Source organism: Rhipicephalus sanguineus, chromosome 10, assembly GCF_013339695.2.
Source record: "Rhipicephalus sanguineus isolate Rsan-2018 chromosome 10, BIME_Rsan_1.4, whole genome shotgun sequence".
Classification (NCBI taxonomy): Eukaryota; Metazoa; Arthropoda; class Arachnida; order Ixodida; family Ixodidae; genus Rhipicephalus; species Rhipicephalus sanguineus.
The window spans coordinates 76,443,512-76,587,690 of record NC_051185.1 but is presented as its reverse complement, the minus strand read 5'-3'; the positions used below and the strand labels follow the sequence as shown (position 1 = coordinate 76,587,690).

Below are 144,179 nucleotides of genomic sequence, written 5' to 3'. Positions count from 1 at the left end.
CACGCGCTGGGATCTACCCAAGTGCCTTCTGTTGTAGCTTTTGATTTCTGTCACTACACTTTACAGATGCGTGCTTCAAACTTTGCGTTTGGTGACGTTAGGTTAAAGGGCATTAAGAACACATAAAGGATTTTACGGGTAGCGATTCATGCTGCGGCGGGTATCATCCTTACCTACATATGCTGACAAAACCTGAAAAGAAACTAGCGCAAGCGCGAAGACCCTAGTGCAAACGTATGCTGCAGTATTGCTTTCTTCATTACAGTTTCTGCGCACTCACGGACTCACGGACCGCCACAGTTTCCCACCTCCTAGACATATAAAGCTTCACTGCAGGACGCTCGTCCATCAACGAGCAGACAAATTCAAGCGCAGTGGCGGGAACCGGAAGTCGCGTATTCACTACTCTGCAATACGCACATCTAAACATACACGTCTCAAAAAAAAAAGAAGAAGAAAGAAAAACTGAAAGGATACGGTGGCATGCGTAGCCGTCTTCAGTCACGACGCAACGCGCTGCGGCGCCATCAGGGCCACCGAAATTACTATGATACCAAGTGCTGGCGGTCCGATTGCGTGTGCCGTTCACACGTACACCGCCGCGGGGAAATCCCACTACACTTGGTATATAATACGAGCGCCACAATTCGGCGGCGGCAGAAAGCGGCGTTTATGTAGGGAGCCACGCATTTATAATATACAGGTTTCTCGTACAAATCAACGCGGCTGCCGACGCATCGGCCGAATCTGTTCGGTACTCGAAGCAGACGACAAAAAATTCTTGTGAACAGACCACGATGATGGCGGAAGCGGCCCGAAAAGTACGCGCTGATCGCTGAAAAGCGGCGGCTTGGGGAATCGGCTAAACACAGGTCTTTGGCCAGCGGATGGCCAATTTAGTACCGCCATTTTCTTTCTTTGGGTGGCGATCTTGAATTCGTTCCTGCCTTCTGGTGGTCTTTTTCTTTTCTTTGTTCTTTTACGTCTTACGAGAAGCTCTTTTCCCAGACGTGGAATCGTGCCCGGCGCTGCTTGCCGTGAGGGAATGCGCGACTGCCGAGATGTAAGGCCATACGTGCTGCCACATGGCGAGCTAGTTTTAGACTGTGTGCGCTTAACTCGAGAAACATTCGGCAGTATGCGTGCGTGCGACTGCTGCGTGCATGTTATCCGTGGGAATTCTATTGTTCCGAGTAGAGAAAGAGTGCGTCTGCCGCTGTCGAAGAAATGGGACCGCCCGCCGAAATAACGTTGCAAGCCGTACTCGAAACTTAATTTCGGGCTCATTATTGCTCAGTGTGTCCATTGTCGTGTCTTCCCCGCCGATGTTTGCCTACATTTCTACTAGTTTGGGGCTGGGCGGTCCGCGAACTGCTCCACGCAGCGGCCAGATTGGGCAACACAAAAGGAAACGCCATCGTTGGTCTGGAATTGGAGCAAACTTTTGAAACAGGCCACTGGACGCGGGGAACCGGCGTCTCTTTCGGAGTTTGCCCGCAAATAGGAAAAAAAAATCTTGTTCTGGAATAGTATTGCGTAGCAAATTGGCGGCCTCCTTTGTGGGTGAGCGCTATCAGGAAGAGAATATCATCATCATCGTCATCACCAAATTGGCGGCGTTTTCGGTAGCATGGGAAACTGGGGTCATTAGGAATTGGGGTACCGGCCCATTCGAGTTTTATAATTTGTCGCATCGCTGAAGCTAACTGAACTAATGTTGTCTTGTGGGACACAATGTATGCTTGCCACGTATAGACTTGTTTCGATCGGCTTTGTCAAGACAGACTGGTCACTGTTTGATGCTAGAACACAGTTTTTCAGACACAAAATTATCAAGAGACAGAGAAAGAACGACGTTGTCATGACAGTGTGGAACTTCCACTACAGCCATGACTGCGTAACGATGACTCCGGCATACACAAAAGCTTAGAAGCAATCGCTGTGCGCGGAACATACACGTTGCTCATAGTGTCTCATTTTTGCCACGGGCATTCACAGAGAATGAACCAAACAACTCAGAGACAGAGCAAACGGGGCGGTTGTAAACTCAACGCAGGTTACCTGTTCGTTTCCATTTAAGAGCATCAGCACACTCTGACTGATACGTATATATGTATACTTCTCAACAGTAACCTCCTTTTCTTGCAGTCTTCACTTACTAAATAAGCTATTGCATTTGAAGAACGCCAGGGCGGGTATAGATGGTGATAGAAAGCACCAGACGCGAAGTAACAAATTTGAGCTTCAGGAACTTGTATCCAGAAGTGTAGCTAGCAGGGCCACTTGGTATGGTTCCATGGAAGTAAGCAGCGCGAAAAGCAAGACGGCGTACACAGGTAGGAATAACAACAAGCGCTGTATTGTCTCCAGAGTTCACGTTGATCACTTGCCCGTTGCAAAAGGGAGCGACCAAGTTCTACTCCTGTCGATTGGTAAATCATTCAAAATTGTGCTGCATGCCACATCTAATGTGGTGACTCCTGTTCCACACGTCCGTCGTTCGTGATCACTTCTGCCATGCGTAGATGATTCTGGCGCGCCAGAGCCACACCAACGCCCCCTGAAAAGATTTGTTCATGGCGTGCAAGTTCGCCTTTCAAACGGAGTTCTGGTGTGTGATTACCAGGCTCGTCGAACTTATCTTTCGGTTTTTATTGCCGCACTGTTCGCACCAACAAGTCAACTCGCTTCTCCTCTGGCGCCATCTCAGTTAGCCACCATGTGCATTGGTGCTTGCGCTGTTCCATCTCTCTGTCCCTCCTTTTATTTTTATTTTTCCCTGGTAACACCGTCGGGAATAATGCTACGAGTAGGACGTACATTTACACATATTTACAAGCAGAGGCAATGACAGATGTCAGTCTGGAGCCTCTCCATTGATTATTTCGTCGTTGCCGACCCTTGTCACTCTCACAGTGCGGGCCCTTAACCCACTACATGACATGGCACGACATTACCCCGCGGCGTAAAGGCGCCGACCAGGTGCATCTCACGGAAGTACCGGGGGACGGCGCATACGGCTTCAGTCTCACAATTACACAATCAAGGCAGTAGAGTGTCCCGTTCTGTGATGAAGACAACGGTTTACAATGACGAAGTCATAAATGGCACGCCCCGGAGTGGGTGTGAGCCATGTGGCAGAGGTACAACAACAACAACAGGCTCAAGCCTGACAATGTTTTTTTAGAATGCCGGGCGTTCGTTAGGTGGACCATCCTGCCCTAATTTCTCCGTCTGCCTCCGAAGATTTTCCGAAATTTTTTTCTTTCGGAATACACCAACTTTCGACCCATGGTAATGGACTGACTTGGACGGAAACATTCAAATGCGTAGGAAGAAGAGACGAAAAAAACGGGACCGGAAAGATAGGTGGAAGGCTGCTCTCGTAGCCTAGACTTTGAAGGACCACCGCCAGCTTGTGAACCAGGCCGGAGGCTGCAGAAAATGCAATGGCTGTCTGGATTGAAGTGGACCACCTGCCATGGATGAAGACGACGCAGCGGCTTTTGAAACAATGAACGTTAATTTCTCTCTCTCCCTCTAAAGAAAACAGCTCCTTCTCGCTAACTTGAAAACAATGAATGTTTATTCTCTCTCTTTCCCTCTGCTTAGGTCCTTGGCCGACACCACAAACAAAAAGACCGGTGGTCCGCCTCTTTTCCGTCCTCGACCCCCATCTAGCGTTCTCTAGAGCGTGCGAAATCCCGGCGCGCGGAATCTTTGTCCCGTCCTAATGCCTGACAAAAGCGCACACCGCTTGCATTCCGACGTGGCCACAAAAAAATGCGGTCGGCCCCACGGACCTGGAAGTCCGGACGGACCGACCGGCCTCCAGCTATGCCTGGCACAACAGCTTTATATACCAGCAAAGCTATCGCCAAGGAAGTCTACAATCGAACCTTCTTTTGTGTTTTTTCTTCTAAAATTTTTTCCCCGCTTCGCAGGTCCGGTCAAATTCTCGACCTATAACAGCGCGTGACCGCGGAAAACAAAGGGACGTGGTTCCCGTACACTGCGGGCGAGATAAAAACAAGAAACCGTCCGAAGAAAGTTTTCCGTGAACTTCAACGCTCTTTCGTACGGCGAGCGCATGCGCGGAGGCGGGGCAGTACGGTGCCTCTAATCGTCCATTCTTCTGAGAGCTCGATAAGCGCTGTGCCACAACAGCTGCTGCTGGCGCTCCGCTACCAAGCTTCCAATTACCCTTCACCTCTTTCGTTCTTGGGGGTTTGCCTCTGAAGGCGCACTTGCACGATACGCAGCACTCGTGCCCGCTCCCAATCGCTAATCGGGTACACTGTAGAGGAAGCACTCGCACGAAGAGGGGCCGGGCCCGAACGAGGGACACAGCCCACGCTACGAATCCACGAAGGCGCGCTTACTCTTACGGCGAACCGCTCCGTGCGTAGCGCCACCCTAGTAACGCACCAATATCCTCGTTCGACCTTCTATGCATGATGCAGGAAGGTCGAACCAGGATATTGGTGCGTTACTATAGGCGGCGTGATGCGGAAGATGGCGTCGGTGGCATCTGACGCTCGGCCTGGTGAATGATCACTCCCATAGGCGTGCTCGCGGGTGGCTGGGGCGTTTGGAGGGGGAGGGGGGCCGCCCCCACCTGATTGCCTAAGGGGTCGCAATGTCTGCCCCGTACTTTTACTGAGTCGGACTTGTACAGCCATTGTTTAAATAGAAGGGTTATGGCCACGCCAGTTTTCGATGAAAATGTCGGCCGAAGGATCCTGATTTTGGATTCCAAGAACTGTTTACTTCGCATCTTTTCTCCAGGGACCAATAGCAAGCCATTGTGAGAAGCACGTCAAAGCTTCATTGTAATTTTTTTTTTCATCCATTACGACGCATGTTGTCTTTTGAGCTCTTCCGTAATGGGGAACCATGGCCACGCCTATGGTCACTCCAAATCTCAGTCCCCGTATTCCCGAAGAAAGCCCTGAAGCTCTGTTCGTAAAAGCCGCTGTCAACCACTTGTGGAGTTGTAAAATGTGGTTAGGTAAGGCCGTCGGTCTATTGCAGAGCAGCACCGCCGAACGAGGAGTTCAACTTTAAACCCACCTGTGTTTTGTCGCTCTGGGTTACAGAGACGTCCCGGGGTTTCTACCACGCTTATGACTGTGAGCAGCGGCCCAGAGGAGGATACACTCCACAGGGTTACACATGGTGCGTATCGTCTGGGCACCTCGACACACACATCTCCATGATATACAATAAACGCGAGGCGGTAGCCAGAGATCTCGCCTAGAGGGCGCTACTCTAAGAGACGTCCAGCTCAGACGAAGCACCAACACTCGTGTCGAGAACACTAAAAAGAGTGTCATGGCGCCTCGGAACGAATTGAATATATTTTTAATGTTGCTACATTAAACAACCGCTTGCGGTTTCGATAGCGAGGGGGGCGGTTTCACAATGACGTGTCAGTACAGTGTGACGTAGATCTAGTCACGTGTGGACAGCAGCTCTGTCGTCTACCGTCAGTCGCACGTGGTTCACGTGAACAACGATGAGTGAACAGTCGTCCAGCGACTCCGACAGCGACGATTTTGGCCGCATGCAGGACGCAGAGTTCGCGAAACCAGCGAACTGTGTTGGCTCATCACGATAATGTCCATTGCGGCGGGGCTGGCTTGCGTATGCTGCGCGACAAAACTTTAAATCATACTAAAACATATTATATGTGTTTCCTGGCTCCGGTATGTGGAGAACGCTAACACTGCAAGCCAAAGAAACTAAACATGTCCATTTTGTGATGCTTCCAAATCGTGTCAGTACTCCTTTAAAGGACCCGTGACAGCGAAACTTTTGTCTACGACATTTTTACTGTAATTTGTAGCTTTGTGTCTAGTAATCCCGGAATTGAATCGCAAATGCTCCAACACATCGTATAATTAATGCTAGCGTCATTAATTGAGAACAATTTTGCGTCAGTTCAAAACGCCCGCCTATATACCATAAGAAACGTCATAAGAAATAGTCGTCGCCGGGTGCCCGTCCGGATGTTGTGCGCGCCCCGCAGATATTATCTGACGTCGACAGTACTCGCGTTACTCGCGAAACGTCACACGGGGCCTCTGTCTCCGTCACACTAGTGGCGATGTCGCTAGGTGCTGAAAACTCGTATGAGCACTCACGCGCTTACTTTAAAACCAAATTAAAATATCTTAAAGGCAACGTTCGTCACTCATAATCGGCCAGAAGTGCCCACACATGCAGGACTATCAAACAACACAAGCATCTCAAGTTTCCAAATTTGGTGTCGGGGGCCCTTTAACTTTCTGACTCCCCCATCATTTTCCCCAGTGTAGGGTAGCAGACCGGTTGTTATGAACTGGCTAAGCTCCCTGCCTCTCCCCTCTCTCCTGTTTTTCTTCATTTTTTTCTCGTTCAAGTGTGCATCATCCAGTCATCGAAGGACATCGCGATCTCCATTCAATTAATGCAAACAGATAACGAAGAAGAAGAGCAAACAGGCTGCAAAAGCGTGTCGACAAGTTTCCACGGCCAGCGGGAGAGCCTGTCTAGCGTTACGGCCACACGTGGCGCTAACAGGAAAGTCCCGTCAGCTTAGATGATAGCGATAAAGGGGGTAAAAGAAAAGAAACGAAAAACAGAGTGGCACGCCGTAACTAGGCGTGGATGAGACTACGCTAGTATATGGCGCAGGAGCAAAAAAAAAAAGAAAAGAAAGATAACGTAAAATAAAAATTAAATAAAGAGTAGACGTATAGCGTATCGCACGCCACCCCCTTAATTGGTTCGGACTGAGCCCACGCGACGTGCGCATCAGTTTACTCGATAACAAAAGAAGGAAAAGAAAAGACTCCCTAGCGGTTCTCGAGTGCATATGTGGGTCGTCGATACGATTATACAGACAAGCGAGGAAGATGGACCTCCGTATACCACTCCTCGCACCTTCTACCCCTCCTTCCAACGTACTTACGATTCGACGCAGCTGTTTCACCCTTCCAACTACGCGGAGAGAATCTTGATAGACCTACGAGTGAGGAGATGGCACCGAAGAAGCTCAGTTAACGACTATGCCGCATTGCACGCGGGTCTCGTCGTTTTTTTTTTGTTTTTGTTTTTTTTCCTACGCCTTTACAAGAAATAAGAAAAAGTGGCGAGTGGTGTAAGGGGGCGGGAGTGGACGTCCTACAGCCTTGCCTGAGGCTTCTGCAAGGACTTTGCGATGAACGCGAGTTATACATTTGCGTCGGAGATATAAAGCTCGGCATTCCGAACGCGCCTCATCATCGGCGGCCCATCGATTAGGAGAAGGAGAGTGGTTGGCCGGACAACGACCGGCGCTTGGGACGCGCGCGCCATAATCGCGGAAATGCGGCCCCGCGAGCACCACCGGTCGTTAGCCGCGCCAACGAGCGGCCCTCTCTAGATACGTGCCTCTGTATAGACATTGCCGAGATTGAGCGTGGATAGTAAAAAAGGAGATCGTAAGATGTTTCGTGATGCGAGAATATCCGCCGCTTTGCCGCGATAGCGGATCGTCTTCTTTCTTTCTTTCTTTCTTTCTTTCTTTCTTTCTTTCTTTCTTTCTTTCTTCCTTTCTTTCTTTCTTTCTTTCTTTTTCTTTCTTTGTTTCTTTCTCTCTTTCTTTCTTTCTTTCTTTCTTTCAGCATGACCGAAAATGTCTTCGAATCGTGCGCCCGCGTATGCGCCAGGGGGTCTGTTTCTTTCCTTCTTTTTTTTTAATCTTGTACGACGAGCTTTAAGCCCATTCGATCAGGTTCTTGGCCCCGTGTACATGTGTGCTGCGTTCGCGTATCAATTTATTTTGTAGCGATCAAAACCTGCTGTATGCACCGATGTCCACGGCTATGTATGAGGAAGAAGCGTAGTTGTTCTCTCTCTCTCGCTCGCTCTCGTCATCTATCTATCTCTCTATCTATCTGTTTTTCTCTCTTTCTTTCTTACATTGCCCCCGAGGTATGCTGACGTTTGTTAACGTATCTCGGGGGCAATGTTGATGTTGACGCACGTTTAATTTGATGTTGCCCAGCCGCCAAACACAAAACAAAAGTTTGTGCAGGCTGGAATGTTATCACTGTTCATTGTACATACTTCAGTTAAATATACCTTGAACATTCTGTATATATGAATGTGTGTGCTTACATAAAATAACGAAAGGTAAAGAGACGCTCGCTCACTGACTCATACACTCACTCACTCACTCACTCACTCACTCACTCACTCACTCACTCACTCACTCACTCACTCACTCACTCACTCACAAGAACTAACGCTCGTCCTTACCTACATCATTGTTTAACCTTCGTGCATGACCTCCGCGATAATGGATCACCAACTACCCAAAACAGCTACGTTTCTGTTTTCATCCCATCGATCGCCGCTTAACATGGATGCATATGCGTACAGCTGCACTGCGTGCAAACATCTTTTAGAAGTAACAGCGTGTCCACACTGCCACACCATATATACATTCATCAAAAACTGTCATCCTCTGAGCTATTACACGACACGTATAGTTGACCAATGGGCTAACCTTTCCCGCGCATACCGGTATAATCACTCATCGGTGCTCGTAATCACTCTACACTCATTTCAGCGACGTGAGATAGCACATTTGCGGGTGACGCAAAGCTTGCGTGCATGTGAAGCTGGATACGGGACTGCCTGTCTGAGAGTTTGAATTGGTAATGTGTGTCGGAAAAAGAGTGAGTGAGGGCCAGTTTATCGGCAGCTTACACGATAGTCGGTGAGATTATGTCCGAAAAGTAAGTGTGAATCAAAGAGATACGAACACGCGGAGGTGTGCGCAGGTTTCTCCATTAAGGGAAGGGGGGAGGTGAGTTTTAATACCCCTCCCCTCCCCCTTCGCCGAATGGTCGAGTGCGAAAGAAATCGAGAGTCGTAATGGCTGCATAAATGAAAAAAGTCACAGTTTCGCCGCAAGGGCGAAGCAATGAATGCGATAGCAAGAAAAGCGGCGCGTGATGGACGCGCTGCAACTACCGCGCGTCCATCACTACCCGGCAGCTAGTAGACAGTTTTAATTTCACGTACGTGGGGACTTCACGTACGCAAACGTAACGTACGTTACGTGCACGACATCCGAAACGCTTTTAGCTACACGTACGCGACGCGCGGTGAGAGCTAGAGTTACTGTATATCACTAACTCTAGTGAGAGCTACCACGTAGCTTCATCTACTGGGAATCATGAACACTGCGGTAGCAGACAGCGGAAGGGCAAGGTTCTCCCTGCGCAAATATTAGAAGCGAGAGAGCTGGCCGACGCCTTTAAGTGTGCCCGTCGCGCTCCTAGCGCCATCTCGCTGGTAATGAAGAAACGCTTATAATCGCCTGCCGTCTCGGAGGACTGCAAACGGTAAATGGTGTGTATATAACGCTCGCTGTTAGCTACCTGAGGGATCTGCGCTTTGTGGAGTAGTGCTTAGCGCACTGCGCTGCGAAGTGAGAGGTCGCTGGTTCGATTCCGCGCTTCAGAAGCATTTTTCTTATTTGTTTTTCTTTGGGATATTGACGTATATATACATATTTACACATATACGCAGCATGACGGCGGCGACGGCAAAAACCAGCCGAGACTGTCCATATAATTGCTATCGCAATAAAATGAAAATGAAGCAATGAACCGCTTCTCACAGCGGACTGCCTTTGGTCCATGGCTTTCCGGGGTCGGAAGGTGCGAAGTAAACCGTTCTTAGAATGCAACACAAGGAGTCATCGGCCGCCATTTTCGTCAAAACACCTGCATGGTCGTAATCCTGGTTATGAGCCTGGCAAAGGTCGGACTGGGTCAAGGAATGCGGCAGTCTTCGCGCCCCCTTAAGATCATTAGGAAAGCAGTCGCGCCCTCTGCCCCCCCCCCCGTGCGCACCCGTATACTCTAAAAAATTTCCGTAGCTTCACAAGCAATATGCGCGTGAAGGTACGTGCACACTGGCGGGAAGCATGCCGCGGCGGCGTCCCGCCCGTCGGCGCCTCCGCGCGGCAAGCAGCAACACGCTGTCCACATTGCCGGCGCGAGAATCACGAGACAAGAACGGACATGTCGAGGAGCGCGCACCCGCCGGCTTGCTGCCGGCTCGCGATTTCTCCCAGAAAGACGGAGAGGAGTTGCGCGGGTGAGGAGAACAATGTCTGGTTGCTATGACGACAGCCCGCGTGAGAAGGAAGAGGAGGTAAAGCAGGCGCTGATTGGTGGTTTGCTTGCGCGGCAGCCGGCGGTAGCGGCGAAAATAGGTCCCGGAGCGATCGAGTCGGCGGGAGAAAGATTTTGACGCTCCGCGGGAGAAAGAGAGAAAAGCGGCATCGAGCGAGCGGTGAGCGGCGGGCGGGAGAGTGCCGCGCCGCCAGTGTGTTCGTACCCTGACACCAAGGAAAAACTTTCTGTCTGAAGAAAACCGCGAAACTTTTTGCAACGTTACGGAAGCTGCTCTTGTTTGAATCATTACAAAAGTTCTACGCGTAATAATGCAGAGACTTCTTGTTTTATCCCAAAACGGGCAAAAAGCAGAAAAGAAAATTCGGCAGATCCCACGCACTGTGGGAATCGATGTAATGCGAAGCAGCCAGCAAAGAGCTGCATACATCGCCTTGTTTGTCTTTGAGCCAAATGAAATCATTCATGCCATGGCATCTAGTCCACCATATATCGCATGTTTGCCATGCACGCATGCATGCACAATCTAGTATACACCGTGTCAATGAAACGCACATTCTGGTATATACAATGCATGACCTGTCGCCTATGTTCATCACGCACTCGTGTCGTGCCATACCAATTTTGGTATATATCCAGTTAACAAAACGGCCGGAAGCACACCATGACAGTGGCATGTAAATCATGCCGTACATGACATGCATAACATGATTTGCATGTTAAAGGGGTCATGAACCACTTTTCCAAGTAATGATCTAATGGCCTCAGTATCGGAGTGTACTGCCTCCCGAATCGATTGCCGCAAAAATTTCTCGAATCCGTCAAGAATCAGCGGAGTTACGGGGGTTTGGCGCACGCTCCCAGCGCTTTCTCTCTTTTCTCGTGCCGACGAGCGCACTGGAAGCTAGACAGGGAGGGATGGCATGGGGGAAAGAAGTTACGCCAGCGCGCGTCATGAAACGCGATCGCTCTCCCGCTGTGATTCGCTTGCGCGAGTGCGGCTACCGTGTACTGAGGAGTGCGGCGCCGGCAAGTGGCGGCACCCCGCGGCAAGAAGCGCATCTGATCCGAACGCCGCTCTCGATTTACGTCGGCTATCGGCCAATAAGCATGCTATGTCTCTTGCGACGTACAGCGGACAGACGCCCCGCCCACCGACGAGAGTGAGAACCGGCCTCTGTTTGAAAAGAGGGTGCCTGGGGAAATGGCAACTTCGCGCTCCGCTTGTGGCCATTACGCGGCGCGCACGACTGTAATATTTGGCAGAGCAGTTCATAGCCATGTCAGCTTTCCGCAGGATGTGTTTTTTCAATCAGCCCAAGGGGTGCTTCATGACCCCTTTAAGACCTCTCATTTATGTTCGTCATACAGTCACATCGCGCAATATCAATTTTGGTGTATATCAAACGAGCAAAATGGCCGCGAGTGCACCACGAGTATAGCATGTAAATCAAGCCATACAGGACATGCATGTCATGATTTTCATGTTAACACCTTTCATTTACGTTCGTCATACAGTCGCTTCGCGTAATACCAATTTTGGTGTATATTAAGCTAGAGAAACTGCAAGCAAGCGAAACGGCCACGAGTGCGCCATGAGCATGACATGTAAATCATGTTGTACATGTCATGCATGTCATGATTTTCATGTTACCATGTCTCATTTACGTTTGTCATACAGTCGCTGCGCGCAATACCAATATTGGTGTACATCAAGCTAGCGAAGCGGCCGCGAATGCATCATGAGCGTGGCATGTATATCATGACATACATGTCATGGTTGTCATGCTACGACCTGTTATTCATGTTCTTCATACAGTCACATAGCACAATACCAATTTTGGTGTATATCAATCTAGCGAAACGACCGCGAGTGCGCCATGAGCGTGGCATGTAAATCATGTCATACATGACATGCATGTCATGATTTTCATGTTACCACGTCTCATTGACGTTCGTCATACAGTCGCTGCGCGCAATACCAATTTTGGTGTACGTCAAGCTAGCGAAGCGGCCGCGAATGCATCATGAGCGTGGCATGTAAATCATGACATACATGACATGCATGTCATGGTTTCCATCTTACCAACTGTTATTCATGTTCTTCATACAGTCACTTCGCGCAATACCAATTTTGGTGTATATCAATCAACTGAAACGGCCGCTAGCGCACCATGAGCGTGGCATGTAAATCAGGTTGTACATGACTTGCACGTCATGATTTTCATGTTACCACCTCTCACTTACGTTCGTCATACGGTCGTGGCGCGCAATACCAATTTTGGTGTATATCATGCAAGCGAAACGGCCGCAAATGCACCATGAGCGTGGCATGTAAATCATGACATACATGTCATGGATATCATTGTTTTCATGCCACGACCTGTTATTCATGTTCTTCATAGAGTCACATAGCACAATACCAATTTTGGTGTATATCAGTCTAGCGAAACGACCGCGAGTGCGCCATGAGCGTGGCATGTAAATCATGTCATACATGACATGCATGTCATGATTTTCATGTCACCACGTGTCAATTATGTTCGTCATACAGAAATGTTTCGTCATACCAGTTTTCGTATATATTGTCGCGGGTTATAAAACGCAGGGGCTTTATTCAGAAAGGCGTACGGCGTGTCGTACTCCAAGATAGCGCTGAAGGCGTGCAGCAGCCAAGAACGTCTTCTTCTTCAGTCTTTTTTCGCTGCGCCTCTCGAGCGCACCGGTTGTCTTCCTTGTCGTCGCCAGCGTATAGTCAGACACAAATATGGACGCGGCATTACCCTCCCCCCAGAGCGAGCATCGTCTCGATGCTCACGAAGTAGCAGTCGATGCGCAGTTAGCGAGTGGGCGGTCACATCACTCAGAAAAGTACGGCTTCATGCGTACCACGTGCACTGTCTCAGGCAGATGCTGGCGGCGCTTTGAACAAGAAGAGCCGTCAGCGACGACTTCGTACGTGACGTCGCTAAAGCCCCAACCACTGGCACGCGTATGCACGCGTATGCACGCGCCTAGGCGTCAAATGCGCCTCTCGGCGTCGGTCGCGGAGGGCTGTACGCGTCCATACGCCTCGAGGCGCGCGGGGTCAAGACGACTTTGATATTTTCGCTTACGTCACCACGCGTACGGCGCGCCAACCAATCAGAGGCCGGCATGGGCCAGCGGCGCCAACCAATCAGAGGCCGCGATACCTCTGAGTGCTATGCCTAATGGCCGCCGCTTCGAAGGCACCCCCGAGTGCAGGGCAAGCACGGAAACTACGGTCGCAAACGCTCCTGAGTGACCGCGTCGTCATCCAGTACGTCGACGACACGGCGAACGACCGCGAGTGCTACCAGTGGGACGCGGTTTCGTGCCGAGTTCGAGCGACGCCGACAAATCCAGCGAATGCTTCCCGGCTGCCCTTGCCCCGGTTTTGAGTGCGATCGTCGACTGAGTGAAAACATCGTACCTACTACTGCGGCATATCGCTGCTCCTGTGCTCTGATCTGTGTGTATCTGCGCTCGGAACGGGTGTAAACATGCTTCGGAGGTTTGAAGTCCTCAGCGTGAGCCCTCGCCTACCGCGAAGTCAATTCAGAGCGGTCTTGAGTGCAATCGACGACCGAGTGAAAACATCGCACCTACTACTGCGGCATGTCGCTGCTCCTGTGCTCTGATTTGTGTGTATCTGCGCTCGGAACGGGTGTAAACATGCTTCGGAGGTTTGAAGTCCTCAGCGTGAGCCCTCGCCTACCGCGAAGTCAATTCAGAGCGGTGTCGTCTGCATTCAGCGTAGGCCTCTACCGTCGAGTTCGTGTGAACCAGCTCATGTGAGGAAGTTTGGTTGAAGGAAATTGATGGTATAGTTGTTTCCGTCGAAACATAGACACTATATATGACGCCAGAGACTTCGCGTGGCGCTTACGCAGGAGTTTTTAACCGCAGTGTGTTTGTTTTCAACATCGCCATTCGCCTCATCATTGCCGAAAGCGAACATCGCACTTGCCAACGCATTTCGGTGATGTGACAACGTACATGAGGAGGATTTGCGGATTTTACGACGCTGAAACATTGGTTGTCTTCGGCGCAAATCGTTTGCGTGTGTTGCCAAGCTAACAACAAGCGTGCGCTTGTTGGTAGCAGTGTGACGTGTTTTCGTGCCGGGTACCAGCGACGCCGACACATTCAGCTGTCAGCGGTCTCATTTACATTCATGTATAAAATAGAAGCTCGAACGTGCGCGAGTGTGGTGATCGAAAAAGAAAGTTGCATGATTAAGTGCTGCTTGTGTTGCCTGCTATTTCACTTCTTGACTCTTGGTCTGCTTCTCTGCCGTGCAACTACACCTTAGCACATGCCCAGTTGCACATGCCTTGTTTTGCAGGTTGTCTATTCTGACACACATTCTCCCTAGTCTTTTCTGATACTCATATACGGGAGAATGTGAACAGTGGCGCTTCTCCATTGTTTTACAGTTTACTTAAATATAACACATGTTTTGTTTACAGCTAATTTGCTAAAAAGCTTGTAAGTGACAAGCACCTCCATTGAAATCTGAGGTGCACAATGACACGATAGTAAGAAGAGAAGAGCATGACATCACACGTATGTGCAGAAGGAATGAAAGTGCAATATTACTGTGCTGCTCTTTGTTTAGAAGGAATTCAAACGGTGCCTCACTGGAACCTCAGACACTTGTGAGACCATTCTAAACTGCGCACATATTTATCTCTTCCTCCAGACTGAATCCAGCTGAAATAATTATTTGATGGTTTCAAATGACAAATCCTTGGATGTATTGCAAGGACTATTTCATTTCTGTTCAGTTCTTTATGTATGCACTAACTTGGACTATGCATGCACTTAAGCATAATTGAAATATGAAGACATTCAGTTTAGCTATGTTAGACAACTTGCCAAAGACTTTTATACGGTGCTCTGGTACAATCCTATGATCGATATCTGTTGTATCATGAAGTTTCCGACACGATTTATTATGTTAGAGGGTATTTTGACTACTGACGACGTGCAAAGGCCTTCTACGCAGTGCTTGGTTTCAATCTTATGACCGATATCTGTCGCATCGTGAAGTTTCAGGCACGATTTATTATATTAGAGGGCATTTTTACTACTGACGACGTCCAAAGGCTTTCTACACAGTGCTTGGTTCCAATCTTATGACCGATATCTGTCGCATCATGAAGTTTCAGGCACGATTTATTATATTAGAGGGTATTTTTACTACTGACGACGTCCAAAGGCTTTCTACACATTGCTTGGTTCCAATCTTATGACCGATATCTGTCGCATCGTGAAGTTTCAGGCACGATTTATTATATTAGAGGGTATTTTTACTACTGACGACGTCCAAAGGCCTTCTACACAGTGCTTGGTTCCAATCTTATGACCGATATCTGTCGCATCGTGAAGTTTCAGGCACGATTTCTTATATTAGAGGGTATTTTGACTACTGACGACGTCCAAAGGCCTTCTACACAGTGCTTGGTTCCAATCTTATGACCGATATCTGTCGCATCATGAAGTGTCAGGTGTGGTTTGTTGCGTTAGAGGATATTTAGACTACAGACAACGTCCAAAAGCCTTCTACACAGTGCACAGCTGCAATCACAATCTTAACATAACCCATTTTTTTTTGTGCACACTAACATGTTCAAATACAGTTTTTTCTGATATTTACGAACACTGGAATGATGTACCTGGTTCGGTTCGTGAAATGAATGTATCTGATTTTTGGAGGCGCTTGTATGATATTAGTGTTCTATTTCTCTCATTTTCTACCCAGTTGCACTCAACAGGTGGCGATATCTGCTTTTGTTGAAGCACTTATTGCGATATTACTGTATACATTCTTTCCTTTTGTATTCATGTACACCACTCCTGCAGTAGCCCTGCATTGGGCTGCAGTATTTGAAAATAAATAAATATTATGACCGATATCTGCTGCACCATGAAGTGTTAGGTGTGGTTTGTTGTGTTAGCGGATATGTAGACCACCGAGAACGTGCGAAAGCCTTCTAGACAGTGCTCAGCTGCAATCTTATGACCGATATCTGTCGCATCATGAAGTGTCAGGTGTGGTTTGTTGCGTTAGAGGGTATTTCAACTACAGACAACGTGCAAAAGCCTTCAACACAGTGCTTGATTGCAATATTATGACCGATATCTATCACATCGTGAAGTTTCAGGTGTGGTTTATTACTTCGATAAATGCTGTAAAATATGAAGTGTAAACATGTACTGGATGCACCAGCGTATTCATGATAATTTTAATGGATTTTGTTGTGTAGGTATATGAACCTGGTGGTTTATAAACCTTGATGCTACTTCATTTTTTGCTTTTTAGAGCCTTTAGAAAGTTTTTTAGGTGTTAAAAGCTTCTGGAACAGGACGGGCCCTACGATATCTTCACCAAAAGCGCTGCTTGCAAATTTGCTTTCTGAGCCATTCCTAGCAACGATTATGCAATCAATGTACAGACACCATCATATACCACTCATTTCATTTCACTGAAATTCAAAGAAAAGACCTCTTGCACATCCCGCTACATGAACCAAATGCTGTATAAGTCAATTATAGGTCAATTATTTTTTGTTTTATAGACCTGAATGATTTCTTAATCAAAACATCACGCTGTGCAAGTAAACAATAAGCAGGTATCTGAGTATGTTTTGTGCACTGCCTGGAAGTGTATAAGGCGCGAGTATAGACTGTTTAATTATGAACTCGATGCGTATTTTGTGGTGAACAGTGCATATTTATTTATTAGAAAACAAGAAAGTCAGGCCATACTTGCAGTGCTACAGTTTACCTGCATTTTGTTGCTAGACGGGACATAAGTAACTGTGAGTTTCCAGTAATGTTGGTTTCTTGTTTCCATGCTACTGAAAAAAATTTGAGTTAGTATGTATGCTTGCTCCAGGATTCGAACTTCTCAATGTTGGCCCATGTAATAAACTGTAACTCATATTAGGCAGCTAGAATATTAGTCACGGTGACACCCGTGGTACGCGGGAAAGCCGTCTTTTTGTTAATGTGAAAAGTATTAGTCGTTATGCGGCGAATTTTTAGGGCACCTCGTTTGGACTTTGCAGCAAACGTCTATTTCCTTTTTTTTCGTAACTAAGTACGTGCCAAGAAACGACGTCAAGCCCACCGACGGTGCGGGCGACGCCGCTCCCGTCCGCTTCTTTTTAGCAGCAACAGGAGCAGAACCATTTTCATGAACAGGATTATATTCGTGTTGGGCACTAATAGCATGGCCCAGAGCCGTGGCATGGCCGTGAACAGGCGTCAACAAGGCGATCGCACAAGCGTTGGCGATCTCGCAAACATCGTTGGCTGTGTCCCGTGATGCAGACGTGAACTGACTTAGCAGCGCACGCGCCGATGTCGATTACTTGTGCATACCGTGGTTGTTACTTTGGTCATTGCGATGTTAATTACTTCTTAAATAGTCAAAACAGTGGTGGGTGAAGCACAATCAATATTTTAACGACAGTCTAATTCGCTTCGATTGATAACGCACCGTTCTAGGCTGTACATGGACAGTTTTAAACGAAAAGATCAAGCAACACTGTGCCTCTGCCGAAAGCGAGCGTCGGCGCAGTTAGAGTGTACTAGAACTTTTGAGTGGCGCGACCGAAACGCTCTCCCCTTGCTTTCCCATCCCCGACTTGCGGCGAAAGTAGCGGCGGCGCTGCCATCGCCCAATCTTCCCACTTGGCTTGCTCGGCGGCATGGCCGGCATCTCTCTTTTGGTCGCGAAATGTAAAAAAAAACAGCGTTTAAACATTGTTACGCGCCAGGTTGCACAAATGGACATCCGCGTGTGCAACAAAGTCTCAAGTTATCCCTTTTTAAGGCCCCGAATGACGAAGAACAACGACTCCTTTGGGAGCGGAACCTCCATCGGCTTGACAAACCGCTTGACGCCGATTGTGCTGTGTGCGAATTACATTTCGAACCGCATTTCATTGTGAGAGACTGCGTGCATATTATCAATTTTGTTGAAGCTACTTACATGCAGAGATTGCCTATGCATACCTTATTACAAGCCGCTTAAGCGAAGATAAAATTGAAAACCTCTTCGGTATTGTCAGGCTGTCATCTGAATGCAATGCTCATCCCACTCCGCAACAATTTCTCACGACCATTAATTGTCTAAGCTGTTATAATCTTGCCAAGAGTGTTGCTGGATCACACGTTTCAGAGAGGGCTCGCTTTTCACTGTCGCAGACAAGCCTGCTAACTTGTATAAGCAGCAGCAACTGATTGTCTTGTTGCTTGATGAAGGATACTTGGAAGGTGCTGAAGGTTCGCTTCATAGCAGCTCTTTGACTGCACCAGACCACCCATACGTCAATCAGCATAGGGACTCCAGGCTTACGTACTATGTATGTGGCAGGCTGTGTTGCTAGAACATGTGTGCTCCAAAGTGCAGTGCATGCATGAATGAGCTTCTGCTGCCTTCATGAGATGGCCAGTCCCTAAATGGTGCTGTTTTCACAAAATCTTGTGATTTCGGTGTTCTTCTGTACCCTTCACAGAAAGCTTTTGTTTTTATTAGTGAACTTGAAGAAATTTTCACTGGTTGTTTCAGTAAGAGTGACTTACACAAAGACAGCATCTTGGATGTCTTGGCAGTAATCAACAGGAGAAGCATTTTGGGGGTGTTGGCTGCAACGAACATTGCAAGCCATTGACTGCTCAGCTGATCCGTTTTTATGTGGTCACACGTATGCATGTTTATGTGAAGGGTTTAACACGTCGCGGGATGAGAAACAAAGCGCACAGCAGTACCTGAAATTGAGTAGGTTATAAATTGCTACAGTGGCGTAAAAAGGATGTCATTTTTCGTGCATATTTTATTGCACTCCTAATTTTTTTAAGGTACACCAAGAAGAAAAACAATTTTTCCGAGAAGACGCTTGTAAGTGAGAGAACGTGCAAATTCTGACGCGATATCTCAAAATAAAACTTTGATTTTGAATCTTTTTGTATTAATAAGCCTGTGATGGTAAACATAGGCGTGCGCACAGGGGGGGCAGGGGTGGCGGCCGCCCCCCCTAATCATCTAAGAGGGGGGCGCAAAATCTGCCCCGTACATTGACCCTTCTAGTCACCGAAGAACGGGGGGGGGCGCAAAATCTGCCCCATACATGGACTTAGTAGAGTGGGGGGGCGCTGCGATGAACCTTCGCCCCCCCTAATGGGGAACCCTGCGCACGCCTATGATGGTAAATTTAGCAGCATTATGGGTGTCGGAGCACAATTAATCGATCTAAGCCGATTCATGGTTCCACTTTAGTGTCCCTTCAAACGACTATGCAACCATACCATATTTTTATTTAAATGTATTTTGGAAAAACAACCTAAACACTGTCTTTGTGTTTTCTTTGTTTATGTTATTTTTGTATCCTGGCTCTATAATTTTGTTTTTTACAATTTGCTAATTCGCAAATGTATTGTTGCATAAATATGCAAACCTTGTATTTTTGTGTTATCAATGATTATTATCATTACATTTACGACTCTGCTTTGCAGTGGTGCTGCGTTTTTTAAACTCTCAAAATCTTCCATGACTATGTTTCACTGAAAGCCTTCTTCTGCAGTATTACGTATTTGAATTTTTGTGGGTCCTACAACAATGAATCTAATCCCATATTTCAAAATCAAAGGGAGGTTTGGAAAAACTCTGCTGTTCTTCAAACAATGTCAATAAAGCCTGCTTTTTTGTCGTGCGTGCACGCAGCCACAAGCAACGCGCCCTTTGATTCCAGCTTTAGTGTTTTACATGGAACGGGCCAAGAGTTCTTCGTTTTGTGGGCAGCATACTCTTTTTTTTTTTCGGGGAGATGGGGGGGGGGGGAGGGCTTCCGTTGTGTACCAGCCAGCTGGTTTCTCATTTAATTGTACACTGTAAAACGTGGCAAAAAAAAAACAAACGCGCTCCTTATACTGTATAATGTGCTATGCTGCTTCAGTGCGGTCAGCAGCAACTTCAGTAACAATAACGTCAAATAATCTTTATTTGCATTAATATTTATGAAAGAGAGGAAGTATAAGAATAAGAAAAAAGCGGGAGATCATCTTGGCCGGCACACTATAGGCGCGACGGAGAGGCACCAACACGTACGCGGAACGCCTGCCAGCCATCCGCCCGGGAAGATTGGTCGACGCCAGCGCCACCGCATCATTCCACGCTGAAACGCCCGCTCCCAAGCAGCCACTCGCGCCACTCAAAAGCTTCTAGTACACTCTAGCGCAGTCGACGCTTGCCAGTGGTTGCGCGCCCTTTTCCTCCACGGGGCGCGCCGCGACGCATTTGACGCGTAGGCGCGTGGAACGCGTGCCGGCGCTTGCCAGTGGTTGGTGCTTAAGGCGGCGCAGAACCTTGTAGGGTCCGAAGTATCGGCGCAGAAGTTTCTCCGAGAGGCCTCGCCGTCGTACAGGGAACCAAACCCAGACTCTTTCCCCGGGCTTAAAGGTGACGAATCGATGGCGGAGATTGTACCGTTGAGCGTCAAGTTCTTGCTGGCTAGTTATTCTGAGGCGGGCAAGCTGTCTTGCTTCCTCGGCGCGTTCAGTGAAATCTGCGGCGTCCGTCGCTGAATCACAGTCATGAGGCAGCATAGCATCAAGCATCGTAGTTACGTCTCTGCCGTGAATTAGTGCAAACGGTGTCATTTTCGTCGTTTCCTGGCGTGCCGTATTATACGCGAATGTGACGTACGGCAAAATCCTGTCCCAATTCTTGTGTTCCACGTCGACGTACATGCAAAGCATGTCGGCGATAGTCTTGTTCAGTCGTTCCGTAAGTCCATTTGTTTGTGGGTGATAAGCTGTCGTCTGCCTATGCGCTGTACCACTGAGCGTAAGCACAGTGCGCAACAGCTCGGCTGTAAACGCGGTACCTTTGTCTGTTATCACGACCGCGGGAGCGCCATGTCTCAGCACGATGTTCTCAATAGAGAGTTTTAGCAAGTTACGGAAATACGGTACGCAAATACGGTAAGGCAGTACGGTAGCGTTCCTCCTTTCCCGCTGGTTGTGCTTTTGCCGCTCTCCGTTCCAGTGACAACACGTACCCCAAACGACAGGTGTCTCGTTAACAATGCGTGGGTTGACGGGCAACAATGAGGCGTGACAACCCCACAGTAATTTTCGGAAAAGCTTTTGTGGTGTCGTGGTGCCTTCATCGGCAAAAGGTCAACGACCTGGAAAGGAGGAGCAGTACCGTCATACGGTAGCGTATTTGCGTACCATATTTCCGTAACTAGCTAAAACTCTCTAATGAAGAACCGGGCCGCTTCAGCTGCAGTGCCGCTCGGAATCGCCTTGGTCTCGGCGTATCGGGTGAGGTAGTCCGTCGCCACTATAACCCATTTGTTGCCGCTGTCCGATGTTGGAAATGGGCCCAAAAGGTCCATGCCAATTTGAGTGAACGGAGTTTCCGGTACTGGAACGGGATGTAAGAGCCCAGCGGGTTTGACCGGTGGTACCTTGCGCCGCTGACAGTCAATGCATGTTCGCACGTAATGTTTCACCTCCACTGCTATTCTTGGCCAGTAGTATTTTTCTTTGATACGTGCCAATGTTCTTGTGAAACCGAGGTGGCCCGACGTGGCTTCGTCATGACAGGCTTGCAAAATTTCTTTGCGGAGGATTTCCGGAACTACCAGAAGATAGCTTTTGCCTGTTGATGAGAAATTCTTCTTATAGAGAATTCCATTACGCAAGCAGAATGCTGATAAATTTCTGGAAAACACTCTCGGCGCTTTCGTGGCTCGTCCATTCAAGAAGTCTATTAGTGAGTTGAGCTCCGGATCGTCTTGCTGTTGCCGGGAGATGACAGCCGCATCGACAACTCCTAAAAAGCCTGCGCATTCATCATCCTCTGGGCTCGGTGCTTTAATCGGTGATCTTGACAGGCAATCGGCATCTAAGTGCTGCCTTCCCGACTTGTAGACTACGGTCATGTCGTACTCTTGAAGCCGTAAGCTCCAGCGTGCCAAACGTCCAGACGGGTCTTTCATGTTGGTCAACCAACACAGGGAGTGGTGGTCGCTTACCACTTGGAAAGCGCGGCCATATAAATACGGGCGAAACTTTGCAACTGCCCAAACGACAGCCAGACACTCCTTCTCAGTTGTTGAGTAGTTAGACTCAGCACGGGACAAGGTTCTGCTAGCGTAGGCAACTACTCTCTCCGCACCATCTTGGCACTGAACAAGAACAGCGCCGAGGCCCACATTGCTGGCGTCTGTATGGATGGCTGTTGGTGCATCCTCATCGAAGTGAGCGAGTACGGGCGGAGTTTGTAGACGATGCCGCAACTCGTTGAACGACGCTTCTTGCTCTTCGCCCCATACAAACGCAACATCTTCCCTTGTGAGGCGGGTGAGTGGAGAGGCGATGTGCGCAAAGTCCGCTATAAATCGCCGGTAATAGGCACAAAGACCCAGGAAACGTCGGACCGCCTTCTTATCTACAGGCCTTGCGAACTTTGCGACGGCTGCAGTTTTGTCTGGGTCAGGCTTAACACCTTCCTGACTGACCACATGCCCCAGGAACTGAAGTTCTTCGAAGCCGAAGTGGCATTTTTCTGGTTTCAATGTGAGTCCTGCAGACCGTATGGCTTGAAGGACAGACAGCAGCCGTTTGAGGTGTTCTTCAAACGTGGCCGAAAAAACAATCACGTCGTCAAGGTACACAAGACACGTTTTCCATTTCAGACCGGACAGAACGGTATCCATGAGCCTTTGAAACGTGGCTGGGGCTGAGCATAAACCGAAAGGGAGGACTTTGAATTCATAAAGCCCGTCAGGCGTCACGAATGCGGTCTTTTCTCGGTCACGCTCATCTACTTCTATTTGCCAGTATCCACTTTTAAGGTCCATTGACGAGAAGTAGCGCGCGTGCCGTATAGCCTGTCCAAAGAGTCGTCGATCCGTGGCAGCGGATAAACATCTTTCTTTGTAACGTTGTTGAGCTTACGATAATCAATGCAGAAACGCAAGCTGCCATCTTTCTTTTTCACGAGTACCACCGGTGATGCCCAGGGGCTTTGTGATGGTTGGATCACATCATCCTCTAGCATCTTCTTGACCTGCTGCTGTATGACCTCACGTTCTTTCTGAGCGACGCGATATGGGTTCTGTCGGATGGGTCTTGCTGTCTCTTCCGTGATTATACGGTGTTTAGTCAGCGGCGTTTGACCCACTCGTGACGTCGAGGAAAAGCAGTCCTTGAACCGGCCAAGAAGTTCCATAAGACGACATCTTTCAGTGGGCGTTAACCTTGGGCCGATGTCGACATCTGGTGCCTGCGGTGCTGTACGAGCCGTTGCTTCCTCTTGCATAACAAAGCAGTCGTAAGAGTAGTCGAGTTCCTCGAGGTATGCCACAGCAGTGCCTTTACCAATGTGCCGGCGCTCGTTCGAAAAATTGGTAAGTAGCACCTCCGTACGGCCATCAACTAAGCTGACGATGCCGCGAGCGATGGCAACGCCTTGACGGAAGAGAAGGGCAGTTGCACGTTCGGCTATGGCGTCTTCATTACACTGCACGCTGCAACTGACGGAAACAAGACTACATGACAGCGGCGGCACGCAGACGTCTTCGTCTACCACACGTAACGCCCTGGGGTCTTGGTCTGCGTCCGAGGTCACGGGATTGTCAGAGGCAAATGTTATCACGCCTTCACGTATGTTGACAACGGCGCCGTACTCCCTTAAGAAGTCCATTCCTAGTATCAGAGGTTTGCAGCACTCCGGTAGGATCACGAATGAGGCTACAAAAGCTCTATTCCCGATCGTGAGTCTTGCTGTACATTTGCCTGAAGGCGTCATTACCTGGCCTCCAGCATTTCGAATATAAGGGCCCGTCCATTCCGTTCTGACTTTCTTGAGTTCGCCTGCCAGTCGCTCACTTATAATAGAAAAGTCTGCGCCAGTATCGACTAAGGCCGTCACTTCAAGCCCATCAATTGTCACGGTGAGGTCGGCAGTCACAGTTTTCTCGGCGTAATCTTCTTGTTCGTCATGTTTCGGCAACAATGGGGGATTTTCGGCAATTCGAGGACCTGCAACCTTCCCCCCAGAGGTCGCTGCTTTCAGTTTCCCCGCCGTGGGCTGGGAGACCGACCTCTAACGGCGTCAGCAAAACTACGGCGGCTCGGTGAAGCAAAACGAGCCGGGGATGGTGAGCGCGTCCGGAAGGTAGCGGAGCTCTCCTGCCGGCCATCCAGGTCGTCGTCGATGGGGGCGCGGCTTTCACAAAACTGTCGGCGCGTAGCGGCTGGTGCACTTCCGCGGTACCCAGCTGGACGATGGGGGCAAAAACGGTAAATGTGCCCTGGCTCTCCACAATTGTAACACAGTGGCCGACGATCCGCAGTGCGCCATATATCCGTCTTACGCAGTTGAGGTCGCCTTATGGGATCCTGCTGGGCCCAGGCTGCAACAGGTGGCGGTTGGCGGTACTGAGGCGCGGGCATGGGCAATGGTCGACGAACAGCGTCTGCATAGCTGTATGCTTCCGGCTGGTACGATAGTTCTGGAGCCAATGGACGACGTACAGCGTCACCGTAGGTATATGCGTTGGGCTGGTACGACGCATCAGGGTATTGCTCGGGAGAGGCAAACGCTTGCCGAAGTTCCTGGCGGACGACTTCAGCGACGGAGGCAACCGTGAACTCCTGCTGCTGCGGCGCTTGCGACGGCGATGTGCACCTTGCGTTCTCCTTTGCAATCTCCTCGCGCACGATCTGCCGAATGAGTAAGCGTAGAGAACACTCATCGGTCGCAGTGAGTGCTGCGGCACCTGCAGGTGCACCGGAGGCTCGGCGATCGCATTGATGGTACCGTTGCTGCAGCGCCCGCTCTATTGCGGTGGCTTCCCTGATAAACTCGTCGACTGTTGTCGGCGGATTGCGCACGAGACCAACAAACAGCTGTTCCCTGACGCCCCTCATGAGATGGCTTAGCTTCTTAGCCTCGGACATGTTGGGGTCAGCGCGGTGGAACAAACGCACCATATCCTCGGCAAACATGGCGACGCCTTCATGTAGCTGTTGGATGCGTGACTCAAGAAGGCGTTGTGCGTTTTCACGTCGGTCTGTGTTGCCGAAGGTATCGCGTAACCGACGGCAAAACTCGTCCCATGTTGTCAGAGTTGCCTCGCGGTTTATGAACCACGTCTTCGCACCGTCTTCAAGGGCAAAGTATACGTGGAAGAGCTTCTCGTCGGGGCTCCAGTGGTTCGACTTCGCTACCCGTTCAAACTCCTCAAGCCAGTCTTCCGCATCTTCGTTCGGGCGGCCGTGAAATGGTTCGGGAATCCGAATATTCTGGACCGTTACCTGCGTAGGGCTCCTTGAAAACGCCATTTCTTGAGCAGGGGTGGCTGTCGGCAGCGGGGGTCCTTGTAAAAGGCCAAATTCTGGTCTCAGACCTTGCAGGCGACGGCTTGAGCGGTGTACAGGCGTCTCCACGCGTGGCGGTCTCGTGGGGCTGGATGCAGGGCTGCTCACAGGAGTACCGATCATGAGGCGATGGTACCCAGCTCCTCCACCAGTGTCGCGGGTTATAAAACGCAGGGGCTTTATTCAGAAAGGCGTACGGCGTGTCGTACTCCAAGATAGCGCTGAAGGCGTGCAGCAGCCAAGAACGTCTTCTTCTTCAGTCTTTTTTCGCTGCGCCTCTCGAGCGCACCGGTTGTCTTCCTTGTCGTCGCCAGCGTATAGTCAGACACAAATATGGACGCGGCAATATCCCTTCATTTAAACGGCCGCGAGCGCCCAAAGACCATGTCATGTAAATCATGCTGCACATGACATGCGCGTCATGATTTGCATGTTAAGACCAGTCATTATGTTCGTCATGAATTCTTGTCACGCCGTACCAATTTTGGTGTATATGAAATTAACGGAACGGCCGCAAGAGCCCCAAGGCCGTGGAATGTAAATCATGCTGTTCATGACATGCGTGTCATGATTTTCATGATATGACCTGTCATTTATGTTCGTAATAAGGCCATGTTATGACACACCAATTTTGGTATACATCCGATTAACGAAACGGCCAGGAGAGCACAAAGTCGTAGGCGGATAGATAGATAGATAGATAGATAGATAGATAGATAGATAGATAGATAGATAGATAGATAGATAGATAGATAGATAGATAGATAGATAGATAGATAGATAGATAGATAGATAGATAGATAGATAGATAGATAGATAGATAGATATAGTCGGGTACAACTTTAGAAAAAAGCGGCATTTGCACCTCAAAGGCGGATGCACACGCGCTTCCACCAATGGGCGCGCGCTCTAGACTGACGTCACGAGCCGGACGGCCGGTGACTCCGCTCAAGGAGAAGAAGCGGGACTATTTCTTTGCCGCGGAGGCAATCGGCTGCCGCGCTTCGGTCATATGGGCGGGGCCTCTCCTTTTTTCTAAAGTTGTACCCGACTATAGATAGATAGATAGATAGATAGATAGATAGATAGATAGATAGATAGATAGATAGATAGAGATAGATAGATAGATAGATAGATAGATAGATAGATAGATAGATAGATAGATAGATAGATAGATAGATAGATAGATAGTAGATAGATAGATAGATAGATATAAGATAGATAGATAGAATAGACTAGAATACGGCGCAAAGTCGCAGAAGTTCGCTAAGAAATGCTTCGCATTAAAATACAGTGAAACATTCTGGAAACTACGGAAAGGTGCTCCCGTTCATGCACTGTTACGGTCCTTTATTAAACACCAACATTTATTCATGCTGTTCATTCAGATTCATCCATGAGGTCTTTCACTTTAATTTCTTTCTTACGCTTTCAATCTCTCTTGAAAGAAAGAAAGAAAGAAAGAAAGAAAGAAAGAAAGAAAGAAAGAAAGAAAGAAAGAAAGAAAGAAAGAAAGAAAGAAAGAAAGAAAGAAAGAAAGAAAGAAAGAAAGAAAGAAAGGAAGGAAGGAAGGAAGGAAGAAAGGAAGAAAGAAAGGAAGGAAGAAGGAAGAAAGAATAAAATAAAGAGAAACAAGGAAGGCCTCACAGCTCCCACTTCCTTCAGGCTTGGCACTACTAGTCCCAAGCTGTCATAACTTTTTTTTTTTTTTTCGCATGTTGTAACAATGTGCAGGGTCGTCCACATCTCAGGTGAACACCTCATTAGCATTACAGACAACATAGAGCATGTACATAATTCAAAATATTATTATTGTGTTTATCGACACCATGATTAAACGTCATATAACGAACATTTCCCTCGTGAAGTATAGAATAAACGTTATATAGTCGGATAGAACTTTAGAAGTCTGCGACATTTCCTCCTCATAGGTGTGTGTGTACCGATTAAATGCGAAGCGCTGCGAAATACCTATTATATGCGAAGCGCTGGCACCACGTTGTTAAACTGCGTTGACGGCTGTGGTCATCAGCCTGGTTTACGTTGCCTACCACTTCGAAAGTGTGTCAGCCTATCCATTCAGTGCTATTGATGGCTTCGTGCACCGACACTCGTGCACCGGCGCTCGTCGACACACAAAGCTAGGGTGCCTTGATGCCCGCGCGCTCCGCTGAGGGTGAGGACAGGCGCGTCGTCTGCTACGACGGCCGCCATTGCGAATCCCGCCGCAGCTCGGCAGCATGCGAAACGCGCTACACAAAGCGCTTGCGGTGAGCGGATACGTCCGGAAATAAGTGCACGCTAGTGAGCTTGCTCTTTTTCTTTTCTTTTTTGAAGCTTGGGCAGCTTTTATTGCTGTTCTTGCCTAAATGTTTATTAAGGAAGCATGTAATTCATGTAAGCTGACGGCCTGTGCATGCCTTATGCGCTAGATGTAGACGTAGACTGTTATGTTGAAAACGAATCCTCTTCCTTACGCCGGAAACGAAAAACTCTAAAGCCTTACTTAATTTTCTCGTAAGCTCTGCATTCCAAATACACAAATAATCGTTTAAAGTATTTGTATACGTGTGAGCAGCAGCAGTATATGTATCTGAACACACACAATTAAGTGTTGCGAAGCTACCTAAGCGCGATTAAGGTGGCTCATTTTGCTAAGTTTGCAAACAATTTACTCGTTTATTATAAATGGCATCATACATATATTGAACACAGAATAAAGGGCCGAGGGGCAGTATGGTGCGAATATCCTGCTAAAATGAAACGAAAGCTTCTTTATCATTATTATTGCTGACATTTCTTGCTCACAATCTGTAGCCGCTACTGTATCGGCACTCGAGTTGCACCTTGAGTCCTTATAGAAACGATGAATACGTTGTTCAGTAGTATGCCGTAAAACTTTGCATGCGCGCAGTATCAGTGCGTTTTTCCTTCTTCTTTTTGTATCTGCAGTTTCTTTCTCTGTATCTGCAGGTTTTCTCGCATGCCCAAATTATTGAGTGTTTCCAATACTGTTTTACACTTTGTGCGGCATATGCACGGCGTCGTTTATTTGTCTATTTTATTAATAATAAAATGTGGGGTTTTACTTGCCAGAACCATGATATGAATATGAGGCACGCCGTAGTGGAGGGCTGCATGAATTTTGACCAACTGGTGTTCATTAACCTGCACTGACATCGCACAGTACACGGGCCTCTAGCATTTCGCCTCCACCTAAATGCGACCGCCGCGGCCGGGATCGAACCCGTGACTTTCGGGTCAGTAGTCGAGGACGTATTTTTTAAGGCGAAAGCCTTAAATGCCTCATCAAACGCGAAATTTGACCGTCGGCGTCCCGCGTCTACGGCGTCAGCATACCACGACGTCGGGGACGAGGGATGCAAAAAATTATCGTCACGTGATGACGTCACCATATGACGTCATCACGGCTTCACAAATTTTGACGTGACATCATATGATGACGTTATCACATGACATCGTAGCTTGGTCAAAAGTGGGCAGATCACGGAGGCACTGCACAACTAGGTGAGGTGCCTCCGATCTTGGAGGCAATGCAAAACCGCGCTTTGGGCGCAAAAAACTGAGAAGAAGATGGCTTTCGCTTTCGAGCCGTCTTAAGCGAACGCATAAGGGAGCCTGTGAGTTTTTATTTCATTAACTGGTTTTCCATGACGTACTCATTGCACAACTTGACTTTGTTTCTTGTATTTTTTACTGACATAGCGTGTCTACTGTACACAATGTTTCCCCGTCTTCTTCTTGTTTTCATGCGTCTTCTTTGTATAGACGCTTCGCGAGAACTGTTTGTATGCGCATCCCTGTATGAGCCTTCAGGGCTTACATTATTAATAAATAAATTATGCTTGCTCAAAGAAATAAAATACTGAATGTGTGTGTGTGTGTGTGTGTGTGTGTGTGTGTGTGTGTGTGTGTGTGTGTGTGTGTGTGTGTGTGTGTGTGTGTGTGTGTGTGTGTGTGTGTGTGTGTGTGTGTGTGTGTGCGTGCGTGCGTGCGTGCGCGCGCGTTAATATCCAGTGTACCGGCCATTTATTTGTGTGCATTAAAGCTGCGCTGAGAGAAGCAATTACACAAATAAGACGCAAATTACACAATAAAACACAACTGTCACTGGTCGATTCAAAATGATCGTAAATGATTAAAAAAAACAGGCACTGCGTAATTATTTAGGACAGGGCGAAAATGTAACCTTGAAACACAGAAACAGGGAAGGATAAAAAACATTTAACTGCACACATACATACATGGGCAGCACAGAAGGCGTACTTGAAACACGGAAAGGAATATAAAAAACAAGAACCCGGCGTGGTTTTAGTTATGGCGCTTGACTGGTGACCCGTAGGTTGCGGGATGGAATCCCGGCCGCAGCGGCCACATTTCGATGGAGGTGAAATGACAGAGGCCCACGTACTTAGATTTAGGTGTACGTTGAAGTACAACAGATGGTCAAAATTTCGGGAGCTTACCACTATATACGGCGCCTCTCATAATCATATCGGGGTTCTTGGGACGTAAATTCTCACAAATAATAATTATTAGGAAAAAAGAAGGATCTGATCTGCAGACAAACACGCATAATATATTCCATGATACATTTTAAATCACAAAAATAGCGAAAGCAAAAATCAAAGGCAGATAAGAACCAACCAAGTGCAGTAAAGAATGTTTGCGAAGAAAAATGCAGGATTCATGCACACGTGAACCAAAGCATTTTAAGCATGTAGCCGATATCAGTCTGTGCATTTATTACGCAAGGTTAACACCGGCAGAATTTATCCTTGCATGTGCATTCGAAATACCGGCGGGAAACTTACGCTGCAAGTGCATAATGTGTTCTTCGGATGCCGCTTGTAAGGTTTGATTTTTACTGTCCAAAGAAACCGCGTATCTTCTAAAACAATACAGGTCCCAGCGTTTCAGGAATGATTGGTGCACTGCGGCACGCAACACCCGGTCATGGTGACGGTAGCGATTGCATAAAACTGGAGGGAAACGAGCACCGACCTAAAAACAGGGCGCGCGCCACGCACAAGTGACATGGCGCGGGGTTCAAAATGGCGGCCACGCTGCCGCCAAGGCCGAGGAGGCGGCATCTGCCCTTTCAAAAGCTGACACCACTCTAAGCGGGGGCGCGCGCATCGAGGCACTCTACACAAAGCTTCGATAAACTTGCTTCCCTCCAGGGCGATTGCTCCGTTCCGTCTCGTGTGTCTACTCGGCGAGGCGCGCATGAACACGGACCATAATGGCGCCAATTACCATCTCGTTCATTCGCGCCGCAGGTCGCGCATTGAGGACGACCGCTTCCCTTGCCCACAAGGCGAGTGCGCGCGCGCACCAAAACTGGCGCCACCTTCACCCGCAACAACGTGACGTCACGTTTTGTTGCTAAACAGCATCTAAGGACGTATACATGCGCGAGCGTATGCGCTGAAAAAAACGTGTGTACAAAATGGATAACGAAATGGGATACGCTGCATCTGAGTGAAGGCAGTTTGTTCTCACGAAGCTATCGCTCTATTCGCAATGCCCCACGAACTATAGGTGGCGCGCCGTGCTTTTCAATATGGCGCCAGGAGGAGGGTCAACCCGTTTGTTAGCATAGGAACAGATAGGCCGTGCGGACGTACGGACCGTGCCACTTTCACCCTTATGAAGTCATGAGCTGCGCTGGAATGGATATGAGACTAAAATACTTTCCCAAACCATGGAAAATGCTAAGTACTCGCCACCTAATTATTTGCTGCGAAGCGAAAGGTTATATTTCCGCTCCGTTACCGTGCATAACGATGCTTTGCGAAATCCTGTGCGTGCTACATAAACCTGTATGAACTAGAATTGACGTATGAGCTGAACGGCACTCCGAGGTAGTACGTACCGAGCCTGCCTGACGGATTTGCCGCAGTAGTAGGCCGCCAGCGAGTAGCGCCATCGCTGCTGCGCGTGATGATGGCTTGCAAACATAAGTTTTCAGTGATATTACCCCGTCGTCATTACTTGCGCAGTCGAAAACGCGGAGTTACGTCTTCAACCGAACACAAGCATTTAACATGCCATTCAGTAGTGCTGGTGTCACAGCCATGCTGAGACTCCAGCCGTGTGTACTTCACTCGCATGTTGCAGGTTCGATCAGCACGATCGAAACCATTCCCGGGATTTGGGGACATTTGGCGCGGCGCCATCTCTTGGCGGTAGCAAGGGCGTCCTGCCGTAACTGAATGGGAAACGAGCGAAAAAAATCATATCTTTTGAAAAAAGCAAGCTATCAAAAACGACTCGGGGTTCCATACAGTAGAGACCTACTGGAACGTTTCGGTAAAATTACACTATCGCACTACAAAGCGTGTGGCTTCCCAGGACAATTGAACACCGCCCATTAGAAACACATGGGGACCCATTGTAAAATTTTAAACACTTCGGGAAGTCACGCGGTTTGTGGTGCGACACTGTAATTTTAACAGAATCCTCAAATAAGTCTCTACTGTACAGAACCGGGAGTCGTTTTTCACAACTTACTTTTTTCCGCAGATATAATTTTTTTCGCCTATTTCCCATTCAATTACGGCAGGCCACCGCAGTAACCGACGAGAGATGGCGGTACGTGCATATGTCCCCAAATCCTGGTCATGATGAATATCGAAAAGAATAAACACGTATGCTTTTCGCAACGTCGAAGAAGTTCGCCGAGAGGCGTGGATTGTGGCCGTGACTGCACGTTCCATCGCTCTAACCATTTCGCTTCTCTGGTCGAGCTCGAGCGTGTTGGCGGCATGCGGCGCTCCATAATATCCACAATAATTGTGATACATGCAATGCACAAGAGGAGCTATGCTTTTATTTTTGATCTCGCTCAAGGATATTATACATTAAAATACAATCAAAGTGACTTACGAGCGTGAAAGAACATTAACGCACGAGGGGACGTGAAGTGCAACTCGCTCCTCGTGAGTTAGCAGCTGGTGGTTCATCGTCGCTGTCACTCTCGGTGCTTTCACAGTCTTCTACGTCCAGTGAAAAATCCTCGTCGTCAAGATGGTTTCTTTCAACATCACTGCTGAAAGCAATCTGAAGAATTTCCTCCGCCGAACGACTTCGACCACTCCGCGTCACCACGTTTACAATTAGACAGACGTCGGAGAACCCGGGAGAACGTTTTGCTCTCAGACCGGTCAACAAGCAAATCGCTTGCAGTGTGCTGCCACCTATCAACAAACGTACAAAAACAAGCGGCGCAGCGGTGGCAATGAAACCCAACACACTGGCGAAGGACGGCGTGGATGGAAAGCGTTCGCTCCACGAAAGGCGTCGAGCAGACGCGTCCTCGAATGATTGAAACGTTGCTCGCACGATTCGTAACAGCGCTTTGCTGACAAAGGATTGAGGCCCTATTTTATGTATCGCCAACTTGAGATCGCTCAGTTATACATGAGCACATCGCGAGCCCGCGCGACCTCCCTCCCGCGTGCAGTGTTATGGGACTCATGCACTACAAGAAACACTGACCAATTATATATGCAATTAAAACAGGGTGAGCTTCAACTGAATATGTCAGACGATAACATTTAACTTACCTACGTGGCTACAGAAAGCCTCGCGAAGCTGCTAGTATGTGTACACTGTGGGCTAGCGTTGAAAGCGCGAGTTGTCACGTATTTTCACGAAAACTTCGCGTCTCGCAAGAACGAATCAGATTTCTCGTGTCACGGAGGGCCCGGTTTGTTCACTGATGCAGGGAACATGCAAAGTCGTAGTGTTCCTTTCTTTTTAACGCGTTAACACTGAGGCTAGCACAGCCGAACAAGGGAGCGACTGCATAGTGCCACCATTTTGTCGTCTACCAACCCTCCTCGAGAGGACGCTCCTGAATTCCGCTCGGTGGCGCGACAGTCTATGGGCATTGCGAATATATGCTGCGGGAAGCTGTATTGCAGCACGCAACCAGGCCTGCCAGGCCGCAAGGCGCAGTGGCCCTTACACCATGAATTACAGACTTTGGGCATCGACAGAAGATGACCTAAGAGTGCTCGGCTTCAGTGGAAACGTCAATCACTATAGACACCCGGGGCCAAATTCTCAGAGCTTCGTAATTGTTCGCAAGGCAAACGTTTAACCAACACGTGCGGAATAACACAAAGCACTGTGAATCCAGCCCCTGCTTTCGATCTGCTCTGGAACATGGCCGATCAGTGTAAACTTTACATTTACAGCGAAAGCTGTTATGAGATCCTAACAGCCAATTTTGGTGGCCAAGTTGTCCGCCGCCGCCGCCAGTGTCAGTAACAGCTATCGCGCACAATTAGAAAAAAAAACACCAGGGTTTTAGCAGGCACTCTGAATGGCAGTCTATAGTATTCTGCCACTGTGCTACGCCGGTGCTTCATTAATAATAATAATATCTGGGGTTTAACATCCCAAAACCACGATATGACTGTGAGAGACGCCGTAGTGAAGGGCTCCGGAAATTTCTACCACCTGGGGTTCTTTAACATGCACCTAAATCTAAGCCGCTGCTTAACTCCTTCGCATAAAGACTCTATAAAGACGTCATTTCGGGCAGGGAACCACGCTAGCAGATGTAATAGAGTGTGGTAGAAGAGTAAAATAACAACCAGGCGTCACAAAATGCGAATAGCGTAGCGAGTGGGTGGTTTAAGGCTTCCCACCCATTACAAATGGATCAGCCATATCTCTTCATAGTCACCAGCCGCAGCTTTGTTGATACAAAGTGCACACAATGCCTCAGAGACGAGTAGTGGCTACTTCGCTTCTCCGCGGGATTATGAAGAATGGCATAGCGGGTACATCCCTACTTCGCAAAACTATGGTGAGGTATGGCGTAATGGGTACTTTGCAACTGTATACCTACAGTAGTGGCCCAAAAAGAGGTTATAACGGGTTCTAGAAAGGCCACTCCTCCAGATTTCGCTGTGGCTGTGTTGCGTTTTCCGCGCATGCCTGCCGGTTTTTTTTTTTCCTTTTGTGTTTTAAGAAATGCTTGGACTGAAGCCAGAGCTATGACCAGGCCCGTAGCTAGGAATTTTTTTCGGGGGGGGGGGGGGGCCACTTGGTGAAAGCCTTGAAAAAGACCTATCTTTAATGTCCTTTTCGGTAAAATACCCCCCTCCATCAGAATTTCGGAGGAGGGAAGCGGGCCACTTGCCCCCCCCCCCCCCCCCCCGGCTCGGGCCTGGCCATAACCCAGGGATCTCAAACGCCCGCTGACCTTTCGATTGCGGTTCGCGGCTTCATACAGAATGAAGTTGTGTGCCTTTGCTAAATAGTACACGCCTTATATACAAGCTACAGAAACAAGAAGCTATACAAATAATACAAGCTACAGAAACGGGGCTGGTCTCAAGCAATTTTTTTTTTTTGTTCTTGTGAAGCACCACATGCGGTCACTATGAGTTGAAACGTCACCGTGGAACGAAAACTCTTGAATCGGCGTCCAGATTCTAGTCATTGTGGAAATCAGTATTGGTGCGTTTTGCGAAACTTGACGTTAAATCCCCTTCAGAAATGATCATATGTGGGATATGGGAAAAGCGGTCTTTCAAATGGCTATACGTTAGGTGAAATTTGTTCCAACCCTTGTTTTTGTTCCCCGGCCCTTGTGGTACTATATTTCGTCAATGCGGTCCGCTAGCTGAGGTGAGCTTGAGACCCCTGCTATAACCGGAAGAACCGCAACCTTCGACTACCGGACAAGAAGCTTGCAGAGTTCTGAAATTCACTGCGTGACAGTGGCCTGTGCAACGCTGTCAAAATGTTTCACAGTGGCAGTTTCACAGTGACGTGTCAACACAGTCTGACGTATAGGTCTAATTGACAACAACCCGTGACGTACCGGAAGCAGCTCTGTCGTTGGCTGCCAGTTGCATGTGTTGCACGTAAGCAACGATTGGTAAAAATTGTTGGGGTTTAATGTCCCAGAAACACGATATGATTACGAGGGACGCCGTGGTGGAGGGTTCCGGAAATTTCGACCACCCGGGGTCCCTTTAACGTGCACCTAAATCTAAGTACACGGGCCTCTAGCATTTTCGCCTCCATCGAAAATGCGGCCACCGCGGCCCGGGATTCGATCCCGAGACCTTCGGGTCAGCAGTCGAGCACCGTAAGTACTAGACCAACAAGGCGGGTAAACAACAATTAGTGAATTGTCGTCAGCGACTCCGACAGTGGTTTCGGCTGCTGTGCTGACTCATCATGGTAATCTCCATTGCGTTGAGGCTGGCTTACAGATCCTGGGCAACGAAAACTTTATAATCAAACTCAGATATTTCATACGTGTTTCCTGTCTCCGGCGTGTGGAAACCGTTTACAATGCATGCCAAGGAAACAAAAAAAATGTCCCTTTTGCGATGCCTTGAAATCGTGCCAGCATTCCTTTAAGGGCTTATGCTGGCGAGCTATTGAGAAGAAATTCAGGTACGGAGGAATTCAAAAACGCACGTTGGGGGAATACGGGCCACCACCGTCGATTACGTATAGCGCTAAAAGAATCCCTTGCAAAGTAGTGACGCCTGTTACCGCGCGATAACAACGAGGCGCACTGTGATACCCTGCGACGTCCTTCCATATCCGTTCCGCCCATCCATCCTCTCCATACGAGACGCGGATAGCCGCCCGTAGTCGCTCGGGTATAATGCGTTTCTCAAGCGATGCCCTCTCTAGCACCTCGAAACCCCATTAGCCGAACTGCCAGTCGGCAAAGAAAGAAGCAACAAAAAAAAAAAGACTGCGAAAACAACTACACTATACTCCAGAGAAAAGCAAGAATCCAGCCATCTTGAGCGACGGTACGGCGATGCGAAAAGCGCATACGGACTCTCAGCCAGGCTCTTAGCACCCGCCCTTGCTTCAAATGAGGCCCGGCACTTCTTCTTCTTCTTCTTCCAACAAAGGTGCGCGGCCCCCACTCGAAAACCCAAGCGCAGCAAAAGGAAAAATACAGGCGAAAGAAAATAAGGTGCGGGCGCAAGCGAGACGCCTTGCTGACCCAGATACGAGACGGCGGCGAGATGAGGCTGGGATCGTTCTCCTCGAGCACGCGACGTATCCGAGCGCCTCCTCCGTGGATGTAGCGGAGGCGACGAGCGCCGCTGCTGCTACAGTGTGTAGACTGGACGACGCTCCCACGACCTTCGGGTTCTGCCAAGCGAGAGCCCACCGATGACCTCCCTCTTTTTATACGTTGTTCGTTTCGTAGGCATAATCCGCGTTCGCTCTTTCCCAAGCTTTCTCCATCGGAAACCAAAAGCCCTCATCCCCTGGCGAGTCATGGGGAAACGAAAAATAAAACTGAAAGCCATGCGGCTTCGGCGGATGGAACATATGCTAGCTACACGAGAAAAAGACCGCCTCGCCGGACGAAGAACACGCAACAAGCGAAAGGTGCCGCGGCAGACGATCTGCACGTCCAGAGTGGAGAGGTCTCCTCGCGCGGCGGTAATCGTCCGCGCTTGGTTGAACACGGCTGAATTGGCGGGCACGTACGGCTACGGTAGGCTCTAGCACGACGTGAGCGAGAATAGCTTGATGCCTGAAACATGGCAACGATGACGTGTGTTCGGAATTCAAATTTCAATTCGGAGAGTAGGACGTCATACCGGCCGAACAGTCACCCCTGAGGAAGGGGCCGAAGCGGTCCCGAAACGTCGAGTAAGTTTATAGTTTTTAAAGTTTAACTTTAGCAACTTTGGACTATAAGTGGCTGGAGAGTTTACCATTCTTCGTATGAATTTTCACCCAGCCAGACAGATCTCTGTCGAATATGTTCACATTTAAATCGTCATATATACATTTCAATGAAAGGGAAGGGTCCTTAGCTAGAATTATTCGCTAGTGGCAGCCACTGCTGTCGCTGCACATATCATTAGCGAAGTCACTGATAAAGCCAATGATAAGGTCAATGATAACGCTAATGATAAAGTCAAGGATAAAGTCGGTGGCTAAAGGCACCGACAACGGGCCAGAACGTGTGATTAGATCCTGGTAGAAATGAAAAGACTGTGAATTATAGTGACAGATTCCAGCATCCTTTTCGCGTTGTGAGTAGGATTTATATTTTTAAATCGTGTTTAAAAGTAACAAAAAAAAACGGTATATCGCGCAGCCTAGCGGAAGATCCTTGAAGCTGGATTATGGAGTCGATCACTGTGCTGTACATAGTCACGTAGCCTGATGCTGTCACGCGTGCCATAATTAGTCCTGAAAATTAGAGAATGTATATTATTATCAACGCTCTATTTTGTGCTGCTTACGAGGTAAAAGGATTTGCACGGCGAGAAGCAGCGCTGCCTTCGCAGTAGCCAGTGGAACATGTCAAGCCGCAGCGCATGCGTTCGGAGTGTACGCGTGCGCAGCAAACCGCCGCGCTCGAACACGAACCGCTCTCGCGCTCACTGTTTGCAGCATGTGCTCTCACTTGTGTATTCGACTTCATATTCGCCGCAGATAGAAAAATTGTGATTACAAACCTTTCACAGCGTTTTCCAAGCTACAATTCCGGTAAGCCTTTACCGGTAAGCTTTCCGTTGCACTAGAGAAAATAGGCAACATAAAAATTGTGACAATGGCAAAGAGACCTCATCGAAGGAAAAGCTTTGTAATTTCGGCCCCAGATTCTTTCAACTCTCTCACCCCGTGTTTAGAGCAAGCATGCATAATGTTGAGCCCAGTTATCCCCTGCTGGCGCAGCCGGCACAGGGTCTGCGGGTTTTGTTACGTCACAGCTGGCGACGAGTGAACACCGGCGGGAAGAATACGATGAGAACAGGCCGGACGCTATCGCGGTTGTTCGTGAGACATTGATTTCCCTTACATTTAAAAAGTATACGAATCTGCGAATCACCAGATCTTTTACTCGGTGGTTCGGGCAAACGGAAAGTGGATGCAGATAGCGTCCTCCGCACAATGCAGACATAGAAAGCGGACGAAAACGGACGAATTCTAATGGCTGTCAAACTTAGGAAAAAGAGCCAGAAGTCATCCCACATATGTGTTAATCAGCAACACTGACGGAGGTATAAATTGGTAGCAGTACCAGTATGACCTTCAATGAAATGACGAAACCAGGAACGGCGACGTCGTGATACACTCCCCGCTAAAAGTAAGTTCATTCGCAACAATCAAAACCAAAGGCAATGTGATCTCAATTCATCTCTCCTATTATAGAGGCTTAATTGATGCGCTCTCGCTGTCTGGCTCATCACTGACTTGCTAAAAAGTCCATTCTTGTCATGCTGACAGTGGTTCATATGGATGGTTGACTGCAATGTCCTGCTGCGTCATGCCCCATGAAGTGTCTGGCCAAACACTATATTGTACTGTTCGACCGGCAACTTCTCACATTCACGCGACTTATCGCCACATAACTTCTCTTGCTTCGCCTTGGGAAGCTGCGGCTCAAAGTTAGTCGCCAAGAGTATATCCCAGAAATCCTAAGTGCTAATACATCCTGGAAGTGCCTTTCTTTGTTTGGTAGCACGACCTCCGATAAAACATCGAGCCGCTGCATGGGCTGAACTCACAGAGCATTGTCATAGGCATAGGCATATTGGCGTAAGCGTGCCACAGGGAGCGAAAGGAGGGAGGGGGGGCGGCATTGGTGTGCATACAGGGGGAGTAGGCATAGGAATATTGGCATAGGCATGCACAAGGGGAGGTAGGAGGAGGCCGTCCACCCGCCCCTCCTACCTAATCCTTTAAGTGGGGCGCCAAATCTGCCCAATGTCGGACCTGTCCCGTCATTCTTTAAAGTGCAAGGCTATGGTAATGCAGGTTTGGGGGAGGGGGGGGGGGGGGAGGCTGCAATGAAACATGCCCCACCCACCCCCCTAATGGAGAACCCTGCGGACGCCTATGTCTATTGGTATCCTATGGCATTGTTCTTCGGCAAGGCGTGAAGTCATACGGCTTGTAAGCTGAATAAGGTATCAGTTTCTGGGAGCTCAGTTCAGGAACTTCATCGACAAAGGTCGCACACATGTTTGCATGGCATGTCATTCGCTCCTGAGTCGGTGCCCAGAGCAACTTAGAGACCATTAAAAAGCAGACTTATTTAATTTCCTCCGCAGCTCCTTTCAGGACAGCCGTATCACGTCGCATTAATGTCCAGCTGTCAGCGCACTTTCGTCAGACAAAACTACTGTGGCACTTACATCCTCGATACGTGTCCCGTCGCAGACGTCAGCAAGATTCTAGTTTGCTGCTCTCCTCAAAGCTGTAAGGTATACATGTCTTGGTGCTTCAAAAGTTTTGTGAGAAGTGCCACGCTATCTGCGCGCTGAGAGTATACTGTGTGTTTGTATGTTTGTCTGTCTCTTTATGCGGAGTTTCGCACGTAAGTATCGTTGTAAGTATTAAGATTAGGATTAAGGTTAGGATTAGGATTAGGATTAAGTATTAGGATCGCGTTTCTTCTACTGATGCTAACATCGAGGTCAACTGCCCAGAAGTGTCGCGTACGTCTGACAACGCTCTAGTCCGAATAGGTTCGTCGGTACCTCCTGGAGCAGCTAGCACCGAGACCTCTGAGACCAGCGTGTTGCGAACGGATCGTTCTCTCCTCGTGGTCGTGGCTTGCCTCGCCGTGTTAGAGTGGTCTCACCGATGGTTGTACACCAGCGTGTTGTAAACTGAGCCTATCCTCCCCGTGTTCGTAGTTTGCTTCATCGTGCCAGACCATTATTATTGAAGTAAAGGGCTGGTTCTATCTTAGTTGTCCGGGAACATTTATACCGTCAAGGACGTGCAGACATTCTGTCTTGTACGTCTTGTGCTTCCTGCGAGGCACTTGAACACCCCGTAGTGTAGCGTGGAACGTTTTTTTTTTTTTTTTTTTTTTACGCAGCGTACATCGCTAAAAGAATATGAACTGATTGGTCTAAGGCGCGCTGCCGTCGACGGTTGTCTGTTTCCAGAGAATGTGTTTCACGACCAGGCTCATCGTGCACGGCTAACTCTATTTCACGAAGCCTCCCGCTTGGATATCTTTCCTTTTTTTTTCCAGTTCTTGCTTCTATCCGTGTTTCCTGTTATTTGTTTATTTCTTTCCTCCATATTTCCTTTCTTCCTAAAGCTTCGTCTTCTAAATTTTTACTCACTCATCTCGAGGAGTATGCAGGCCTTGTCCCGCACTCGTTGGCAGCCTACTCCTTCCATATAGTTATTTCATCATTTTTGCATGCGTTTATATGTAAATTAGGGGTGTGCGAATATCACATTTTTCGAATACGAATCGAATACGAATATCCACCTTCGAATATCGAATCGAATATCGAAGATCAAAGGAAAAAACTCCTCCACAGTAACAAATTTTATTTACATGTAGCTATTGAAAAAAAAAAAAAACATTAACAGCCTGATTGGCAAGACAACATACACTGCTATCTCCAGAACACAATGTCCAGGCTAGCCCAATGCACATCACAACACAAGCAAATATCACGGCACAATGAAAGTAATTACTAGATGTAATCATGAAGAAATATGAGTTGCTCCACATGATCAGCGCAGGCGCTCCCTTTAACAGAGACACCCTCCCCCCCTGCCACTGAAAAGGCACGCTCGCTTGGAACAGAAGGGCTGGTATAGGGAGGTACATGGGGCAAAGCTTTGCCAGACTGGGGGTATCTGAAGGTGCCTACAGGCCGCCACCAGTCACATGGGTCACTGTCTTTCTTTCCAGAAGTGGTCCCGCATAGGTGAACGAGTGGGTTAGTGCTGCCCGGGTTTACGGCCGACTATATTGACCTGCTACGGTTATATGATCGCCCAACAGCGGCACGTCGGAGATGACGAACCAGCAATAAAACATCATATCTTGGGGTGCTCGTCGCAGGCAGATGTCGTGCCTCCGTGTACTTAGCGACGTGCATCGCTCCTCTCGGCACGTTTTTAGCCTATACGAACGCAGCCAGAATGTGGCAAGACGAGTAGTTTTATGCATGATATCGAATCCGCATATTCGATTTTCGAATATTCGAGTTATCGAATATTCAAAACTTTCGAATAGACAATTTTCGAATCGATACGAATATCGCGAATGTAATATTCGGCGAATATTCGAAACTTTCGAATATTCGCACACCCCTAATGTAAATGTTTTCATATCACATAGTGATCGACTTTGACAGTTGTCGGATGGGCTGCCCCAGTGGCATTTAATGCGACGTATACGAATAGTTGAACTATTCGTAAGTCGCATATTACGCATGGACGATAGTTCGCCGAACCCTCGACTGAATATAGTTGAACTAGCAACTGTCGGCGTGCGCAACGTTCTCCATTAGGGGTGGGGGGAGCGAAGTCTCACCGCCCCCCCCCCCTGTTGTCGAGTCCGCTAGAAAACGAGCTTTGCAATGAATGTAAAAATGAAAACAAAACGATGACACGTGCTTCTCCCAACGGCCTGCCTATGGTCCCCAGCATTCCAAGGTGACAACCACACATTTCTTGGAATGCAACATCAGGGGTCTTCGGCCGACATTTTCGTCCAAAACCTGCGTGGACGTAATCCGATGACGGGAAATGTCAGACTGAGTTAATGTAGGTGACAGGATTCCCTCAGATGACTAGGGAAGCCTGATGAGTTAATGTAGGGGACATCCCTCAGATGACTAGTGGGGGGGGGGGGGTGCCCCCCTTCTGCCCCCTCCTTGTGCGCAGCGCCGCACTCCTATGCTCGCAACCAGAGTACACATGGCTCCACAGCAAAGTCAAGTGTTGGACCTCTTTCACACCAGCTTATAGATCAAGGGCCTCAAACACGCTAGTTTTGTGACGGCTTGTTAAATAGTACTCGCATTACTTGCCTCGCATATTGCAATTCACAGCGTTTTAAGATACCGAGAAGGGACTGGTCTCGAGCATTTTTTTCGTCAGGCACCCCACGCGGTCGCTACGAGTTGCAAGATCACCGTGGAACAAAAGCACTATATTTTAGAATCTGCATCCAGATTTTAGTCATTGTGGAAGTCAGTATCGATATGTTCATCGAGACCTGTCTTCAAATCGCCTTCCGAAATGACACATATATTATATGGGATATGGGAAAGGCGTTGTTTCAAATGACAACGTTAGGTGGCACTTTGTTCGAAACCTCCCCCCCCCCCCCTCCCCCCACGCTTTCACCATCTTTACTGTCCCGGCCCTTGTGGGACTGAACTTCGTGAATGCGGCCCGCTATAGCTGACGTGAGATTGAGACCCCTGTAATAGATGTATTCAGGTGGCCACGACTCAAGTGATACGATGTTACGTTGCTGGAATTCCACTAAGGCAAGTGCACCTGGGAAAAGGCTCGAGTGAACATCCGAGGGTTCTCACGCACCGAGATGTATACGCATCCGCGGTCCGCTCATTGCGAGGCATGCATGCTGGCGCCAGCGAGAAGAGACCCGTGACACCATCTATTTTATGTATCACGCATGCGCCGTGTGTTTCGGGTGACCCCGCCGCCGCATGTGTCCGATTTTCCGCTTTCCCTTCTTTCTCATTTTCTTCTTATTATTTTTTTTTTCGCACCGCAAGCGCAAGCTGCAATCGGCATGCGTGCAGAACAAAGAAGCCTGCACAGACCGGCCACGATACGCACGAACTTCTTGTTTTCGGGCAAAAATGGCGCTAGGCCGCTTACATGTCTACGACCGCGGCACGACATTTTCTCGCCGCACAGCGTCAAAACACGGCACCGAGAGAAAGAGAGAGTGAGAGAAAGGATGCATTAAAAGTGAAAGTTCATCAGACTCAAAAGCGAAAAGAGGTAGCGTGCAGGCGTTGTTCCGTTTTCTTCTGCAGCCATGTTTTCTTGCCTGTATTTATTTTTTTCGTCTGCTTGGCGGTTAGTAGCAGACGACGGTATAGGCTTAGGAAAAAAAACCAGACGAATTCGTGCGTAATAAACCGACGCAGGCATGTGTCCGTACGGCATGTCGTCCTTCCTTGTCTAAAAAATCTTCAACGGCATATGCGGTTTTTCCGGCAGGAAGCTTCCAGAAAGCGTCTTTTCTTCCGGCGCGCTGCTTTCCATACATGCAGCTTTCTTCTTTATGGCGCCACGTTTCCGTTACGGCAGCTGCAACCGTACTGCTCGTTGTCGAAACGTGCTGCATACATGGCGGAAGGAAAACTTGGGAAATAGGATGGCTAGGCATCCTACAAACGCAGCACGATTGAAGCGTAAAAGTAATAGTGTAGTCTACACAGTAATGATGACCCGCCGCGGTGGTCTAGCGGTTATGGCGCTTGAGTACTGACCCGATGATCGTGGGTAAGAATCCCGGCCGCGGCGGCCGCATTTGGATGGAGGCGAAATGCCACAGGCCCGTGTGCTTATATTTATAGGTGCACGTTAAAGAACCACATCCACCACGGCGTCTCTCATAATCATACCGCGGTTTTGGGACGTTAAAAACCCCCACAATTATAGAACATATATATATTTCGCGCAAAATGAACATCACGCACTGAAGACGAACAGGACGCCGCGCTTCACTGTGCATGTAAGTCTTCCCTGTGTGGTGCTGACATCGAAGGAACTACAGTGGAACCTCGGTGATACGATCACAGCTCATACGAATTTCGGGGTGGTACGAAATTTTCGTTGGTCCCGGCCAAGGCCCATTGGCCTCAATGTAATGGAGTACGGTTGTTGCGAACCGATTTTCACCTAGCGACGTTTGATACGAACGTTCGATACCACCCAGGTTCGAAGAGGTGCTGTCCGCGCTGTCGCGGAGGACGCGCCACCCCATGCGAGCGCGGGAACGCAAGCGTGGGCATGCACGCCACACCGCCAATCGTCAGAATCACGGTGTAAAGAAAACACTTTTCTTGCGGTCAGCATAAACCTTCAGAGACGCGTCACGGCCTCCGAGTGTGGCGGGTCACAACGCACCTGGTTCATTAATTAAATGCGCGCGTACGGGCCGTATATTTACGAGTACTGGTATGATTGCCGACATCTAGAAACTTAACTGGCAATCAATCAGGATACTTCCTGACGTTGCCGCAGCCCTGACAAACAATAAATGAAAATGTACGCCAGCTTTCTTTTGTCACATGCTAATTTTCCATGCTTTCTGGTGATACGAATTTCGGATGATACGAATATTTTTGGTGGTCCCGTGAGATTCGTATCACCGAGGTTTCACTGTATAAGATTTATTTTATTTGTGTATGTATGTATTTGGCTCCTCAAGAGCACGGCTCTTTAGGAGCCACGCGAAACTGGCTTGGCTAGGCCCAGTGTAGCTAACGCTACAAAAAAGCACAAAGAAAAATTAAGATTCCGAAGCACTCGACCGGGGGATTTCGAACCAGCGACCCCTCGCGCCCCAGCGCGCTGCGTTAGACAACTCAACCACACGGTAAGCATGCGCCGGCGAAATAACGGCGAGATATTTATATACACTATTTACCGCTAGTGGCACGCGGATCTCGGAGGAGCTTGGACTTGTTTTCTATCACGCAATGCTCCTACATTTCCTTTTGATTCAAAAACTGCCCTTGATACGCGCGCGACAAGGTGGCTCCTTTCTTTACCCACTCGTGATGTGGAACGAAACAAACAAAAAAAAAACAAAGAACACAGGGCACAGTCTAAAGCCAAGGGGCGTTAGGCACACCTTGCGTCAGACACACCCGTGTGGCAGGAGACGCAGAGGGGGGTCGCTCCACGTACCGTAGTTTAAAGGAAAAAGAAATATCTAAGAGCGTCTGATTCTCCATTGTCGACACTTGCAGCGCGTTGCTCAAGCACAAAAGACGTAACTGTCACAATTGTTCACGCTTGTCTTGTCTGTACATGTGCGTTCATTTCGGGCACTGGCGTAAATCACGGGGGGTCAGGGGGTCCTGACCCCCGTTGTCTTCACGCGGGGGCGGGGGGGGGACACCTCCTGCTTTCAAACGCCATATATTTGAATTGCTTGTGAGTTAAGCATAGCGCAATAACTTCTTTTGTTAATGCCTGTTTATTTTGTAGTGTGTGTAGGACTGTGATCAGTACCCTTCAGCTGCGTGAGATTACTGAAATCGCAACTGCCGCTTGACCGCTTTCGGAGAAGACTCAATAGAACAATGCAATTACATGAGCTGGGAACCCATGCTCGTTTCTTTTTTAATATTATTTCAAAGCATGATTTTATTTTTATATAAATAAAAATAAAACAAAATGACCGCCATGGCAAGATGTGTGCCCCCCCCCCCTGTGATTTAACTGTATTTACGCCGCTGATTTCAGGCGTCCTTCTTTGTGCTTCAGCGGCGCGCTGCAAGTATCCAGCTGCAAGCCTTACTTTGCATAACATTCCAATTTCTTGTTATCGCACTCATTGCTTCGCCCTTGAGGTGAAACTTTTTATTCTTTGCATTCATATGCGAGTTTTCGTTCATGGATAACGCTAATTTTTAGCTCGCAACCAGCGCCGCCTACATCCACATTCGGGCATCTTGAAACCAGTAGCGTCTTGGGTGGCAGAAGCGGCTTTGGGAAAAGCGGTTCCAATCAAAATAGGCGCGCACTCAAAAATCAGATGGACAGAAAATCAAGGCAGCCTCGCACGGCCAAGCCTGAAGGAAGTGCGGAGCGGGGCTCTTTGTTTCACTTCAGTTTTCTCTTTCTTTCCTCCTTTACTTCTTTTTCTCCTTTCCGGTTTTTCCTGTGTGTTTTTTCTGTACTTATTGCTATTTTTCATCCCATTTTTTCTCTTTTATTTCTCTCTCTTTCTATTTCTAGCTTTTTTTGCCTTTTTTTCTATTTTTATACGTGGTTTTGCCTGCGTTACGCCAAGCGACGACAGCGTACGACAGCCCGGGCCCCTGGAGTGCTCCGCACTTAATATCATCATCAAGGCGCTCGAAGAACAAGAGGAAGAATGCTTCTCCATGGCGCGAGCGCGCTCTCAATATGCTACAGATGGCTATGCTATACGTGGTTTTGCCAGCGTTATGCCATGCTACCTGAGACGACGAGAGCATACGACAGCATATGACAGCCCGGGCACCTAAAGTGCTCCTCACTTAAAACAATTCTGTAGTCCTTCAGTACGGCGTGCCTCATAATGATAACTTGGTTTTGGCGCGTAAAACCCCATAAATTATTATTAAAATACAGGTACATTGTGCTTATGGTCAATTCTAGAAGAAATGTACCCGAAAAAAGGGGCTTAGCCCGAAATATTTTAAGGGGGGGGGGGCGAATGAGTTTGAACCCACTTTAGAATATACTACACACAACATGTAAATGAGAGCTAACAGACAATGATGCAAAGGAAAGCATAGCGGATGTTATTTGGAGTAGTTAGGATATAAGTGTGAACAAAGTAAAGTGGACGAAAAGATAACTTGCCGCTTGCAGGGACCGAACCTGGGACCTTCGAATAACGCGACCGGAGGTCGCAGGTTCGGTCCCTGCCGGCGGCAAGTCATCTTTTCGTCCACTTTTCTTTCTTCACGTTTATATCATAATTACTACAAATAACATCCGCTATGCTTTCCTTTGCATCAGTTCTCGTTAATGTTGTGTCTAACAAAGAAAAACGAGCCCTTAAATTTCCACTTCTCTCCTTCATACAAAAGCGACTTGCACCCCCCAAACCAAACCCCTGGCTACGCCACCGACCGAGGAAGAGTGGGGACAGACAGTATCGTTTAAAATCAATGTTCATATCAGTTTGTTCCTCCGTGGTGATGAATGCAACAGGGGTATTTTCGAGGCATTGTGCCAAGTAAACGCGTGAACGTACCATTGTTCAAACCTAACCGTACTTCAGAACCTTGGTGCGTATAGTATCCGTCCCTGAAACAACTTTAATGTATTCAACTAATCGACAAGGCCGCCGCATGTACGGAGTCTCTCTTTTTTTTTCTTTTTTTTTTACCCGCTGCAGACAATGAATCATATACATAACTGGCCGGCTGAGAACAGCGTGACCTCCTCGGCAGGCGACGCCATGCACGAGAGTTCCGTTGTTGCTGCTGTTTGTTGTGTTTTCTCGGCAACGCATATCATTACGCGAATTGCCGCGCCACGCGTCAAGAGAACACTCGTGGAATTCCGTTTTGTTTGTTTGTTTCGCGGGTGCTGAAAAGATAACGGATATCACTGCTTTAATTACCGATCGCTTTCTCTGTATAAGAGACTCATTTGCGAAAGGTAATTGATGGCTAGTGTTCGTGCCCAACAGCAAACCTCGTTACAACGAAGTCGACGGGACAACGAAAAATGTTCATTGACCACGCTTGAGGTGCAGGAAAGCGGCGGTAACGCAAATATCACTCGCGACATCATCTCGACGAAGTGAAATTGACACTGCTAGACCTGTGGCGTTAACTGCTAAGAATCGCACGTGAAAAGGTTTGATAAATAAAATACAACGCTCTTGTCATGTGACGTCGCATCGCCCAGACGGTTCCGCATGCCCTTAACGTATGTGTCTTGTGGCCGAACCTGAATACGCTCTTGCTGTCCGGTGTACAGAAGAGCATAAAAATATCCCTGAAGTAAACATTACAAACGAAGGTCACGTGGATAACGCTTACTCCTCGTTCTCTATATCTCCTTGAACCAGTTGTCTATGGGCACCTACGCTCAAGACCATACCCGAATTTTGTAAATTTCCAAAGTGACAAGGCAACGCAAGTAGTCAAAATTGTGAACCCGTACGTGCGGACCACTCGCTTCTAAGCAGGCGATTATTCTTCCATCAGAGACTATCACCTTGTCAGCCAAAAGCACAAGGGAGGAACTTTAATTTTTTTTTTCACAAACGTTGTCTCGCTTGAGATATACAGCAGCTTGTATATATATATATATATATATATATATATATATATATATATATATATATATATATATATATATATATATATATATATATATATATATAGAGAGAGAGAGAGAGAGAGAGAGAATGTCTATTTCTTCTTCGCTGTTCTACCACTCATTTGCATTACCTAATATTCAGAGCTGCGGTAGTACAAAGGCCAGCGCGACGAAACAAACCAAAGAGTACGCTCGCGGACTTCCGAAAACATGGCCGATGAACCTGTGCCCCTTCGTAAACACCAGCAACAGCCGCAACCGTATCTCTCACCGATCGGCGAAAGCGTCGTAAGAGAGCTGTGTATACAGTCATCTTACGTGCCCGCTTCCTACACACAAAGCCGTGCCTGCTTGATCGCGCGGCTCACGTAGTGTACGTTCCTCTGGGGGTTCAAAAAGGCGCGAGATAATTCTGCGGCGCTCACTTTCCGAAACTCGCGTGCCGTCGCACTCCCGTTCGGCTCGGTCAATCACGTCCGAACCTGGCGGTGAGTTACAAAAAAAAACGTCAACAAACACTGCCTGGACAAGAACACGCAATGAGGGAGGGAGTGTTTGGGAAAGGAGGATGGTGGGAGAGGGGGAAGTCCGCTGGTCAGGACGACATTTCGTTTCACGCTTCTTTGATTCAGCTCGCCGGTCGGGTCCAACGGGCAGTCGTTCTATGTATGCGCCAAGTTACGTTGGGGAAGAAACAAAAAAGAAAAGCGGCAACGGAGTTTAGAAAACAGTACAAAGGGTAAAGAACTTGAGAGAGTTTGGGCGGTACTTCCAGCGCGTCCGACAGCTTTTCGGAGCGCGCGACGGTCGCTGACTCCTCCGAATGGGACAAAAGCTTCGCCACACGACTTCGTCTTTAGTTTTGGTTGTTGTTATTTATCTACGCTCTGGCCATTCTAGCTGGCCTTTTTTTCTGTTTCTTTTTTTAGTATGTGGACGCCTAGACGCTTACACCGTCTAACAAAAAAAAACAAATAAAAACTTGAAAACGCCAGTCTGTACCGCGTCTATTTACGAGCCTTCTTTTTTTTTTTTTTAGGCCATTTAAAAGAAAAGTTTCGTTGTTGTTGTAAACTATTACTGTCAAGCAAAAAGGTATGCAAGAAATAAAACGTACACGTACTGACAAAAAATACGCCAGCACTATCCGAATACTTGTGAAACTAACAGCGATATTTCATGCACAAGTTTTTATATGTGTCTTCTAGCAGTGATTCCGACATTCTTCTAAAGAACCAAACAAAAAGTAAGCCTTGCAGTAAACGTATTCAGCAGCAGCCGCATAGAATAGAATATTTGAGAAGAGCTGTGCGCGCACGAAAATATATAACGACGCCTGGTGTAATCTTCACCCGAATAACTATAATCATCGCGAGGTTATTCTTCATTAAGCTCCTCTGAATGCGACAAGTTTTCTCCCTCTATCTCGTAAGGTGCGGCTAATACCAGCCCTCCAATTGAACAACGCGCCAGACCACTTGACAATAGCGTACTTAGCACACGCCGTCCTTGACACTACACCACGGAGTGTCTTGCTCTTTTTTTGTTTCTAGACGCGAAGCGCCAGCTCGCTGTGCGGTCGGTAGCAAGTTTTCGGGTGCGATCACACCGGATGCCCCAGCGCTGGACGTTCTTACCTGAGACGCGAGTCGTTGCTTCCAGAGATGCTTTCTTTTACGGACGTGTTGATGTATATTCCGACTGGCGACGATCGAGTGATGGGGTGGGCGAAAGAATCCGTTGCCTGACGGTTCGGGCCACAAAGTTCCACTGGCGGATCGCCTGGCACCCTCGGCTACCCACACACACAGATGCACAAGTACGCACGGCGGCAAGCCGCCCGCTTATGGACAACGCGTTGCCGGCGCGCGCTTGTCAAACCACTCCGCGCGCTCGCCCACTCCGCGAGAAGTTGCGCGGCTAGTGCGAAGAGGAAACGAAGGAGGGCGCTTCCGAACACCCCGGCTTCAGGTTAACAGAGTTTGTTCTCGGAGGCCGTTATCTTGCGCACTCCGCGTTCTCCGCGTGCCAGAAAAGCTTGCTCACTTTGCTGTTGCTTTGGGACACGCTTTTTTGTTCATAAATAATAGCTTTATGGTTACATTGGCCTTGCTGCAGCAACTACGAGAACGTTTTGAGGCTCCTGCGAAAGCACTGCACGAAGCTTTAAACAAAAATTACATGCGCCGAAGTCACTGGTACTTGTGACGACTAGCTGTTGTTTTCAAAACTCAAACTTTGAGTAAGCAGCGTAGAAAGTTGGACAAGTTGGTAAGGGTTCCGTCCTTCCTTATTCATGTCCCGTCCCACCGCTCAGTTTGACCAAGGGCAAGCTTTGACAGTTGCTTTCAGCACTCCGAAGAAGACGCAGCCGCTGAAGTTACCGCGCAGGTTCCCCGTTAATGGGGGGAGGTTCATCGCAGGCCTTAGTAAGTCACTGTATGGGCTGTTTTTGCCCCCCCCCCCCGTCTTAGGTGATAAGGGGGGCGCCCCCGCCCCCACCCCCCACGGGGAGGTCAGGGGGAGGGCCGTCCTTCTAATCTCCTGGGAGGGGGAGGGGGGGCGGAGCGGTATTCCCCATACTTTTACCAGAGTCCTCTTTTACTGAGTAGGAACTGCCGCGTCATTGTTAGGGTGGCTAAAATTGGCCATCCTATCATTGATCATTGTTTAAAGAGCAGGGTTATAGCCACGCAGGTTTTTGACGATAATGGCAGCGCCTGATGTTGCACTACAGCAACTTTATTTCCCTTCTTTAGTCCCGTAAGATCAGGGACCAAATGCAGGCCATTGTAAGAGGCACGTCATCGCTGCATATTCTTTTTTTTTTTTTTTTTCCGAGGTGGTGCTTTTTGGACTCTACCCTGCGCCGCCTATGAGTGGAACTACTAGATTTTATGAGATAATTACGATACATAAAATATTCGGCATCTGAGTCGTGATTGAGCACGGACTAGATACAAAGCACTGATTAGTAATAATAATAATAATAATTTTTATTTGCACAACAATGTGAGCCCTCCGGTGGCGTGCGAGGCTAGACAGAAAGGAAAGACCCTTACGCGCGTGCGTCTGCTAGCCCGTCACCGGAAGGCAAGAAAGAGAGAGAAAAAAAAGAAAAATAAAGGAAAGAAAGAAGGAAGAAAAAAAAAGGGGGGGGGGAGGTTGAGGTCATCACGAATCGCTGGACAAATGGCGATTGTACTATTTTTCACACCATTACAAAACAAGGACTGCGTAATTAAAACAACTCCGAAAATTATCGATACGTCTGAGCAGCCATACGATCGAACTATCAGCGTCACTGGCGTAGCCGGAAGGGGAGGGGGGTCACCCCCCCAGAACTTTTCAATTTTGCATGTGTATATATACAAGCACTCTACGAACACACGCACGGACATACATGAAGTAAAATATGTTTGACCCCACCTCCCCCCTAAAAAAAAAGCCGCACCTCCCCGAAGGGGATCGTGAGGAAATGCGAATGCATTTGGGTGCACCCGATGAGTGTGCGATTAATTAATGAAGAGAGACGAGAGTGCACGTAGAGGCGGTAATGCTCGAGTTGCATTGTGTTACACTTCGTCCTAGTGGTATCGTTGCCGCGAGAGATTCGACTTCACCGACTTCCATCGCTATCAAGACACCAAAGCGCGCGCTCCCTGCATGATATATATAGGTCCGAGCGCGGAGAGGAGCACCCGAGCTCTCTCTCCGGCGAGCGAGCTCCGCGATGCGAGCGCCCTCACCGCGTACACTCCTCCTCTCCCTTACCCTCCGCCGCTCACCCCTGCTCCGGTTGCTAGGCACGGCGCAGCTCTTGCTAGGGGCGAGGAGGAGCGCGCGCGGAGAGATAACACCTGTGCGCACGCCGGCCAGGGACGCAGGACAACCCCCGACTAAGAAATGCATTCGCATTTAAAAAACCTACTGGCTACGCCCCTGATCAGCGTGAATGATCTGCATCAGCGGGTACCAACTGCACGGCATGATCACATGTGTGTTGTGCTGGAATGTCACATCAACTCTGCAAAAATCTGTAATTTGGAGCAATGATGCCATGAAAAGGAAAACTTGTGTTTAAGCTAAGAAAATCACGAGAAGACTGGGGTACTACGTCGAATTCGACTAATTCCGCCATGTTTTGCCATTTGGAGTTACAGTGTAACATTCAGCCATTCAGGTAGGTCGTAGCAGCCCTCTGAACCAGTGAGAGCTGAGTAATAGTCTAATTCGACGATCAATATGAGTCTGTGACTGAATGTCCAGGAATATGTACCCGTACTAAATTCAATGAAGGATATATACACGAACCCATGCACTCACTTTATTTGGGGTTTTCATTTTGTTGTAGAACTAGCACAGTGAAAAGCTGCGCTTGGATCTGTTTATCTTCAGGAGCAATGTGAATCTGCTGCAAATCGTACGGCAGTATGGATTACAGCGTAAATAATATCACGTTCATGCCCCTGTACAGGAGCGTAGCCAGACATTTTTTCGGGGGGGGGGGGGGTCAACCATACTTTATGTATGTTCGTGCGTGCGTTTGTATGTGCGCGTGTATATATACGCAAGCAAAACTGAAAGATTGCGGGGGGGGGTTGAACCCCCCAACCCCCACCCCTGGCTACGCCCCTGCCCTGTACTGCCTATGATTGTGACTACCTACACCTTGTACCTCTATTGTTCTAAGTACTCTTTCTACCTGTGCGAAGAATCGCGAATTTTCACGCATCTGAGTGGAACGTGCATATTTCAGTCTAAACTAAAAAGCTGCAACGACGCTTTGCAACAAAGAGTGCGGGGAATGCTACGCACGCCATTTACCTCGTGGTTTTCTATCTCAGTGTCTGAAATACACCAAAATTCGGTTTTATGGACCTGCTGCGTTTACTTGTTCACTTAGGTGTTGCTGAGGAGCTATGTGGTTTCCAAACACGAAACCTTTCGATTTTCCTATTTAAATTTAGCGCGTGTCGCACACCAGTAGATTGCAGCCCCTAGTTGTGGCGTCATCTTACATGAGATTAGTCACGTAAAAAAATCTACAAAGTAAAATCAGAAAATAGTACTTAAAGGGGTACTGACACAAAATTTCGCGGCCGAGAAAGCCTGCTGGATCGATTCTCGTGTACGTGTGTGTACCATTTGCAAAATATCGACAGCGAATAAAGCTTGGAAGGTATTTATATGAATTTTGAAGTTCGCGAGCGCGATCCAGCATTATAGGCCGCACCTAGTGCATTGACACCCTCAGAGGTGACCCGAGGTGACCCCCCTACTTCCCCTACGTAAACGTTTCAACCGGTACAAGTTATGATGACGTCGTAGCCGCCATTTCTGTTTTGACGCGCTTCCCGACGAATCGCTCCTCGCAAGCGGGTCAAACCTGAAGTGATTCGCCACGTCGAAAATTCCTTCCATCCCCGCCGCAAGAAAATCGTCGCCATCAGACGACAATGAGCCCGACGACGACAGACCGCGCCGAAATGCGTCACCGTTCTTTGTGCTCACGTGACCAAGCGTTTCACTCGCTAGGTGGTGATAGTTGCACCCGGCGGCTTGTCGTTTTTGGAGCTCTGTCAAACCGAAACTGAGGCTGTGTCGGTAATGAGGAGCTTGTAATTAATTATCTGTCACGCGCTGCAGAAAACCATGTGCCGTGTTTTGACTAACAGGCCCCCAGCAACACATTGCAGCAAAAAAACGCGGGGCGAAAAGTTTTGTGTCAGGACTCCTTTAAAGCTTCAATATTTTTTATTTGTGTTATTTTATAAAATAAAACAATAACTAAAACACGAGGCTTAAATAACTTTAAAAAATTGAGGCTTCGGTTTATGTTGGCTTGAAGCGTGTGGTTACGTTGTTGCAAATTACAAAAACGCCTGCGCTTATTCTGGCAATATATATTTTGCCGCAAAGTATAGCAATGAAAATGATTAATTAGTTATTTTTTGCTACAGCTGCTTGTTACTTCTCGTTAGAAGTTGATTACGGTTATTGTCAGCGCGACTACGGCGCGGCTGAAACGGCGTCAGCTCACTTTTTGATTGCGCGGTGCCTGAATAGAGACGGGGGGTGACTGTGTGATTTTCTCGCGAAACGTGTGTGCTTTGTGGCCGTGTTTCGGGGCTTGCTCTTTACGCGACTCCGATACACTGCCGTTCCTGCGCGTACTTTTACATCGTCTGTCGTATTCGCCTACCTAGTACTACGAGCCCTGCGGCGAAATCACCGGCGGGCGCTGTGCAAAACCACCGGCGTGCTGACGAGATACTGTTGCAACCTACATGACTTGTTAGTTCTTTTCTTCTCGCATCTGCAGAGGGACTGACTACACCTTCGATCCCTTCGCACAGCAGCGTTCTTTACCTGAAGGGCATCGCCGGAACGGATCGTCATCTGTAGCGACCATGTACAAAGGTTTGGAGTCGCCGCTTTTTTTTTCTCGCCTAGCTGTCATGCCGGCATGAGTTTCTCAAAAGCCGGCACCGTTTAGCTCCGTTATCTTGCTATCCGCGAAAAAAAAAAAACCGTTTGGCTTTTATTACTAACTTGACCTCGTGTTAGATGTTTAAGGTTAGCGGACGCTAAACCTATCTTATCTAGAAGTTCGTACCCGCGGTATGTCTGACGCTGTTTGAACGATCTCGCGAACTAAAGTTGTGCGTCAGTTGTTTTCGAAACTTTGGGCACAACGACTGCGACCACTGCGTCGGAATGGTAACAGTAGCAGTGCTGACGAAAGCATGATGCGGCAGCTCGTATCGATTACAACATTTACCGCGGCGCGTTGTTTCGTGCGTCACTGCTGTTGAGATCGTTAGGGCGCCAAATGTGCGAAGTTGGCGAAATGTTCAACACGCATTTCATCGTTGGACGTCGCGAAAACGCTCAGTGTTTGCTTCGATTTGAAGACATTCCTCCATATTCGGAACTGTGGCCAATCGCCCATGAGTTGTCATTATCGGCGTATAATGGTTTCAGTTACACCGCGAAGAGCAATGGGAGCCGCCGTAGTGAACTGCTTCAAATAATTTCAAGATGAAGAATTTAGCTTTTCTTGTCGGTAGCGCAAGCTTGAAGAAACGCTTGTTCAGTGGCTTCTTTTTGTGTGTGTTCGTGTAAACGAGCGTTTTCCTGCCTGTATTCTTCATTGTACACAGTGTTCGAGTGTCAGAAATTGCCGAACATCTACATATTGCATGACGTGTGCGGCTCTATTGAACAAAGGAAGGGGAGTCGATTGAGTGGCCAGTTTTTGTTAAACAGAGCCGTATGAATCCAAGAAGCCTTCATTACCTGCTGGCTTCATATGGTGTGTAATCGGGGTGTGCTAAGGCCCACCCCATTAAGCCGTACATGAATATAGCAAGCACCACAAATGAAGTGTCTGGGGCACTTCGCACTAGTGGTTCACAAAATAGGTGCATTCACCCCAAACTGCATTTTGATTGCTTTTTCACAAGCCCTCACAGACAAAGAAATGCTGTGTCACTCTGGACTTAGTCGAAGAGATCCTCTTTTAGCTCAATGCTGGAAGTTTATTTGCACTTCCCAGTGACTGCTCATTGGTTCCATCTTACAGATGTCATGCTCCTTGGGTTAACACTAGATACGTATGCACAATGTCACAAATTTCTTGATATCTTGTACACGTCTTCAGTATGTCACAGCACGATATTGGTGAAGACCTCATTCATAGTTGTGCTTGTCATCGTTCAATTCCGGCCAAACAGAAAAGCAACCGGATTTAACTGTAAAGATCAAAAGAAAAAGACAGTGCTACTTTCTAGATAAGTGAGACTTGTCTAAACAGAAATTCTTGAAAAGTGGAACAGCGGCATCAACACTCGTTGGCCACCGATATGCACAGTGTTAACAAACAGGTCCGCCTTAAAGAAGAAGAAGGTTTGTGAGAGCTCAACTGTTTCTGAACTCTTCTTACACTAATCACTAACTGCCTGCGTCGTAGACGTGTGGAACAGGGTGAACTCAGCAATTGTGTCTTGTAGTAATGCTAGTAATACTCATTAAAAACAACCTTATTCACCGAAGAGCTGTAAGAAAATTAATTCAATGCATAGGTCGGCAAACTCACTCATGAGTCGAATCACTCAGACTAAGAGCGAGCCGTGTGTCCGAGTGTAAGTGAGCTCAATGTGGGTAAAACTTTGGCGAGTTTGAGTCCGCGAGAGTGGTTGAGAAAAATTTCAGTTAGTCTGAGTCCGAGTGAGCTCCACTTCTTTTTTCTGACCTATGATTCAGTAATGACATCGAAAGTTGCTACTGGGAGCTAGGTTCACCAGGTCTTTGCTCCACGAGTAATGACACTGACATGTAAGACAATGAGTAATGACAATTAGGAGGAAGCGGGCAACGTTGGAGTAGGTATAAATTTACACGAATGCAATGACCGGTCTGTCAATCGCAGTCAAGGTGAAGTGGGGCAAGGAGACGTACCAAAACGTGGAAGTGGACACCCGAGAGGAGCCCATGCTGTTCAAGGCGCAGCTGTTTGCTCTGACGGGTGTGGAGCCTGACCGGCAGAAGGTGCTCATCAAGGGCTCCGTGCTCAAGGTGCAGTAGAAAGCTAGCCCATCAGTCATCTGAAGTGTAGTGACTTTTGCTGTGGCATTGGTTGTTTATTGCATATAAGTTCTGTGGAATCCAGCTAGCTGGCAGAAGGGTTATGAAAGGGATAGTGACAACCACCTGTTTGTAGCAGGAAATCGCAAGAAAATCCATACGGATTTCTTAGAAAGGAAAGCTTCAAGTTGAAGAAGAATTTGTCCTGGTCGGTGGATCAAACCCAAGACCAGCACCTTTCCGGAGCGGTCACTCTACCAGTTGAGCTAACCAGAATGCTTCAAGAAGAAGCATGCTGGTAAGCCTTTCTTCAACCAGTAGCTTTCCTTCCTGAGAAATTCATCTGGATTTCCTTCTGGCTGTGTGCTACAGACAGGTGGTGGTCAATTATCCCTTTCATTGGCTGTTTATTTGCGCTGAGGAGAAAAGAAGGAAAGGGCTGCTGTTCATATTGCCACGCCTTCTTCTTCTTTTATTTTGATGTGTTCGAGTTTGACCAGCAAGGACGGTTATCAACGCTCGACGCTGGCCCCGAAGCAGTGTTCGAGAAGCTTCACGATTTTGGTAGATCGTTTTGTTAAGACTGCGCGCCGCACGCGAATGTTCCAGCTTTGTCGAGAGATAACGCCGCCACCAGCGATATTGCTGGAAAGTTCCATAGCGCCTGTATAAAAGCCGACGCGCTTGACCGCTTGTCAGTTGATCGACGGACGACGCCCTGTTCGCCGCTATTATTGTACAGCGTGTATTGCTGTAGTGCTAGTTCTCATTTTCCGGCCACAAGTTCGGCCAAATAAACAGTTTCATCCTGCAAACGCCGACTGCTGTCTTCGTCGACGTCACGACCACGTGACATCTGGTGGAGGTGCTGCTTCATGATCCGGACGCCACCGCGGAGCGCTGACCCAAGCCCAAGCCGCGACGAGGACGACGGCAAGGAAATCCCGGATCGTCGAACAAGCTGCAGGCAGAAGGGACTGCAGCCAGAGCACGGGCTCCTTCCCGAAAAACCCAGGCAGCCGCAGATCTCAACATCAACCACAGCGACGATGACCGACCACGTGCAGCCCGCGCCAATCCTTTTTCGCCAGCCCAAGGAGCCGCCAACCTTCCGCGGATCATCGTTCGAAGACCCGGAAAGCTGGCTCGAAACCTACGACCGAGTCACCCTTTTCAATTCCTGGAGCAGTGAAGACAAGCTACAGCATGTCTACTTCGCCTTGGAGGACGCAGCTAGAACGTGGTTCGAGAACCAAGAGCGAACCCTGACAACATGGGACGTTTTTCGCAGCAGGTTCCTGGCAACATTCACCAGCGTTGTCCGCAAGGAGAGGGCCGAGGCTCTGCTCGAAACCCGCGTGCAGCTGCCAAACGAAAACGTGGCACTCTTCACAGAAGAAATGACGAGACTGTTCCGCCACGCAGACCCTGAGATGCCCGAGGAGAAGAAAGTTCGCTTCCTCATGCGAGGAATCAAGCAGGAGCTGTTTGCGGGACTAATCAGAAACCCACCCAAGACCATCCAAGAATTCCTCGCGGAGGCAACAACAATCGAGAAGACGCTCGAGATGCGCACTCGGCAGTACAATCGCCGCGCATTCCAAGACAGCGCAGCAGTTCATGCCCTCGGCTCCGACGACTTGCGCGAAACGATCCGAGCCATCGTGCGAGAGGAGCTGCGAAAGCTCGCACCTTTCGCACAGCCCGAAGTGACATCGATTGCGGACGTTGTACGCGAGGAAATCCAACAATCACTGGGTGTTCCTCAACCGGCACCGCCGCAGCTGCAAGCAATGAGCTATGCTGCTGCAGCCCGACGCGAGGTCGTCCCGGACGGCATTACGAACTCCCAGCGACGCCGCGCATGACCTGAAGTCGTCCATGTCGTGCACCTTAAGCCGTTTTTTGCGCGTTAGCGAACCTGGGGACTCTACTTCTTCCTTTGTTATTGTAATTTATTTGTGTATGCACTTGTTTTTTCCTTCCCATGTTCTGTTGCAAGCATCGGGACGATGCTTTTTTCAGAGGGGGGCAATGCCACGCCTTCTTCTTCTTTATTTTGATGTGTTCGAGTTTGACCAGCAAGGACGGTTATCAACGCTCGACGCTGGCCCCGAAGCAGTGTTCGAGAAGCTTCACGATTTTGGTAGATCGTTTTGTTAAGACTGCGCGCCGCACGCGAATGTTCCAGCTTTGTCGAGAGATAACGCTGCCACCAGCGATATTGCTGGAAAATTCCATAGCGCCTGTATAAAAGCCAACGCGCTTGACCGCTTGTCAGTTGATCGACGGACGACGCCCTGTTTGCCGCTATTATTGTACAGCGTGTATTGCTGTAGTGCTAGTTCTCATCTTCCAGCCACAAGTTCGGCCAAATAAACAGTTTCATCCTGCAAACGCCGACTGCTGTCTTCGTCGACGTCACGACCACGTGACAATATTGTCACTGGTCTAGCCTCAACACCTCTGTTGCAGCCAGCATAGACGAGAGGGAAAGAGAAAGTTAAAAATTCCCATTGCTATCAGACTCAAGTTCAACCAGACTGATTAAGGAGGCCCTCTGGTTGCAAATAAACAGTGCCTTGCACCAACCGTACTGCGGGCTGCTTTTCAGAGTGACATTTGTAGGTCACAAAGTGCGCCGCTGGAAATGATAGTGGAATTCTTGTAAACCTTCTTTATCGAGCAGTCAACGACTTTGAGAAGACACGTTTCCTCATTCTCACAAAAGCTTATTCCCCTACCCGCTCTCATGATCGTGTCTACTTATTTGCGCATTCTAATACTTCCAATTTGTGCATAAATGCTGCTTCTGTGCTATCTCTGCAGTTCTGTAACCGTGTCTTATCTTTACAGGACCATGACTGGGGAAACATACAGCTCAAAGATGTGAGTCGCTGTTACCCTGTTCGTCTTCTCTTCGTTTCGGGGTCTGTTGTACAGTTTGTATGCGGCCGCCTGTTTTGCAGCACTTCTCCCACCAACTTCACCAGCTCAGTCGTGTTTAGCTTAGCGCTGTGGCTCTTGCCAGCAATCATGAAATTCCAAATACTAGCGTAATCTGCCACTCTTTTAAAGGGGTGCTGACAGGAAAGCTTTCAGTAGTCGTTCCTTTGCATCAAATGAAAGACCAAGTCTTCAAGAACCTAGAAAATGTACTGGTAAGCATGAGTGTGCCCTGAAAAATTAATTACATGTTCTTAAAAACTAGTGTCGGCTCCTACTGTACCCTGACGTTGCAATGCGGTATGAGCTTCTCGTCTGCTCCACTCCATGGCTCTGTTGGCGACACATGGGCGGCCATTTTGAACGTGTTTGGTATGCGGTGTCATCACACCTAGCTGTACTGGTGCGTGAAGTCGCTAGAATTGATACTGTAGCCTTCCGGCATGATAGTGTTGATATCAGTAGTCTGTAGATGCACCATGTGGAAATCAAATTCAGTATCGAAATAAAATATCAGCATTAACTGAGCTTCACACTTGCTCAGAGCTGTCTCTGTGTTCAGGAGATTCGTATGGTAGAGTAAACTTGGCTTCGAAAATTGGTGTCAGTACCCTTTTAAAGGGGTTCTCCAACACTCTTCAATGCCCCATTTTTTACTCATGGGTTGCATAGACTGAAGTGCAAACAGGTTAGTGCAGCAAGAACGGCAGCAACAGCGTCACGCAGTCTGAAGTTATTCGATGTAGAAAATTCAAATTAGAAGAAAAAAAATGCCTACCCTCAACTCGGATTTTCGCGGGGTAATATGACCACATTTCACTTGCCCTGTGAAGTTTTGGAGAGCTCCAATGAAATGAGCTGAAAGTTCCTACATAGGGGAAGCTTGCACACTATTGTTGCTTGTGCTTTCCAACATATCGTTGACGTCATTGCCATGGTAACTGATGTGGTGCTTGATGCCTGGCTTGTCAGAACTTGAGCGAGTGCTACTGCTTTGAAGCGAGGCTGGTGAGGCTTTGTCGGCTGTTCCTTACACCGATATTCCATGTCATTCCCTCCTCTCATTCTGAGAAGGGAATGGGTGGAGGGCCAAGGGCGGGGAAACAGAGTCACCCCTAATGGGTTTTTCGGTGAGCCACCCGACAAACTGCAAGGTCATTCAACGAGGAGGATTACTTGCACCGCTTCAACAACAATCAAGAGCCTACCACACATGTGGAAAGAGGCAGCTCGCAAACGTACAGAAGCAAAAAGAGGGAAGACAGAGAAGCGTTTTGTATGGACATCCGACCCACGCAGGCAAAAAAAAAAAAAAAACAGGTGAAATGGCAGCCAGCGCCTCTGTCATGCTTTGTAGTTGTAGCGATCTTTTTTGCTGCAACGGCGTCTATTTGAAGTTAATTGAAAAAGCACAGAAAAGAAAAATGGGGGGGAAACCCAATAGTAATCTCAGCTTTGATGCCACACCATGATTGCTTCTAGCGTTACATTTATCCAATCATAAGCTGGTGCGCTGCGTCGTCATTTCCACCTGCAATAGTTCTGGTGAGCGCCACTACGCGCTGATGCGGTCGGCAGCGATGTAGTGACTTTATTGTGCGATTAAAATAGTAAATCATTTGATATCGGTGCTTAGACCTGTGCTAAAATTATCGCCAGCCATCAGTCTACCTAAAACACAAATAAAAAATAGGTGCTTCAAAAGTGTTGGAGGGCCCCTTTAATGGATTCTTTTGATTGTTCACAGGGTGCAGTGGTGCTTCTCATGGGTACCAAGGAAGCACTGCCGTCTGAGCCTGCCGAGAAACCAGTCTTCATGGAGGACATGTCTGAGAACGAGCTTGCCACTGCGGTAAGCCGTGCACAGCCACATGCCAATGTTGAGGATATCGCGAGGGTTAGCTCGAGATGGTTGGTTGACATAGCATCTTATTGTACTTGCCAACTCTCCTGATTTGTCCGGGCGACTCCCGATTTCTGACCAGCACTCCCGATTGTATGGGCGCATCCATAAATCTTCCAATAAGCAGCCCTAAACCCACTTGAAATAAAAATAACAAAGAACAGTTCTTATAAAGATTTCTGGCCTTGAGGAACCCCTACAGCTTGCCGAGCAACCCTCTTCTCTACCCCCTGACTCAAAGGGAGGGAAGGCCACAGCGTTTGCGTGTGGCCTTGGTTACTTACGGTTGGCCATGTTATCTTTATCTCAACGATAAACTTGCCATAGCACTGCACTGCGGCGTATGCAGTTAGCTTCGCTGTCATGGAATGTTGTGCAGTGAAGCGTGCTAAGTGTGGCAACGGGCTACTCAAGTTTGGGGATTCCAAGGGTCGTTGCACATCATTGCACATGTGCGCTATTATTACGAATGCCTGCATGATCACTGGCATCCAAAAGTGTTACTGCGTGTGTTTATGTGTATTGTTGTCACCTGCCCCCCCCCCCCCCCCCCTCCACAAGGCTCCCGATTTTCTAGATCCTTAGGTTGGCAAGTATGTACTATGTTGTAGCGTTCCTTTAAGGTAATTTACTCATACATTGAGCTGGATAGAGACGGATGTCTTCCGCCATTTATTATCCCTGTTCTAAAAACAAGCATCTTCTTCTTCTCCTCGATGCCTCCGCGATGATGCTTCAGGCACAGACCGCTTCACTCTCCCGGACTTCATTGTTCACACCTCCTGGTGTAATATTTAAGAATATTGCTGATGGAGGCGCATTCTGTGTGCCCAGAGACTCCCAGGTACCAGATGGTCTTCAAGATACCCCGTTGCGAAGCCGTCTTGATGACTTGAAAGGGCCCACAGAACTTCTCATTGGAACTCCTTATTCCTTTCCGCACCAGGACGAAGTCTCCAGGTTGTATGTCTGGTATGTCACTACTCCGTCTGCTGTCGAAGTTTTTCTTCATTTTCTTTTTGTACGCCTCTTGCTGTTTCTCCGTTTTCTTTTTCTCAAAAAGCACCAGGTTTTCAAGAAGGCCCAGTTCGCGGTCAGCTGGAAGCACCGGTACAGTCCCTGAAGCAGCAAAAAGAGGACTGCATCCAAGACCACTAGTGCAAGAACGGTTTGTGATGTCTCACAGCGGCTTCGAGGCAGCATTTCCAACCACCAGGAAAATTCGGATACATCTTCATATACTGCTTGACGTCTCGTATTGCACGCTCAGCGAGGCCATTAGCAGCTGGGTGGTACGGTGCGCAAAACTTGATTGTCACTCCGTGGTCGTTCGCCCATTTTGAAAGCTTTGTGCTACGGAAAGCCGGACCATTGTCGCAAACTAATGTCTTCGTATTCCGAAAACATTCTGCCTTCAGTAGAGCCATGATGCTGTTGGCGTCTTCCTTTCCTGCCCTGGCCGTAACCATTCTCGTGCACTCATCGATAGCGAGCAGGAAAGCTTGCGTCTTCCTGACCCCTTCCCCTTTCTTTTTGAGCTCCGCGAAGTCCAAGTGAACAACGTCGAATGGGACACTGGAGTAATCTGTTGTTATCATAACGTCCGTGGGCTGCTTGTATTTGACTTTGTTCGTTTGGCACTCGTGACATGTACGGATATAGGTCCTGATGTCATTTTTCATACCTGGCCACTTAAATCTTTTCAGTAGTTTGCCGTACGTGCGCCAAAAACCGTCATGTCCGCCTGATTCGGGGGTGTCGTGGTTAAGATGCAAAATCTTGGTAATCATTGTTGGTGGCACATGATATTTTCCATTAATGAATTTCATTTCTTCGGTACCTTCCCAGAGCTTTGTGTGATTAATTTGTAGAGGATTGTCAAGTGCGGTTAGTATGAGAAGCCTGGACAGCGCATCCGCATCAGTGAGTAGAGGACCTGGATGATGTGACATGACGAAATCAAACTGTTGCAGATAATTTACCCACCTAGCGATGCGGCCTTTTGGTTGTGTCATACCGAGTAGGTGAGTCAATGCTTGGTGGTCTGTAAAGAGGGTAAATTTTGCACCCTCTAGGTACGTTCGAAAATACTGTACAGCTTTCAGTACGGCCAGCGCTTCCTTTTCTGTGGTCGAGTAGTTCACTTCAGCCGGCTTCATTGTACAGCAAAAGCTCGTTAATTCGGATTTCTAGGGACCGGAAAAAATGTCCGAATTAACCGAATGTCCGAATTATCGAATGGCCGAAATAAACACAATAAATGCACGAGTTTTTTCAACATACCTTTACTTAACAAAGTAATCGCGGATGCTTGTCTGTTTTCGAGCAGAAATTCGCGCGGACACAATTTTTCTGAGCCCTTCAAGGTGCTCAGCAGCTCGCATGATATCTGCAGTACCGCAAAAGTTTCACCCGTCATCCACGCTTTTCGGTTGGCACGGTAATCCACGGGAAGATTGTTGATGTTCTTAAAGCAGCGTGGCTTTTGAACCTTTCCGATAACGAGAAGCGGCAAGCGCTCTGTTCCCGTCACGTTGGGGGATTAAAAGTACGGTTACTCGTTCCTTGCTTCTTGCCGCCGATTGAAGGATCCCCTTTCATCACTCTTTATCACTTCTCGTCGGGAGATCCCGTTATTCAGAGCACGCAAAATTTCTACTTTCGTGGTGAAGTCCTTGGCCTCGTACTTGGGCCCCTTCGCCGGCGTTGCCATCGGCGGAGAGTGCGGTCGCACGAGAAGTCAGCACAAAAGCACCAGCAACGATCAAGCTAAAGGAGCCGTACTGAAACGTTCCTCGATAAGTCGGCGATCAATGATGCAGCACACCATGCAGCACACCAACGGGAACAAAGCAACAAAATGCACACGCGAAAAAAAGGTGTTCAACCAGTCTCAATCCAAGCCAAGTCGATAATTGATGTCCATGGCGATGCTGCGTTTGAGCTTCACTTTTGTTCCGAATTTTCTTTTTTCGTTTTCGAGCCTCGCCAGCGGCCCGAAAGTCGCCGAATTATCCGATTTGCGGTCAAATCTGTCCGAAATAACGAGCGCCCAGTCTCATAGAGTGATGCGTATATTTACAGGGACCAGATGACGTGTCCGAATTAACCGATTTTCCGAATTAACGAGAGTCGAATTAACGAGCTTTTACTGTATAGCTGTAATATCCTACTACATAATGTTTTTGGTTCTTCAAGTTTGGTAGCTTCTGGTAGAGGACTGCTCCAGTCGCATAATGTGATGCGTCTGTATTCAGCACAAATGGTAAGGAGAAGTCTGGTATCCGTAGGATAGGGTCCGACGATATTATCTTCACAAGGTCAGAGTAAGCCCTTTCACAGTCGCCATCCCATTGGAACGGTATACCTTTCTGGGTCAAGCGTGTGAGACATCTCGTTTTTAATAGCATAGTTTTTAATGAAGGACCGAAAGTGTCCGGCCAGACCCAGAAAAACACGCAATGAATGTATGTCATAGGGCTTTACCAATTTTGAGATTCTCTCAACAGATTCCTGCTTTGTGCTTTTCGTAGAACCGTCGAAGACTCTTCCGAGGAACACTACCTTTTCTTGGAAGAAGGCACTTTTCTTAAAGTTCACTTTAAGACTTGCAACACTCAGAGCTTGCAAAATTAAGGACAGATGTTCCCGATGTTCTTCTTTGGTCTTCGAATAAACAATTATGTCGTCGATGTAAACATTGCAGAACATGCCCAAATACAGCTTCAGGATTTCGTTCATGATCTTTTGAAACCAGGCTGGGGAATTCTTCCGCCCGAACGGCAGCCGGTTGTATTCATATAAGTCAAATGGTGTAATAAACGCGGTGTACTTCTTTGTGTCTTCCTTCAATGGAATCTGCCAGAAGCCTTTGCAAAGGTCTAATCGTGAAAAGCAACGGCAACCACCGGTCTCGTCAATGATATCATCAATCCTAGGCATCGAGTATGGTATCAACTCAGTTTGCTGGTTGAGAGCCCTGTAATCTGTGCACAGACGAAAACTACCGTCTTCTTTCGGAGCAATAGTTATTGGCGATGCAAATGGCGACACCGAAGGTCTTATAATGCCAGCATCAAGCATCGCTTGTAACTCTGATTTCAACCATACCTTTTTTTCTCGGGACATATTATAAGGACTTCGTCGAACAATTGCTTTGTCCGCGAGGTCGAAAGGAACCTCATGAAATCGTATTGCTGGAGGGTAGTTTCCTATGCAGGAGAGCTCTGGGTACTTTGTTTGTATGTCTTCCTCGCAGTAAATTTGTCTTAAGCGTCGAGGCGTCTCTATCTCATCCTTTGTTCCTAGGTGGTCTTCAATTAGAACCTTGTCGTCCCAATAAATGTTCATCTTTAACTTCTTTATGTCAGGGCGAGATAGTAGGAACTCGTAAGTGACATCTGCCAGCACCAACGCATCGGTTGTAATTCTGTGGCCTTGAAATTCGAGAACTACAGATGCCCACTCATTACGAGAACTCACAGCCCCATCATATCCCTGAACGCGCAGAGTCCCTCCAGCATGCAGGCTGCTGACGTCCACGAGCCTCTTGTTTATTATCAACACAGATGCTCCACTGTCGACGAGGGCTTTCATTTCCACGTCATTGACTTTAACAGGAACGTGGAGCAAGCAAGTGGACACGACGTAGACTGTATCGTACAAGCCTGTCGTTTGGGGCTCTTCATAGGCCTCTGGTTCTCTCGGCGGCGACAGTTGAGGTACTGACAGTGTGCCACTATGACCCTTGCTATGGTGGTATGAGCTTTCCTTTAGACAAGGTGACGAGCTAGACACATGAACTAACTGCTCATGGGCGTTCAGTTCATGTGCTGTGTTCAATTCAGCTGAATTAGAAACCTGTTCTGTTTTACAGGGCGGTAGTTCTTGCGGCAATTCAGCTGTTGGCGACACGAATTCCAGGCACTGTAGGAGATCTTCAAATGTCCTCGGGTCTCTTATTTGAACTTGGCTGCGGACATCGACGCATAGCCCTTGCATAATTAAAGCTCCCGCTACCGGTGGTGCGAGCTTAGGCTCCGCTTCGTACAACAAGCGCCGTTTCTCAAGAACATATCCTAGCAACGAACCACACCGGTACGTGAAGCGCAGAGCCGCGTCCCAACATTCCACAGCGTTGCGATGGAAAATTGACAAAAGTATCATTTTCCAGTTTTCCCAGCATGCTGGTGGTTCAAGCAGAAGTTGCGTGTCATACCACTTTTTAGCTATACCACCAAGATAGCAGCGCATATTCTCAATCTTCTGGTCGTCAGAGACCCAGCCATTTTTTTCGCATGCATATTCGTAAAACGAAAGCCAGTAGTTGGGGCCTGCGGAGCTTTCCTCGAAAACATCTGGTTCCACTATGTTTCGTCGGTGGTCATTCAATCTCATTACGTTTGCGAGAAATTCAGTCTGCTGCGTCATCTGTCGTTGTTGTTGCTCGATGAGGTTCGTAAAAAAGCTCACCTCCGCCGATGCTTCCTTCTGAACGGTGTGTGTCGGCGCGAAGGCTTCAAGACCCAGTCCTCGAGCTCGTCCAGCTGCAGGGCCAGCCTGGCGGATCCCGTCTGTAGAAGTTCTTCGCGGCTAATTGAAGCTCTTTGCAACACCGACTGAACGAGGGTATCGGTTGTCGCATCTCGGCCAATGTTCTTCACTGGCTCACCTTCCACTTGGTAGCTGGAGAAGGTTATCCCACTTGGTGACGTTCGATCGACGAAGAATGTCACCCACATGTTCGATTGACGGCTGCGCCAAAATGTAGCGTTCCTTTAAGGTAATTTACTCATACATTGAGCTGGATAGAGACGGATGTCTTCCGCCATTTATTATCCCTGTTCTAAAAACAAGCATCTTCTTCTTCTCCTCGATGCCTCCGCGATGATGCTTCAGGCACAGACCGCTTCATATGTATTCCCTTGAGTGAGCATATCCAGGCAGCCATCCCCTTGAGTGCCAAGCAACCCTGCATTGTTCATTGAAAATTTGGTTTCACCGCGCTTATTTTGTCTTCAGAATCATTCCAAATGTACAAACCGCAGAACATGTTGAAACCTTCAATTTTTCAAAGAGATGTTTCAGGTTTACAGAATGTGCACACCTGTTGACTTTTTCACAACTTCTCTGTAGGACTTGCGGGAGCTTTTTAATGCTGATATTAGTGGACCTCATGGTAGGCTGGAACTTGAACACATGCCACACAAGCACAGCTTCACGCAGTTTTTGTACAGTAGTCGGATGCCTTTGTTGAAGCGATTATGTTCGGTCCTGAACACTATTGAGCATTGTGAATAATTCAGGAGAACACAAGTTTGTTCCTAGGATGCTCGTTTGCTTCTTTCTGCAGATAGGTTTCGATGAGGCATACAAGGTCCTACGTTTAATAGTGCTAAAGGGGCTCTGCAACACTCTTCCGAGTAGTCATTGAATGACTTCATTAAAGGCGTTTATTGCCTCAAGAATCGACTGCAGTACAAATGTTTAGAATCCATCAAGTGCAATTGGAGTTACAAGGCTTTGTCGCATGTTTTAAGTGCTTTCTGTCTCCTTTTGTACCAGCGAGCGTGCTGAAAGCTACGCAGAAGGGGAGGGGGGATGACGAGGGGGCAAAAAGCTATGTCCTGTTGATCAGTGCACATCATGACCTTAAGCACATTCTCTTCTCTTTTTTTTCGTGAACGCACGGCTTACTTTCAGTGTGCAGCACAGGTATGCCGTGGCAGCTGCAGTGATTTTCGATTATGGCATCATTTGTTGAGAGAAGAGCGAGCGATTTCTAGCTATCTGCGAAAATTAATTGTAAATTCCAGGCTGCATGCTGCGCTATAATGTTTGGCTCACATGTTCGCAGGAGCCTAGACTACCAATTAGCTGCGTTTTCTGACCATGCTCAAAAAGTGTTGTAAGCCCCCTTTAAAGGTGCACTTTCGTGTTATATTGATGCAGCTGGATCTGCCGGCCGGCCTGACCAACCTGGGCAACACATGCTACATGAACGCTACCGTCCAATGCCTGCTCACCGTGCCTGAACTCAAGGAGGCACTCAAGAAGTGAGTGCTGCCTTCTTTTTTAACGCGAAAGTACTTTTATGCGGGGGTTTACCAAGACTTTAGTGACGTATTTCCATCACGGATATGATGTTGATAAAATGGACGCTAACGGATGGGAAAGAATAAACTGTAAGTTGCCCCGCCAGGGATAGAACCTATGACCTCTTGGCCCACGACGATAAGCAGCCGGCGTTCTACCAATTAAGCTACCAAGGCACATGCACGCCACTCCACAAACGCACCTTATATCTCTCACACATCTCTCGCACAATGCTGTCTGTTGGCGGGGCTGTAGGTGGGGTGCGGTGCCGCCGCCGTCTGTGAGCAGAGAAGTGAAGTAATGCGCCGAGAACGATTCGGCGAAAACATAGTTAAAACATGGGTCCGAGATTGCGCACCAGCGCGCAATCTTGAGGCCATGGTTAAAGCGTCTCGATGCCAGCGAAAAACACTGGCCGCACTAGCATCGGGGAGTCGCCCTAGACCACAGTGTAAAAAAAATAGGTGTTGACACTCTAGGCCTGCCGCGACAGAGATCACGTCAAGATTATCTTCAGATATACCGTATTTACTCGCGTAATGATCGCACCCCTAAACATTGTCGTCTAAATTCGATTTTTCTTTTTCCCCGCGTAATGATCGCACCCCGAACTTGCCGCATCGATATGTCGTGTGCCAAGTCAAGCCGATGATCATCGCGTTTATCATCTGTCGAATGTTGCGTTAATAACTCTTCAAAACTCGCCAAGTGAACTGCACGCACCAAACATATTCTTAATTTTTGCCCACCGTTGGCGGAAACGTGCCATTTAGGATTGGAGTAAAGGCAAATGCCGCAGTTTTCACTGAATGCCCGCCATGTGTTTTTATGTCTGTGGCAGCTGAACGCGCCCATCTTTGTTTCTGTGATCTGAAAGCTGGCATCACTACGCTAATGCCATAAGTTTACTCAATTAAATGAAAGCATTCCTTATTTAGATGGAAGAAACTGTTTTCACGCGCGTGACGTACTCACAACCTCCATGACTGACGAAAAGAAGGGAAAAAAATGCGGTCGCTTCGCTCCATCAGCCGCCATGTTTGTTTTGATATCCCGCACTGTTACAGCGGCGGCCGCCTGTTGGTCGACATGTTGTCATCCCGCAGCAACAAGCTGCCGACGCATTCCCATAATTTCTGAAAAAGTCGTGTCGCCGCCATCCCAGCCGCCCGTCACGGTGTCACCTGACACCACGTTTTTTTGGGTGTGCTTTGTGATCGTCTGTTGAAGCGCCGTTTCACCATGGGGCGGTATGCGAGCTTTACTGCCGCATTCAAGCTGAAGGTGCTTGATTACGTGCTAGAGCACGGCAGCCACGCTGCCGGCAGACATTTCGGCGTCGACGAAATCCGGATCCGATATTTGAATAAACAGCTTGAAAAGCTCATGGCTACTAACAGCACGCGGCGGGCTTTCCGCGGACCCAAAACGGGCAAGTTCCCCAACATTGAAAAGGCAGTTCTCGAATACGTGAGGGACATGTGCAAAGACGGTTGTGCCGTGTCGTGAGACATGGTACGGACGCAGGCGCGCACAGTTTCCCGGAGGCCGGGAATAGCCACAAAGCCGCGCCAGTTCCGGCTGGACGACACGCTTCATGCAGCGGAATGGACTGTCGCTGAGGCGGCGGACGTCGTTGTGCCAGCGACTTCCATCCGCGTACGAAGACAAGGTCATTGATTAAGACTGGCATTTCCAACGCGCTCGAGGGAACGGAAGATGACCGTCTGTGGGACACTGCCGGTTCCGACGGGGAATCTTGCGGCGACGACACTGACGCCAGTGACGCTTCGGACTCGGAATGAACGTTAGGGGGTCAGAGAGTTAAAAAATAAAAAGGCAGTGTGCCATGCATGTAGCTCCTGCGTAATGCGTGCATTTTATTACAAAGGTAAGCCTTACTCTACTTTTATTTTTGGTTATGTTCATGATAGCTATCGTAAGAATTCTGATTAGCGACTTTGCGTTTTCGGTGCTCAGAATATTTTTTCACGGAAAATTTACCCCGTGTAATGATTGCACCCCGAAGTTGGCGTCAATTTTTTTTTTTTTTTAAAGTGCGATCATTATGCGAGTATATAGGGTAGTACATGCACCGGCCGCAGTTACATGGGGGGCATTGCGACATGGGAGAGGGACTGAGAGCAGCAAATACAATCTGGACGCGCCATGTGGCCAAGTGTCATCACCTAAATTATTCTTACACTGTGCCCTAGACCCAGTTACGTTCTCTGCCTTTCGCTGCGTGTTAGCATGTGGCGGCTTGGTGTTGGAGTAGTACAGCTTCCACATGCACCAACGGTGTTTCGACGCGACTGCGTCGAGTGCAATAGCACCGACCATAATACTGCTGCAGTAAGTGCTGCAGAAAGGCAACGATATCGACGGTCGAACGTCATGCCTTAGTGGAGCGAGACAGAGGCCAGCAGGACGTGGAACGCCTGCGCGCGTTCATGGCTCAAGCTATGAACCTCTGCCTCCCTTGTTGCTGAAGCACAGTGTGGTAGTGTATGCATGAGCATAGGCGTAGGCTACCCTATTATTACTCGGGAGCGCTCACCATGCCGTTTCTCTCCTTAATTGACGACACTTTCAAGAAGTGCATATCGAGTAGTGTTTATTATGTGCTTGTTGATGTCATCTTTGCACAGGATTCACGATATACTGTGTCCAGGTAAACGTTAGAAACTTCAGCTACCGCAACAGTTAAATTGTGATCATGGGCGTTAGTCATCACAAAGGAGATTTGCCACTAGGCGTCAACGTGGGTGCATCCACGTCAAACGGTGCTATAGCTGCCAAACACCAATAGACACTGTACAAACTCTCATATATTACTACACAATAAGCACTACTTCTCTGAAGACACGTTTCACTTTTGCGTTATACCGATTTCTATGACGGAGGGATCAGCCATGTTTTTTTGTTTTTTGCAAGCGCACCATGGGGAAGGTAGAAAGTTAGTTTTGCAGATGATATTAAGTTTGCGGGGATAACGTTGCCGCAGAAAGCACGGGACCGGGTTTATTTAGAGAAACACGATAGAGGCCTTTGCCCTGTAGTGGGCGTAGTCAGGTTGATGATCATGTAGTTACGTAACCCCTTGAGCTCAACTGCAGAGGCTTGTCACGTAATATGTGTTACTTCAACCAGCTTGAAACGCAGTGTGCACATTTCTACATGCCTCCTAAATGGACAAGTAACACTCATTTAACTTCATTGTGCCGTGTATTGCTGCACAGGATCACTTTGCTGAAGACACTGGCACATTCACTGTTCCCCGATCCAGAAGCCATGCGCAAATTTTAATTTTTGTTTGCTTAGAATGGACGTAACCAATCGCAAATCGTCCATGAACTTGAGAGTTGATTGTTTTTATACACAACTAGACTATGACTGCCTTCACAATAAGTAGACCTAATTAAGATTATTTACTCAAAAATTCAAAAATCAACATATACTACTACTATTCTCTTTCTTGCAATAGAATATTAAGTGCCTTGAAACCATTTGACACATTTAACATGTTCACTGCGTCGTGGGTCACCAGTCGGTCACGGCCTGTGCTCCAGCTATGCGGCTGCGAAGTTACGTACATTTCTCCGCTTATGACGTTATGACACTGGAACACAGAGTTATTATTTTTGTTGCATAAAGATAAACACACCCCGAAGAATACTTCTGTGATGTTAAAGGCTGTGACCCACCGGTGACCCACGACGCGTTCAATAAAAATTAGGGGTGTGCGAATATTCGAAATTTCGAATATTTTTTTAATAGTGTTTGCTATTTGATTCGATTCGCACTGGAATTTTACTATTCGAACTATTCGAACTTCCCAAAAACAAATACAGTCAACACCCGATTGAAAGTGACCCCTTCAGATTTTCAATATGCTTCACCACATTACACATTCGTACTGCGGCAAAGCTGCCTTTCAAGCTCCATTATGGTCGAACTTTGCCAAAAGGCAACGTCCGATTGAAAGTGGTCCCTAGATTTTCAGTATGCTTCACCTCATCACACCCCGGTATTGTGGCAAAGCTGCCTTTTAAGCTCCGTTACGGTCGAACTTTGATAAGAGACAGTCAACGTCCGATTGGAAGTGGTCCCTAGATTTTCAATTTGCTTCACCTCATCACACCTCGGTATCGCGGCAAAGCTGCCTTTCAAGCTCTGCTACGGTCGCCAATGTATTAACTCAACAAAACGCTGGTTCCAACATGCAGATGAAAGTTGTGGCAGAGGTGGGGGCTCAATTAATGCTGTTTTGGACTTGAAACTTGGGCAGGAAGTGCGAAAAATCGGAAGCCGAAGGTTTTTAGCATCCAAAATTTCAGATGTTCTTATATATCGACGTCCAGGAGGCAGATTTGAAACTTGTCCGCCACATCAGTTGGGCTTCCACAGAAGTTCCACAGAAAGAGGAGGAGAGGCTGAGGAAACGGCATCTTTGCCTATCACGTGTAAGGTGTTGTCGGCAACACTTTGGTTGCACCAAGCCATGTACATAAATACAATTCGGCCTCTACATTGCCTCATTCTTGATAAGACAACTATGAAACACCACCCCGTCAGTGCTTCATCAACCTAACGAAAAGAAACACTTTCATGTTGCTATCTCATAAGAATATGCTTAGGAATCCTCTCTTAACTTTTTTTTCTGCAATTTCGCTTCGAAGTATTCGAAAAATATTCGAGAAATATTCGAGAATTATTCGAAAAATATTCGATTCGATGTGCACTCGCACTTCAATATTCGAATTCGCTTCGCACCCAAAATTTTGCTATTCGCACAGCTCTAATAAAAATCTTTTTCTGCTGTGTGCTGCGCGACCCACCAGTGACCCACGCGCGACAGCTCTCAATCTTGTGCTGCCATCTGAAGTTCGAAATTTCAACTAATATATATTGCATATTGCACTGGACGTGAGGTGGCGCGATTGTTTCCAAGGGGCCGATAAATCTACCCAATAAATATTTCTATCACGAAAACTGACTTCATGTGTTTTCTTGTGATAAGCACTTTGTATTTAAACGTAGATTCACGCGAAGATGGCGGAAAACAGCTTTGCATCTTTCAAATAAACGCGCCAAACGCGCTGCAAAGGTGGCAGTGCCATCCCGCTGGAGCAAAAGAAACAGACATAGCCGCATGTCCCACCGGTGGGTCACGACCCACCTTGGGGATATACCCGATGGCCCACTGGTGGGTCACTCCGCACCTAAAACCAGACCGAAAGAAAGCGTGCTGCAGTGAACATGTTAAAGACAGTTCATAATTCGCGCCAGAAGGGGATATGCAGCAGTAGATGTGAGGTACCACCTAACGCCAGTAAAACAAATGGTGATGCTGTCTAATGTCATCTCTCAATGATCATTTGTAATAAGATTTTGCAAACTGCATCTGTTTTTCTCGCCTACCTTTTTTTTTTTCCAGTAGTGAAGAGGTTAACATGCGAACTGCTTGCGTGTTCCCTGCATATTGTTTTGGTTGAGACTGCAAATCAACTTGTAAAGATACTTCAGTGAGCCATGCAGGTGCAAATGCAGTTGAACCCCTGGGAGCAGTTCTTGTCCCTTATAGTACTATAAGGTGTCTCTTATAAGCAGGGTACAATGGTCTCATTTTCTGATCAACCCCTATTTCATTGTATGCACACTGGCATCTCTTATATCAGCGTCTTTATAAAGGGGTTCAACTGTACAAGAATATACTTTCAAATTCTCTGCCCCTTACCGCAAAATCTCTGAAGGTGTAGTTTTTGAATAGGACACATCTTTAGCATGAAATGCTTTTGTGTTTCTCTGTGGTGTCACTGTATATCAGTGAATTGTGCTTTCAGGTTCCAGGGGGAGCTGTTCCTTATGCGATCATCTGGCTCGAACCCGCAGTCCGTGACGGCTGCCATGCGCGACCTCCACGGTCTCATGGAGAAGTCGGCCGTGGTGCCTCCCATCGTGCTGCTCCAGGTGCTGCACACAGCCTTCCCCCGGTTTGCCGAGAAGTCCGAGCAGGGAGGCTTTGCTCAGCAGGTAAGCAGGGGCTACCGCTTTTATCTTTTACAGCGGAGATGTTTTAGTCTGCCCTGTGCCCTCGTTGTAGTAGTAGTAGTACAGTTGAACCCGTTTATAACGAACTCGAAAGTGCCACGAAAAATGGTCGTTATATCAGTAGTTCGCTGTAAGTGGACTCACCCTCAAAAACATGCATTTAGCGACCAAACTGCTTTTTTTTTTCTGTGCATATTTATTGAAAAGTGCTAACAACCCCTTCGGTGTTACGTTAAGCCTTTTCACTTTGTGTGAAGTGTCGCCCGCTGTGTGCACGAGTGAATTAAACCGTCTTTGCAGTGAACTGACACCGTTTTACTGAACCGCGGTACCGCCACGTGGAGCCGATCATCCCTGACTAGTTGCGTGCAGTGCGTCGCCTACACGGCTCACGCCATCACTGCCGGGCGGCTTGCTGTATTACGGGCATTTGTGCATTCTTCGTGCTCGCTTCACTTCGGACCATGCACGGGTGCGGCGAGCAGCCTGTTCGTTCAACATGGCGAAGACTAGCTTCTTGCGAGGAACGCGCACTCTACATCTGCGCGATGTTCTGACGGTCCTACACGACGAGGCGCAGCGCGCTTTGGTTGTCGCCTAATAAAACACGCAGTATACGCTCGCTGTAAGTGCATTGACGTTTCTCGGTGCCCTTGCCGCTCAACACCAGCAAGCTACTTTCGTTTCCACGAAACGATGCGCACTTTATCTCACACAGCAAGGCGGCGGCGAACTTGCGAACGGCAGCATCGCACTTCTACTACCTGCCGTCAATCCGAACAGTTTACGCCACACGTGCAGCCGCGCAGGTAGCTGCAGATGACTGTAAAAAGGTTGTCGGCGATAAGTCATAATGACACGTTCATCTCCGGCCGCCACGCCGCCTTTGCTCTCTTCTGATGCTTATCCATGGAGGCATCGCCGCAATCGCGCGGAAGTCGTAATCATTGATCGACCGGTCTCTGCCGTTACCGAAAAGACGAAAGACGTTTTGCGGCACATTGTGGCGTCGACATAGTGAACTTTTAAGCGCCGAAAACTTATCGCGGTCATCACTTATTGCATTTTATGACTTCTTGCGTTCCAAGGCATAGGTTCCTCGTAAGCGGTCGTAGCTGCAGAGAACGGCGCACCAGAAAAGGTCACCGTGCGAAAAGCTGACCACAAGGCTTCATGCTGCCTCTTATTCCTTTCTTTTCTTAATTCCTCACTGCCATTCTGCCACTGAAGAAACGCCTGGAAAGTGAGCGACCTCGCTCGCAGTCGCAGCGTCTGAAATCAGCGTGCGCTGTTCGCCGATATATAGGGTATCTTCGTCGCAAGTGAACTGGTGCGGGGCACGCGCGAGCGCGGCCCTCTCGCGTGCCTTAGAAGGCCTGTTTTAACATTTTTTCCGCTTCGTATGCACCATATTTATACCACAACCGTGGCTTAAGTGTTCGTTGTAAAAGTAGGCGGCTTTGAAAAATGTTCGCTATATGTGGACGCCATTTCAATGGGTAGCATAGGAAAGTCGTAAGTGCTCCGAAATATGGTCGTTATAACCGATAGGTCGTTATATCTGGGTTCGTTATAAGTGAGTTCGACTGTAGTAGTAGTAGTAGCAGTAGGAGTCATGCAAGTCGCGTGGCAAGAGGTGCGAGTGAATAAAGTAATAAGTAAAACGAAATTACCATGTAGATGGTGCTTTATTTCCAGTAAATAAAACGAAATGATGACGACGACGAGGACTTTTTTGTAACAAAATATCATCACCATTACAGCTTCGCTGTCCGACAGTTTTCACTGCATAAAACTGGCTTCATTTTTTTTCTTTAGTTTTTCTTTGCAGGAACACCTTTAACAAGGCTCATAACAGTCGAAGTAGAATGCAGTTTGACCTCAGTAATTCAAAGTCTCATAACTGATATACAATAAAACCTCGTTAATTCAAAGTCACTGGGACTGTGAAAAACTTTCAAATTAAGCGGGTTTTCGAATAACGAAACATACAAAAAGCGGGATGCAAGGAACTTTGAATTACTGAAAGTAATCAGAGGTGGTCGTTTGGCCTTCTACTAGTGATTAATTGTAGGCAGACTCTCATACGTCATCGGGATCATTTTGAAAATTTGCCGCTCGTGGCGCTCATCGTGTGATACATTTAGCTTAATTTCTCGATACGTAGGGCACTGCTGTTGATAATATTGCCGTTTTAGACGTTGTCATACATTGAGCTTTCACTCTGACATAAATTGTAATTTGCCTTTAGTGTCCCTTTAAGCGGGATTTCGAAATAACCGAGTTCGCATTAATGAGGTTTTACTGTACATGCTGGCAAAGTGGCACGTATACGAAGGGAAAAGCTCTCCTTAATACAAACCTGAAACACGCTCGACAGTTAATGCAAGCAAGATTCCCCGTCCACGCAGACTAGTTTTGTGCAATACCAAACCGAATGCCAAAGTTTGATGCTTCACTAGCCGCCACAGCTTCGTGAACCTGTAATCGTGTGCTCACTCCACGTATGCTGGAAGGTGGCATGTTTGAAGCAGTTGGCAAAAATCGTGCGACCTCGCTTCTCATAACGTTGTCTCGTGCACCTGCAGGGGCGTTTTTCTTCTCCCAGCGGCGTGAATACTGTCCATCCTTTGAAGGTGGGGTGAGGCTTCGTTAGGTCAAAAAACTTGATTTTTGGAATTTGCAATCATGTGATAGCGAATTTCTTTATCTTTCAGAAAATTTATCACACTTGGGTACTCGCAGTTTCAGGAACAATGGGGTATAAGCAAATGAACATTCTCACACGTATTACCTGTTGGCATTTACATAACTGGAACTAGAATCAATGGCCGAGGTGCATTTGTATTTTTTTTAGTATTAAAAAAAACATTCATAAGTGGCAATTTTCATACATTGACAAACGTGAAAAGCATAACAGATGGAGTGTTTCTTGTACACTAACAGTCTTAGTTCCACTTTTGTAAAGCACTGGTAGCTATCTTTGCCCAAAATTGCAATGCTGTGTAGATAGCTGATCTAACAAAAAAGTACATACTATGTAGAAAAACTGAAAAAAAAACACGAAGTACATTTTAAAATAAATTTCGAGTTCCAGTGCAATCTGTGTCTATCTTTAAAATTCCTAGCAGATTTTATAGCCATAGCTTTCATTACCGCTCCTGTACAGCCAAATTTTAAAACTCTCTTTCAAAGTCTCACCCCACCTTAAATCTCATCACCGCTGCATGCATCGGCACACTCAGCCACGATCTCGTAGATGATCGTAGAACTGCGGAGGGGAGAGTGGCGCCATCCACAAAAACAGAATCGTATGAGATTCCGTTGGCACCACCAGTTGCAGGTGTGAAAGAATGCGGCGCACGCATGCACGCTCACACGACCACTGCGACGAAAATAAAAGGAAAGCGCAAGAAGACCGCGAAAAGCAAGTCCATGCCAACGTGATGGTGCAACCTAGCTGATCTCGGAGGACTTGTATATATGCTAACAGCGTGCGCAAAACTAATGATGTCATAGACACAGATGTCAAGGTCTGTGCTTCCGTTTGATGGCTGACGTTTTCAAGCCAGGCCAGGCTGCATGAAAAGTCAACATGGCCGTTCTCCATGGCCTCTCGGGCCAGGTCAAACTGCCTGTTCACGGCGTATCGCAAAGTAACGGTCCTACATTTGTGACAGAACAGCGGGGTTCCCAGCATATAGGATCCTGTGGGAATTATATTTGGGGACTGGCCGGAAACGAATGAGCAGGCGGGAAGGCGTAGCACCCAGGAACGTAACGGATGCTACGTAGCAGGGTAGCACTGTGCCCTGGGCTGCACCACTAATCGAAGGGATCCCCACTAGTAGTTTGAACTCCGGTTAATTTGAACAGATTTTCTGCTCCCTCGGAGTACGAATTAGCCGGGTTCAACTGTGCTAAGGGCCCACTATGTCATCGGGCTTGTTCCGGAATGTCCCATGGGTGACACAAATCATGTCCTACATCTCAGTTACTAAAGCTCTGCTGTGCGTAATGTTGATGTTTTAGATGTTTCCAAGCATTGGCCCTTTAACACAGTTTTACAAATGTATGTATACAACGAATTTTTGGACACATCGAAGCTATGTTTGTGTCAGGTAGACGTGAGATTTGACTGTATTCTGTAATTCTAGGAGTATCGATATACTGAGCCATTTCGCCATGATTTTCAAGGTTGATGTATTGTAATGGCATCTTCATTCCAGCACTAAAAAAGACTAATACACGAGAGACGACAGGACAAGTGTGTGTCCTGTTGTCTCTGATGTGTCCGTCTCTTTCAGTGCTTAAATGAAGATGTTATCAGTACATATTCACCAACATGCCCAGCAACAAGTTCTTGATGTGTCCTTGCTTGAGTGTAGTCGAGGCAGAGTGGTTATGGAACGGCACCGCACGCATCCTTTTTTTTCCTTGCTTATATTATGCATGTGCCCACTAACGGCAGTGCGTTACAAAACCGTGCAGGATGCGAATGAGTGCTGGACGGAGGTGGTGCGAATGCTCCAGCAGAAGCTGCCACCCATCGACCAGCCAGCCTCTGAGACTGCGCCCCCGCCGGTGCAGAAGTACAACAACTTTGTCGACCAGTACTTCGGCGGCGTCTTTGACGTCACGTATCCTTGCCTACTCCTTCTTTCGTGCCGTTCGAGCACAGAATACGACCGACCCCAAGCGTCATTCGACACAGAACAACCTTGCCTTATTTGCTCTGCTGTTTATTCAGACACACCAGCTGCGGTGGTCTAGTTGTTATGGTGCTCGACTGCTGACCCGAAGGTCGCGGGATGGAGTCCCTGCTGCAGCGGCCGCATTTTGATGGAGGTGAAATGCGGCAGACCCGCGGGCTTAATTAGATTTACCATAACATGTCAAGCAAGCCCCCCCCCCCCCTAAATTGAAAAATAAGACAAAATGGAGGGGGGGGGGCCGGTTAGGGGGCCTTGCTTAACCGTGGACCATAATTCAAGATGGTGAGGAAAGAGCCTCTATGAAGAATGCACGCCTGTGCTTCTAATGAAATGCTTTAATGAATATGCCTGCATTTACTGTTTTTACTGAACAGGAGGAAATCCTCGTGTCAAATTTCATGGGTTACGACAAGAGGGGAAAGACGTTCTTCAAATGTTCCAACAATTTGTGACATCTTAGAATGCAACCCCGAGGCACCACACTGTAAAAGTACTAAGAAATTACGCACATATCTAAAGACTCTCAGAACTTGAGTTCCTAGGAACCGCTGCTTCAGGATTCTGTAGTGGAGAACAGGTTGGAAAAAAAAAATGGCGGGGAGGGAGCGAGGGGGGCCTTGCTCGGTCATTGACACATATTTTAAATCTCCCGAAAAGGGGAAGGGGACCCTCAAGATTTTATGGTAGGTGCACGTTAAAGAACCCCAGAATGTCCAAATTTCCAGAGGCCTCCACTACAGCGTCTCTGACAACCGTAGTGTGGTTTTCGGACGTAAAAGCCCAACGCTTATCATTAGAACAAATTTCACAGAGTTGTTACTTTCGCAAGTTGTGTTCAACCTTGACTGCTTGAACCTGCACGGTGGCACAGGCTAAAGTGCATGGAGTCCGAGGAGGAGCCCGAGGCGCGGACCAAAGAACACTTTCTCCAGTTGAGCTGCTTCATCTCTCAAGGTCAGCACAGACGGGCACACTATTCTCTCTTCATGGGGACACCAAATAAAATGAGGAGTTTGTATGCATGTGCAGTACTCGCAGACTTAAATGCAACTTTTTTTTTAAAGGGACACTAAAGAGCAAAACGATTTTTCTCGTATTACTAAACTACTTTTTCACGATACCAAAAACACCACACTTGCTGCGAGAAGACGCTTGTAAGCGAGAAAATGCACAAAAAGAAAATGTGGGTGGCGATGCCACCTTGAAGTTTCTGCACCAATCGCCGTGACGTCACATGTTTTGACGGCGCCTACTAGGGCCTACACAGTTCCTAATCGGCAAAAATGAAGTACATTGTCCTCTGAGGGGCCCATAGACTTAACATACCAAGTTTGAGGAAATTTCGTTGGGCCAATGGTGCCAAAATACAATAAGTATACTTTGAAATCCGTGATGTCACGCGCGGAGATTACGGCGCGAAATTTAAAAATGAAACTTTGAACTTCATTTTCTCCTATATTAATAAACCTGTGGTGGCTAGATTAACGACACTAGAGTTCTCAGAGTACAATTTATCAATCTACACTGATTCATTGTTTCTCTTCACTGTCCCTTTAATGTAATGACTTCTAGAGCCATTGCATGTGAAAACAATGTCATGTCACTGAAAATCTGGCCACGAAAGGTAATGTTGGCTCCAGTGTAAGTCGAGTAAAATTTACGCCGATGTGACACAACCTGTAGATGCTGGAAACGAAAGTATGTGCGTTACTAGAGTCTTTTTTGCAACTTATGGAAATACGGTACAGTTTTACCATACCGCTTCTCCTTTCTTGCTTATTGTGCTTTTGCCGCTCTCAATTCCTATGAAGGTACACCAACACCGCAAATGCTTTTTTTTTTTCAGAAATTAGTATGGCGTTGTTCCGCCTCATTATTGCCTCTCAGCCTATGCATTGTTAACGAGGAAACTGTCGTTTGGAGGACGTACTGTCACTGGAGGAGCTAAAGCATGAGTGAGAAAGGAGAAGCAGTTCGGTAATGCCGATCCCTACTTCCGTACTGAATTTCTGTAACTTGCTAAAGGACTCTACTTGGCTCTAAATTTTCACGTTTCAATCCTTAAATACTGTACATGCTGCTTTTTTACTAGCAGGCATCACAGTTAAAAGACTACAGATAACATCCTTTATACTTTCATTGGCTTGACTGTCTGTTGATTTTCATTACGGTTGTGTCTAACAAGGACACAAGCCCTTAAATTTCCTTCTTTTGTTCCTCTGAAAGACTGTTGCATGCCTGCCAACTCTCTCAGTTTGTTCAGGAGGCTGCCAAATTCTGGCCAGTCCTCCCGATTGTACAGGCACGACCGTAAATCACCCGATTAGCCCTTACCACAGCGCAAAAAGAAAGTCGTACAGAAAGAGCTCGTTAATCCGGATTTCATGGGAGCGGAAAAAAAAATGTCCAAATTAACGGAATGCTGAATTATTGAAAGTATCAAGAAAAAAATGAACAAATCTTTGTTACATCAATGCACATCGAATTTCTTGATGAATACGTAAATCCAGTACTTATTCTGCATAAGAGCAGAGCAAAAGACACAATTTTCGCCATCCTGCAACTTCATTCTCAGTGCAACCGCGACACCAGACTCCCATGTTTAATTAGGCCGAAACATGCTCTGCACCCCTCCCTTATTACGTACCACCACCACCACCATGCGCATGTGACGATAGTTCTTTCACAGTTAAAATGGCCGGCAACCAATAGTTCGTCCATCACAATGTAGCAAAGGAGTTTTATGCGAGCATACCAACTGCAGCTGGAAGCTCTTCACCTTCAACAGCTTACATCATGTTTCTCTTTTTTACATTGCATGCGCATAGCATCAAGCTAAAACGAAGCTGCTGAGTGCAGCATCCGCATGTGGACAAAACCGTGGCCACCGGCTGATGAAGATATGGGCACGGACAGCAGCACCTCGTTTCGGTTGTCTGCGAATGCCGTTTTCGCTCTTTCGCATCTCTCAGTTGCGGCACTTCGCGCTCGGCGCGCTCCGAGGATCGTCCGCAGTAACCGGGCTGTGGCCAAATATGAAATAATGCACATGCTGGCCAGGACCACGGAACACGTCCCAATTATCAGATTTTAAAAATTAACAAGGCTTGCATTAACGAGCTTTTACTGTAATAGCAAGGGACAGCAGTTCTAAAACTGCTTTCTAAAAGAGTTGAGGGACCCGCTCTGCTCTCCACCGATTAAGGGAGGGAAGGGAGGAGGGTTGTGGATCTGCCTTTAATCAAAGTGCCACGACTACGACATTTGCATGTGGCCTTCGTTATTTACTGCTCAACATCTTATACAGTAGAACCTCGTTAATACGTTCCCACTTAGTACGATTTCCCGGCTCCTACGCTCGCAGTCGCGAAAATTAAAAATAACCCAACACAGCTGTGTGTAATACATTCCGGGAAAATACGATTATTCAGCAGCAACGTTCAGCACCGCGGAAAACTGCGGTCGTATGATACGTTTTGTACTCAGAAACTCATTCAGGTGTGCAAAAAGGGCCCTGTCGTGTACTTGTGAAGTGCGAAGTGGCAGACAGCCGCCGCACGGCGACGGCGGCTTCTCTGCTGTGCCTTCCCCCCTCTGCACTTTCCCTGCTTTGCTCGATCACCGCTCTCTTATCAACCACACACTGACCTGAAGGCAGGCGGCAACGCTGGCCGTCAAAATCTTCAAGCGGCTTTAAAAAAAAAAAAGTCTTTGCTGTAGCACTTGGCACAATTTCACTGAGCATTGCAAATCCTTAATCCGTAGCATGGTACATAGATGCACACTCGTTCCACAGACTTTTGTTCAGACCTCATGGCTACAACAACAGCTGGGGGAATTAACGATGCAGCCCAAACACCGGTGCAGTGCAACATTCACTTCACCAGTGCAGTGTCAACTTCACCGAATCTTACCGGTGCAATGCAACATTTCAGTTTATAGGTGGCGTTTACGTTGCACGGCTCTCTTTTCTTGTGTCTGTGTTCGTAAGCCTTACTTTCTCCTTTGATGACTCCCTGCCAGCTAGCTTACCTTTATTGTTGTTCTAAGCAACTTCAATAGAGCAAACTTGCACCGACGGCAGGACAGGCTACTTGCTTGCTGAGATATCATCTTCGGTGGCTTCTCCACGGATATTTAATTATTTAGAGAGGAGGTTACACTGTGCCCACCCAAAGGCATAGATTTTCCCAATATTTACTAGAGGGAACTCTGGCGCTGCGATTGTTCAGCCACCATGGGAATGATGGGTAGTACACGGATTTGCCTAGTCTTCGTGCTTGCAGGCTTCGAACACACTTGTGGCTTTGTTTATTGTTGTGTTGTGGTTTTGTTTCGGATAAAAGAATGGATCGTTGTGAACCACTTGACTCGATTTGAATTGGTGGGCCTAATAGGTCATGGTGGTGAAGTGGAACTTCTGAACGTTTGCTGAACTTTGTCTTGCGACAAAGTGGCTGCAGGCCACACGCAGCCAAACTGAGCCTAAAGAACGGAGCTTACACAAATTGATGTACTACTAACCATAATTCCCACGCTGGCTGAAGCGTCATGCGTTGCAGCTCCCATAGACACTAGCGCCAGAGTTCCCTCTAGTAAATATCGTAGGAAACTCTATGCCCAAAGGAACCATCTGGTTTTAATCGATTTCGAGTCGTCCTGTGTGCTTCTTCTCATCTTCTTCTCAACCGGTCAATCATTGCACCACAGCTGCTCAGCACAAGAGCATAAATTTTGCTTGTAGCACTAATGTGGTTAAGGGCTAGCCTTATTCTACCAAAGTGGCAGCCAACACGAGAATTCCTGTTATAGCTGGTATTGATTATAACCAGATGTTAGTCCTTTAGCAAGATGTGGAAATATGGTGCGCAAATACGATACAGTATTTCAGTACAGTATTACGGTACTGCTCCTTCTTTCTCAGTCGTTGTGCTTTTGCAGTTCCGAATTCTAGTAAAGGCACCTTAATGCCACAAAAGCTTTTTCAGAAATTACTGTGGGGTTGCCAAGCCTCATTGTTGCCTGTCAACCTACGCATTGTTAACAAGGAACTGGTCGTTCGGGGGCCGTAGTGTCACTGGAACTGGGAGCGGCTTAAGCACTATGAGTGGGAAAGGAGGTGCAGTACCATGATAGTGTACTGTATTTGCATACTGTATTTCCATAGCTTGCTAAATGTCTCTATTGTTTGCTTCATGTTCACATCAGCAGCAAGCATTCTGCACTTGTTTATATCTAATAGTTATTTATGCCGAATAAGTTTGAGCGTGTCAAGCCTTGTTAATATACGGCTTGGCAGTGCTGTCAAAGAATTTAATTAATGTGAAGGCCCGTCAAAGATTTATTCACCTGACTATTGTCATGTCCTTGGCCATCTCTCACATGTCCTGTGTTGCTTGTCCTTTCAGATGTCAAGTACATGATGGCTGGCCTTAAAAGTGTGAGTACAAAGACAGGATTTCTGTCTGCATTTCGCTTGCTTGTTTTTTTTTTCTTTATTTAACTTTTAAACACGTCCTGACTCTTTTGACCTTTGCAGAAACTTTCAGAAACCATTAACAAGATGTCGCCCACATTAAACAAGGACTGTGAATACAAGAAAACGGTAAGCCTGCTAATTCTGGTTGTTTGATTTTCCAGCCGGCATCAAAACGTGCATTTCTGACAGTGTGAAGTTCTCAACATTACCGTTGTAATTGTAATGTTGTGGACTGTTTATTAGTGAGCGTGTTGTGCCGAGTATGAAACATGGTATACAAAGCAATAGAAAATTATCAGAAATGAATATCGTGTCTATGCCAAGCCTTCTTTGTAGAAGGCTGCATGAGTCGTTTCGGTCAGGATGACAGAAATCTTACCAAGATGTGCGTCTTCACTTTCAAATGTATGAATGCGACAGCTGGATTGTGCCTCTTCATGTAAACAAAAGGGGATTTAACTATAAGCTCATTGGGTAAATGGTGACAACGGATACTACAAAACGCCACGTAATTCATGCACAACAGATATCTTACAGCGCGGATGTAATGTGCACCAAGCAGCATCATGCCTTAAACCAAACGTTTCTCCCTTTCAGAGCACCATCAGTCGGCTTCCCGCGTACCTAACCATCCAGTTTGTCCGTTTCTTCTACAAGGAGAGGGGAGCCGTCAATGCCAAGATCCTCAAGGTGAGCGTCGTCCGTACGTTCTTTCGGTCGTCTTCGTGCGGCATTTGTTTCGATCCACCGTGTCGTGACGTCCACTTGTGCCTGTGCATGGACAGGACATCAAGTTCCCGCTCCAGCTGGACGTGTTTGAGCTGTGCTCGGAGGAACTCCAGCAGAAGCTCATCCCCATGCGGACCAAGTTCAAGGAGCTCGAGGACCGCAAGATGGACGTCGCACAAAAGGTGCGTGTCTGGACTGTCTCTACTCTTTCTCTACTTCCCCCACCATCTCGCAGCGATAACCTTTTAGGGTGTGTTCCACTACTTACGGTAGACGGCTGAATAGACGGCTAAGCTGACGGTGGCCATCTTAACTCTTACTCCGGTTTCAACTTAGCTGGAAGGTAAGTTTTGTGAAGGCAGCATCGAAGACAAATACTGTATTTTCTCGCATATAACCCGCACCAATATACAGAAAAATGTGCTTAAAAAGTGGAGGTGCGGGTGTATGCAGGGGTTAAGTGTTACTTTTTTTTTCCTTTTTGTAGAGTTAAAGTTAGTTTAGGTGCGGCTTATATGCAGGGGCGGGTTGTATGCGATAAAATACGGCACTTTGCTGTCCAGACAAGATGGCGGCTCCGCTGAATGCTCAGGTATCACTGGTATGGTAGTCTGCCCACAAGTACATGCCTTTTTTTTGCACACAGAATTACACACAGTATAGAACTGCACCAGCCCACTTGTGATCATACTGAAGCCGATCCGCACGTTGAAGAACACAAGAAAAGAAATTGCTCAAGGTCGTGACGAGCGCTGACGTACGGACGTACCCCTTGTCATCACTCGCTGGTACAAAAGGAGAGAGAAAGCGCCTGAAGCGCGCGTCAAACCTCTGTAACTCCGCTTGTACTTGACTGATCCTAAACATTTTGTGGCAGTCGATTCGTGAAGCAATGAACTCCAATAGCGAGGTCATCCGCAGTGATGGAAGTGCTGTTCCAATTGCTCCAAACTGCTCCAAAAGAGAAATGCCGCTCCAAAGCTGTGATTTACTAACTGCGCTGAACCTGCTCCGAAATGGCACCGAGAAAAGGAAGATGACGTATTTTGCCCTTGCGACCAACTGGCAAGCCCTAAAGAAACTGAAAACAATCTGTATACTATCATCCTAGTGTGCTAGTACACTCTAACCTCGATATAACAAACACTGATATAACGAATTATCGGTTATAACGAAGTAAATGAAGAATAGTCTTGTCATAGATGCACTGTTAAAAATAAACGTTTATAACGAATTTTCGGATATAACGAAGTTATTTTCGTGACATATGCGACTTTGTTATAATGAGGTTTGAGTGTATGCAGCTCTATCTGCTCTGATCCTATTTAATGCAGCAAGCACTGGCACATCAAAAATTTAGCTGATTTGCCTTTTTTTTTTCCAGTTTGACGTGCAGGCTATCTCGGCGAAATGTGAAAATGATCGAGATCACATTTTAGACATATAGCTCATATCACGGCGCATTCAATAACCAACCATATTTTTAATTGTTCATTTCTTGCAATTTACGTACATTGTTTGTGAAATATCCCTCATAATAAATATTAATATTTATGAGCCACTTTGGCGATGCTTTGAGCTCCAGGATTTGTGTGGCATATTTTGCCATCTGCTCATAAAACACCAGTAGCTGCTCCAAAGCGGTACTTTTTCTGCTCCGCAGTCTGCTCCAAGAAGCAAAAAGTCACTTCCATCACTGCATCCGATGATTGCTTGGAAAGATGTTTCAGGGCCCGTTTTACTTTATTAATTTGTTTCTATCTGGTGCCACAGCTCAATCTCCAGCACCCTGACGATGCGAACAAGCCACACAAGGAGACCAAGCAGGAGCCATTCTCATTCGCAGATGGTGAGCCCAAAGAAATCTTACGCGCATGCGAAAAATTTCCTAAAGTGCTTATTTTTCAGTGATATATATTGTATATCACAGTGATGGACTAACCAGTCTACTGCAGCACGGATGCAATGACTTTTTTTCCACGTTAGAACAAATTGTACTGTCTGTGTTAGAATTCTGGTTAAGGGAGCAGTAAAGGCCATTTCATTTGTCGTTTATAATTGCAAAAGTCACATGCGCATTAGGTTTCAGGGCGTCTCGGAATTGGGCAAACACGGTGGTTAATGTCGTGTTTTTGTGGAATCAAAGGTTGATGCCATGACTGTGGAGTCGTGAGCTGTTTTGTGATTTTACGAAGAAAAAAAGTGTGGTAGTGATGTTAGTACTTCTTCAGTGTTCTATTTGGTGTTGTTAACCTTGTTTAAGACGTTTTAAAGGTTGCGGGGTTCGGTGCCCACTTACAGCAAGTTGTTTTTTTTTTTCGTCCACTGTTCATTTCCTTTTGTTGCATAATTACCGCACTTCCATTGAAAACTAAAAATAATGTCTCGTATGCTTTCGCCAACTTCATTACATACAGCGTTTGTGTCCTTTATGTAGTCATGTCTCCGAACGAAAGTCCCGTTGATCAAACCCTCTTCTTTTCATTCATTTAAGAATTTTGCACACTTTTTGGCATGTCCAAAGTTAACGTCTTCCATGCAAACTTTGACCACTGCACGCACGAACAGGGCACGTGTGACGGGTGCCTGTGCATGTGCTTGAGTAGACAAGCGCAACAAGACACCAGATTGGAAGTTGGCAACTGAGAACTTGAAAAGTCAGCTGCAGATATGTGAAGAAATTGATTATCAAAAGCAGTGAACTGCATACAGAATGGGACCAGAGCCTGCTTTTGTTTAGCCAGGAGTGTTGAACTACATAGAAGTAGAGATGTCGCTATCAGAAAATTGAGGAAGTTGGCTACACAGGAGTGAATGAATTTGGTAACGCTGTATCTCGCTCAATTGTTTCAGCACTGATTCACTGACGTCGGCATTCATCATGAGACATGTTCTGCCTTAATTTTCGTCTCCTTTTAATGTTTGAAATGCTCATCCTCTTGTTCAGTAGTTTTCCAAGGAACAGGTCAGGTTGGAACAGTATGTGGTGATTGTCTATGTTCTATCGATGGCCACAAATTACATTCAAACCTATTAGGTTATTTTTATTAGTTACTTTCCCACCTCAGTTGTAGAGTCAAAACCGGATATATCGAATATAAAGAGGATCACAAAAGAGTTCTATATATAGGTAACTTGATATATAAAATATTTTTTATATGGAAAATATATTCAAGGGGGTTTTGCAACTGTTCAGTATACAGAATAATTCGTTGTATGTGGGTTCGAGATATACAGGTTCGACTGTATTAGATCACTAGGAGAACTTGCATATGGCAGTTGCAGTGTGTAATGAAGCAATCTAGGGCACCACATTTCACGATGGCTAGTAAATTTTGTGGTTCCTGTTCAATTTTTTGTTATCTAACGCACCAAGCTGCCGGTCCCAGCAACAACAGCAACATGGCAGTTGTTGTTGCTCGAAAAGTGGATAAACAAAAAGTACACCTCACAAAATCCAGACAAGAAATACCTAGTATTCAAATTAGCCTGAAGCCCTGCACTGCGAGCACTCTTAGCTCCTTTCTGTGTTTGATATCTGAAGTTTGTTAGACAACTAATAACTGCTTACTGGAACTGCATGAATGAATTATACATAAACCTCATTTTAACTAAGTCGCATCTGACACGAAAATAATGTTATTAACATGAAAGTGTTTTATGCCGGGGTCCGCCACGGCTCCACCGACGCATTTCCGTCACGGATATGACGTTGTAAAATATAAAGGCTAACATGTGGCTAAGAAAAAAGTAGAAGAAAAAGTTCCGTCACCAGGAGTCAAACTTACGACCACTCGATCCGCAGCGCGAAACGACTCGAAACGGCATGCTATTTATATACACCATTTGACGGTGGCGGTACTTTGAGATCGGTCGTACATCAGCGTGTTTTCGTTATCACTAGCGAGATGGCTTGAAGGGCGCGCTTTAGTGGTCGTCGCCCCATGCGTTGAGATGAGCGTGCGCCTCTACAGGGCGTGGTCACTCGTGCGTGCGCGCTTATCTTGTACGTCTTGCGCTCTCACCGCAAGTTTGCGTTGAAGTTACAGAGAGCACGAAAGTCACTTTGCATACTGCAGCAGCCGCTTTTGAGAAAGGAGCGCGCTGCTCACAAACAAATAGGTTACAACTGTGACAGTTCACGCTCGTCCTGTGTATACTTGTGCATTCGTTTCGTACGTCCTTTGTATTTGACCAGCGCACTTTAAGTGTCGAGCTGTGACAGTTGTTAGTTCGCATTCATCCTGCATATGTTCGTTCCTTGCGTCCTTTCTGCTTGAGCAGTGCGTTGCAAGTTTTGAGCTGCTTGCTGTTCTTCGCGTGACATTACAACTTGTTGTTGAAGCATTCATTTCTTCGCCCTCGGGGCGAAACAATGCACAGCAAATGCTCAACTATGTCTGTGAAGACACGTTTTACTTTCGTGTTATACCGATTCCTATGACAGGGGGACACACTGTATCTATGACTAGACTATTGTTTATTTCATTGTAACTGAGGATTCATTACATTTCTGTTCGTTATATTGAGTTCTGAGCGTAGTAAATTATACCCTCACGATGGAGGGGAGTGGTAAAAATGGGAAGTGAGATTGTGCTATCTTGAAACAGTCTTTCTCGAAGGCTTTGTTGCAGTATTTTCTTTTCTTTTCTTTTAATCAGTCATGCACTGAATCAGAAATTACACTTACCGTGTCGTGGTGCAGACCCAGGCTCGAACAACAGCGGCTTCTACTCGCTCCAGGCTGTGCTGACGCACAAAGGCCGCTCCACGTCCAGTGGTCACTACGTTGCCTGGATACGCAGGAAAGAAGGTGAGCTGTGAAGGGGGCAGCTATTTGCGCTGTGTCTAACTGATGGACTGTCCATTTTGGCTGCGGCTGATTGGTTGGAGCTCAGTGAGGAACGCGCCCCCTGTTTGCGGTTCTTCTTCCGCAACGTCATTTTGACGTCACAGAGCTGTCACGGACCTTTTTGTTTCAGTGAGAGGTACGGAAAGCGCTTCAGTGTAAGAAATGCAGCTTCCAGAGATCCGCTTTTGGCCGCGCAAATCTCGGAAGCCGTCCATGCCCTCTGATCATGTGATCGAGTCAGCCCTCGAATTAGGTTTAATGCGGCCTTCCTTTTAATGCACATTCCCTGTATCATTCCCAAGCATACCAGAGACATTCATATGCAGGAACAGACTTGTCAAGTTCGTTTAAAGGGGCCCTGCAACACTTTTTCAGCATGGTTCGAAAACGCTGCCAATCGGTAGTCGAGGCTCCCGAGAAGACGCTAGCCAAACAATATAGCGTAGCACACAGCCTGGGATTTACAATAAATTCTCAAAGTCAGCTAAAAATCGCTTCCTCTTCTCTCGACAAATGATGCCATTTACTCAAAATCACTGCGTCATTGACTCAAGTTTCATGCCATTGGCTGATTTAAACATGGCGTGCTCGGTAAGTATTGCAGCTGACGCGGGAGGCCGCCACTTGCCTTTGCTCGTGATTGTACTGAATGTACGCTGCGCATTTGTAGAAGAAAAAAGTGCTCAAGGTCACGAGGCGCACGTGACACACTTTCTTCCCCCCGTGCCATCCCTCCCTGCTTAGCTTCCAGCTCTTTCGTTGGGGTGAGAGAAGAGAGAACGCAGTTACAGCGTGCGACAAATCTGTGTAACTCCGCTCGTACTGGACGGATTCTAAAATTTTTGCAGCGGTCGATTCATGAGGCAATAAGCTCCTTTAGTGAAGTCATTCCATGGCTACTTGCAAAAGTGTTGCAGGGCCCCTTTAAAGGCACACTTAAGAGAAACAATGAATTGGTTTAGATTGATAAAGTGTGGTCGGAGAACTCTTGTGTAGTTTATTTCGCCACCATAGGTTTATTATTAGAGGAGAAAACCAAGTTCAAAGTTTCATTTTTAAATTTCGGGCCGAACTTCGTAATTCGTGACGTAAAAGACTTGAAAGAGCATTGAACGTATTTTGGCGCCACTGGCTCGACGAAATTTCCACAAAATCGTCATGTCAAGTCTCTGGCCCCCTCAGAGGACAATGTACTTCGATTTAACCTACTAGGAACTACGTAGGCCCAAGCAGGCGCCATCAAAAAATATGTGACGTCACGGCAAACTGTGCGGGAATTCCAAGGTGGCATCGCCACCTGTATTTTCTTTTTGCGCGCTTTCTCGCTTATTAAACGTCTTCTCGCAGCAAGCGTGGTGTTTTTGGTATTGTGGAAGACTACTTTACTAATGTGAGAAAAATCATTTTTGCTCTTTAGTGTCCCTTTAAGTGTCCTGTTAGAATACATTTCGTCTACTCTCTTCTTATGCTGGGATTGTGCCGGGTGGGTTTGGCATGTCGACGTGTTAAAGAGCGCGATGACTGCTAAGCTTGATGACAACCGATTCAAGTCCCATTCACGGCAGCCGCATTTCAATGGAGTTTCCAGGGAAAATGCACCTGTACACATAGAATTGCATGTGTTCAAGAACACCTCGTGATCAAAATGAATCGTGAGCCTCCCGCTGCAGCGTGCCTTGTAATCATTGCAGTTTTGTCATGTTCCAGAACTTATCAGTATTAGGTGCAGTCTGCTCTCGTTAAGACGAGTCATGATGGTCCAATGAAAAAGGCCCATTTTCGCCGAAGTCTGTAACATCTGTAGTCACGGTTGCCATTGATGGTGAAGAGGCAGATTTGTGAGTCACTAAGTATGAGTATTACTAGAAACTGGAGGCCACTGCTGAAATGCCAAAGTATTGCCAAATTGACGCCTTCTGTTTGGACTGCTATTAAAATGCCGCCAAAGATTGGGAGCTAAAAAAAAAAAAGAAACAATTCACAATAAAATGCTTGTGCACTTTCTGCGATTTCAGTGGAAAAAGTTGCATGAAGTGTAATACCATCTGTACATACTCCCACGTGCGCTTAGTTCTTTGTGTTATGTGATCGCGCTGCAGCCACAAAGAAAACCGTTACCATCGCTTGGCACAGGCTATTCCGATAAGGTGGTGCGCACGCCACGAGTAGTCGAGTTTATTCTGGAGCTAACACGAGCACCAGCGATAGCACTGGAATGATCCACCACTCGTGCATAAAAGATCATGTGTTCCACCGACGATCAGATTATCAACAACCGCCGTCTGTTCTCACCGTTATCATTGTGCGAGTGTTACTTGTACTTTGAGTCTTTCTATTCCCAGGCACAAGTTTGCCCAATGAAATGTTTCATCTTTACTTGCTTGACTTTTCCGTCCTTCGCTGTCACAACTGCGTCACAATATGCTCGTGCAGACACGATACGGTGGAACTGATTGCTTAAATGCAAGAAGCGACCAATTTTAACTGGCACCTCATTCATTTTCCACACTTAAACAGCTTCTACATTGACACTATCGTGTTCACTGCAGGGTTGCATGAACATCATGCCATGCGTTGCCCAAAAACGGTCCAGCCATCCATCCTTTAAAGTGAAATAGTCTATGATCATAATGGGAAGCTGCTTCCTTCCACTGAAATGCAAGCTGAGGCGTTGTGCAGCTGCTTCAAAAGTGCAGTCTGGTTATGTTGCCTCATGAAGCCTGAAACCATCTGGATTAATTTTGCCTGACAGTTCCTTGCCATTGCCAGCAATGTTTTTCACGCGAGAGCTCGTGTCGCAGAAATTCCGGTGTCGGCACCGTTGGTTGTGAGCGAAAAATCGTCCGTGAGCAAAAAATCGAGAAAGAAGCAAATAAAATAAAGAATAAAATTTTCAGTCCCAATGAGGATCGAACCCGGGCCGTTCGCGTGGCAAGCAGGTGTCCTACCACAAAGCCACGATGTTACTTGCAGCTGCTTTGGAAAAAAACACTACATAAATGCCATGTAGTGGAAGGAGTCTCCTTAACGCATTTTGTTCGGCAGGTGAAACGATGAAAACGAGCCCATTCGGCGATTCGTCGAAAAAGGCCAGGATAGTGCAGCCATTGCCGCTAAAAACACACACGAACTTTCAAACAGCCCTAAAAATGGACAACTATGTCCATCTAGCGGAAAACATATCAAGCCAACACCGGCTTGAGGAGGCGTTGATCAAGCAAACAGCAAACTCTAGATTATGTGCTGCCATCTGTGAGGCATTGTGAAACTCTTCATGGCCTCCGAGATGGCGAGCACGCGGCGTATATCTTGGAGGCCATGCGATTCTTGCTTTAGATCAAAAACCTGTATCATTCGCGCGCGCGCACGCATGTGTGTCTGTGTGCGTGTGTGTGTAACAATACACATTAATAAGTATGCACTTAGTGGTTCAAGTGCGCACTTGGGGACGGATTTCGCTATCGCGTTCAACTCTTAAAGGCGAAGCTTAAGGGTCCCCCAATTTTATTGTTGAAACTTGAACTTGTTGTCTGCTTCAACGGCACTCTAACTATATCAGCATCACTACATCAAAACAATATTGTGTAGGATCGATCTACTATTGTGCCGCGTTTGTCACGCAGATGAGTGGTTCAAGTGTGACGACGACAAAGTGTCCGTGGTCACGTCAGAAGAGATCCTGAAGCTGTCTGGTGGAGGTGAGTGCAGGTCCCGTTTAGAGCTCACACTTGCCGGCCTGTGTGCCAATTACGTTTGCAATAAAATGGAGAAATAATGAGTAAAATCAATTTTATCTGCAATAGCATACTAGCGTTTCACAATGCCAAGAAGAATGCCACTCATATTGTAAGTGGCTTGGTAAGCAAGGAAACACAAAAAAATAAAAGGTGGGTGGCGCTTGCATTCTGAAAAAGCTCGACACAACATCAAAGGTTTTGATGGCCTCTGCTCCAGCCTAGTTAGCTTCTTATCAGCTAAGATGGACCGCGTTCTGTTCTCAAACAGCAACGCAGTGGATTTGCCAGGCTTCCAGGAGCCACAATACGAAAAAAAAAATGTATTTTCTCAGATCTAACCCACACAAAGAATACAAAAATTTGGAGCTAAAATAAGGGGGTTACGGCGAATTTCAGTGTGCAAGATGACTTAACTGAATGACATTTACAGCTGAAAGTAACAGCAGGTGAGTACAGGGAAATTACATTGTTGACTAAAACAAAATCTACAAAGATTTTGCTATCTTCAAGCATAGTTAGAGAGGTCATCTCTATTAGCGGCATAAAACTAATTTGGACGGTTAAAATGTGCCAGTAATATGGGGGGATGTTTCATATCCCCGCATATTATTTTTCCGTGGGTTGTAGTCAGCATAGAGTTAGTACAGAATCTAGAGATAAAGCTGTGGAGAAAGAGCGCCGACCACAAGAACACTGCTACAGTCAAATCCCGCTACAACGAAATTGACGGGACGCGCGAAAAAGTTCGTTGTTGCGGAATTTCGTTGCAGCGAAATTTCATCTATACACTACAAAAGTTAGGAAGATCTGATGATCATGACCCGTCGTTTGGTCCCGGCAAGCGCATGCATTGTCCTTTGCATTTAACTCTCGCTAACTCGGACGTACTTGGCCGCACACCGAGTCAATGTATTTTGTCGCGTATAACATGCAGAAAATATAAAGAAAATTTAGCGCTAAACTCGTGGTGCGGGTTATACGCGAATTTCGGTGCGCAAGTTGGCTTCACAGTAATGCAAGGAAGGCGGCCTTGTGTCAGTACGCGAGTTATACACGTGGGTTATACACGAGCAAATACTATATGCAGGCTACCCTCGAAGCGTGCCAAGCGCGTAGGGCCGCGAAGGAGCGTGCCAAAGTTCGCTAGAGGCTCACTCAAAACGAAGTGCCGAAGCTCTGCACGACCACAGTCGTAAGCGAGCGAAAGGAAAGCCAAAACGCTTCATGCCATTTTACGACTTTATTGCCTTTAATCTTTCTTTCGGTGTGTTAGCTGCATACTTCAGCGTATTCGCTATCGATGATCGCAACGATAGTGACCTCGGTTTTCTGCGCAGCGGTTGCGGCAAATGGTAGTTCCGTTTTCAATCTGTGCGCGCTGGCCATGCGCGTGCATTCAGAACTGCGTCGTTGCTATCTGTGATCGCGTCTACCGCGGTTTTGACCGCAGCATTGCTTTGAGTCAGTGCGCATACTTTCGTGGTCGCCCATGATCGCGTCGACTCAACCGCATTTGTGTTCGGAGCGGTTGCGCCAGAATGTACTATGCTTGTACTAAGTGTGTGCTGGCCACGCGTGTGCCTTCAATATGCCGTGGATGTCATTCACGATCGCAGGGCTTGTGACGACGAGCAGTAGTTTTGCTTTGAGTGCGACGTCAAAACAATAGTGGGAGTTCTTGAAGAACGATTCTTCCGCATCCCGAACGCGCATCAAACCCACCGGCAGCATCATGGCAGATGGATGATCTGTCGCCGAGCATCTCAATGGCGAATAATATACCAGGATGTGCATGTAGTGGCACAAAGCATGTCTCCAAGGATGACACGGGTCTTGCAATGCAGCCGCACGGCTCTGGCAACAAGAAATGGTCAAGTTTATAGCGGAATTTAGCGGCAGTCCTAGGCAAGCTCCTTTTCCTTATGTGGTGGCACTCGCGAAAACTTCATTCAAGCGGAAATACCCAGAAAAAGTATTCGTTGTAACTGGACATTTTTCGCATTGTTTTCTATGGGCGGCTGACGGGGAATCGAAAATTGTTCATTGTGGCGGAAATTTCGTTGTAGCGGTATTCGTTATAGTGGGATTCGACTGTATTACACTAACCCTTACCATTGTTTCCCTTGCAATTATTTACAGATCAGCTAAAATTAGTGCTATTTAATGTTAGCAATACTGGCAGTATAAATCAAACACGGGCATTTTGGTGAATTAAAAACGTGTGGACTGTGTTTAATGCTTATCCAGAAGATTTTTAGGAAAGATTCAAATTCAAGGCTGTTTAGGCAACTTATTGTGCGCAGCACTCGTGCAGAAAGATGCGTTTACAGGCACTTTTGCTAGATCACGGCCAATTGCGCGTCTTGTGACTGAGTTGTTAGTCACAGTGCGTCGTCTGCACTTTCTAGTGACACGTACTTACAACTCTACTCTGTGAGCTCACTTTCATTATTACGATAAAAGCTGAATGCCACCACCAAGCGACGGGGGGGGGGGCTGGTAACGCTTGCACGGTAGCATAATGGCGGCAATGGCGGCGCCCTTGTGGTCGGAGATTCTAATGCATGGGCCCTGTGGGGAGCTTTTCCTCTAGAGTCCGTACGAACTCTGCGGGAGTCGGAGGTTCAGGTTTACAGAGGGGCGGGTTATATGCGAGAAAATATGGCACCCCAGCATCTTGGCTGGGGTTTCATGCACGAGAGTGCAGCAGATCGATTGGCCTGCTGTCAGCAGTCGCTGCAGTGTTTTTATTGGTATGTTCATGGATCACCCTCACTGTAACCTGGAGTTTGCTCGCACATTGTTCTCATGTACTATTTGTTTCAAGTGAAACGCATTGTATATGTCTGTTTTCTCAGGTGATTGGCACACGGCATACGTGCTGCTGTACGGACCCCGCATCCTCGAAGTGGAAGCGGATTGATCGTCCAAGCCGCTAGGGAATCCAACTTTCCAGATGCCTTTCCGCCGTCACTGCTTCCCGAAACACCAGCGCTGCCTGCTGCCTCCATCCGATGTCACTCTGTCGTCTCTCCTCGCTTCCTACCCTCCTGAATTTTTTTTTTTAGAGATACTCCGTGCAAGACAACGTGAGAAACTGCAGTTTAATCTGTGGAAAAAGAAGAGCCGCAGAAAAGCCACCTGCGAATGCCAAGCACGCATTGCTGGCTTTGTTTTTTTACGGCCGGTTTGACGGAAGAGAGTGCAAGATGGCTTGTATGGCGTTGCGTTATGGCAACGAGGGAAAGTGAACTTTCCGTTTTCTTTTCTCCTCACCTCGTGTGGGGTAATTGTGTAAAAAAGAATTAAAAAGAAGCTCAGCCAGAGGCTTATCAAAAGCCTCGCTGTTGCTGAATTTGAGATGGTGTGTTGCTGCTCCTCACTTTTACCCAGGGTGGTAGCTTGGTGGCTTTGGCTAATCAGGGGTGCAACCTTGGTAGTTCTGTATAACAATGTTTCGTTCTCGCCGTGTGCGACTGGTCGAGGCTCGTGTAACTGTCACAAATAACAGACGCAAGTGCAGCCCTCGACCAGTTGCGTGTGGCGACGACAAACGTTCTATCATACAGAACGCATATGAGATCACGCCCCAGTTCTGCAGGATCCTGCAACATGGATAAAGGGTTTTCAAAGGAAAAATTGTCCATTCGCAGCACAAAGCCACAAAGACGTTCGTATGGATTCCTTGGAAAGAAAAGTGCTTCGTTGACGAATCCATCTTGGTCTCGGTGATACGAATCTCGGTGATACACTCAAACCTCATTATAACAGTCACATCTGCCATGAAAATAACTTCGTTATATCCGAAAATTCATTATAGACTGTTATTTGTAACACTGTATCTATGATGAGACTATTCTTCATCTACTTTGTTATAACCGATAATTCGCTATATCCATGTTCGTTATATCAAGGTTGGAGTGTACAAATTTCAAGGGGTTGGGCGAAATATTTGTATCGCCCAAAATTCGTATCAACGAAACGTACACAAAATGAAAAATAAGTACAGTTTATTTGCATGGGAAAAAGCTCCTGATGTCCGACTGCGTTTTCTTTTTATTGAGATCCTCTACGATCTCCTTCTGGAAGGCGTAGAAATGCGCGAGTGACTTCATAAATGCTCTCACCCACCACAGCATGTCTCAGCACGTTGAGCGCAAAGTGTGTTTCAGCCGTCAGTTGCGACCCATCGTCAGTGGCTGCTGCCATGGTCATCTTCCTCCTCGTCACTGGTCATAGCATCGGGCGTGGACAGCTCTTTCGCGATGTCCTCCACGGTATGCACACCACACATGGCGAGGTCGTGTCGGCACCAACAAAATCTTCCTCCATGCAGGAAGCAATCACAAGCTCGCACCAGCCGTCAATCCCAACTGCTTTCTCATGTGAATGAAGTTCAGACATCTTACCAAAGCCACATTTCACGAAGCAGTTCACAATTGTCAGCAAGACACGATACCAGCTCATTGCGATGAAGTGGATCGCGTCTAGGACGCTGATGTTCAGTTCCCCATCTTTACGCTCAAGCCTCGCAAGCAGATGACAAGTGCAGCCTCGCAAGTGCCTCCCATCGAGCTCGACGGGGGGCACCAATGAGAGATCGTGCAGCCGCGCGACGTAGCCTCTGACATAACCGGTTGGGCTTGGCACATTCGAATACCGCCGATCGCGTGCTCTCCACCGGCTCGTGCCCGGTGGTTGTTCTGTGGCTTGTCGATTGCGCGTTCGTAACAGCCAATGTTTTCCACATTGAAAGCAATACATTTTTGCTGGGGAATGTTACGAATTTGTATCACAGCGCAGTTTGTACCAGCTGTGATCGTATCACCGAGATTCTACTGTATAGTGACGTTATGTTGCTAGGCACAAATGTGTGGGTTTGATTCCTAGCTGTGGTGGTCGCATTTTCATGTGGGCAAAGTGCAAGAGCACCCGTGTACTTTCATTTAGGCACACAGTATAGAACCCCAGGTAGCCAAAATTATTCTTGAATGCCCAGTGTGGTATGTCTCACAGTCGTATATTTGTTAGACACAATATTAATGAGAACTAACAGACAATAACGCCAAGGAAAGTACAGGGGGTGTTATCTGTAGTATTTAGAATGTAAATGTGAAGAAAGTAAAGTGGACGAAAAGATGACTTGCCGCCGGCAGGGACCGAACCTGCGACCTTCGAATAACGCGTCCGATGCTCTACCACTGAGCTACGGCGGCGGTCATCCTCCCGTCCACTTTATGGGGTATGTATGCTCATTTAAACCTAGGAGTGTTAGTCAGCGCCAATCGCAGCCAAGGCGGCGAGTGTGGAACACTCTTTTTTCTGCCTGGCGTCACGTAGCACGCGATCTTTTTACGAGCTGGAAGCTGACCAATAATCCCTCGCATACTACCTGAAGGCATTAAGTCTGCCAGGACGAGACCCTCGATATGAATGAAGGAAAGCTATGATTTTTCAAGGGCTCATTTATCTTTGTTAGACACAATATTAATGAGAACTAACAGACAATAACGCCAAGGAAAGTACAGGGGGTGTTATCTGTAGTATTTAGAATGTAAATGTGAAGAAAGTAAAGTGGACGAAAAGATGACTTGCCGCCGGCAGGGACCGAACCTGCGACCTTCGAATAACGCGTCCGATGCTCTACCACTGAGCTACGGCGGCGGTCATCCTCCCGTCCACTTTATGGGGTATGTATGCTCATTTAAACCTAGGAGTGTTAGTCAGCGCCAATCGCAGCCAAGGCGGCGAGTGTGGAACACTCTTTTTTCTGCCTGGCGTCACGTAGCACGCGATCTTTTTACGAGCTGGAAGCTGACCAATAATCCCTCGCATACTACCTGAAGGCATTAAGTCTGCCAGGACGAGACCCTCGATATGAATGAAGGAAAGCTATGATTTTTCAAGGGCTCATTTATCTTTGTTAGACACAATATTAATGAGAACTAACAGACAATAACGCCAAGGAAAGTACAGGGGGTGTTATCTGTAGTATTTAGAATGTAAATGTGAAGAAAGTAAAGTGGACGAAAAGATGACTTGCCGCCGGCAGGGACCGAACCTGCGACCTTCGAATAACGCGTCCGATGCTCTACCACTGAGCTACGGCGGCGGTCATCCTCCCGTCCACTTTATGGGGTATGTATGCTCATTTAAACCTAGGAGTGTTAGTCAGCGCCAATCGCAGCCAAGGCGGCGAGTGTGGAACACTCTTTTTTCTGCCTGGCGTCACGTAGCACGCGATCTTTTTACGAGCTGGAAGCTGACCAATAATCCCTCGCATACTACCTGAAGGCATTAAGTCTGCCAGGACGAGACCCTCGATATGAATGAAGGAAAGCTATGATTTTTCAAGGGCTCATTTATCTTTGTTAGACACAATATTAATGAGAACTAACAGACAATAACGCCAAGGAAAGTACAGGGGGTGTTATCTGTAGTATTTAGAATGTAAATGTGAAGTCCCTGCCGGCGGCAAGTCATCTTTTCGTCCACTTTACTTTCTTCACATTTACATTCTAAATACTACAGACAACACCCCCTGTACTTTCCTTGGCGTTATTGTCTGTTAGTTCTCATTAATATTGTGTCTAACAAAGATAAATGAGCCCTTGAAAAATCATAGCTTTCCTTCATTCATATCGAGGGTCTCGTCCTGGCAGACTTAATGCCTTCAGGTAGTATGCGAGGGATTATTGGTCAGCTTCCAGCTCGTAAAAAGATCGCGTGCTACGTGACGCCAGGCAGAAAAAAGAGTGTTCCACACTCGCCGCCTTGGCTGCGATTGGCGCTGACTAACACTCCTAGGTTTAAATGAGCATACATACCCCATAAAGTGGACGGGAGGATGACCGCCGCCGTAGCTCAGTGGTAGAGCATCGGACGCGTTATTCGAAGGTCGCAGGTTCGGTCCCTGCCGGCGGCAAGTCATCTTTTCGTCCACTTTACTTTCTTCACATTTACATTCTAAATACTACAGATAACACCCCCTGTACTTTCCTTGGCGTTATTGTCTGTTAGTTCTCATTAATATTGTGTCTAACAAAGATAAATGAGCCCTTGAAAAATCATAGCTTTCCTTCAGTCGTATATTTGGGCACATAAAACTCCAGAATTCAAGTTTCTCTTTCAAGCTTACCGCTTCCAGAGTCTGCAGCATCTAGCGGGACAGTTCAAACACACAATTGCGACATACTGCATATGCTCACGCTAGTAATGCAGAACTATCGATGTACTATCGATAGCTGAGTCACTATCGAACTATCGATGGTAAAAAATACTATCGATAGCGCTGTCGATAGTAAGTACTATCAATAGTATAAAGTTAACAGCACGAACTCACTGCAGAATAAACTTGGTTCCCCATGCACGTGGTACATAGTGGAGCCGGAGGGGCAGGCTGAAGAGCAAGAAAGTTGACATGATTGTGTTCTTCACGAGAGTGCTTTGCTGACACATGATCATAAAGTCAAACTGTTCAGCTGTAGCAGAAAGGAAGCCGTTACATGAGGTGGAACTGCGTGGCTTCATATTTATATTGTATTTTATGATTTCAAGATAAAAAAATTATCAAGAACTAAGCTTTTAATTGTAAGATGTAACTGGTTGCTTTTGAATACAAGTTTATTGATGGACATATGCCACCATTTTCACCGCGGAAATAATTTCTCTTGCGAAAAATTTGCTCATAAATTAAGCGAAGCTGACAGGCTCTTGCGAATGTTTTGGCAATTTGGCCGCCAGCCAGCAACAGCATCGTTATTCGCACCACTACAGATAGTTTGTCACGTGGTTGTGACGGTGAAGAATGCTGCAGCAAGACTGGGAAATACGAAGCTCTTTATTTGGTCGAACTTGTGCCCAGGAAATCAAAACTCAAAATACAAGCGATAAACGCTGCGCACTGATAGCAGCGAGAACAGTCGCCAGCCGTCGAGTAATCTGGTAATCGGAGGAACGCTTAGTCTTTTATGCATCAGTCATCAAACCTTCCTGTGTTATCGCTGGTGCTGGCGTAAGCTCTCGAATAAGCTTGAATATTCGCGTTCGGTGCGAAATCGTAACAAAATGATCTCAATCGCGACGCTTCTCAGACATTGCGGCGCGGTCTGCGTCAAACGCTGCTAACAGTCTGTGGGTGAAATGTGAATACATCAAAATAAAGCAATAAACACGCGTGGCAGTAATATCGCTAGTAATATTACCGATGGCACTACCGATTGGGCTATCGATAGTTCGTCGATAGTAGTACTATCGATAGTTTGTTTACACTATCGATAGTATCAAAAAACTATCGATGCTATCGATAGTCAGTTTACCGATAGTTCTGCATCACTAGCTCAAGCACCTCCAAATGCCACACAGCACACCACACGATACCCCCTTTCACCAAAATGCGGAGACCTAGAGGAACATGTATGCACCAGCGATGAACATATGTCTACAGAGATAAGAGGTAAAGGTAAAGTAAGGCGCATATCGATAAATTTGCTTTTAGGCGTTTTGACCACCCTTTATGTACCCTTGTGCATGAGTTACACCTAGAACAACGGTACAATGCTTTTATTTCAATACAGCTGCACAAACCAAAGACGGAACCCCCGGCGAGACAAACGATGGTAATGACTATAATGGTTACTGTATGCATGTGAAGACTATGAACTACATAGTCAATGCTCCTTATGATATAAATGTGAAGGTAAAGTGGACGAAAAGGTAATTTGCCGCCGGCAGGGACCGAACCTGCAACCTTCGCATGCAGGCAGAAAAAAAAGTGTTCCACACTAGCCGCCTTGGCTGCGATCAGTGCTAACACTGCCAGGTTTAAATGCACAGATGCACCCAATGAAGTGGACGGGGGGATGACTGCCACTGTAGCTCAATTGGTAGAGCATCGGACGCGATTCGAAGGTCGCATGTTCGGTCCCTGCCAGCGGCAAGTTACCTTTTTGTCCACTTTACTTTCTTCAAATTTAGATCATAATTACTACAAATAGCGTGCCCTATACTTTCCTTGGCATTATTGTCAGTTCTCCTTAATATTGTGTCTAAAAAAAAAACAAGCCTTAAAATTCCCCTTCTTCATAGTCAACGGTTAAATAGTGTTCCAGAAATCTCGTAGTACCTGTTTCATGCCAAGGAAATGTTTAGTTTGAAAGAAAATATAGTTTCAGCAGACCGCGTAGCGTTCTGTTTAGGTTTTATGCCGTCTTGTAATGCTCTGCAGTGTTCTTTTCTGTCATAGATAGCTTGAGGTCTTGTGATTGGTTGTACCGAGGATTTTCCGCGTCATCGGGCTCTTGTTCCAGAATGCCCCATTAGTGGCAATGCCTTAAATTTCAGTTACCTTAATTTCTCCACATTACTAAAGCGCTCCTGTTCACAATATCGAAGGTGTATAGGACATGTGATGCATATTTGTGCACACTGGCCAAAACTTTTATCTTGTCAGTTCATGTTTAGGACATTTACCTTTCGCTCTGACATAAAATGTTATTTGCCTTTACTGCACCTTAAAACAACCCTTTGATCCACCATTTTGAGCATGGTGCCGTCTTGCTTCTTTAGAATTGTGGTGGATTGTCATTTATTTATTTATTTATTTTACCGTCAGGGTCAACAGACATTACAGAGGGGAGTGGTAAACATAATAACGAACAAGTTTGTAAGTGGACAGTTTGTAAGTGGACAAAGCATTGTGGACAGTTTTGCCGAGGTGGCACAGCCATGCACTCTCCGGTTAGGATGGAGGGCTGAGCATGGTAACCAACATTCAAAACTACTTCAGTTTAGTTAACTGGGCTAACGAAACCACTGAACCATGAGGGTCTACAAGCTGCCCAAGCCAGTACTGCAATGTCTGCATGGTGAGAGCTTCCTCGGTTCTATTTACATAAATATGTTGTTGGCCAAGCCTTAAAATGAACAAACATTCTTTCCCCACAACAATCGTGTGGTAGCTCTGCAATGTGTAGGGAGGCATTAGTAAGGTGCTGTATTAGTTTAAGGTTAGAAAAAGCGCTATAGTCGGATACAACTTTAGAAGCGCGCGCCAGTTTCTCCTCAAAGGCGGATTCATACAAGCCTGCACCAATGGTCGGGGACTCCAAAGTGACGTCATGAGCCGCGCGGCCATTGACCCCACCTTCGGAGAACATTGCCGAGTGCATGAGCGGGACTATTTCTTTAGCCCCGCTTCGGTCATCTGGGCGTGGCCTCCCCTGACTTCTTTACTTCAGAGGGTCATGGGGGGAGGGAAGTGAGAAATAGGAGAAAGAGAAAACGCCACCTTCTCAGGATTAGTAGCCACCGGCCAGATTGGCACACCTCTCTCACCTTTAGAAAAACTGATGGATGCCTGGCAGCTCTGGGAATCTGAACCGGTACCTCCTGAATTGAAGGCAGACGTTTCACCACAGCTGTGGTTCCCGTAATAACGACTAATAGCAAATGCAGCAGCAAGGTAAAAATAGTGCGCGTGGTCGCGTCGGCCACCATTGTGCTTCAAAGTAGATGCTTGTAACATTGATTGTGCACACGACCAGCTTATGGTAAAAAGAATTTAACTCTGTGGCATCGCTATGTGTGCAGCAGTTTCTGGTGACAGAATTTACAGAATGGAATGTATATATACACAATCAAACCTCATTATAACAAAGTTGCATCTTACACGAAAATAACTTCGTTATATCCGAAAATTCGTTATAAACGTATATTCCCAACACTGTATTACAAGACTTTATTCATTTACTTCGTTATAAACGATGTTTCGTTATATCCGGGTTTGTTATATGGAGGTTTCAGTGTATATTTTTTATAAGTATTAAAGGCAGCCATTATTGCATGTTGTAAAAAGCCACACCATCTGGGAAAAAAGCAATTCTGGAGAGGAATACGTCTGGCTGCGACAGCACAGGCAACGTTGACACGATGTCACAATCAAGTGAGGAGGAATGCAAGTTTCTTTGCAGGACTACAGCTGGCATGACCCACAAAACTAGGCACCATGCTACACATCAAGTTTTCACACAGATTTCGATTGATAATGTCAACAAGCAGCTGCAATTGATATTTGGGCTGTAGTTATTACTGAATATTGCCCTAGTTGCATGCCATGGTGCATACGAAACGAGCTACCAGCAACGATCCCATAGCAGATGATGTCTGCCAATAAATTGCCACCAAATGGCTTTGAAGTAGCGAACCTTTTTAAGAGCACACTGCATACATGCCTTGCCATGTTTTCAAGCGAAATTGTGCAACAGAGGGCGCAATGGCACCTTGCCCACAGTTGATACATGATTAGGCTGCGCGAGCTGGTGCTTTTTTGCCTCGTGAATCCATAACCACTAGAGCACTGCGGCAGGTGCCTAATGAATCGTTCTGCCTCCGTCACATCAAGGAACACGAGCCTGTGCTTCCCATTATTCCCATGCTGCTGAAGCACCACTGCAGAAACCTATCAATATGCAAGCGCTCTATGTGCTAAGTCTCACTAATCATGACAGGTAACTAAGAGCAATGGAGTACCAATACACTACAATATCAACCTCCCATTTTCTCCCCTGTCACATCAATGGTACTACAGCCTTAGCTATTAGCTTCAGCGCTTGTGCTGTCAATTCCTTTTCTCCCTGTGCTTGCAGTGTGTTATACTCTTTAACATTATGTCCTCGTATATCTGCACAATCACTTTGACTCGCATTTAGAGTAGAACACTTTAATAACGGTGTTTTAGCTTCAACGATGCAGCAGTCTGCAATCCCTTTCAACAATATCGTCACACAACAGCCAAGGAAATCGCGTCTCTGAAGTGCTCGTTTTCCAGAGCAAAAAGAAATATCTTTAGAGTTTATTTACAGTAAACTTGTACACACTTGGGCGGGCCAACACTTTACACGTGACAACTCTACTCGAATATATCTCGTTGCTTCGGTCGATCGAGATCGGCTGGCAGGCCTTGGAGTTCACGCAGCCCCTAAAAGAAAAAAAAATATGCGATGCAGACAGTTATGCTGGCCCGAAAAACACCATGCACTTCCTCTCACTAAGCTATGCAGAGAAAAAGGACAAAATAAACAAGTTGCAGTTAACCTGTCACCTGTCAATGGGGAATATGCAAGAAAAACTGCGGCAGAAACGGAGTGGTATAAGTTATGACTGTCGATGCAACTAGCATAACATTGGCTCAATGACACTCCATGAGTGTTGTGAACACACACAACACAATACTCACGGAGTAGTAATGGCACAAAATTTCAGTTGTCGTTTCTTTAGCATCAAATGAAAGGCCAAGCCCTCAAGAGCCTAGAATATCTACTTGTAAGCATGAGTGCACGCTAAAAAATTATGACATCTTTTTAAGAGCTAGTTTTCGTTCCTACTGTGCCCTGACGTCACGACACGGTATGAGCTTCTCGCCACGTGCTCGTGCAAGATATCGTGAAATTTCCACGGCCGCTACATTTCGTGGCTCCGTTGGCGACACACGAGTGGCAATTTTGTACGTTTTTGACACCATCACAACAGGTGTGTGAAGTCACCAGAATTGATATTGTAGCCTGATATCATGCTAGTGTTGATGTCAGTAGGTGCGCCATGCAAAAATTGACTTTAATGCCAAAATAAAATATCTTATCAGCATTTACTGAGCGTCACTCTTGGTCTGAGCTGTATACAGGCGATTTGTATGGCGGAGTAAACTCAGCTTTGAAAATTGGTGTCAGTGCCCCTTTAACATGCTGACTTGCATGAAGAAAGTTCTTGAGATAACCATCTGCATTATGCAAAACGTGCCAAGCACCCTAATGCACTTTCTTGAACCGTGCGACTTTCTCAACAAAGTTCTACTCTTGATGAGTCATTTGTCTCTGGCATAGCAATTGGAGCATCAAGCATCAATATTACAGATCCAGCATTCAAATGCTGCCGTCGGAATAGAGTTAATATGCTCATATACGTCTATTCGGCATACACGCAGGTGTGTTGTTGCGACGTAACTAGACGTTAGGTCATACACTCATCCAATAACCATCATGCTAGCCAAAAAAGCGGTATTTGCATTATCTATTCGTAGTAGGCTTATCTCCACCACTGGCATGCTGTACGCAATACGCATGTTCATGGATACTTTCAACAGCCATTGAGCTTCACAGCTGTAGAACTCAATCACAGTTTGCAGCATTACACAGCAGGTGTAACTACCACTGACATTCAAAAAGCAGTGTGCTTCAACTAAGCCAGGCAGAAATGTCGTGACAACCAAACTGAGCAGATGGAAGCGTCAGTACATGTGGCGAGTGTGAGCACACCTTTGTTGCGAATGGCAAGTGCACTGGCCCTGAACAGGCACCTTGCATTGCAACAGGTAAACTCAAATGGTAGAAAGACACTTTTCGTCAAACCACTCATGTGCCAGGGTAGAGCTTGGATGCTTTTAAAACATGCATGCAATGCAAGAAAACCGGTTGGTCGGCATGACACTACGTGAGTTACTGAACTGGCCGTTAGACTAAATGGGTGAGTAGCAGTAAAATTGAACAAAAATAACTTTTCCTTAAAAATACTGACATCAGTTACTAGCACAAAAATATGGATTGGTGAGGCTGCACGTGGTGAAGTAAGGACAATAGTGTGGTAATTTGTTCTTAAGTGCTGCTCAATTCCGTTACCACATCGTACAAACCAGACCATTCCAGGACACTTCTGCTATCCCTTAGGACAATGATAAGGCCACAGCTAATGACACTTCACTGCACTGACCTGCAGCACCATCTGGATGTGCGCCTTTATGTTTGCAGACTCCTTGGAGACGCGCTGCAGCTCCGTCTCAAGCAGTGCTTCTCGACGACCCACAAACCACAGGGTCTCCTCATGTGTCAGCTCTACAAAGAAGCCCATGCCAACTTGCACAAAGATTTTCGACACGTCCGGCCTGAAATGGACAGTTTCACGCAGTGTTCCATAACAACGCAAGCGGCAAAACCGCGTTATAAATGTTCATACACCATCTCTTTAGTCGTAGCGCAGTAGTACCAACTTAAAAGCTTGCTGTGTGATCTGCTTGAATATGAACACAAACACGTGTGACCCCCAACTAAAGGTTTATGTCCTTTTTATTGGTTGCTTAGCAACCTTCATGGATTCGATAATAACAGCTTAATGATATATTACCAGGTTTCGATATTTTTTATTCTTTAGGTCGGTTATGATATTTGAGGCTTGAGGTGCTTTCATCAATGCCTTTAATGCAACTGGCCATGGATTGTCTCGCAGCCATAACTCCAATTCAGCAGCTGTGTTTGTCTCCTTTAGTGTCTGGACATGTGCCTAATGATACGCAGCCGTTACGAAAACAATGGCAAACCAACATCTTTTAGCAAGTGTCTTACGCGGTTTGCATCCAATGCAGCGCGTCACTTGCAATGCTAATGACATTTCGAAACAACACAGGGACTTGCGTCTTTAATATACGTTCACGAGAAGCTCTCAGGCTCACGGCTGCTTTGTTTTGCTCAGATATTGCAAAAAGACCGCTTTGTTGCTTTGCCTGTCCATTTCTACTGATCATAACTCAGTTGCAAAATGACTGGGTTTACGTACACGACGGCTTGGACGTAGAAGTTGCTGCCCAGATCTACCTGCGTCCGAAACGTCTCCTTGTTCGCCGCCACCTCCTGCGGAGTTCGGAAAAAAGAAATGAGAAACTACATGTTGCGCGAAAACGCAATCGCGCTTGCTTGCGAAAGCTTGCCTGGATCCTTTCGACGACTGTACGCAGTTGTAGAAGCTCGGCTAGCTTCGCGCAGATGCGATCACGCTCCTCGAGGCATTTCCTGGGGTTTAGGAACAAGCATACACATTATTACGGCGTAATGCAACGCTGCTGTCAACCACAATGTCACTCACGAACCTGAGGTCTTCCTTTAGCACGTCGTTCAGGAACGTTTCATACTGCAGAACCTTCGAGCGAATGTCCGCCATGAAGCACTGTGTTATGAATGCACAAGTAATCACTCATTAGAAAACGCCAGTGTCACTGAGCGATTCTGAAAACCCGGGGACTTCAGTTGGTTCAATCACTCGCGCACGCAACTTCGCTTCATCAAATACGTGCGCACGAAAACAGAACAGCGCGTTAACGTAGAGAAATGATTCCCTCTTGCTTTGCATAGAGCGATGAGAAAAGCTCATGTTGTTGGCGCTCTCTGCGAAGCGGGAGGTTGTGCGTGCCACTACACTATGAAATTTACAAATTAAGTCATAGTGTTGATCTGATAAAATTAGCATAACTTAGGTTACTTATTAAGTGTATGTATGCATAGCTTTCAGCTTGTATATAAATTTGTGCGTTGTTAGAGTTACATTGTTGTTTCGGTTTCGATTTGGCTTCCGTATGCGTGTTTAGTGCTTGTCGATTAAATTAAAGTGCCTAGATTTTTCCCTTCTACTTAAGTACCGACAACTGCCTCCTCTCCCGGCCCTCTCTCACACGAAGCCGGCGTCTGCCGCCATTTTCTTCCTAACTTAGGAGATTTACAAAGCCATGCACGTCTAAGTACATTAGCCACGCATCTTTGAGCGCACAATAAGCAACGCGACGCGCCTTTCTCCTCCCGCAAACCCCCCGTCAATTGTGAGCGGGGGACGCGTTTCACCCACTGATCTCCAATGAGGTCAGTGGTTTCACCAGGTGCTGGAAAAGAGTTAGGAAGAACATGGCTACCGAAAACGAGCGTTAGCCAATGAGATTCGTCGGGGGCGCTTCAATGGTTGTCGGTACTTAAAGGGGCCCTGCAACACTTTTCGAGCATGCTCAAAAAGCGCTGCCGATCGGTAGTCGAGGCTCCCGAGAACACGCCAGCCAAATATTATAGCGATGCGCTCGGCCTGGAATTTACAATGAATTCTCAAAGTCAGCTGAAAATCGCTCCCTCTTCTCTCGACAAATGATGTATTAGTCCGCAAAATATGACGCGATTGTCGGCAGTTCCACCATTGGCTGATGTTATAATCACGATAACACCCTCATTATTACTTTCGTTGTTAATTTTGAGTTCAATAAGTAGATAATATGTATGTTTATATTATGTTATCGCGTTAAAAACACCGAACAAACATTAATATTAGCACTTCCGGTCTCACCGACAGCTCGTCTGCTCGTAGTTGCGTGGTTGCGTGGTTCCGTTTTCTTCGCCATGCGCAGTGCCGAAAACGTGAATATTTCTGTGCTTTTGACCATCGCCGGTTGCCGTTGAGAGTGGCAGCCGTTCGAGTGTTGCCTCGTCAGCTGAGAACTGCATCGTCGGCACGTTCTCACGACCGACCAAGGCACGGGCGCAGCGTGTCTCCGATAACAATGCTGGCGTCCGGTAATGGCGGCGCTTCGGGGTCGTCTACCAGTGCCGTCTTACGTGGCGGTGTATCGGAGTATGGGCCGAAACCGATCTCAGCTGTCATTCGTTCCAAACGAGCGCTCACGTTTGCTTCCATGGTTGGCAGAGCGATGAAAACACTACGGCGTTCGAGGTGCACACCCAACATTACCAAACCGACGCGCAGTTTTCAAGCACGCGCGATACACAGCGCGATCGACTCCGCTCGACGAGAACGACGCAAGCCGACCGGAAGTGGCGGCACAGACCACGTGGTTGCGCCGAGACGCCAGAGAGAAAAAAAATGAAAAAAATGCCGCCGGCGCTGACGTCGCCTCCTCGCACCTCCGCCCTCCCTCCCTCCCCTCACGCCGCGCGCAGCTTTCCGCGCGCTCGCTGCGTTGAGTTGAGAGAGAAAGCTGTGGAACGTGATCTCTATAATTTGGTAACACCACTTAGACTTGACGGATTCGAAAAATTTTTGCGGCATATGGCTCGTGAAGAGTCATGCGTCAATAATGGGACTATTCCAATATAACAAAGAAAGGTGTTGCAGGGCCCCTTTAAGGACTTTAGATTAAACTCTTTCGATGACGCGACTTTCTTGCTAACGCGCGGTTGTTTTTCGTGTTCAGTGTTGTTACGATGATTACGATAGAAATTTTCACTGGAACAGACCAGTATCCATTGTTCGTAGAAACAGTGTTCCTCACGATCTGCCGGTCGAATATGTCTCGTTAGCAAATTCCTTTTTGGAATCCTATCGCCCAGACATTTTCAGCACGTTCTGGAAAAAAACAACGAATGTCAAAAAACACCTTACCTTTCGGTCGCTACGACAACTAATCCTTCCTTTTGAAAAACCCGATTTTACTTTTCAAACTAAACAAATATCTCTCTCTACTGGAAGCATTAGCGGGTTGTTGCAGGTTAATTGGTCGACATTTTCACTTCAAAAGCAGCGAGCTTGTGTGCATTTGAAAGAAAAATGCTGGGTTGGGGGGGGGGGGGGGGGAGGTGAGTCATGGCATCTTCATGAAATGGCACCGGTGCGCTCATGAAATAGCACCGGGGCGCCCCGGTGCAGCGGTTCGTCCAATCGTAGTAGCGCCCTGGTGCCCCGTAGCTAGCTCACCGGGGCGATTTGTCGAAGACGGCATAAGTTTATATGGTGCACATTATGGCGGATTACGTACACACAGTTAAGCCAATGAGAGACAGAAAGGCGTAAAACGTTCGTAGCGCCCGCGCTTGCTTCTATATATATATATATATATATATATAGTGACGTCATAAAGTTGCATTCCAAATAAATGTAAGACTCTTTCTAATCAATTGGGAACTCTTTTCTGAACAAACATTTAAAGAAGTAAATACTTGAATATTAGACCGTATAATTTAATATATATGACGTTATACCAACGCTCCGGTTTTGAGCAAAATTCAAAGAAAAACTTTGTCTTCTTTTTTTCTGTGCTGGCCCCAATCGGCTCACTTCCCTCTAATAATTGCAAATTGACTCTTAAAACTACGGAATCACGTACCTTAATTAACGGAATTTTAACTTACCAAAATGAGCACTCATATTACTCAGCTCCGGCGTCCCTCATCCCAGCCACATAAAGCTATGATAATGCCAAGTTTACATGACTGCAAGCTTCGACGTCGCTTAGTATGTGCGGCTATGCGTAAGTCGACACGCACAGAAGAAAAGCGAACACACACAAACAGTCGGTGAACACTTTCAACCAGCACCACATTTATTTCACAAGTTGTACCTCGATTAAGGCAATCATCCAAAGGAACATATACAAACTCTGTGAACGGAAGTGTACGCCATCTAGAAAAATACACATCCCAAGAACACATCCGTGGTTTCTTTTTTTTTTTTCTTTTATTTCCGCGGAAAGGCCGACAGGGAGGCTGATCCGTCAGTTCGACCATTCAGTCGAATTAGCAGCAAAGGCTGCCGTTAGTCAAGCGTTCAGAACTTGGCTGTTTAGCCGTAGCATCGTTTTGATTGGAAGTGGGAAAAGGAAACAGCGCGACTTCTTTGAGAAGCGAAACTTACAAAATGCTCTCGCTGTGACCATATCGCGTCTCTGGCGCTGTGTTTCCATCTGTAGTTGACTGAGGAAACGATTGGCCACTGAAATAAGTGTTCTGCGCGCGATCATCGGACTGCCGCACAAGATGACAACAGGTTAGTGTTGCTTGAACTTTGCGCCGATAAAAACTGTACGAAGAGGATATACTAACGTCTTCTTTTTATTATTTTTATGCATTTGCGGTGTTAAATGAAGATTCGGGACAAGAAAACTATAACAAATTTCTGCCAAGCCTCAGAGCGCAGAAAGCTTCGGTTTAGTTTACGGAGGTTATGGCGTCATCACCCCGAAGGCGGTCACCTGGGGGCAGCACAGTGCGACATTTTGACTCTCGCTTCAGTTCGCTCATTCGTCTGCTACGTTGCTACATTGATCTTTACGAGTAGCAGCACATACATCGGTTGAATGAGACAGAGGGAATTCCAGTAATAAGATCCTGCTACCACGTGACGACCCCGTGCGTCATGACGTCACAATACGCCTTCTGAAACGAAACCGAAAGTGGATGTACAAATGCTGTCATGTCAATGTACGCAACGCAGTCTGAGCCATGAAAGTATTTTTTCATGATTCTGAGGCCCTGGAATGTCAGTTAACGCAAAACACGGAAAGTCTGAAATTCCGTGTCAGCACTGCTTTAAATAAGGTCAGTACAAGCTCACTTTGAGAAGATTTCCCGTAGCCGGGCGAACATGTCACGAAAGCTTACAGCAATGGCCGAATGCACGTTACAAGCGAGACTACACTGCACGCCAGCTACAAGAGGAGTAACAATTTTACGCTTGACAAGTAACGTAATGCACACTTTTACGTACACTCCCAACGACGTACATTAGCTGCGGTCGAAAGTGGATTAGCATGCATCGCAAGCAGTGACGGACAGCAAACAAGCCAGCTGCATCGGCGACACACTCGATCACTGTTGTCAATTCCGGACGAACTATTATATAATGTACAACGTCAAGTTTTAAGAGCTTACAAGCGACAGTTCTGCCTCTTGGTTGCTTGTTGACAATTTTTTCAACACTACATTAAAGGCTACATGTCTTGTTTGTTTCGAGTAACATTCATAAAGAATTACAAAAATACAAAGGTTGTAAACAATTGGAAAATGTCACATCACAGGCGTTAACAATAAACCAGTTCTATACATGTATGAACACACATCCATCAAGAGTAATATACGTTACACAGCGAGCGACAGATTTTTCCAACAGATTTCGCCCGCTGTGATCATGACTCTGGCAATGTCTCACGTACGTGCTCCGGAGGAAATCGAAAAAGTTGTGTTGCTTAAACTAATATATGTACGAACAACACTGAGGCCCACTCGATAAAAGAGCTGTCTCTACGATGTATATTTCTTTCTGCAACAAGCTTCGTATGACTACAAGACGGCGTTAGCTTTTTATATTCTTCACAGCATGTCCACCCCCTTCTTTTTTTCCCTCCAAGTAACATATGTACTTTCCTACACAGACGATATCGTGAGATCAGGAGACCCCCTACTCTACGCTTTCGTACGGAAGTGTCAACAAGTTAATTATCACAAACGTTGCAGTGAAGGTACCCCATAAATAGCTATTCACGCCGGCTTCTTTCTTTCGCTCAAACCTTCCAAAATGTTCTCGAAACCAGTGAATATGGTGCCCGCTTTAGCTCGGCGCCTATGCCTTACTGTGTTTTGTCCAATTGGTGTAACCTGTGTGCGCATTCAAGGCTCAAAGTACAATATACCGTGCGCTAAAGTTTAGGTTGCCTTGTGGCAGCACGAAACTAGCCGTAGTCATGTCGAGTTGCCTTTTCCTTAAAATATACAATTCACATTGGCAAGACCTGCGAAGGTACAGTTAATCCTAAACGTGATGCGCAATTAGGCGTGGTACCACGCAGGGACTGGCAGAATTCCGCCCTTTTCATCTTCCTTTGCCGCCCCCTGCCGTTTTGGTAGGGGGCGGAGCATTTACAGGGTGATCCGGGACAATCGGAATGGCCAGAACAAAGGCCTCTGAGATTGGAAGGTGTGCGCAGACCCTACCAAAACATAATGCGACTTTTCCGCTAAGGGAGCGGCGCATGCGCCGTGGAACCGTGAAAAAGTGGCGGATTAAGCTGACACACGAACGGGCCTGAGTGTGTACCCGTTCCAACAGGTCCAGTTCATGTTGCTCGACTAACAAGCGACGACTAACACAGCACCTGTGACCTCCGCATTCTCACGCGTTCGTTGGTTCAACTTTTTTTTTTTGTCGCTAACCACTTATACCACTGAATTATGGCTATCCTCTAGTTATATAACTCGTTCTTATCGCAGTAAAGATGGCACCAATACAGCGCACATAGTCCACGTACATCTGACTGTTTTGCTCTGCGGTGCTTTCTCGGACATTATCATCAGTTCCGCCATACTGCTGCCTCCGCCATCTTGTCAGCTCTGATTGCCTAAGAGGCCTGCTAAGGCCTCTGTGATTGGCGCAAAGCGCCAACATGGTGCAACTTCACGTTGGCCGGAATGACATTGCCCGGGTTAAACAACATACCTTCCTCATTTCTTTCGTCTGTTCCTCTTTTCCTCTGAAATCATGAATACAGCGAAGTGTACGTCAGCAGAAACACACTAGCTACATATTTCTATACTATTCTAGTCACGGGTTCGCCCATTGCCACTGTGAGAACGAAACGATGGATCTCTCTGCAAGTGACGTCACGGGCTCTGTTCTAAATAAGGTCTACGCCGCGTCGTCTTCGTCAGGAAAGGTTCAAGAGGTGCGCTTAAAGCGTTAGTCGTCTAACTTGCTGAAAGGCAACAGCGATGCTTAGTCAAACGATTGTTTCAAGTGCAGAATGTATAGGAACCATCAAACACGCAGTGGGACACGTAACCCTATTCATTGCAGCGTGCATCAGTAGTCAGCCAACTGTTACGCAATAAAGGGTAAAGATGATTTATAGGAGGCCATGTTACGTTTTCCGGCCCATGGTTGACGCTGTCGCATTTCACGAAGAGTGTACCTTCCCGCTTCTGTTGTCAAACGGAGTCACCGCTTCGTAGACATGCCGAACACTCCACGAAATTCAGCACGACAGGCAGCGACGCACGCGCAGCCGAACGAGTAAGCCACTCTCGAACTGTCAGCCGGCCACCAGCAATTAATGCGTAAATTTGATGAAAATAGTGGCTTGCAAGCAGGCCTTTTTCAATATTCGTATCTTTGTTCTTGCATTCTTTTTGTCCCTACATCGTCTGGCGCTGTGACGTTGGAAAATAACGAGGTGGCGCCACTTCCGGAATCGCCACACAAGTTCAGCTTGACATCGCAAAGTTTAGCGATGTTTGTCTGGGTAGCGTGGTTAATGACAAACTATGACTACATCACATGCTGAACTAGCCAATGATAAGACCGCGGGATTTTCTGGCCGCGGTTTTAATGCTGTGTACATTCTACCAACCAACGACTTTCTTTTTTAACTCTTACAGAATCCCACATGCGTACCCAGACACCGCTAACTTCACTTTACTCAGTCATTCACCGCTTTTCACGGCATTTACATAGCTACCGAACACCTCGCACTTTTTTTCCGGGGCATCTTGTTATAGCACCTATTTTTCGGTGAAAGCCCATAAGTATACGTCAATATTTTGCTTTCTTTTCTTGACCAAAATTCATCGTCCATTTTATAAACTATCCTGCGATATTTTTCCATAGTATCGCATTCACTTTGCAGTGTCTTGTCCTCTGTCTTGACCTCCTACAGTCATTGTCTTGGACAAGACACTGTCAGTCGGTGTCTTGTCCTCCTACAGTCAATAATCCTAGCATACGTTACGGACATACAACTGCAACGAAAACAGCAACATTACGCGCGATACTCGCCTATTGATTCACACTCCTAAAACAGACTGACCTTTACCGCTACTTTCGTTCAGTTCCGCTGAAAAAAACGCGCATCGCTTATACACAAAGCTATGGCGAACAATGGTGCTCGAGTGGCATTACGTTGCGCAGACCAGGTGTTTTCACCAATGTCCTACGATCACCCGTTTCTGTCCTCAGATCACAAACAAGGTAACAACACTGTGCCACGCAAGTCTATAGCGAGTCATCAACGCTACGCCCTTACATAGCAGAATTTCATTTCGCTTGCGGCGCGTAACGTGCGGGCAACTTTCTCTCTCTATATATATATACTTGTATCTGTAAGCTCGATGTAGCTTTCTCCCTCCTGATTTCGGCCGTCAACGGTAGCGAGATGACGTCACAATGATGACGTACTAAAGCTGTCTCCCATAACAACGAAGGGACATGACTAGACAGAGAGAAAACTAAACACGACACACGTGATGACATACTTCAAAGCATCCGACAATCAAAACAAGTGTCGTGTTTAGTTTTCTCGCTCCACGATCCCGTCGCTTCGTTGCTTTGCCGAACAGATTTAGTATATCTTAGCCGGATGACTCGGCGAGACCACTGCATGACGCGTAAACCACGTGACCGACTCGGGTTCACGCGCTCACACAAGATCCCCACACAGGAGGACCTCATCGCGCACAACAAACGAGTGGCCGTGGTCCAAACGAACGAGTCCAAGCTCGGTGGTCTTCTCAGTCCCTGAGGGGCTGCACGGCGGTGATCTTCTCGGTGACGGGAACCCTGAGGTCGTCCTCTTCGTCTTCCTGGGCCTCCCTGGATTCACCCACGACGGGAGCGTACGGTTCGTCGTCCTGCCAGCGAGGACATAGCGCCGCCAACATCAGGGCGGCGGCCAGGAGAGAGCCTCCGCTGCAGAACATGCAGAGACCCGCGAGCCGCCACGGGTGCGGCCTCCTCACCAGGTTGGCCGGGGCGGCGTAGCCCAGGCCCAGAGCCACGACCCCGAACAGGAAGAGGAAGGAGCCGACCCACAGGGAGGCGGACCAGGCGACCCGGGCCGCACGCCTGGCCGCGCGGCGCCGAGACGCGGCGCCGCCGCCGTAGTGGGAACCGGAGCCGCAGCCGGAGCCGCAGCCTGAGCGCCCCCCGTGCGATCCCTCGGGGCAGTCGGCGTAGAAGCGGTGCAGGTGGCAGCGGACGCCGAACAGACGCCGGCTGCTCGATTTTCGACGACCGGGAGGCCGCACGGGGCAAGGGACGCTCACCTGTCGAGAACACGGCCACCGGCATCGCAGTTAGGCGTAGCGTACCCCTCACACACCCCTACACACGTCGATTTGTGAAGGGCAAGCGGTCAGCTCCTTGTCTACAGCGCTTACTCGCACACTATCTAACACTGTTTAGCACTGGTTAAAGATGGCTATATTGTTGGCTATATTGTAAACCCCGACACGGTGCTCTGGTGCGTACGATGCTCGACTGCTCGGTCGTGGGATCGAATCCCGGCCGCGATGGCTACATTTCGGTGGAGGCTAAATGCTAGAGGCCCGTGTACTTATGACAGATGGTAAACAATTTCGAAGCCCTCCACCACGGCGTTCTTCACAATCATATCGTGGTTTCGGGACTTTAAACCCCAGGAATTATTATATAGTATATTGTTGTCTAATCGATGGCTCATGTTGACTAGCAGGATAGCCACTCTTATAAGGGAAAGATTGTCTTGTTCATTACAGTTCAATTCAATGATGCTTTCGCATGCTTTCATTGCGAATAAATGAATAAACGGAAGCTCAGTTATTTCTGCCTGATTATTTTCTTTACAATGCACTGCAGCCTAAAACATCGCCCATGCAACTCTAGAGAAACCGAGTGAACATCTTATTTTTGTTAAATTTCAGCGCTTGCGTTGGAGTGTGTACCGTGCCTTCGAATATTTGTATGTATCCATTTTCTCCTCTCTTTTTTTTTTCGCGCGTTCGTTAGTTAAGTAACGAATACGTCATTTTGTTAAAGCCGCATTCGACATATCCTACCTTCCTGTTTGAAACATCTCAATAAGTAAGGAAAATAAAGTTTTTCAACACACTGGCTCCTTTGAAAGTGGCTTCTCCGCATAAAGGGTCTTTTTATGGCGAAGCTCGCTTTACAAACTACCGCCTTTTATAGACGACGTTTGATGCATTCACAGTATTTATCAGGGAGACGTGGGTATAGATGTGCATTCGCATTTATGTAGTGAAACCTTCGGTGGAGCGAGCATGTCACATAGGAATGTCAGGGCAAACCTATGGAGGCCCGGTCGCCTCTGATGTTCACGGTGCTGGGGGAGCCTTGGGAGTCCGTCCTCGCCCGAACTGCCCTGAAGACCCAAAGGGGTCCCCGAATCAAGACGGGCGAACAGTGGCGGCCACCGGTGTCCTGGTATGGGGTACCCACCCTTGACACCTCCCCCTCCAACGATTTTTTTATCAATAAATGTTTTATCCTTCTCCGGAGAATATTGGCGTGTAGACATTTCCAATACTACTACGAAAGTTGTGCTGAATAGCGACGATATGGCATATTCGGGGCCCCGCATTGTCTATATTTCGAAGAACGTGCACGCGAAAGAACGGCGGCGGCGGTTAGAGTCGTAAGCGAAACGCTTATCCATTACATAGGAACGCAGAACAGGAGAAGAGCAAAACGTGCAAGGACAGCAAACTAAGATTGCAATGCTACAAAAATATCAAATAGAGACTACTGCTAGCATTAGCTAGTGCTGATCAAATTCATGATAGCACTTTTCCTTTACAAAAAAAAAACAAAAAAACTCGTAGTGGCTTAGCAAGGCTATGCCAGGATATACGTAGCGTGAGCTAAGGTTCAGCTGATTATTCTTAGCTCTCCTGGTTGTCTAGAATTAGCTTGATAATCATGCTTACTGCTGCTTCAGTGACACACACACGGTATACGCATTATGTGACACGTGTATATTTATGTTTTGCTCAACGCCATTTCTCTATTACCACAAAGACGGCTCGGTGGTCAGCGTAGTAACACGCTGCCGTCTCTATGGCCCCAATGCTCGGCGCAGCGCCGCTGTTGGGGCCATAGAGACGGCAGCAGAGACGGCATAGAGACACTGGCCTAGCCGGAGCGGTTTCGCGTGCGCGTACAATAGCCGTGCTGCGCAGGCGCGAGAAGCAGTGATGTTCCACAGCTGGCGCACCGGAGCATCGCGTCCCCGTCGCGTGTGCAGCGTGGACTGACCGAGTGCGTCCACTGCTGTCACTGCATGAACGCGCAAACTGCGCCACGGGCGATAGCGTCTCTCCGTCGGGCAAGGTCTGTGACGTCACGGAGAGAGTGCGCAGGCCTTCTACCGGGCACGGTAGAAGGCCTGCGAGCACAGAACGCACAAATAAAAAGGTATGAACCGTCTACTGATCGCAGTCGAAAAAGTGCGCGTGACTGCGCCCTTTTGATCAAAGTTCGCAGTCACTGCCCGAGCGACGCAGCTCCCCCACCGGCACCCGTTCATGCTCCTTCCCCCGAAAGAGCCAGCCGGCGCGTTTCATCGCTGCTTGAGTCGCGCCTGTGTGCAGCATCCGCAAGCTTTCGCTCGCACATAGAACATACGACGCGCGGGGAGACGTTATCAATTTGATCTTCATACGGAACATGAACGCGACGTCAAAAAACGCGCCTCGAGTGTGCATATAATAGCTATTGCAATAAAGGACTTTCCATCCATCCATCCAATATTAACGAAGTGCAACAAAGTAAAGCCCTCATCTTAGCGGGGCACGGAGGATAAGTAAATTACCGCTTCACTAAAACCAAAGGCACCGCTCTTGCCACAAGAAGACACCCGGCAAGTCAGAAAACGCGTTAAAAGGTAACACAGGCCGCGTTGAAGTTTTTCACACCGGCTCCTCATGACGTCGTAGATCTTGACGGCGTCTTCTTAGGCCTGCGGAATGCCTTATCCGTGAAAAGGAATGCGATTGTTTTCTAAGGGAGCCAAGAACCTAACGTATAGCAAGCTTTAGAAAATCTTGCCGAGCAAATGTGGCCGGAATACCAAAACAAGAACAAAAAATAAACACCTCTTTGAAAACCGTGATGTCACATGACATTTGTGTACCGAGGTTTCGGCGAAACATTCAAGTTGTGTTCAATTCAATTCAATTGAAACTCCAACGTTTACATTCTTCTCTGATAATGAACATATCATGGTGAAATCAACGACAATAATTAAGGTTATCAAAGAATAGCTTATCAGTCTGAGCAGATCTGTTTTTATTTTTTTCACTTTACTGCCCCGTCAACCATTACGTCGGTGTAGGAACTATGCACCGGCAGCCATGTAAAAAGCACTTGGGTGTTGTAATCCGATTCAACTTTACCCCACCAGGCGGCCAACACAGCCACTCGTGCTTATGCCTCGAGTAGCTCGGTATTCCGCTAAAGGCCAATGTGTTTAGAGAGCCCGAGACGACCACGGATAACCACGCAAGGCTGCCGGCTTATGCTGTTCCATAATTGATACGAACGATGCTAGCGGGAAACTGCGGCGTCATATTCAATCTCGCTTCTCACAATGCCCACTTCCGGTAATGTAAAGTGCCAGCCATCCGCTATAGGACACCTGCGCAAACTCCAAGGATAGTTTCGATAAATAAGTAAAAAAAGAAGGAAAGAAATTGATGTATCTTATGGTATCTTTTATACCCGAAAAAATCTGAGCCATTAAATTTTTCTTCATAGTGGGGCTGCACCGCCTACATACATTTTACATGCATATATATATATATATATATATATATATATATATATATATATATATATATATATATATATATATATATATATATATATATATATATATATATATATATATATATATATATATATATATATATATATATATATATATATATATATATTGTAGCGAAGCTTATTGGAACTCTGAAGTGGGTCGTCCTCTCTGGCCCCTTCTAGTGGATTGCCCTCTTCGGACAGCGCGCAGCTCGCGCAGAGTCGGCCCCGCCTTGACTGTCGCTGTCGTTCATCTTCGCCGAGTGTCCGCCAATAAACATCTTTATAATTTGGTGGAGAGTGCTGTGCCCTTCAAACAGCTACGGTCAGCATTCAATGCCCTTGGAGCTTCGATCCCGTGCCGTGCCCTCTACCATGGCTCAAGATGCCGCCCAGCAAACGCCTCCCCCTGCACCGACATCCTGTCCTGGTGTTCCCCGCATCCGCGATCCTCCTGTTTTCACCGGCGCGGATGGCACCGACGTCGAGGACTGGCTCGCGATTTACGAGCGTTTCAGCGTACCCAATAAATGGGAAGAGGCAGGAAAACTGAGCAACTTGGTTTTCTACCTCGCGGGTGTCGCAAGCCTATGGTACAACAACCACGCATCCGATTTCGCTACGTGGTCCGCTTTCAAGACCGCCATCGTCGACGTGTTTGGCCGCCCTGCGGTTCGTAAGCTGCAAGCTGAACAGCGCTTACGGGAACGAGCCCAGCAGTCCGGCGAGTCTTTCACGAGTTACATTGAAGACGTCCTGGACTTGTGCAAGAAAGCCAACGCGACCATGTCTGAAGCTGAGAAGATCCGGAACGTCATGAAAGGCATCGACGACGATGCCTTCACCATGCTATTTGCCAAAAACCCTTGCACTGTGGCTGAGGTCATCACACTGTGCCAAAGCTACGAGGAGCTGCGCCGGCAGCGGCTGATGACGCGTCGACCTCCATCACGCGACGCCGATCTCGCTGCCATGTCGGCTATTTCGGACCACTCCGCCTTGCTCGCCGAAATCAAGTCCTTCGTGCGCGAGGAGATTGCCCGCCAGTTCTCTCTACTGGCCTTCGCTCACCCGCAGCCTGTTGAACAGCCGTCGACCCCACTGCTGCCTCCCCTACGCCGGGCTATTGAGCATGAAATCGCGGAGGTCATGCCCGAATACCACCAACCGCCTCGGGCGACTGCGCCGCTCAGTTACGCGCAAGTTGTAGCCAGGCCGCCTCCAGCGATCCCTGTGGTTCCACCACTTACTTACGCCGGAGCCGTCGCCAGGCCTCAGGCCTTCGAAGAGAGTGTGCCGGCTGCGTACGCCGACGTCATCCATACGCCACGACTGCAGCCCACCATGCAGTCATACCAGCAGCCACCCCGTCCCTCGCGTCCTGCGACATGGATGGGACCTAGCCCGGCAAGCCGATGGCGCACTTCCGACAACCGCCCCATCTGCTTTGCGTGCGGTTGCGCCGGTCACGTCGCCCGCTATTGCAATCGCATGCAGCCGCCTCGAGCCGGATCGACCGTCACCAGCCAGTACAGCCGTCCATATTACGAGCCGCCGCCGCCTATGTCACCGACTTCACGCCCGTCTCCATCTACCCGCCGTTCGCCATCCCCAAGACGCCGCTCACTGTCACCGATACGGCCTCGTCCGGTCGCCCGAGACCAGGAAAACTAGTCGTCGCAGTCCAAGAGGCAAGGGCTGCGACGCTATCGAACTGCCAAAGCCCTCAGCAAAGCGCATCGAACGTAGTAGACGTGTTTGTAGATGGCGTGCGCACATTGGCCCTTGTGGACACTGGAGCTGCCGTATCCGTTATGGACGCTAAATTTAGCCGACTACTACGAAAAGGGACGACGCCGCTTTCCGGGCTCTCCCTCCGTACAGCCAGCGCCCAAAGCATTCACCCGACAGCGGTGTGCACAGCCCGTGTCATCATTCAGGACGCTCTGTACGCCGTCGAATTCATCATAATTTCTTCATGCTCTCACGACGTCATCCTGGGTTGGGATTTTCTCGCTCGCCACGACGCCGTAATTCATTGCGCACCAGCCGAAATAGAGCTCTCACCATTCTCAGATTTGACGCCGGCGGATAGTCCACCGGCTGCGACCAAGGTACTCGTCAAAGACGACACCACAGTTCCTGCCAATTCGTCAACGGCTGTGTCCGTCTATTGCACCGGTCTCTCCGACACCGTTGCACTTCTTTCCCCCTCTGACCGCGTTTTCACCAGGAAAGGTTTGCTGGTGCCATTTGCGACCGTAGAAGTCACTCAGGGCGACACCGATATTTTCGTTACGAACCCATCCCCGTACATTGTTACGTTGGTGCGAGGGGAATGTCTCGGCCGAGCGGAAGCCCTCGAAGACGCACAAGTTATGGACGCACCGGGTGACACGCAATGAAGCATGCTATACACACACACACACACACACACACACACACATATATATATATATGTATATATATATATATATATATATATATATATATATATATGTGTGTGTGTGTGTGTGTGTGTGTGTGTGTGTGTGTGTGTGTGTGTGTGTGTGTGTGTGTGTGTGTGTGTGTGTGTGTGTAATTCTAGAGGCAGCACTTTGACAGCATGGGTTTAGTAACGTTGCTCATATTTTCTTTACCGGGAACCTCTACCCTCCCTTGGATACTATGCCACGTAGCATGCTTCATTGCTCCGCCGTGAAAGTATTTTTACAGTTCTTTCGAGGTAATTGTGCTTCTTAATGCTTAGTATTTAGGATAAATTGTTATTGTTTTTCCTTATTCTCTTCATTGCAGCCCGCTAGATGCAATTGTCTTCTAGTAAGAGATGAGCGTACTCCATCTTCTGAATATGCAACCTTCGCCCAGCCACTGTAGTAGGCGACCACCACCAATAAGCAATGTTACCTTCTACTGTATGATACACAAACGCGCGTCGGCTGCAGGACACGACGGTCAATCGAATTTGCTTTACGTCATCAATGGGTCCTGTTCCCTATGCCATTTCCCTGTATTATTAATATATGAAGATTAACGTCTAAAGGTTATCCTTTTTCCCTCTCCGAGCATCGTATCGACCGGGAAGATCTACGGTTCTTCTGTTTTGTCGATATACGAGTGTTCTATGGTCTCGAGCTATTTGGCGTCGATCGATAAAACGTTTAGCGACTTACGTAAAGGTCGATAGCTGCACGTGCATGATACAGGCCGCAGCAATTTTTATGCCTGGGTGAAAGGGAGTAGATGACGTCAACCTTTCACTTCCGGCTTGAGGGCTTCAGTTGACGTCCGACCTTCACGCCCGCGAGGGCAACTGCTTTTTGTCAACTCGGTGAGAGATAGATGGCCCGAAGGTCGTCATAGATAGATAGATAGATAGATAGATAGATAGATAGATAGATAGATAGATAGATAGATAGATAGATAGATAGATAGATAGATAGATAGATAGATAGATAGATAGATAGATAGATAGATAGATAGATAGATAGATAGATAGATAGATAGATAGATAGATAGATAGATAGATAGATAGATAGATAGATAGATAGATAGATAGATAGATAGATAGATAGATAGATAGATAGATAGATAGATAGATAGATAGATAGATAGATAGATAGATAGATAGATAGATATGAAATATAGAAGAGCATATCCTCACTTTTGTCAAGTCAATTTTATCCAGTTCCTTTGCATACAACTTAACGTCGTTAGTGATATGTATTATATTCGGAAGTCCCATAATTACGAGAACCTCTAATAGTAAACCACATGTATGTTAAGTGTCGAGTGCAGCATGAGAAAAAAGAATACATTTATAAAAAATTCGGCAGATCCCACGCATTGTTGGAATCGGTTTCATGCGAAGCAGTCAGCGAGTACTTCTATGCTGTATTTTATGGCTTTGAGCCTAGCGTTACGAGGTGGATCGACGTGTTTTTGTAAGTGTAGTAGCTGTGTGCACATCGTGGGCTTACCAGGCACGTCGACAACACTAGCGTTTAAAGAGTAACTTGTGGTGCGACGTAATGTCAGCCCTCACGTTAGAGCACATACGTCAATATTATCGAAACCAAGGGCACATTATGGTGCAATTATGTGAATATCATACGTAACTTTCTTTAATGCATTCCTCCGGAGTCGAGCAACGCTTCAATATAGCTTGCTGAATCAGCAATACAAGTGTAATGTCTACTAGACTGCTGTAAAAGCGGAGCCAACACTGGAACCACAGACGTTAAAGGACCCCTGACACCAAAATTGAAACCCCTAGATGTTTGTGTTGTTTGACTTTCCTGCAAATGGGGGCACATCTGACCGATTATTAGTGACGAACGTTGCCTTTAAGATATCTTAACTTGGTTTTAAAGTAAGCATGAGTGCTCATTTGAGTTGGCTGCACCTCATGGCATTCTGGTATGACGTAGATAGAGGCCCCGCGTGACGTTCCACTAGTAAAGCAAGTATTGTGGACTTTCGCGAGGAGAAAATTAGATAGCCAGCAGCACAACCACAATTGACGTTGCACCGACATTACGCCTGCATAGGCTGTTTTTCCAAACCAGTTTATAGACCTGGCGTGGCTCCGTGGTAGAATGCCTGACTGCCACGCAGAATGCTTGGGGTCGATTCCTGCTGCGATCCTAATTTTTATTATTTCCATTCGTCGGGGGAACTCTGCCGATGTAGGTTTCTTTTAACGCTCTCGCATTTAAATTACCAGTGTCTGTTCTCGCTGTTCCTGTAGATATAAACTGTCAATCACCTGTGGCGCATACCCGTACACCGCGGCCCGTGGTAAACGGGTATGTGCCACACGTGTCTGCAGGAAAGGGTTTGACGGCGTACGCGACAGGATTTTCAAGTTATTCATGTCATGACCCGACAGTCATATTGGTCAAATCCTCTGACCTTCCCATACCAATTTTGGTCTACACCAAGCAGGGGCGTAGCCAGAAATTTTTTTCGGGAGGGGGGGGGTTCAACCATACTTTATGTATGTTCGTGCGTGTGTTTGTATGTGTGCGTGTATATATACGCAAGCAAAAGTGAAAAATTTCGGGGAGGGGGGGGTTTGAACCCCCCCAACCCTCCCCCCCCTTGGCTACGCCCCTGACACCAAGTTAAGGAGGCGATCATGAGAGCACCCAGACGTAGGCGGCTAGATAGATAGATAGATACGTAGATAGAAAGGCTGGAAGTGGCAAAGGTTCGCTAAAAAATGCTTCGCATTTAAAATGTGACAGGAAAGCTAGAGGGAACGCAAGATTAAAAAAGCAAAGCAGAAAATGAAAGCAAAAAACAAAACAAAACAAAACAAAACAAAACTGGTATGGTACATAAAACTATGATTATACCATAGTAAGTATAAGCTGAAAAAAACGCCAGTGTAACATTCATGATGCAGGCGTCATGAATTTATCGAAACAAAATGAATACAATGAGATCGAAGACAAAAGTATATGCAAAACAATGTGCATATTGCAGCTACGAAACGAAAGCAAGGTGAATCCATGTACAAACAACAACATCAAATATTCAGAAGTAATGATAGCCAATCAAATATGCATAGTAACAAAAAATGGAAGGAACAAATCATAATAAATGAAAAAAAAAAACATCGGTAGATTAGTAAGTGTAACTGATCACATAATTTGTGGGGTCAGTATTTCCTGTGAAGGCATTGAAAGTGATGTACCGATAAGGATGATTTAATTTTGAATGCTATTCGTATGCTATTACGATTTATTTTGGTATGCTATTTAATTTCGTAAGCTACTTAACTTGTTTGCTATTCGCAGGGTATGGGAGGGAACAGCGGGATAAAGAGGCCCTAAGAAAATGGGGGCAAAGGAATTTGTTTGAAAAATGAAGGACCAGAATACACCTGAACTTTTATGAGCCCTGCATGCACCCCCTGACCCCTGATTTCGGCCTTTATTTTTTTTTTCGCCCATGCTATTTATACATTGCATAGATGCGGAGGTGAACGGACGATTTTACGTAATGTACAGCTTGTAGAGGAGCTTGCAAAAGTTCTGTGCATTGCCGCGACCATATTTTAATAGCGCTCCTTTTCCTGGCCCGAAAGTTCCGTGTTGAATTTCAAGCAGTGACCCTTATTTTTTTGTTTCATTAGTTATTCAGAAATGTTCTGGTACATTTGGATTTCTTCATCGTACGAGTGCTTTTTGTGAGAAAATAAATGTTTTTTTTTTTTACGAATCAAGTCTGCGGAGACCTGTGCGGACTAGTACGTTTGTGTAGATATTAAAGCGCACCAAAACAAGTAACCCTTCGGCTTTTTTTAAAGCAGAAGAATGTCTAAAATATTGTTTGGACGGGTAACCGAGCTCTCCTCCTCGTAGCGGGAGACTTTAACGCTCACCATACAGCATGGGGCTACAAGTATGAAACCTTGAAAGGCAAGAATCTATGGGAGGACGCGCAACAGGAAGGTCTCACTCTCGTTACTGACCCCTCTACACCTACGCGAAGAGGGAACAGCGTTTGTGCAGACACCTCACCCGACCTCGCGTTTGTTAAAAACATAGAAAACGTATGGTGGACAAATACACAAGAGGATTTAGGCAGCGATCACGCCATTGTAGAAATTCAAGTCGACGCGGGGCCGCGCAAGACGAGAAGCAAGCGACTCAAGCTTGTCGAGTGGGATAAGTTCAGACAGATCAGGAAAGATAAAATTAACTCATTGGAAAACATTGACGATATCGAAAGGTGGACCGAAACGCTGAAGCGGGATGTCGCGACGGCAACGCATGAGGTCCCGCCCGAGGCGAACCTCCAGGTCTTAGACAGTAAACTTTTGCACATGTGGGAGGCTAAACGTAGCCTACAAGCCCGATGGAAGGCAAAACGACACAATAGGACTTTACGTAGGAAAATTGCCAAACTAAATAGAGACATCAAGGAATATGCGTCACAGCTCTGCAAGTCACAGTGGGAAGAAACGTGTAACAGCATGGATAGCCAGCTGGGGTTAACCAAGGCGTGGAATCTCCTCAGGTTCCTACTGGAACCAGAGGAGACAAAAACGGCACATAGGCAAAAGGTCAATAAGATTATAAACGAATACAAAGGGACCAACGAAGAACTCCTGCACGAGCTCAAAACGAGATACACTAATCAGGCTAGACACGTACCCCCCCCCCCCCCCCCCCCGAATACAAAGGCGCTGTGAACGAAGACTTAGATAGACCGTTTAGCATTGCTGAAATACGCGCGGTGTTGCACAGACTCAACACAAAGTCGGCACCCGGACCGGATGGGGTTACTAACAAAACGCTTAGAAATCTGGACGACGCGTCTTTAGAGCAACTCACGAATTTCGTTAACGAATGCTGGGAAAAGGGACGGATTCCACGACAGTGGAAAACCGCCCGCATAGTTATGATACCAAAACCGGGAAAGCGCCTACAGCTGGAAAATCTAAGACCGATATCGCTGACGTCTTGCGTCGGAAAGGTCATGGAGCACGTGGTCCTCGCGAGACTAACCAACTTTCTCGAGGACCGCGACCTGATTCCTCACACCATGCTGGGTTTCAGGAGGAACCTCTCCACGCAGGACGCCATGCTACAAATCAAGCACCAGGTAATAGACAGCACGACCAGATCCACCAAAGCAATATTAGGCCTAGATCTAAAGAAAGCGTTTGACAACGTCAAGCACTCAGCTATACTGATCCGAATAATGGAATTAGGACTCGGTAAACGGACATACGACGCCCTGATTGGTCCATTAAAAAAATTCTTGCCCTTAGTTGCATAGCAAAATTTCGGTGCAACGGCGAATGCATACAAGCCTGAGTACTTTAGTCGGTGGCCTGTGGTAACAGAAGCTGTTGCATAAAACACTCGCCACGCCCTCGCTGCAGCTTTCTTCGTGCTGCGTGCCTCAAACGACCATCGCACAATAAAAATAAGGGCCCGTACTCACAAAAACGTCTTACGCTAAAAATTTTAAGAGAACCTTTCAGCCAATCACGATGCGGGACATATCATTAGTGAAGCCTGCTGACCAATGGGAAAACGCACTTACTAAACAGAAGTCTTTTTAATTCGGCCCGATGTTTGCAAGTACAAAGGAACTAACGTTCTTTCAACTCAGTCATCTTTCTGAGGTTGTGTTTTTATCATAATAAGCTGTACTTTAGCAAGTAAACGCATGAACTTATCTTAAAAAAAACATCGTATGTGTTTGATGGTATGCTTATTGGGCCATCCCGCAATAAAGCTACTGTTTTACAACAAAGTAACATGGCATTTAATGTAGTTAGGTGTTCTTTCATGTTATTCCTCGGTTGTATAAAAGTTCGCGTTTGTTATGCGGACTTTCAGTACACAAAGAAGTCCCGAATGATCCACAATTCATATCCTCTTTTCTTGAATGCAATTATCGAGCTTCCTATAATATGTGGTCACAAAATTAATTACATCGAGAGTTCTACGCGTGTCACGTGTTTGTTTACACCTCGGTCTAATAATGCGCTCAGTTAACTGATTGCTGGGCGTGCTTTAGCAAATACTGACTGCGCGTGCTTTAGCAAATACTTTCCGTTCCCCGTGAAGATGAAAGCCGCGTTACCTTGGAAACGGGACAATGCCGAAGGATAATGGGAGATGGTCGAGCGCGCAGCGTAAGAGCTCGGCGCTAACAAAATGGCTGTCCATGAGTGAGGGGATTAACCGGGGGATTAGCGATAGCGCACGTTCCCGGTAATCCTCGCCGCGCACGCGAAACAATGGCCAATCGGCTTATCTTGCGGACTCGGCGATATGTGCGGTGGACATAGCCTAAAATTCCGGTATATATAATATATAATTGTTTCACAACTATTGTTTTTTATTTATTGATGTTTGAGGCCCGTGTACTTAGAGTTAGGTGCACGTTAAAGAACCCCAGGTGGTCGAAATTACCGGAGCCCTCCACTACGGCGTCTGTCATAATCATGTCGTGGTTTTGGGACGTTAAACCCCAGATATTATTATTATTATTATTATTATATTATTATTATTGTTTTTTATTGAGCATGCAAGGAATTGTCACTGTCGGACACACACACACACACACACACACACACACACACACACACACACACACACACACACACAAACACACACACACACACACAAACAAACACACACACACACACACACACACACAATCCCTTATGTAATAGCCGAAGAGGGTCCTTTTAGAGTGAACTGATTACGATTATGATGATGATGATGAGATCCTCCTTCCTGATGTGTCATTTTGACGCTACTGATTTCGACGTATTCTGTTGAATTTGCACATTCCTTTCTGACTGTGATAATAATTTGAGACAGGCCTTCTTCACTAAGAAACACTAAAGGCAGTACACTAAAAGAGATCGCGAACGTGTGTGACGTTATTATTTACGCTCTCTCCGGACTGCGAGTTTTTCGCCAAGTATCCTGACTGGGAGCGAGCGCGAAATTCGTGAAGCTCATGCAGTCTTCTCGAAAAAAAAGAGTTTTTGTACTTGTAGCGCTAGCTAACGATGTTTTCACACGAGACAAATGTCATGTCCCCTTATCGAATGCGCACTTAAAAGAGTCATGTCCTTTCCTTCTTCACCTTTAATTCCTATATATTTTCTTCCCGCACTAAAGTGCACTCAATTATTAAGGCTCGTTCCCACCTACAACTCGCACCGGTCGCGCGACCATTTGCGAATGGCGACCAAAAAGCGGCTCAAGGTGACCAATGTTCACACCTGCGTGCGCCTTATTCCCGTCGCCCCGAAGAATTCACGTCTGCTCGCATATTGCTCACGTATGTACATTGCCATTGCCTCGTAAAATAAGCTGATGTCCTGTTCCTGCGCATGTGATTGGTTGAGAGGTTTGAGACTGCAGTCGCGCGACTGAAAAATAGGGCAGCGAGCGCATAAGCCAAAGCAGTCGCTTTGCGACTAAAGCGGCCATTTGCGACCAGTTGCTTTGCGACTAACATGGTCGCGCCACCGGTGATAGTCGCAGGTGTGAACTCAGTGCTCGTGTTGTGTGCCTCTTTTCTTGTTGTCCAGTCTTCGCAATTGGTGTTAGATCTTGAGGTGCATTGTTTCTTTATTTTATTTTCATTCATGTTCATCACATGTTTGTGCACTTTTGACCTTGCATAATCACAAATCTGTATTGTTTTACCTGTTCAGGTCATTTTTCATTGCTGTTTGTTAAAATCCCGCGTATCCTTGTACACCCACTCCTGCTATGGCGCATTTACCGCTGCAGTATGTGTAAATAAATAAATAAATAAATAAATAAATAAATAAATAAATGTTCTTTTTTCCCTTCAAAGTAACGTGTACCAAGTAGCCCTTCAACAAGCCCTATACTACGCAGCTTTTCACTGTGCTGGCTGTACAACAAGATGGCAGTCCCGATGACGTCAGTGCATAATCCCCGTGCGTGTGTCCACCATGGTGTCTGGGAGGTTTTGTTTCAGCCGCCAAAATTTTTACTTAAAAATTTAGGCAGGTTCGCACTTGTGGTGCCAAGCCTGAAGGAAGGGCTCGGCGGCCTTCCTTGACTGTTCATTTTAGATGCGAAGCATCTTATGGCGGAGTCACAAACCGGTGGTGTGCGGCGTGACCACCCTTACTGCGCATGCGCAAACCCTCTTCACACACCTCATCTTCACCTCCCCTCTCCCCTCCCCCTCACCGCTTCCCCTCTCCGCTTCCTTTCTCCCCCTCTCCACTCTCCCTCTGAAACGCGGGCTCGACATGCCGAAACGCTGCTTCGCATCGCCTCATGGTCCCCTTTTTTCTCCTCCTTTCTATTTCTATGTTTTTCCAGTAGGCAGCGCACAAAAGGGCAACAAATACGTACACATAAAAAGACGTAAACACAAGCGCTTGTGTTTGCGTATTTTTACGTGTACGTATTTGCTGCCCTTTTGTGCTCTGCCTGTTGGAAAATCATGGCTCACCAACTAGCCCATGAGTACATATTAAGTATTTCTATGTGTTTTTTGTATATCTTCTTTGTCTCTGTTTCTATTCCTTTCTCTTTCTCACTCTTTGCATCTATCTGTTTCTTTCTTCCCTTTCTCTCTATTTCTCGCTACCTCTTTCTTTCTATCTCTTTCATTGTTTGTCTCTATCGCTTTCTTTCCCTTTCTGTCTTGCTCTCTGCCTTTTCTATCTCTTTCGCCTGTCTGTTTATCTCTTTCTATCTCTGTCTATTTATTTCCTCGCCTTTCTCTATCTTTTCCTGTCTTCTTCCCCTTTCGCTCTCTCTGCACTCATTGTCCCGCCCATCAGAGTTTTTTTTTTTTTTTTTTGCATCCCATGCCTGAAAAATCGGCGCACGTGTTCCGGGAGGGGAGCAGAAGATCAAGAAGAGGACGAGGAGAGTGCGTGCCGGTTCATGATGATGATAATTTTTGCACACGGCCGACGGACTTTCTCCATGCCTAAACATCTCCGCTATTTAAAAATGTTTCAAGTTTTTCGCGCATGTATCCACTGACTGCGTTGCCTTGAACAGTACTTCAACGCGTGCTCGAAGTCGGCGTGATCCGCTAATCTTCAACTGCGTGCACTGCAGCGAAATTCGTCATAAATTTGCATGAAGCGTTTAATCGCTCCTCACGCTGACTGTGTAACGTTTTTCCGGATCAGCAAACGTTGTGGCTCTCGTGAAAGCTTTCAACGCAAGCGAAAAAAAAATATATATCAGTAATGAAGAACTCTATTATCGAATACGGGGCCTGGACAACGCAGTTTAATCCCCAGCCGCCCGCTCGACAGCTCTTATATTTGAACAGATCTTGAAGCGCACCTGAACACTCACGGTAGGTTTAGAAAAGCAAACAGGAGGGAGAGGAGAGAGTTCGGGAAGGCCTGAAGCACTCCCACGACGTACTGTGCTTATCGCAAATGCTGCAGCGTCTCTACAGAATCGTTCAAAGGCTTTCATTGCGATGGACATTTGATTGTCATGGGGCATAGCACTTCGGCAAGGTTCTATTGATTCTTTAGTGCTCAAGAAGGATCCGTTGATGGGCGAGTTGGTACATGTCTTGAAATATACTGAGTATGTGCAGCGCAACGGTACGAAGACAAGAGAAGACACACAAACGACATAGACTGGCGCTGACTTCCAAATGATTTATTGAAAAGCACGAAGCCCGCTTTTACGCATGCGCACATGTTAGCAACAACTCAAACGCATCATGGGTGACCATACAAAACCTGCATATCTTTGTCGCTTAGATACACACTTGGCGCACTGTTTCGTTTTTGCATGCTTGATAAATGTCGCGTGATCAAAGTGCGGGGTGCATTTACATTTGTAGCAGTGATCTGCAAGAGTTTTACAGAGCATAAAGAAAAAGGAACTTGACCAGCAAAAAGAAAAAGATCGACGAAGACCGCAGGTGATACCATACATCCGTAGACGTCAAAGTGGTGTTTTCTGCGCCATGTAAGTTGGGTCAGATTTGCCCTATGCTCACCAAAGAAAAGAAAAAAAAATCCTGCACGAAGAAGCATGTTCACCGTTACACCGATTGTGTGACTCACGTGGTATATAAGATACCACTCAGCTGTGGTAAAGAGTACATTGGGCAGACGGGCCGATGTTTCAACATCAGAGCACGTGAGCATTTTTTGAATGTAAAACACGATTCAGGCGGACATCTTGCAGATCACTGCAACAAGTGTAAATGCACCCCGCACTTTGATCACGCGACGTTTGTCAAGCATGTAAAAACGAAAACAGAAAGAGAAATAATCGAGGCAGCTCACATTAAGAAATCTGGTATCAAGTGTGTAAGTACGCCAAGTGTGTATCTAAGTGACAAAGAGATGCAGGTTTTGTATGGTCACCCATGATGCGTTTGAGTTGTTGCTAACATGTGCGCATGCGTAAAAGCGGGCTTAAAACGTTGCTTCGTGCTTTTCAATAAATCAGTTGGAAGTCAGCGCCAGGTCTATGTCGTTTGTGTGTCTTCTCTTGTCTTCGTACCATTGCGCTGCACATACTCAGTATATTTCAAGTCTTTAGTGCTCTCTGTGAACCGGTTTGGCAGGCTCAGTTCTATAGTTTCAGCCATCGCAACATGCAGCGCATGTCGGGCATGAGACGGGTTTCCGCAATAATCGTGAGCATGGTTTTTGCCGACGTTACGGCCATGTTCGCTTTCTTTGATTCCGCGGTGACTTGGAATCCACTGTCGCATCTGGATGTAGACCACGTGACATGCTTCAAGCGACGCATACCACGTGATATTTTAAACCTTGTATCTTGCAAAAGCTTAGTTTTTTTTCGGGGCAGCGTAACTGACACTTGTATAGCCATAAACAAGTGAAATACGAACAACTACAGGATTAACAAGCTATAGGATTAACCTGTTTCCGCCAGTATAGGCTTAATGGTTGCCTTACTTGGGCTTGCAACCTTAAGTTGAAGCCAACACCATGCATTTGAAATCGCGTAATTAGCAGTCCGAGGTAGAGCACTCGATGTATATCTCTCGCGAAACGAATTCTACTTCGTAATTTCCTCTTCGCGTTTATTAAGTTGCTCATGGCTGTTTATATACAGTCAGCATCAGAAGTTTAGGGACCACGGGACGCAAGAAAAAAGCTTAATATTCCCGCGCCTTCGGCAGGCAGCCTTGAATTTAGATAAATTTGGCCAGTTTTGAAACCCGCTAACAACGTGTAATGAGCAGTTCGACTGAATACAGTCTCAAATTGCTGAGAAATTCAGTGTTTCAAGACCTATATAGCGGTCTATGAACTTTTGACACTGGCTGTGCATCTCTTTGTCCTGGCGTGGATTTTTTTCAATACACACGTTTTACCTGTTTCATCGGCAGATAAATCAGTGTGTTAGGTATTTCTTGCTTGTCTGGAGTAACCCTGTTGCAAGTTTTGGCACAATAGCGTGTACCAGTAGCGCAATAACGTGTATCCAGTATAAATGCTAAGCCAGTAAAGGAAAATATCACAGGGCCCCTATGTATTCACCTAAGACGACTCAAAAGCGAAAGCCATCTTCTTTTTCTTATCAGTCGATGCATTTAGGGTCACTGTATATGCTACGTGTAGGTAGCAGAGTTGCTCATAGGTCCGGCTAGCAACCACAGCTATGCGGCGAAGCTGCACTCTCTTTTTGCAGGCGACGTGCCTACCGTCTCGCCGATCGATCGACATGCTTGGCGTGTCGAAGACCGGTGATTAACTTGACTGTCGATGACTAGTGCCTATCCAGTCCACTGCGGCGGCGCCATCAAAAAACACAAAAATTGGCCCGAGCGTCAGCTTCCCCTTAACGCATGGTTGTTCGCGGCGTTTGGAAGACAGATGCGCAACTCTGCGACCTAAAGGTAGCATACACAGTAACTCTAGATGCATTGATCCTGCCCCGCCACTTAAAGAAAGCTTTCCGCATACAACGTGGTTTTGGAATGCCTCAAAGATCGGAGGCATTGCAAGCTTTCTGCACATTACGTGGTTTTGCATGCACTGCCTCCGTGATAGGCCAAGCAAGCGACGATGTCATGGAATGACGTCGTCATGTGACGTCACGCGAGGTTACGCCATAGTGACGTCATGATGACGTCACAAATTTTGGCCACATGTGACGTCATGATGACGTCGTATGGGGACGCCATCACGGGATTGTTTTTTGCATCACTCATGTGGGCGCTGACGCCGCCGACGCGGGACGCCGGTAAATTTTCGCGTTTGATGAGGCTTTTAAGGATTTCGCCTTAAAAATCCGTAAACAGGAGGGGGTGGGTGCTCGAGCCGACGTTTCGACAATGGACTTGTCTTCTTCGAGGCTGGAACTGATGGAAAAAACTGGAAATCAGTTCCAGCCTTGAAGGAGACAAGCCGACTTGTCGAAACGTCGGCTCCAGCACCCACCCCCTCCTGTTTACGGATTTTTTCGTCGCCAGCTTCCGTCTACCCCTTCCTGCCGTTTTTTTTTTGTATTCCGCCTTAAAAAGAATCATAATATCATAGAAAAATGACGAATTCATCGTCAGCCCTCCATTGCATGTGCACGGTCACGATGCGCCCATAATAGGCGCGTTCCTGTAAATATACATATGTTGCGTCGTCGTGGCAAGAACGGGAGCTCCGTGCCATCTCTTCGTCCATTGCTCGAATGCGAGGTTCACCCCGTGGCCTTTTCCCTGTTCCGCAGTGCGTCGTGCAGTGTAGCCGAGCGTGCATCGTGCACAGCCACGCCTACACGATGTTTGTGCAGTGGGAACATACAGCGCACCCGACCCAGCTATGGTGTCTAATGTAGTACTATGCATCGAAAGGAACCGAGGAGCCGCCGCCTGACCCACATAGCTATATACATTATAAACACGATTTCTTTTGGATAGAGCTGCGTATTGTCTGGGTAATGCCACTATTCTCACGCTTGAAATAGTGATAAGCGCCGCCAGTACCTCGTGTGTTTTGGTTTTCGTCTTTGGCACGGGGCTGCCATGTATAAAGAGCATATATTCCGAGACCACATCGTTAATATATAATGAGCTCCTGCCGTGGCATAGCTGAGTGGCTGAAGTGTTTGCGCCGTTAAGTACAAGGTGACGTGGCTTCAATCTCTATAAGTGCGGCGACCGCATTTTTACGGGAAATAAATGAAAAATAAATAAAAAGAACACATGTACGTACTTAGGGTTGGGCGCGCGTTAGAAAAACTCAAGTGGACAAAATTATTCTGGAGTAACCCCTCTATGGCGCTCCTCAGAAATATATCCCCCTTTTAACGGCCGGAAAGCCGAGAAACTTAATATGGGTGCATTATTCATTTTTCTTGTACTGCAGTGTACATCGCGTTCTGTTTTGCGCCGCCTATTCTGTATTATGATTTGTAACCTTTCATTTATATATTTTTGCCTGTGTATCATTCAGGTGCTTCTTATTCTGTGAACATACTTCGTGTTATTTGCTCCATCCTTACGGCATCACCGGATCATTTGCCAACAGATAAAGTTAGGATTATGACGATGATTTGTTTTTTGTTCGAAAATGGCGATGTTAAAATGAACATACCGTCGGTTCCGGATTTGAACACCGAACCGGGACGAATTTTATGACAAATTGGAAGTTTTATTTCTGAGAAATTTGCCTGGATTTTCTTGCGCTACAAGCTTGAAAACCGTCATCCACAAGTAGAGCCGTTTACAACTCGGCAGCTCAGCAATAAATAATAAAAAAACAAACTTTACATTTTTTCCCAATTTATTTCTGAGCTACATGCGTGCACTTTTAATGACGTCATTTCCGTCACGGAAATGATGTGCGTCAATTCTTGGTGGTCCCCAGCATAAAACACTTTCGTGCTGAAAAAAAACTTGTCATTACTTTGCAATGTTTACCAATCGAGACTTCCATAAGTGAGCAAAATCGATTCATTATTAGCCAGCCTTTAATACGTTGCTACTAATTCGCGAGAGCACTAATTCTTGTAAGACCTTAGCGAACACTGTGTCGGTCACGTGTAAGCTAAGTAGATTTGTCCACTTGTAATGGTCTGGCAGATGCAGAAATTCGGTATTTGCTTTCTTTCTTTCTTTTTTTGAACCTAATTGGGAGCTTTTTTTTTTTCAAATTCAGATTTATTGCTTTCAAAAAATGGAGTTACAGGATTAGTAATATAAAGGTGAGGGCCCCAAAGTAAAATAACTGTAGTGGGACTCCCGGTTAATTATACAGACAGTGATATGTTAAGAACAAACACAGCAAATGGACGCAATAATAGGTAAGATCAAAACATATTAGATAAAACATTTCACTTCAGATCAGTTAAACACGAAAAAGCACAGCAAAAAAAAAGCCAAGTTAAAAGCGAGAAAAAAAAATAGCCAATGTTAAAACAGACCGGGTATGAGGACAGTTATTGCAAGTAGTGGTACCTAAGATCATTCTTAAAAACTGCAAGGGAAGCGTGATAATTAGTAGCTGAAGGTAAATCAGTCCAAAGTGAAATTGCAGTGAACAGGATGTTTTTCTTGTCGTAATTAGCATGAACCACAGGTAAGAAAAAAATTGTTATTAGCTGCAAATCTTGTTAGATTTTTATTCTGCGATAGGTCTTGTGCCATGAGCGGAAGCGTGAGGTTGTTATGAAGCAGTTTGTGGAACAATATGTCTATATTAAACCGTAACAAATAATTAATATGCAAGGTATTGTAGGTGTGGAGTAAGACAGAGGCATTAGATTGTATATATTACGAATTGTAACTTTATATCTCACAGTCCGCATTAAGAAACGACGCCTTACGCTAGCATTGTTTCGTACTGGAGAAAGCTTCAGCCAATCCTGAGGCTGAACATATCATTAGCGAAGTCAGCTGATCAGTGGGAATTATCAGTGTACTAAAGAAACGCTTTCTTAATTTAGCCTCAGTCGCGCTTTTCTTTTAACTGAAAAAAGATTTTACAGTCAGCTCCTATATGTATTATCAACTTCCTACAGTCGATATCTCATTGAACTTGTTACGGTGGCGATATAGTATTGTTTCTACGTTGCAAGCGTACTTGAACCGTAAAATTGCAGTATGCGTGGAGACGTCGACAAGGATAAAGCATGATATAACACGACCCGCATTAAGGACGTACACGCGCTTATGCCCAAATTAAGAAAAATAGGATAAGCGTGTCCTTGTTCGCAATTTAGGCTGTAGGTTTGAGCTAAACATAAAAAAAAACAACTAACAATATACGTCCCTAGTAAACTGTGAAATTGACGAGCGTAAGCAAGTACGGTGACGATTATTGCAAACCTACATCTGTGCGGCAGAGCACTTTTTAATTTGTGACGGTCGGTTTCGCTGGCAGTTAATGCGTTAAGGCAGCTTAAATACATTCAGGTACAGTTTATTTTCTTTTTATATTTCTGTTTATATGCTCCCCCCGCCCTCCCCTTATATTTGTTCCTTCCTTAATATTAGGAAAGTGTCGTGGCGTTCCGTTGACATTTGTTGTTGCTGCTGTTTTCCTCTGAGCATGGCACATACCTAATTGGCCGAGTAGTGGGTGAAATTTTCCAACCATCTACTGACCTTGCTTTCCTCTTACTTTGTATAATCCTACTTCTAGTAATAATACTGTTAGTAATAATCGTAATTAGTTGGTTTTCTAAGATGTCCACGAACAATGCTTGATGTCTCAGTGCTGGCGCTCGCACGAAGAGAAATAGTAACATAATAATATTAATATGGGCAAAGGTAATAAAAATGATGAGCTACTGTCGGCAATAACAGAAACGAAAGAGGGGAAAATAAAGACTTTAACTGTGGAAGCGTTTCCGCGACGTCGGAAAACACTCTCTTGTATATTTTAAAAATTTCTTCCACCAGATACCACGTGAACAAATTGCAAGCAATATGAGGTCATCACTACTAAAAATAAAACGATATAGAGCTGACAAGGAAGAAATAATAATAATAATAATAATAATAATAATAATAATAATAATAATAATAATAATAATAATAATAATAATAATAATAATAATAATAATAATAATAATAATATCTGGGGTTTAACGTCTCTAAACCAAGATATGATTATGAGAGACGCCGTAGTGGAGGGCTCCGGAAATTTCGACCACCTGGGGTTCTTTAACGTGCACCTAAAGCTAAGTACACGGGCCTCAAACATTTTCGCCTCCATCGAAAATGCAGCCGCCGCGGCCGGCGGATTCGATCCCGCGACCTTCGGGTCAGCAGAAAAAAAAGCACGAAACGGAGAATCTACGCGGTGCTTACTACGCGGCTGTCATTACGTAATCACTGCAGTGTGGCTTAAGTGAGTATTCTGGAAACTACTAATGTTAATGGAAGCATCAATTTTCACTTGTCGCTTCTTTTTGTCTAAGAACGTTATTTTTTTAAAGTATAGCCGCATGAACTGCGTCGCCGAAATAACGTTAATGTGTCAAGACGGCAAACAGGCAACAATATTGAAACACTTACTTTGTGATTTGTTTTCAGCAACAACCTCTCACTGGGTGAATCCATTCTGAACTGTAACAAACATGAAAGAGAGAGAAAAAAAAAAACACAAAGCTAAAAACACCACGTGACGCAAACAGCTAGTGCACATATTTGCACAAACACCTTGTCAAACGCCGTCCTGTATTCTCCTGCGCTTCAAAACACATCTGCCCTAGTAGGCAGCATCGCGCAGACGCGGCTTAATTATTGGGCAAATTACCATCATAATACCCGCTACTGCCCATACTGCCTAACCACGCGCGTGGTAGGGCTTCTCCGCAACAGCTTGCCCGCATGCAGTGAAGCCAACCTTCAAACATTCAGGGGCACCTTTTTCTTTTTTTTTTTCCGGGCAGCGCTGTTTTTCGTACGTGGCCGGTCATAAAAAGAGCGAAAACAAGCGAAAGAGAAACACGATTACGTACCGCGAACGGGGATTATGGGATTGGTACTGGCATGCAGGCTATTTGCGAAAATATATGCCGCCTACGCAACATCAACAGGCGATCGAAATAAAACCTCTACGCCGCGTCGGACTAACACGTTTAAGCGAGCAGGCAGGCTCCGTATTCCCGCAAATGGAACAACTCGCGTTGAAAAATCTCTCCTGCGAATCAGGAGAGGGGCTTCACCCGCAAACATCGGTGCCTTGCTGACGAGTTCCCCCGTCCTTACCTCGGCTGTCTTTCGCCTAGGACTTCCGCTCGCACAACTCTCGGAGGATATCGAGAGCGGTCATTTCGTGGCCGTGCGCCACTCCACTGAACGGCAGCCAGCGAGGGAGAGCGAGTCGTAGGAGGGCGAGATTAAAGAACCGAAGAGAAGACGCACGTATTAAAGCTCCTAGGGCGCTCGCAGCGGCGTGCGACGAAGCACTGCGCTGTCGGGCTGCGGTTTTGTAGCCTTTTGACATTTTGCGCCTCCGTAGCGACACGAGCGCTACCCCGAAAGCTCATTAGCAGGAGTCCATTAGCATATCGGAGCTAAGAACACCCCACACTTTCACTCTCCTCTCCATTTTTTTTTTCGTTGCTCTTTGCAAGAATGCTGCGCGTGGCAACCACGAAAAATGACCCTCTTAGATGCTGCATTTGTGAGAGGGTTCTTGGGTTTTGGTCTTTGGAGTGCTCAGAGAGCCCGGCGTATTTTATTTCGACGATTTCATTACGCAGAAGAGCACTTAGAGTCTCGCGAAAACAAGTACCAACACTAGTTTCGAAGTTGACTCCCGGTTTCGGTTTCGAAATTTCTCTTTTGCCAGCGGTGGCCGCACTCCTCGTCGGGCAACAACGAGCGAGCCGCGTCACACTGACGCTTCAGATAATCATCCGCTTTCTTCTTCGAAAGAGTTCTATCTACCTAAATAAAACGCTAAAGTACTCCGCGATTCGCTAAAACGTACTGTAACCCGGGTTACAAATGCGTAGTTGCGCGTTACTGGAGCGCGCGAGGAAGAATTGCGCAGTCTTACAGGTGGAACTACTTCGCAACGCCATCTTGTCGCGGAGGGATATTCTCATTTGCCTAGAGCCGCGACGGACCAACCAGCGCCTCGGTAGCCTCGCCTAGCCGGACGGGCGGTCCGTGTTTCCGTGCGGCTCGGAGCTGCCCGCAAGCTCGCCCTGTGCTGTTGGAGAGTTGGGAGTAGTTTTGCCCGTGGTGGGGTTGTGTGTGTGCGTGCGTGCGTGCCCCCGTGTTTCATGTGTTCGTGCGTGCTGTACGTGCCGCGCTCCGCGAGCTGCCGTGCCAGGCCTACCATGGACGACGGTGTTTGGCCGTCGACGATGAATGCGCCGTCGCGGCGCTGACCGAGCGAAGCCGAGAAGTCGCACCTCTCTTTTTCGTCTGCTCTAAGTAAAACCGGGACGCCATCATGGGAAGCTGTTTCAGCCGATCGGCGGGCTCCAAGTCGACGTCCAAGAAGGAGTCGGTGCAGGCCCCCGTCGACCGCGGGGACGTAGCCTCGATCAATATCGGCCCGGTGACCACCCACGAACCGGTGTCGGGCAGGCCCGTGCACCACATCGAGCTAGCGGGCGGCGGCGGCGGCGGCATCGTCGGTCGCAATGGTCCCACGGTGCCCATCACCGTGCAGCCCGACGTCGAGACTTCGGCGGGGCCCGGCCCTGGCGGCGCCAAGATATTCGTCGCGCTCTACGACTATGACGCGCGCACGGACGAAGACCTGAGCTTCAAGAAAGGCGAGCACCTCGAGATCCTCAACGACACCCAGGGTGACTGGTGGTTCGCCCGCTCCAAGTCTACCAAGCAGGAGGGCTACATCCCGTCCAACTATGTGGCCAAACTCAAGTCCATCGAAGCTGAACCGTGAGTCCTCTCTTTTTTTGTCTTTTGCTCGCCGCACCCCCGCCCGCTTTCGGGATTTCAGTTCTCTTTTTTTATTGTTTTGCTCTTTTATTCGTCGTGTTTCCTTTCGGGCGACAGGCCCTGCAGTTCGCGGAAACCTCATTTCCCCTCCCTTGTCGAGAGACGAAACAAAAAAATGTCATCGCGAGCTCCCTCCTCCGGTGCACCGTTCCTGTCTTTTCGGTTTTGCTTTCGGTTGTCGGGACTTGGCTCCCCAATTGTTTGTCGTCGGTGATGTGTGTTCGTGTGCCTGCTTTCTCGTTCGATTCAAGAGGCGAGCGATCGCGTTGGTTGTACGGGGCCCTGCGTTGGTGCCAAGAGTGTTTCTTTGCATGCTCGTTCCTGCCTCGGTCTGCCCGCATTCGTTTCGAGGTCGTGAGCGCACGCGACCGGGTCTGTGCATGGCCGTCTTCTCGCCTACCTCCTTCAGCCACCTACTTACCTTTATTTTTTTGCCTTTTCGTCGAGTCGACGGCACTCATTCGCTCGTTTCTTTTCTCGTTCGGAATTCCTCGCCAGCCCGCTTTAGTCACACTTGACGCCTTCCAAACGCCGTGGGAAGAAAGTTCCAAGTAAAGACGATGCCCGCCCCGCGTCTTCCAGCAGCCCCAAACAATGACTTCGGTGACACCTTTGGGTCGCGAAGTGTCAGGTTTTTTGGAATCCCCAGAACCACTGGCGTACGCGGGGCACGCATTTCGAAGGGGTACCCCACAGTTTGTCTGTGCGCCCCCCCCCCCTCCCCGTCACGAAAGAACACGAAATGTATGCATAGGCGTGCGCAGGGTTCCCCTGGTTCCCCCATCAAAGGGGGGGGGGGTCATCGCCGCCCCCGACCCCGTGCGCACGCCTATGAATGTATACCAAAAAAAAAAAAAAGAACTAGCCTAACGTATGTACGAACAGCTAAAAACTACTGCTCGGTGCTGAAAGCAACCGCGGACTGGAGAGATTTTCCGAGGTGCACCCCATTTTTTCGGCAAGGTGTTCCAGCTTCCACCCTTTGTTTTAAATCCACATCGAACGAAGCTTCAGCGGACGTGCTCAATGCTCTTCGT

At 47.0% G+C, this 144,179-nt stretch overlaps 4 protein-coding genes across 5 annotated transcripts in view; 2 read left to right on the top strand and 2 right to left on the bottom strand.

Moving 5' to 3' along the window:
* Positions 1-54,519: 54,519 nt before the first annotated feature.
* On the top strand, positions 54,520-97,920 carry LOC119372149 (ubiquitin carboxyl-terminal hydrolase 14). The gene is made up of 16 exons (XM_037642610.2): positions 54,520-54,884; positions 56,896-57,041; positions 59,907-59,939; positions 61,744-61,848; positions 68,851-68,954; positions 74,841-75,030; positions 79,540-79,688; positions 80,635-80,717; positions 85,172-85,203; positions 85,303-85,368; positions 85,840-85,932; positions 86,028-86,153; positions 87,745-87,820; positions 90,677-90,784; positions 94,447-94,521; positions 97,419-97,920. The coding sequence occupies exons 1-16, from the start codon at positions 54,875-54,877 to the stop codon at positions 97,481-97,483; spliced, it is 1,461 nt and encodes a 486-aa protein (XP_037498538.1). The 5' UTR covers positions 54,520-54,874; the 3' UTR covers positions 97,484-97,920.
* Positions 97,921-106,396: 8,476 nt separating this feature from the next.
* LOC119372148 (protein UXT) lies at positions 106,397-109,711 on the bottom strand. Its single transcript, XM_037642608.2, has 5 exons — positions 109,472-109,711; positions 109,313-109,394; positions 109,162-109,235; positions 108,322-108,493; positions 106,397-106,537 (listed from the first exon to the last, which is right to left on the bottom strand). Exons 1-5 carry the CDS (start codon positions 109,540-109,542, stop codon positions 106,469-106,471), a joined length of 468 nt encoding a protein of 155 aa, XP_037498536.1. The 5' UTR covers positions 109,543-109,711; the 3' UTR covers positions 106,397-106,468.
* Positions 109,712-112,663: 2,952 nt separating this feature from the next.
* On the bottom strand, positions 112,664-120,479 carry LOC119372147 (uncharacterized). Its single transcript, XM_049420117.1, has 2 exons — positions 120,429-120,479; positions 112,664-118,181 (listed from the first exon to the last, which is right to left on the bottom strand). The coding sequence occupies exons 1-2, from the start codon at positions 120,477-120,479 to the stop codon at positions 117,648-117,650; spliced, it is 585 nt and encodes a 194-aa protein (XP_049276074.1). The 3' UTR covers positions 112,664-117,647.
* Positions 120,480-142,324: 21,845 nt separating this feature from the next.
* Positions 142,325-144,179, top strand: part of LOC119372145 (tyrosine-protein kinase Src42A) — an 83,743-nt gene continuing 81,888 nt past the window's right edge. The window contains exon 1 of one of the 2 annotated variants that reach the window (XM_037642605.2): positions 142,325-143,082. In XM_037642605.2, the coding sequence (XP_037498533.1) occupies positions 142,628-143,082 (455 nt within the window). In that variant the 5' untranslated portion in view covers positions 142,325-142,627. The remainder of the gene's footprint in view (positions 143,083-144,179) is intronic. The other variant, XM_037642606.2, reaches the window with a different exon arrangement.

Bases quoted from the DNA above. Each gene is read 5' to 3' on its own strand.
- LOC119372147 (XM_049420117.1), bottom strand. From the start codon at position 120,479: ATGAAACGCGCCGGCTGGCTCTTTCGGGGGAAGGAGCATGAACGGGTG. The intron at 118,182-120,428 runs GTGGGGGAGCTG...TGTTCTCGACAG, and splicing joins AGGAGCATGAACGGGTGCCG to GTGAGCGTCCCTTGCCCCGT.
- LOC119372149 (XM_037642610.2), top strand. The intron at 85,369-85,839 runs GTAAGCCTGCTA...TCTCCCTTTCAG, and splicing joins ACTGTGAATACAAGAAAACG to AGCACCATCAGTCGGCTTCC. The intron at 94,522-97,418 runs GTGAGTGCAGGT...CTGTTTTCTCAG, and splicing joins CCTGAAGCTGTCTGGTGGAG to GTGATTGGCACACGGCATAC.
- LOC119372148 (XM_037642608.2), bottom strand. From the start codon at position 109,542: ATGGCGGACATTCGCTCGAAGGTTCTGCAGTATGAAACGTTCCTGAAC. The intron at 109,236-109,312 runs GCAAGCTTTCGC...CGAACTCCGCAG, and splicing joins CAGTCGTCGAAAGGATCCAG to GAGGTGGCGGCGAACAAGGA. The intron at 108,494-109,161 runs GTACGTAAACCC...TGTCCATTTCAG, and splicing joins TTCTACGTCCAAGCCGTCGT to GCCGGACGTGTCGAAAATCT.